At 41.8% G+C, this 143,505-nt stretch overlaps 4 protein-coding genes and 1 long non-coding RNA gene across 7 annotated transcripts in view; 4 read left to right on the forward strand and 1 right to left on the reverse strand.

Annotated features, from left to right (window-relative positions):
• The first annotated feature begins 312 nt into the window (after positions 1-312).
• Positions 313-56,392, forward strand: MAP3K9 (mitogen-activated protein kinase kinase kinase 9). Of its 2 annotated transcripts, XM_088167058.1 has the most exons (12): positions 589-613; positions 4,485-4,546; positions 5,625-6,038; positions 26,972-27,152; positions 33,933-34,081; positions 37,510-37,685; positions 39,679-39,919; positions 41,034-41,156; positions 41,836-41,989; positions 43,653-43,765; positions 44,423-45,238; positions 45,585-56,392. In XM_088167058.1, exons 2-12 carry the CDS (start codon positions 4,501-4,503, stop codon positions 46,064-46,066), a joined length of 2,895 nt encoding a protein of 964 aa, XP_088023184.1. In that variant the 5' UTR covers positions 589-613; positions 4,485-4,500; the 3' UTR covers positions 46,067-56,392. The 2 variants fall into 2 exon arrangements, with proteins under 2 accessions (XP_014724863.2, XP_088023184.1); XM_014869377.2 differs by lacking the exon at positions 4,485-4,546 and having other exon boundaries at positions 313-613.
• A 26,069-nt stretch (positions 56,393-82,461) lies between these two features.
• On the reverse strand, positions 82,462-109,379 carry TTC9 (tetratricopeptide repeat domain 9). The gene is made up of 3 exons (XM_014869379.2): positions 108,876-109,379; positions 87,409-87,591; positions 82,462-83,287 (listed from the first exon to the last, which is right to left on the reverse strand). The coding sequence occupies exons 1-3, from the start codon at positions 109,240-109,242 to the stop codon at positions 83,208-83,210; spliced, it is 630 nt and encodes a 209-aa protein (XP_014724865.2). The 5' UTR covers positions 109,243-109,379; the 3' UTR covers positions 82,462-83,207.
• On the forward strand, positions 108,431-125,457 carry LOC148223320 (uncharacterized). 2 transcript variants are annotated; one of them, XR_015804443.1, is made up of 3 exons: positions 108,431-108,489; positions 112,512-112,573; positions 124,947-125,457. It is a non-coding gene; the product is annotated as an uncharacterized LOC148223320 (long non-coding RNA). The 2 variants fall into 2 exon arrangements; XR_015804444.1 differs by lacking the exon at positions 108,431-108,489 and adding an exon at positions 112,693-112,758 and having other exon boundaries at positions 112,511-112,573.
• Positions 125,458-125,744: 287 nt separating this feature from the next.
• On the forward strand, positions 125,745-138,086 carry MED6 (mediator complex subunit 6). The gene is made up of 8 exons (XM_014869380.2): positions 125,745-125,868; positions 131,321-131,480; positions 132,487-132,578; positions 134,778-134,860; positions 135,592-135,700; positions 136,147-136,262; positions 137,012-137,039; positions 137,411-138,086. The coding sequence occupies exons 1-8, from the start codon at positions 125,847-125,849 to the stop codon at positions 137,536-137,538; spliced, it is 738 nt and encodes a 245-aa protein (XP_014724866.1). The 5' UTR covers positions 125,745-125,846; the 3' UTR covers positions 137,539-138,086.
• A 4,903-nt stretch (positions 138,087-142,989) lies between these two features.
• The window catches only part of LOC106848949 (disintegrin and metalloproteinase domain-containing protein 20-like), a 4,708-nt gene continuing 4,192 nt past the window's right edge, over positions 142,990-143,505 (forward strand). Inside the window, exon 1 of the mRNA XM_014869208.2 lies at positions 142,990-143,505. This exon is cut by the window's right edge and continues 4,192 nt beyond it. Within this exon, the coding sequence (XP_014724694.1) occupies positions 142,990-143,505 (516 nt within the window).

Raw genomic sequence — 143,505 nt, forward strand, 5'->3', positions numbered from 1 at the left:
TCGCGCCGCCGAAGCTGCCAGAGAGTCAGGTGGCTCCGGGATGCGCGGCGGCGGCGGCAGGAGGCGGAGGCGGGCGCGGAGGAAGCGGCGGATGGGGGGGATGCGGCGGCTCCTCCACGGCACACGCTGCTTGGTCTCGCCCCTGCCCGCGCTAGGCTGAGGCGGCCCCGCGCCGGGAAGCCCCGGCAGCGGCGGCGGCACCCGGTGCCGGCGGGCGCCGGGCCGCATGAACAATAGGCGGCGGTCCCGGCCCCGCCGCCCCCCGCAGCGCCCGGCTGCCGCGGGCGCCTCCCCCTATGGAGCAGCCTCGCCATGGAGCCCCTCACCGAGCTCAGCCAGGAGGGCGCGGGCGGCGGGGAGCCGCCGGGCGACGGGCCGCTCTGGACCGCTGTCTTCGAATACGAGGCGTGCGGCGAGGACGAGCTGAGCCTGCGGCCGGGGGACGTGGTGCAGGTGCTGTCCCGGGACTCGCACGTGTCCGGCGACGAGGGCTGGTGGACGGGCAAGATCGACCAGCGCGTCGGCATCTTCCCCAGCAACTACGTGAGCAGCGGCGTGCAGGCGGGCGGCCCGGAGCTGCGCGCCCGATACCCGCCGCCCCCCGCCATACAGCGTAAGGGCTCGGCGCGGCCCCGCCGCCGAGAGGGAGGGAGCCGGGGGAGAGACCCGGTTCTGCCCCCCTGTCGGGGGCTTGGGATGGGTACGGGAGGAGGGACGAGACCGGCGGGACTGCCGAGGTTGTGGGGGGAGCCGAAGCTCGGCCCTCCCGATGTCCCTGGGTGGAGGCCTGATCCGCTCCGACTGGCCCGGCCCTTTTGTGGGTCCTGTTGGAAGCCGGTGCCACCGCTGAGGGGGAAGGGAAGGCCCATCCCGGTGGCGAGCGGCCGTGGGAGGCCGCGGGCCCAGCTGGCGGTAGGGGGGGGGCCTGCGATGGCCTTCGGTGGCGAGCGGAGGGGCTACGGCATCTCAGCCCCCCCGCCCGGGGGCCGCCCCAGGCCCCCGGTGTGTGCCCTTTCCCACCCGCGGAGCTATTCCTGCTGCTCCAGTGCCCTTCTGTCTTCGGGCTAGCGCGCCGCTCCCTGGGAGGCAGAGCCTCGCTCACTGTGTTGTTAGCGTTTCAGCAACGCCGGGAGCAGTTTCCCATTGTTAAGACCTGTGTTTCTAGGGGCTGATAAATTTTCATCAAGCTACAGAATCCTGGGAGGCTGGGCAGTGATGGAGTCACCAGGGCTCTGGTCATTCTGCCTTTAAGAATATTCTTAAAGAAAGGTTGCTGGGAGGGAAGCAGGTTTTTTTTCTGAAGTGTTGATTCACTGCTAATACTTGCTCAGGATTATCCCACTTACTAACCAAAAGCTTACTATTTCTGACTGAAAAATTCCTAAGTTGACTTGTGTTACCAGGTTCCTCTGCCCTCTTACACATTCTGTCCTAAAATACCTGTGAATGAGTTGTATCCATGTTTTGGATATCTGGGCCTGCCTGAGGGTCACTTGACATGTGATGCTATGTTGTGATACTGAAGGCACTGAGGAATTGGTTTGTTTCCCTGAATTTCAGCACAGTTTTGAAGCCTTTGTTGGAGATGGAGAATAGGGCTGTTTCATCTCTACATTTTTTTAGTCACTATGTACAATTGTGGAAAGAAAAACAGTGTGGAATGGCTTTCTAGATCCTGTTTATCTATCACCATTGACAATTCAGGCAAGGATGCTTTTTTTGGAGGATCATAGAAAAATCTTCAGACTAGTAGGCTTTTCTAGAAAGAAAAGGAGTGAAAAGATGCTTTGTCCTATCTAGGCCATATCTCCAAGGAATACAACTAATAGCCTTTTTTCTTACTCTGTATTCTGCTTGAAAGCATTTAGGTAAAACTCAGAAATTTGTAGCATTGCCCTTGGGCTTGTAAAAGGACTAGGTGCTGTTCCTTTCTTTCATGCTGCAAGAGCATTGGTAAGTTATCTTTTCCCCACACACAGAAGGAGCTGTGAATGGATGCTTATTAGGTTTTGCTTTTGAGATACCTAAGAAAATCATTTCTACAGAACTTTTTGAACCCTCAGCTCCCGTCCTGTTGTGAGTGTTCAAGTTCAGGCTTTGTAACTGTGGATTCTCCTGTCTTGGTCTCTTTTCTATGGTTTGATAGTTGTGGAGTTGTACCTTCCCCCTTTGTCTTTGCCTTACTCTTCCCATGCTCCAACAGAGCTACACTATTTCTCTTCTATCAAGTCACCAACCATATGTTCATGACAAAGTAGAATTTATTGCCCTCCAGAGGTTTGTATAATGCTTAAGTAGTATGGGTTTTTTTAAAGGAAACAATGCAGTTTGGACAGGGGTTAAGGTTGGTTGCCATTGAATTGGATTTTTGAGTTGAGTATTAAAAGTCCTTTGCAAGGAATGCTATCCACTTTTAGAGATGATCTTAGTTTGATAGCTGTTTGGAATAGTAATCACCATCTACTGTTTAATACTTCATAGTTCAGTAAGTTCAGTTTTACAGGAGTGATGCAAAGTGTCATTCTGGGCATGCACCTCGCACAGAACCTATTTTTACTTGCTTTCCTGAAGTTTATCTATATATTTAATGAAAATTTGGAAGTATAAGTCCTAGAGGTTCTGTTTCTACTGAGAGCTGTACTAGTTTAGCTGGTAATTTTAGCCATCCACGTAGTGTGCTTGAATCTTGCCTTGGTCAGGATACCATGAATGATACAAGTAGCCTGTAGAGGCTGTCAGGAGTGGGCCAGCTTGAGGGACTCTCATCTGTGCTGTGGGCTCTTATACACTTCAGCCTGAATTAAAGTTTAATCATATGATCTAATAAGGGCTGATTAAACAGCACCTACTTTGCAGTTGTCGACATGGCCTCTGGTTCATGGTGTACAGGCTCTGTAATTCCTTACCAGCCCACAGAGGAATGAGAGTACTTCAGTTCTTGAATTCTGTACAGTCCTGTAGAACACATCTGCCAAATGACACCAGAGTTTAGTTTAGTGTGTTTAGAAATGTGTAGAAAAACAAGTATTTTGTGCCCTAATATAGCTGTATAACTCAAACTATGAAAGTGAATAAACTAATTCAGCAGAAAATACCTTTTGAAAGCGCTAAACAAATTTTTTTTTTTTTCTGAATAAGCTACCCCCGAGAGTGAGCTGGCCAGTTTGCCTTATAGAAATACACATTTTCAAACTAACTAGTGTCATACTTCCAGTTAAAAAAAAAAAAAAAAAAAAAAAGTCACACATTAGATTTCATGTGGAAGCTGAAGTCTCTCGGTTTTACATCTCACCCCTATTAATTTGCACCTCCAGCAGGGATGAGCTTTTTCTAATGGAAAATGGGTGGTGTCACACGAGCTGTTCTACTTTCCAGCCCTTCGGTTTCCTTTGCCCATCTTGTTCTCCTCCTTGCTGCCTTCCTTTCGCGCTTCTCCCCAGCATCGGGGCGGATGGGAGGAGGGGGTGTGGAGGGGGAAGGCCGGGGCGCTGCCCGCCGGGCTGTCCCGTCCCCGTCCCGTCCCCGCTGCCGCCGGAGCTGTCCCTTCAGCACCTGCGGGCCGGCGGGCGGCTCGCTCGGCGCCCCGGTGATGTCCGCTTAATCCGTGACATGGCCGAGCAGAGCAGCCGCTGTGAACGGCACCTGAACGCCGTCTGCCCGAGGTCGGCAGGGCAGGCAGTCACCCTGGTGGTGTGGGGTGCGTGTTTGTTCATTTTCAATCTTTTAACTGGCCTTGTCCCTAGGAGCAGGTTAATTGAGGATTCTAGCAGTGCTGAAATTCTACTGACTGAAGAGATAGAACTCAACATCTGATTTCTTTAGGTCTTTTCTTAGTGAGAAATACAAGAGTGACTCTTCATGTATTCTCAGTGATGGGGTAGTCTCAACTCCAGTAACATCTGGAGTTATTGTCATTACAGGCTTGTTCTAAAATTTCAGTGTTTCTGGTCAGAATCTATTCCTTTCATGCTTTCTAGTAATCTCTGTCTCAAGTGTTTGAACACCAAGGTTGCTACTGTAGGATTGAAATCTTCTTTGTTGTGCAAGTCCTTGAAGCTCAGAGCGTTACCCAAAATATGTATTCACAGTAGCAGAAAAATAAATTCTCTCTGTGTTCTGGACTGGAAGAGACCTTTTCTCCTTTTGGCAGACTTTCTTGGTCAGTCTTCTATCTTGTTTCCCATTAATCTTTTGTTCATGGAACACTAGGAAAAGCAGGAAAAGGCATCCTTATTAAAGTAACTCCTAGGTTTGACTAACTTACAAAAGTAAGCCAACTTCTAAAAGTCATGTTCAGGAAAGGTAGAGCTCAGACAAAATAGAAGCCTGCAGCTGTGGACAGAAGAGTTTGTATTAGCACCATACAGTTTTGTGACAAAATCTAGGCTTATACATCAGAAAGGCATTTGATTGGAATAAAGAGACTGGTTTATTCCAGTGGGATCTAACCTGCTCCCTTACAATCTTGATTTTCTTTCTACTAGGCAAAGCAGGGAAATCATGTCAGATTTGGCATTTCAAATGCAGGAAACTATTAAAATATTTGGTGAGTTTTGGTTTAAATCTTGCATCTGCTTAAAATTTCATTGACTGTTATTGGTAACCATGCAAATGTCAGACAGAGTAGCTTCAGTGGTAGCCTGCCACTGCTGTAAATTAAGCTGTGTCAGTGTTGTGTCAACTGTGTTTTCATTGGTCAGTATGTGAAATTTTCATTCTACATTAGTCAGTGTTGGATGGGTTCTTTTGGCCACCCATATAAACTGTGTTTAGTGTACAGTTGTACAGGATGCATTTTCTCATTGCTTTTGCTCCAGGTGCAATTTGTGTACTGAACTGAGACAGCTGCATCTGTAGATTTTTTTCCTATATGACGCCAATTAGCCACGACACTGTCAGCCTGTAAAGTATAGGTGTCAGTGTATGGGAATAGGAAGTCTTTGTAACAAAAATGCAGTGTGCACTTATCAAGAAATGTTTTTCTTATTGCTTGCTCTGTACACTCAGTATGTGGTTTGATCCATCTGTTTGTCACACTGTTGTCAGTAACGTCAGAACTGGTTAACAGATCTCTTGTGGGGAAAAAAGTCTGCAAAGCCTGGAGAGGTGTGGAAGAATAAGTGTGATTTGGGGAGGACTAAAATATTGTTGTGGCAGTTCAGTAAGAGACATTCAAATAAGGGACAAATAGAGAAGCAGATGCATTTTGTGTTGAGTTTTAGCTATTTTACGTTAAGCACTGTTGTGAACACAGTGAAGATTAGTTGGTGTGTTTTTCATTTTCAGAAACTTGTACTGTCACTGAGAGTTTAAGGGGGGTAGGGGCAGAGGCATCAGTATTATAAGGGTTTAACTATGCTAAGAGGAGGCTGTTTTGTTGTTTTACTGTTTACAGTGAGTACTTCATACCAGTTTTATGACACTGTAAGGTCTGTTTTACCATACCATTCAGCACCAAAAGGTTGTCAGAAAGGCTTCCTGCTTTCCTTTGTATTGTTTTGGAGTGAAAATTTGCCCTTCCTTCAAGGGCAAGGGTGAGGTTGGCCAGCATGGACCCTCAGGTGATGTACAGGCTGCATAGTTACTAAATGCTTACATCTTTTTTTTTTTCCCTCTTTCCCTAGTCCTAGAGATCGACTTCTCAGAGCTTGTTCTGGAAGAAATCATTGGCATAGGGGGCTTTGGAAAAGTGTATCGAGCTGTATGGATAGGAGATGAGGTTGCTGTCAAGGCAGCTCGCTATGACCCTGATGAGGACATCAGCCAGACCATTGAGAATGTCCGCCAAGAGGCCAAGCTCTTTGCAATGTTGAAACATCCCAACATCATTGCCCTCAGGGGCGTGTGTTTGAAGGAACCTAATCTTTGCCTGATCATGGAGTTTGCCCGAGGAGGATCGCTCAATAGGGTGTTGTCTGGTAAAAGGATACCTCCTGACATACTGGTGAACTGGGCAGTGCAGATTGCCAGAGGAATGAACTACCTGCACGAGGAAGCAATTGTTCCCATAATTCACCGTGACCTCAAGTCCAGCAACAGTAAGTGATACGTAGTGCACAGCCAGGGTGCTGGGATATGGTTTTGGGGAAAAAAAATCATACAAAGAAAAGAGAGGAGTAATATTAATAATGATCCTTTCTTGTGAACCACTGTATCCTCTAATTCAATCCCAGAAGGGTTTATTTTTATACAGTATGGTGTTACAGATCACAGGAAACATGTAAAAGCTTTCAATCTGTAGAAGCAACTTAAATGATTGGATGCAAAAGCAAGTGTGAATGAAGCATGCTTCGCTAGTAGTTCATATTCATATAGTGTCTAGGTGTTACTGGCATTTCAGCAGACTACTGTAGGTTAAAAAGCCTTATTGAACTTAAAATGTATATTATTCTTCCCCTTTCTGGAAGAATAAATGCGTCTTTGTAAAGGTGAATGCTCCTAAGCTTTCATTATACTTGCTAGATTTTGCTGTATAGATGAGATGCAAGCCTGTTTTCATAATGGGAGATTTAACCCATCCCAGCTGAATTGGATCTTCTCTTTATCCATCATAGAGCTAGTGTTGGCAGAAACATTAACTCGTGTGAATAAAATGTCCTTGTACACCCGGGACTTCAGCTAATATTTGTGATGCTTTACATGATACAGATCACCCATTAGAGAGCAAGGTGGACTGAACTTTGGTAGTTAGGACTGTGGAAATCACAGTGATTTCAGCTGCTCTGTAATACTCACAGCATTACTGTGCATTGCTTGGGTGTTTTTCTTGTAGTGTGTCTCTTTTCCCAAACTTTAACTTCTCAAAGTCAAATGCACACATAGGACATTATTTATGATTGTGGGAGCAAAGTGCTGCAGTGGTTTAAAGATCATGAAAGCTCCTTTCCTGATGCCTGTATGCTGCTGTTTAGCCTTTTTCTCTGCTTGTCTGTCTAGATGGCAAAAGCAAACACGGACCTGCATGTTGGCTGTGGTGGTTTATATAGGTGTGTTAGTATGAACTCCTTGTCATTTTGTCATTTATGGCTTGAGTTAATAAGAAGCTCTGTGAACTGGGTGGCTTGGATGCAGGCATATGCTCCCTTTTGCCTTGAGGGCAGGGACATTAGCAAAGAAATATGATGGATGGAAATTTTAATATCTTAAATAGATTCACTAGCACTAGCATTAACCATTGCAATGCTGTACATTTCCAGACCTTGCAGTATCTTCCTATGTTTTTTTGACCTCAAATCTTGTGGCCATGAATTTACTTAGTTGGTTGTTAAAGACTAAAAAACATATTTTTAGTTCTTGCTAGTGAGTTTGCAAATAGGAACTCTAAGAGCCTTCAAGTTTGTTACTATAAGAGCAATACTGTAGAAACTAAGTTTCCCATTTTGTTAGAGTAAGGCAATCTTAATGTTGATAAAAATGTCCTGATATCCAAACCCTTTCCTTACAGATGGCAAATATAGGCATGTTGATAAATGCTGTAAAATTAAGGAATGATTTGCTTAGTTAATGAATGATTGCATCTGTGAAATAAGAGATAATTGCCTTTCAGTGTTGAGCCTTTCCTCTTTACCTAAGAAACTATTTACTTGCTTATTTTGCTAACAAGCCATTAAGATTTCCTTACTAAGTGCTAGTTGAACATTTTTGAGGCTTAGAATGCAAGTTATTTCTAAGATTAAAAAAATGGTTGGTTAGCTTCTAGCACTTCACTGTTTTATTCAGACCAGAGGCTTCTAGTTGTAAAAGGGAAAAGCATCGAGAACCAACCCAACCAGAGTTGCACCCAGTGCACAGTGTTACCACCCAAACAGATATGGATGCTAGAAAACACCTGGACTGTTAGCAGCAAGAAAAAATGTCTCTTGTCACTATGATTCAGCACAGTGTAACCGTGCTCCACTGTAAATGGTTGGTGAGAAGTTGCTACATGTATTACTATAATTTCCCTCCTTTGGGAGGAAGCAATAATAAAGAAAGAAGAAGAATGAGTGGAAATGCCTCTGAAAGGATTCAGAGACGTTCTGTGTTTGAAGGGGAAAGAGAATTTACATGAAGGCTGTGACCAGGAGAGCATTGGATCTAGTAGAGAAATGATGGGTGTAGGAAAATTCTATCCCAGATAAGGCTGGAGCAAGCAGTATTACATTTGGGAAGCTAAACAAATGCAGGAGCTGGTACTGGAGGAAAGGACTTAAGATATTTAAAGGAAAAATTGCTGGTTTGTTTTTCTCTTTGGAAATAAGATAAATTAGTAACCTCAGGTATGGGCTTGACATATTGCAACAGCTGTTTATTAAACAAAATGGAGTTCTTCATTCTGTGCTGTGGTTGAAGAGAAATTTAAAAATATGTATGCTATTTTAAACATTTGAAATACATGTTTTTTTCTGAGTGTATCTACAGAGCAAGCTCGTAACTATTAGATTATGACAACGGTGGAGCTTTTTGTGGGGATAAGGGATTGTAGGATAAACAACTTTGAGCTGCCTAAGTCATGTCTTTCTTGATTACTCTGTCCCTGCACTGCTGAAATCCCTTTTCTCTTATATAGAATAAGCATCTTAGAAATTCCTCTTCTCTGTTTCTCATGGAAAGCTTTTTACTAGTTTTATCAAGGTTAGTGGACTTAAGTGTATTATTGCATCCTGATTAATACATAGCTTGCATTTTGCCTGTTTTTCTGATGAACTTAGTTTTCTCTATTAGTGTGGGGAATTAAGAGCAGGTTGTCTCCTTAGCTTTGTGCCTGTAGAATTACTTGTAGCATTTTCTTTGTGCAGGTTGCCACCCACCAGGTGACAGGCAGTGAGTGATGTGTCTGTGGTGAGGAAAGAGCTTCTGCTTGCAAGAATTTGGAAAGGATTCTTGCAGATGCATTTCTTACATGTACTAAACATCTGCAAGTGCTGTAGAGCTGTCATGGGAGCATCAGCTGTATTGATCTACTGATTGGTACTGCCTGTGTTGAGTAATGGATTGTGATTCTTGTACATCTCATCTTGCCTTCAAGCACCAGCTGGGATGTACACTGTGCATCTGAAGCTGCAGGATGAGTTAGTTTGGGAGTTAGGGAACAAGATCAGGCAGTGGGGAAGAGCAGAGTTGCCTTATTTAAAATCAATTTTTCTGCTAGAAGAGAAGAAAATCAGAGAATGCTTTGTTGTCAGATGTCTGCTTATATTTAGGCAGACACAGAATTCATAAGGACAGTATTTGTTGATGACTCTTTTAAGCAGGTACATTACATTTTGAACATATCAAGTGGGCACCCTAATACAAGTCTGGAAATTACTCCATTATATAAGGATTTGGAAAAAATATCCTTTTTGATTTAAACTATTGCCCTTGGTGGACCCAGATAGTATGTACCAAAACATGCTCAGAATAATTGTCAACATTTCTGGTAGTGTAATAAGTAACATAGGGTTTCGAATACTTTGGGAGATAACTTCATCTGAACTGAACTTCAGATGATTATTTGAAGATTCCAGGAGGTGTCTCTTTCTTGAGATACTCCTCATCAAAAAACACTCCAAATCAATTGTCTGTTATTCATCCTTTTTGGTTAAAAGAGGGAAATGTTTTCTGTTCTATAGGTTTTCTTAATTCTTTTCTTCTTTACATTTTCATAACTTTACATTTAATGCTAATACATTTAGAGTGTAGGAAAAGTGCTCTGTACATTTAGTACCATGTTTGTTTGAGGAAGATTTATTATAAATCTTGGAAGTTCTGAAGCTGCCTGTTTTATTGCTTTGGGGACGCAGTCAGGAAGTGAGTACAGAAGGGTCTTTACAGAATGAATTGTACACCTATGATTTAGTTTCAGAGACCCTGAAATTATTTTGTTGAGTTTGAGTTCAGCTGGCAGTAAGTCTGGTAGATAATGTTCCAATGGCATTACCAACTCGTATGTCAGTCATATAACTACATGAGAGAAAAAAGATAATTTAGGAAACTATTTAGTACTGCTGTGTGAGGAGATAAGTATTTCTCTTTTTATTTCGGGTATTTGATTTAAGGGATTCAAGTTATTCCGTATGAAAATTAATCTTCTTAATCTGACAGAATCCTCAGTGGCTGCTGCTGCTTCTCTTCATGTGGTGATATTTCCAAACTTTCTTGGTCAGCGAGTCACTGAGCATATATTATAGAATTCTTAGTAGGCCTTTCCCAATGTGAAAGCACCTAAATCATCTAAATGCTGAGCTATAGAAAAAAAAGCAACTAGAAATGCCCACTGAAGTCAATATCACTGTATTTAGAATAGCTCTTCAGAGTTTCCCTTGCTTTTATCTCTCATCTCTGATTCAAGTCTTATTTCTGGCCAGAGAAAAGTACCTGGCATATTATGCTTAGGATCAAAAAGGAACGGTCCTGTTTATTTTAGCGAAGTATTGCAAATAATGAAGTTGGTCCTGTTTGTCTGTCAATGTTAGATGTGCCAGCATTGCTATAGGAATAAAGCCAATTAACTAATACTGTGGACAGCTAGTAAGAGTATATTTGATTTTCTTTTTACTGTCTCAGCAAAACATGTTTGTTGTTTGCACTACATTGAAAGATTTTGCTGAGGGTGTTCATGCCAGTTAGCAAAGATTAGCAGCAAAGTGACATCACCAAGGTCAAAGAAAGAGGAAAGGACAGAAGTCAAAATAAACCCCAACAATTCAGATTCAGCCAAGTCAGTAGTTCTTCCTTTCAAGTTATTTGAAGTCTTTACCTCTCCTACTTTTTGGACCACCAATGTTACCTTGTGATGTCCCGAGATTCAAAGCTCTGCCTTTCTAAAGGAATTCCAAACTCTGCTATAGCTTTGCTTATTTAACGTAGTTAAGCCTTTATCTGTTCATAAAGATGCCAGTAGAGCTGACTTTCCACATGGTTTATGGAGAGTTGTTCCTAGGACTTATAATATTCCTTGTTTTCTTGTTTTAATCCAGTCACAGCTGACACTCTCCTGTTGGCCTTTTCAGAGCAGGAAAAGTACTTGTAAAGCTCCTCCTCTGTGTGGCAGAGGTGTACAGGACTCTGCCAGAGTCTGCTGAACGTACGTTGGCAGAGCAGTTTGGAATTCTGCACGGTTATTATTGCTGCTTCTGGTAATTTGCTGACTAACTCTCCAGTGTTGTACCTTGTATCAGAATGGATTTCCTTTGTCAGTGCCATTAAATGACTGAGTAATGCTTCATGTAAAATATAGTGAAGCTATTTCAGTGATATCAGAATGCTTTTCACTGGGCAAATAATTGATCTGGCTTTAGTTGGGTAGTCCCTTGACTTGTAAGAGGAAAATGGTAAAAAGGTGAAGTTATGTGTGGGGGTCGGGTGGTGTGAAAGACAGCAGCTTGAGGTGAATTTTCAGGGAGCAAAAATCAGTAAAACTCCTTTTTTTTCCTTTTTTTCTAAGTTTAAAAATTGTGTACAGTAGAAATCAGGGCTTTCAAACAACCTGGATATACTCCTAAGGCTGATGAAAAATGACTTCAGGTTCTGCCCTTATGCAATTACCTGATTCTGTCAACAAGCTATAAGATATTGCTGATGGTGCATAATTCCTAGTTCTGGTTATTCTGCTTATATTTCTCTTTCTTCCCAGATTTTAATCATTTGTGCTGATATCCTGGCCACTTGTATTTAGTTAATAGAAATTCTAAATAGCCATAATTTTTTGCATGTGGTAATATAATGAGGAAATTGATGCTGTTAATACTATGCATCTTAATTGAAAAGAATGGAAAAAATTATGTATTATTAGTGCAGAAGATGTAAGTTATGTGTTGCTAACTTTTAAGATATTAAAATACCAGGAAATCACTGAAGTAGGGTAACAGTTTATAAGTTGTACTTCGGTACTTTATTGGGTTTTTTCATTACCTTTTTAAAATTAATGCAGCTATTTTCCTCTCAGAGAGGTCCTACAGATGCTTTCATGTTGCATATTTTATGTCTTAATAGCTTTCTGAGAATTCCAGAATGAAATACATATTCTGCAAATCATTTGTTTTAGTTGAATATAGATTGATATCTTCACTGTTAGGTGCAAGTAAAAAATATGAAATCTTTATGAAATAAGCTTGAAGTCCACAAGAGCATATTGGTGTCCTCCTGAGCACACTAAGTAGTAGAAAGGCAAATTCACAGATGGAATCTGTTGCCTTCACAGACAAGTATGGAAAGAATACCTCTTGTTTTTAATGAATAAAGTTGTGTCTATTACATTTGAAACCCTTGCTAATATCCTTTTCATATAATTGAGCCATTGTGTACATTTTTTGCAGAGTTCTCCCTGCTCCTAAGAAAAAATAACCTCGAGTTGTGGTGTTAAGCACTTTATTCAAATGATGCATATGGAAGCACAGAACAGACCTAAGCACTGCCATGCAGCAGGGTTCGTAGGCATCCCCTGAATTCACAGTCTGACCATCTGTGACAGAGCTGGGAAAGATCTGTGTTCTGAAATTTCTAAGGAGCCAGTTAAGGGTGAGAACAGCCTTGTGGTATTTCTGGGAAGCTAGAATAGTTCTTTGATCTCCACTTTTTTTGGAGAGGGTTGTTTCTTCCACATCATTAAACTTAATTTGAATTTTGACTGACTTCTGTCAGCAGCTTCACTTTTGCTTTTCTTATCAAACAATTCCATTCAGAATTTCAACATATCTGAAACAAACTCACTCTTGAAGCATCAGACATTAAACATAGTCTTGCTCTTTGAAGTGATGATTCATCATCCAAGACGATTTTTAAATTTTAAGTAATATCCCATTTTGAAGACTGTGTATATTTCCTTATGACAGGACAAGGGAAATCTTAAGCCATTTGAAAGAATATGGGGTATACCACATGATTTTAGGTAGCTGCTTTTTGGTACGTGTTTGATTTCTAAATCTAGGATAGTTTGTTATGTTGGTGTGACTTTGATTGCCAAAAGGTTGCCAAAGTTGACTGGCGTGTCTGCTAATTGCTTGTTAATTGTCCAATGGCTAATGGAAAGTCATCCTGAGACCCAAGTTTTTTGCAGATATGAAAAAGAAATAGTAACAGAACCTCATGCACTGAGAAAATTAACTATTCTAATGCATAAAAATTCAGAATTATGTTGTTTGGTTTCATCACTGTTTCTTAAGTTCAGAAAGAAGAGCTCTTGCCAACAGAACAGTGAATCATTGTGTCCTGGCCTGTAGAATCGTCATTGTGGTGGTAATGGCAGTGTGGTGCAGCATCACTTAGGGTCCTCTTGGGAAGGAAGTAGCCAGAGGACACACAGCCTTCCAATGAACTGTTTGTATTACTGCCACACACAGCCCTTCCACTCTGCTTTCCAGAGGCTTTGTTTTATTGCTCACACATTTATTATAAAAACATTTTTTATTAAAAAAATACCCTCCCAAAAGAGAAGGTATTGCCTTGTGCACATATAGATTCCAAATAGTCTCTGAAATTCTCTATGTGCTTTGAATGCTGTATGTCTTAGTATGGGATAATTTTTACAGCTACAAGCCAAGCTCCCAGTTTTCTGTACATCCATCTCTGATGTGTTGTGAAACAGACTCCTGGATTTTGCTTTGGCCATTGAGAAATACTAAGACTCTCCTGTTCATATTACAGCTGGAAACATCTAAAATGCAAGCATGGCTTCCTCCTTGCCTATGTATAGACTAATTGTTGAGATGAATAGCAAATGATAGTCAGTGTGTCTGCAGCTCCATTTACTAGTAACAGGTAAATACTTTTACCACTAAGATTTTGTTTATTGCAACAATTTGTGCTTAAATTGGGCATTCCTGGGAGGTTCCTGGTTTACTATAAAGAAATGCTAGTATGAATAATTGCTGTAAGGATGGCACGTGTAAGGGTGGTGGGATGTGTGTGAACCAGGCCATGTGGTCCACCTACCACAAAAACATTGCATTTCCTGTTGTTTCTCCTTTTGAGTATGAGCCTATGGAAAGATGTTCGAGAATAGACTTTAGTTCTTTTTGACTTTGCATTGTTCAAGGATCCTGAGAATAAGGAAAATCCCATAACTTTGATTAATAGAACTCAATATTCCTAATTCTGCTTGTTGAAGTGTTGTCAGTATTGCCCTGGGTTTATTGATTAGCTTTTTCTTATTTGATGTAATCAGTCACATAATATGTGGTTTTGATATGATTATGGCCATCTGGTAACCAGGGAGTATTCCTAATACTTCATCAGATTATTGTGTAGCTAGAATCTTTAATCACAGGGTAAGCTGGGTCAGAAAAATTCTATCAGAAATGTAGCACATCAAAAAGTGAACAGCTTTTTGATAGCTCTATTGAATGAGTAATCTTGTGTGGACTTTCATGTACAACAGCACAGGAATGCCCTCTTTCTCAGCAGCTGGCAACTTTTCTGCTCACCTTAAGGTCAAACTGCAGTATTCAAGAATTTTCTTGAATTTTACTGTTGTTAGATGTGGCTTGTTGCTGATTGTACATCTAAGAGCCTTTTAACGTTTGTTCTGATGAATGGAAATAAACCCTCCCCCTTTTAAAAATGCTTTAAATTAAATCTGATTTTAAAAACCCAATATAACACCCCAGCTTCTGGTGTGGATCGTGCTGCTGCCTGAGAAGTTCTTATGTCTTTCTTACCTTCTAGATTTTGGAGTAACAGCTTATTCTATGAATGAGTTGGTGTTGGGGTTATTGACTGTTTCACAAAGATGTCTTAATTAACCAAAACAAAACAATTTGGGCTACCTTTTTCCATCCAATTTCATGTTTATGTTTGCCTGGAAACAGCTCCCACTGAACCAGCATTATTATTAAATTTCTTTTCAGACAGTCTCTTGAGTGATGAATGATGAATGTCATTCATGTGATTTTACTCTTCCTTTTTCTTTTCTTGTTGTTGCCTAATACAGTTCTTGATTTGTTGCAGGCTTTCAAACTGATACGGTTTGGCAATGCCCTGTGTTGAGTACAGATGTAATTATATTTTTTCCTTGGAGCGTTTAACTAATTATGAAGAGTACAGTAATCCATGCCTGAGCTAGAGGTTGTTCCAATGTCAGCAGTATGGTAGGATTTAGTCTGAGAATAGCTTTATTTTTCCCAGAAACTCACCTGAGCATTCTCCAGGAGCATTCCAAGTGTTTTGTACGGATCACTAAAGCGTTAAGACTTTTTACAGCCTGGCTAGGTGAAAGGATCGATTCTAAATATATCGGGGCTTTGGAGGCCTTTCCTCTCCCCTCCCCCATTATGCATTAGCTCTTTAGAGTTACTGCACTGCATGGCTTAAAATCCAAGAACTGCTGTGCTGTCACATCCATCACCTCCTCTAGGTTGATAGAAGAGGACAGTTGTGCAGCTTTATGGATTTACTGAACCCTGACTCGTACCCAGTAATTAAGAAGGTATTGGTTCCAAGGTGTACATACATATTTTTAAAATGTACTGTTGCTGAATGGTTAATAATAAAAGAGAGAAAATATTTGCTTATTACTAGAGGCAATATTTGTGATTTTTGGCTTTGCTTCTAAGATATGAAATTTTGAGTGGGTCCTAGATTCTGTCCTCTCCAGGATCTTATGCAACACTTATCCTTCTGCACATCAAACAGATGTTAGAATAAAGATGCAGTCCTACTGCATGAAATGAATGGCACAGTGCCCAACAGAAGGTAGGTAAAGGCTACATGTGGAAAGCCCGGACTTATTCCATGTGCAGATCTGTTAATCACTTTAAGTACTTTGAATGCAGGATCAAGAGCAGATTGCTCATTATCTGGATACTTGTGAAGCAAAGCTGTGCTGGCTGATTGTGGAAGGTAGAGCTAAAATTGCAAATTAGATTTTGGCAGGCTGTTACAATATGAGGTCTCATTTTGGAGCGAATTTTTGAAATCCTTTCTCAAATGCTTCGTTCTGTCCTCAAGACAGAATGCCAGTGTACTTGCCAATAGGACTTAATAATTAAAAAAAGGATTGCCTGGCAACGTCAGTCCCTTGTTCCCTTTGCAATAGTGCTGCTTTTTTGACTTGTTAGGCAAACTGCAGACTTGATAGCTATCCCCTGACTCTCTGAGACAATGCAGCAGCATGAAGCAGTATATTAAGGCTATCTTTTTATCTAACATCTAGTATTTACCACCTCCAGCATCTGAGCTGACATGTGTCTTGGGAAGTTTTGCTTATTTATAGGAGGGGAGAATACAATTGGAACAATCAGACTAAGTTCAGTGAAACCATCTTCTATGCAAGAATACTTTTGTTTCATTTATGAATAATTGTCTCCTTGAAATAAGGACTGTTCAAAAGCTAGAGGAGAATGTTTAATACTTGTGTTACTATAGTACCTTTTGTATAAAAACCCTGAGGATTTCACACTGAATTGCATTTATTCAGAGTACAGTGGAACTTTATATTCTTTTTCATATAAAAGCAAGTAGAAAAAGTAGTAATTGTCAGTCTTAATTTAAAAGTATTAATCCACATTTGCATGAATTTCACAGCCTTGCAGTAGTTGAAAGAATTTGGTCTGGAAATAGATCTAGAAGACAGTGAAAGGGATTTGTGCAAAGTGCAAATTATACCTATATTGTGGGGAGATGAGTGAAAAATATTCTGTAGGCTGAAATTGTCTGTCCCAGTTGTGAAATTCCAGCGTCTGTGTGTGTGTCAGAGAAAAATTGAAATTAAAATAAAGCTCCTTCAGAGCTCTCCTCACTTGCATAAGTATTCTGTGGTCTGAAAAACATCCCTTAGAAAACATACGTGAAAAGTGAAAGAGAGAAAAGATTCTTTGTTCAAAGCAAAATTTCCTGTAACAGATTGGCTCAGTCTTGGACATACTCTGCTGTGAGTGGGTGGCAGAGTCTGGATCCTGTGATATTTCTCAGTCTTTTATCTGCTCTGGCAAACCTTCGACTTCAGTAAGCCTTTAGCTTTCTTGGGAAATTTGTGTTAAGCAATTTTTGGATAAATTTGGATTTTTTTGGAAATGGAAATATTTTCTGTTTTCAACTCTTGCACTTGAGACTTCTGCTGTTTTGGTGGCAGAGGGAGGTTTTAATGGTAGCACCTTCCCATATGGGCCTGGATTGCTCTTAAATCATGCCATGGAAATGACCTGCATTATTTAGAACTGAAACCCTGCTCATGTTTTGCATTTAAGGATCTTGGAGTGAAAGAGTGTTGGTTTTCATAAAGGTTTCATTTTGTTCTTTCATTAAAGTTCCTGTGCCTGGGATTTGGTGGCCTCAGTGTCTGATCTGTCTCTTTACAGTACCTGAATTGTCTCAATGGGGGAAGTAGATGGGCTGATGCTTATTCACCATCTGACTACTTTGGTAGTTTGCATTTTGGTATTTTGCATTTTGGTCAGTAAAGCCACAGTTGGCTTTCCTGTTTTCAGGATGGAGAAAGAAATAAAATGTGTCCAATATTCCCCCTCACAATGGTACTTCAGCCAGTGGTCTTTCACATTCCAGCTATGACAGGGTAAGCATTAGTTCCCTTCTTTGTAATTTCTAGGTGGCCTTAGTGATTTTGAAAAACCGTGATTGTACAGTAGCAGATGAGCAAAGGTCTATGGGAAAACAAATCTGGTACTAGGCTGTTGTGTCCATTGGTGCTTCAGTTGCTCTGGAATGATCTGCAGAAACCCCACTTCCAGCACCTTTGAGGGTTTCAGGCCTTCTCAGAGTTACATCATCCAGGTGCTGTATCTCTTTGGTAGCTGGCAGTCAGGGCCTCACCTGGGACATCCACCATCCACTTCGTCTCCAGGTGCAGGAGCTCCCTTTAAGCTCAGGCTTGCTTGAAGTACCTTTTGTAGTCAATTTTTCTTACATTTGTGGCTAAAGAGCTTCTGATACTTTGTTCTCCCAACCTGTCTCAAAGCACCAGTATCTACCCTAGCATGCTAGAAACACTATTAAATGGTACATGTCTCTATGAAAAATTGATAAAGCTTAAAAATATAACCGTAAAATATGTGAGTTAAAGTTGCTTTATCACTAGGTAGTAATTTTTTTCATAGTCTGCCTAGAACTGTTGTATTTCAATAAAAGAATAGTACTCTGACACTAAAATCTGACTGCATTGTCTCCACTGGGGAGAAGTTATATGGAAGTTAAGTATGCAGCCAGCAATCATCCATCAAGTCAGAATTATATCCTGGTGTACCACAGATGACAAATCCAGCTCTTTTCCCCCACAGTAGGTTTCCTTGTCTTCAAACCTTCTCCCTTATATCTTTCTGTATGCTTTCAGTTTTCATTGCACTCAGTCCTGCTCTTATTTCTTTTTGTATTTCTCCTTCACCTAATTATTGTGACCATTTCCATCAGGCCTGACATTCATTAGCTAATAGCTTTCTATTCTTGTGTGCCAGGTTTACTGAGTAGCATAACGCACAGATAATTGACTCGATGTGAACTGTGAGCTGGACTATGCAAGAGACTGTCTTAGATTTTTTTTTTTTTTTTTTTTTTTTTTTTTTTTTTTTTGACAAATTTTTCCACATTTCTTAATACACACACACATTCTCTGGACTGGGAAATGGAACATGAAGTTGTTGATATAGCTGTTGTCATGAAGTACTGGGGTGATGGACAGTTTGGTGGTTAACTCCTGTGGTGGTATTGCAGGGTCATCGTGATTTCGTTGCTATTGTTACCAGCTTTTGCCTGTTAAATCAGAAACTTCTTTATTTTCTTGTTGTGCTATGTGCCAAGTAAACTGGGAGTACAACAGCAGAAAAGTAGAAAAAGCTGAAGCCAACTTTTGGTATGCCTGGCTGTTCATACTATATTGTGCAGTAGACAGCAGCTCCTTTCTTCTTTGATAGATAAAAGTGGGATATTTTTGCTGTGGAAGATCATACTGTAGTAGTTCCTTTCTGAATGTTGTTCTACTTATGAAGTGATGAGTCAGCTTGTAACACAAGTAAAGCAAAGGAGTATTCTGTTCAGCACTAAACTATGCAGATTAACCTAATCCTTTCTTTAGGCTCAGAAACCTGAAAAAGGCAATTATGACCAACACTTAATGTTGACGGTTGAGGAGGAATTTTGTACCAGTTCTTTGATGTTGCTAGCAACTGGATCAGAATATATTAGTGTTTATTTTTCCTTACTTGCTTTTCCCCATTGCTTTGGCCCATTGGATGCCAAGAATGCTGTCCAAACTGTTCAAAAGTGTATCTGCAAATTAAAACAACCATTCCAAAAGAAACAAGCAAAAATCTGACAGTTACTGTCTTCCAGGGGGAGTATCTGTTTGTGAAAGGAGGATATAATGTGTTTCCTCATTCTGCTGGTGTAATGTGAGCAGAACAGAGAATTAAAACAGCAGCCGTTAATTTTGTTGCCAAATTTTTTTCTTAATTTCCCTTGTGAAAAATTTCCTTTGGTGAAAGCAATCTACCTCTTTAAATTAACTTTCTTTGTGCCTATTGGAGGTAATACAGCATTGGATTAAAAATAGGAGCTATATGACTGAGGTTTTGTAGTCACCACCTTGAAACCTAAATAAAGATTCATTATATTTGTTTTAGTCATCGGATTGGAAGATTTACTCCAGATGGTTTTTCTGTTTGTGTAGGATAGAGGAGCATGTTTAGAAGGAGAGTAGATGGGTTTAAGAAGAAAATTAAAGGAAAGGGGTAGAAATGTATATATTGCAGCAGAAGGAAAGAAATTCAGACTTAGAGTTTCTAGCGTAATTGGAAAGAGGTAATACAAATAAGCTGGGTTAAACAGAATGAAGAGTGTATCAACAATGCAGTTATTTGCATTGCAACACTATAGCAAAGTTCAAAATAGTCCCAAAACAAAATTTGCTCAGCAGTTTTAAAGCTCCTAATGCAGTTGCTAAGAAGTAGAAGTGATAAATAGTAGATGTGGTTTACCCAATCTCTTAGGGTTTTTTAAAACATAGGTACAAGTAGATCAAAGGATATGCAGCTTTATGCCCCTCAAAGGTTATACATCTTTGTATCCTTATCTTTTATCTTGTTGTGGTATATCTGTAGATACATATGTAGTGAAAAGAGAGCTGTATAATAATCTGGAAATGACGTCTTACTTGCATTAAAGCTTTGGGTGTTTGTCAGTGATGTTCATCATTGATTTTTTTCAACTGATTAAATTATTATTAAGGTGAGTGGTGCAAGATGCAATGAGAGATGACCTTCAGCTGCCTTTGTGGGAAAAGGGACAGTTTTACTTAAGACTTATTTTAGAGTAGTGCCAGTTTGGATTACATTAACTGGCATGCTAATAGAACAATATGTTTCTGACAACTTAATTTTAAAGATGTTTAGACCACTGAGGTAATCTTGGAATGATAAGTAAATTGGTTTTCACCAGATGTCTCTCTAACATCTTGTGTTTTGGGCAACTTCTGTAATTGAAATAGCTTGCCTATACCAGACCACAGAGATTTATGTGGCTTGAGTAAGCACTTAGCACAGATGTGCCTCTAGTCATGACAGGCTCCTGTGGAGGGTAATTCGGACATATGCTTGGAATCCCCTTCTGTAGAGGCTTTGTCTTTTCTCTGACTGTTTGGAGCCTGGGAAGGCTGCTTTCTGAGAAGCTGGAGTTGGTTTCCTGTAAGCCAGCTTTCGTTGTAATGATCCACAGCAATAGAGGGGGGAAAACAGGAAGGAGAAGACATTCAGCTTTTGAACATGGGAGGCTGTGGCAGGTGTTCATCTGTCACAAGCATGCAAGACAGAATTTAATCTCTATAGAAATGTTTATTACTTGCCTCAAGGGCAACCCTTCTGTAGTTTTATCTACTAATTTATGGCGGAGTTGTAACTTGGCGAGCTGTTAATTAAACTGTTAATTTTTGTAACTTCAGTTTGTATTCCTTCAGAATTCATTTTGTCTTCTGTTTTGCCACTTAGAACTAACCAGTGGTTTTGAGACCGTACACAATGTCCTTAATCACAAAACTTTGAAGCTGCAGGTGCCAGTATTTTCACTGCAATGATTTCTCCTCTGAAAGGCATCTGTCTCCATAGTGACTTGTCATGATGAGACAGAACTGAGATCCAGCAGTAGGAACTACATGAAGGCTGAAGGAATGATGGCATTTTAGAAATCTTAACCAAGTTGGTTTTTATATTGCTGTGAATACTAAGGCAAATGTTTTTTGTCTTTCTAGTAAAGCATAATAATTTAGAATTTGGTGGAACAGGAGGAACAGCTGACTCAGTGTCAGATAACATTGTGTCAGTCGTATTTAGGTGGATCTGTTCCTGTGATGTTTGTTTTCAGTACAAATCTTTGTTTAAGCAACAAAAGCATCTAAGTTGGCCCTGGCTCTAGAAAAGAAACCCTCATTCTACTTGAAGCCACTGGTAGACAGCTGTGACTCATGAAACTGAGAATCGCTAAGATCTGGGGGCTTCCACAGGCTTAATGACTTTCAGTAAGACTGACATTGGAATCTATGGAAAGCCTGCTAGCTATTAATGTACATACTGAATGGTGCTAATACTGGGGAAGGTAAATTGGCTTCACCTGACCTTAGGAAGTTGGTTTCCATTGCTTTCAACTCTGCTAGAAAAGCTGCTAGCTCAAATCACAGACAAGCATAAGAGGATCCTGGGTACATCTTTAAATGGTACCAGCATTGACAGAGTTAACACCCTGTCACTCTTTGTCTGGATTGAAACTGGCATGCCATGCCTTATTGCCTTTCCTCTTTGTTACTGCAACTTGTTTTGGCCGAAGCAGAAGCCAAAGCATCACATAGATGGAAGCCTCTATCAAAAAGTACTGATAATATAACTATGACAAATTAGGAAATTTTTCACAAGAGTCTGATAGGAAAATATCTTAATGCTTCTTGTACGGCACCAAAGATTTCTTGAAGAATATGGAGGAAGCTCAGTAAACATGTTCATTTCAGAGAAAAAGGACCATCTCATCATAACCTAGATAAGAGGAATCCCAGTATTTAATTTCTACCTTTATATCTCAACTCTCTAATGTGCCTTGACTGACTGTTGCCTTTCAGGACTTGCACTCTGCCTGGCTTTCAAGGGATAAAACAGTAGGGTTAAATCAAGGGTCAGTAATGACTCTTGAAAGTCCATGTGGTAATAAAGTTCTTAGTACACTCACAGTGGTTGAAATTGCACAGCTAAATCATATGTATCTGGATGACTGCCTGATCTAAAGAAGGTGTTGTGAAGAATACAAAGGCATATTTGATCATATTCATTCTATGCTGGAGATGTTGAAGAGCTGTCTTGCTGGACAGAATTTCTTTGAGCTGTAATTAATGTCTCATTGTCAAATGCTTATTTTCTGGAGGACAAGTTCCAAGTCTTTCAGGATTGTATGAAAACATACATGAGCACTAATGGATTATTACTCCTGTAAGGACATGCATGCATGGTACTCTTCACTGAAGGTTGCTGACCATTTTAGTGTTACTTTAAGCCACCGTGCTTTCCTTTGCACTTGCACAGTATGCAAAGAACATGGTGATTTCCTATATTAAGTTTCTTTGCTGCAGCGTTTGGGTGGTGAAAGCTGTCTGAATGTGCTTGTAATACCTGATTTGCTTCACCAGTCCCCTTTACACACTGCTGGTTGGTTCCTACCATGCTACTTAAGATCAGCTTTTAGCTTGTGCTGCAGAGGAAAAAGAGGAGCAGTAGTACATAGCAGACCTTCATCTACCATTTGGCTGGCTCTATGTGTGCACACAGGAAGAGATTTCTTGCATGGGCCTTGCTGAAACAGGGAAAGGCTGATCCACCCCTAATAAGCTGACACATATGCTTCATGTTTCTGCTGCTTTGGGTCTCGTTCTTCCCTAGTTGCTTGGTCCATTGTCTTTGCTGCCAGTTTCTCTTTTGAAGGCTGGGAACGTGAAAGATTTTCTGTTAAATTTTCTGCTTATTTTAAACCTCTGTATCACTTGCAGATCTTTAAAATCAGCAGATAAGATTGAGATTTACTTCTTTGTGTATTAGCTGCGTTTTGGTGTAAGTGCTCTGTATCTGTGCCTGAATTTGTTTTGGTAGTGTAGTAGGTTCACCCTGGCTGGATTCCAGGCACCCACCAAAGCCCCCCCTCTGCCATTCCCCTCTACACCTGCACAGGGCAGAGAAAATATAGCAAAGGGTTCATGGGTTGTGATAAGGACTAGGAGAGATCACTCATCAAATACTATTACGGGCAAAACCAAACTCGAATTAGAAATACCAATTGAATTTATTAGTAAAAAAAATCAGAGCAGGATAATGAGAAGTAAAACAAGATCTTAAAAGGAAACACCTTCCCTCCTTCCCAGGTCTATTTCCTCTCTGCACCAGCACAGGGAGACAGGGAATAGGGGTTATGCTCAGTTCATCACACATTGTTCCTGCTGCTGCTTAGGGAGAGGAGTCCTGCTGCTGCTCCGGTGTGGGCTCCTTCCTACAAGAGACAGACTCATGCTGGAGAAGGCCATGGAGAACGATCTCACAGGCAACAGCTCCACAAAGTGACGTGGGTCACTGCCTGCACTCTTCCCTCATGGAGTGCAGTCCTTCAGGCACAGCCTGCTCCAGAAAGGGTCCTCCATGCAGTCACAAGTCTTGCCAGAAAACCTTTCCACAGGTCTGCAGGTGCCTGCCAGGAGCCTGTTCCAGTATGAGCCTCCCACAGGGTCACAGCCTCCTCGGGCATCCACCTGCTCTGGCATGGGTCTCCTCCATGTGATACACATGGATCTCTGCATCTCTCCATGGACTACAGAGAAAGCTCAGCTCTGGTGCCTGGAGCACCTCCTCCCCTTCCTTCTGCAATGACATTGGTGTCTCCAGAGTTGTTCCTCTCACATATTCTCACTCCACTCTTCTCTTGATGCAATTATATCTGCACAATAACACTTTTTAAAATTCTTTTTCTGAAATATGTTGTCACAAAGGTGTTACCATCACTTCTGATTGATTCACCCTTGGCCAGTGGCACATCCATCTTGGAGCCGCCAGGAACTGGCTCTGCTGGACACAGGGAAAGCTTCTAGCATTTTCCACTCTTCCCACTACCAAATCCTTGCAATGCCAACTCAATACAGTTAGGACAGATGTTGATCATCTGGCCCTTGTTATCTCAATCCTGAGTGATCAAATCTATTAAAAGAGGTAAAAGTACATGAACTCTGTAAGCCTAGAGAGCATGTTGCTTATTTGTGTTTCATGTATCTTGTTTGTTTTGTCATGGACTAATACAAGTGCAGAAGTAGTACTTGCAGAAGACGACTTGCACTGAGTATTAAACAAGGTGTAATAACTGACTGTAGGTAAAATTCAGAAGCAAATGAGACCATGTTGATTAGCATAAGCAAAATGCATTTGCAGTGTCCTAGCAACCTTCCGTGTGTCCTCCATAAAAGATTTTTTTTTTAAGGAGCAGACTAAAACGAATTAATATTTCACTTATTTACAAGTTCTTCATTGAAATTCAGGCAAAAACAAGAGGGGATAACAAGGTTTTTGGTTTGAAAATCTGACAGATGGGCGAGGGAGACTCCTGGCAGTTACAAGTGAGCCTATTGATACTGAATAATACAATAAAGAGAACTGAAACAGATGCTGGAAAGAGATACCATTCTTAAAATAAATTTTTAAAAATTTGGATTTCACTTTTACTTTCCCAAGCCGTTATTACAAGGAAATAGAAAAGGAGCCAAGGATGTAACTAAGGAATCAAAGACTTGCAATAAATCCTTCTCTTTTGTTGTCCTTCTCTGTGGTCTTTTGTCATGGTAATTTTTCTTACTACCCTGCATCTGACAAAAGAACAAGTTCTGGATACAAAAGATGTATGTAAGTACTAATTATTTTGTTAGAACTTAATACAAATCAAGGTAATTAGATTTAAATAACCTCTTACCAGGAAGGTAGGTACAGAGTATGTATCAGCTGTGATATATGGTGCTCTGTGCTGCTTTTGAGCTCAGACAGAATATGATCTGTGAACAATAAATTTGTTTGTTCCTCATTGCGATTATGGAGGGAAGCAAAAAAAATCCCCAAACCCCCTAAACCTGTGCTTTCTTGTCTCAAACTTTAACTTTACAACATCACTGTACATCTCTAAATTACTGCATTTAAATTTAAAATCACATTTTGTTATTCTGCCAGTTCTTTAGGCAGAATGGGTACAAGCTAGAAAAAGAAACACTGTGTACATTCTAGGAAGCTTTTCTTGCTAGCAATTTCTTTTAGCACTTGTTCATCCGCTAGAAAGAAGTAAAAAAGTTAGACTTATTTGAAGAAGAGGTCCAAAGGAAGGCACCTTCTGTGCCTTGGTTTCTTGTGGTGGTTCTGTTGTGCACTGAAGTATTGCTTTAAAAATGCATATGCTTTAGCCCAAATGAAGAGAATAGTAACTCTAGGCCTCAATCTCTTTTCTCTGTGATTAGGAAAATGGAGCATTTGGTCATGTTAGAAATTTTGCAAAAGAAGCAAGAACGATGAGCTTAACTGTAGTTCTAATTTCTTCGTACCTTGAGTTGTCCCACAAAAGTCTTTGAAGTACTATTTTGTAAATTCTGAAACCTTGTAAAAGGGTAACTGATTTTTTTAAATTTTCCAAGAACAGACAATTTCTTTATTATTGAACTAGAAGCAGTGTTTTAACATTGTAAATGTGTGTTACTTATAATACAGAAGGGTTAAAAAAAAAAAAAAGCTGTGTTAACTTGAGGCTAATATTTGAGTCTATGAAAAGACTGCTGAAAATGGTCCTGAAGATTTTCTGTAATTTTTGCAGCACATTTGCCTTTTATAGGTCTTGTTATAATACATGATTGTTTGATTATGGAGCTTATGGGGTTTCTTTTGTTTGGTTGGTGTTTTTCTGTTTTGTTTGGTTTTTTTTGCAATTGATGCATCCATAGAAAAAGAAAAAAACATCCTCATGTTTTCCAAGAACCTCTGTCTGTAGTGTCTGTAATGACATTAAAAATAGGGTAGCTGAATAATGATGGTGTTCAGCTGGCTTGGTGATTATTTTATGTGAAGTCTTTGGAATAATAGTAATGCAAGTATTTTTTCTTTGTGATTCTTTATAAAGTGGCTTAAAATAATTTCAGGGGCTTATGGTTCCATTAGTTATAAAGTTTAGTGCCCTCATATTCTGTTGCTTTGTGTTGCATTGTTGGTGCAACTTGTGTGGTCACTTTGCACTAAGATAAAGAAAGAGGATAATGAGATGCTGTTAAAGCAGAGTGGATACCTGTGGGCTCTGCTTTACACAGGGTGGTGTAACAGTACATTTTTCCAGCTACAGAGGAATATGTCTTACATCTCAGCATGCTTGAGTTACATCTCAAGGTGTTTTTAGAGTTCTTGGGTATGGACTCCATTGCCACTGAAACAGGGCAGAAAAAAGTAGTTTAGTAATGATGGGGGAGGGAGTCTGTGGGGGTCTGTATGCATTCTGGAACTGGGCATGTCATTACTGATCAAAAATATGTTTTTTCAATAGTGACTTAAAAAAAATTGTGCATAGAGCTTCTACTCCTAACACATTTACATGAAGGGTATATCCAGCCTATGTGTGTATCTGGATTTACAAAAAAAAAAGTCCTCTAAGCAGTTCAAGAAAAAGATGCTATTACTGGCTTGCTGAGAGAGGATTAATTAGGAAATGTCTTCCCTTATCTGGATTTCTAGAAGTTACAGTGGTTCACTTCCTCTTAGCAGAGCATTATATAGAATGACACTTGGCACTATATTAAATAATTACGTATTTCTTCTCTGGGGCTTGGTTCTTTGGTTAAAATTGAAGTTATTTGCTAGAGAACTGTTCAGTTGTCAGATGAAGGGATCAGCCTGAAATAACCCGTAATAGGGTATGGTATGTTTGAATAATGAAAAGCCAGGGAAAATATTGAAATCTGGGGGATCTCCAGGAAAATCTTTTTTTGCATAAATACTAGCTTTACTCTGCATACCTTTTATTCCCCCCTTTTCTCCAGTACTGATACTCGAAAAGGTGGAAAATGGAGATCTGAGCAACAAGATGTTGAAGATCACGGATTTCGGCTTGGCCAGGGAATGGCATAAAACCACCAAAATGAGCGCGGCTGGGACATATGCCTGGATGGCTCCTGAGGTCATCCGCTCTTCCATGTTCTCCAAAGGCAGCGATGTTTGGAGGTATTGATTTGGCATTCAGTGATTGGATACTAAAGAGTAACTAGACCTGCCAGGAAGTCTCTTTTATGTGTAAGAATGAATAATGGTGAACCAAATATTAAAAAAATCAGGTCTTAAAAACTTTATCCATCAGCTTTCCATCTGTCAGACTTATCTCGCACTTATTGTTACTGTAGAAAATAAGTGGTGGACCAGCTACTGAATGCCTCTAAATTTTTGTTTTTCTGTAAGTTTTGATTCAGATTATTTCAGATTTATAATCCAAGTCCCCTCTGCTTTGTCTAAACCAAATTATTTGTGCTTATTTGGCTATTGACTGACATAATCAAAGGTCATAATACCATCTGAGAAGTACTTTTTTTTTTACTGTTCTACATACAAGATAATTTTGAAATACTTTGTTTTGGTAGTAATCTGTCTCACTAATGTATGTGTACACAAACACACTGTACTTGATTGAATTCCCTCTTGCTGTTTCAATCTGAATACTGTTTTTCCCTTTAATAATAATTTTATTCATGATTTCCATCCTTCTAGTCTTTCACATAGGATAATACATCTCTTACCTGGGTCCATCTGAGTATGTAATCCATAAATAGTAACTTGCATGTATATATTGTCTTTTTCATTCATGCACTGGAATTTTTGTGAATGAGTTAATCTGGTGGGGAGAAGAGTTGGCCCGTATACGTCCAGAAATTGAGTTTTAATTTTGGATGGGTAAATATAGAATTCAGTCAATAGCTCCAGGACTGTGACTCTTCTGGATGCTGGATAACTTAGAATAAGTACTGAACATCTGAAACAGATAAAATAGAGAGAATTTCATTTTTCTTGTGGAGAAAAAGGTGTTGTAATGTCAGGATCTTTGTCTTCATAGCAGTAAGATTCTGTCGCTGGCCACTAATGCTCCTCCACAAATGACTGCATGCTGTAAAATCTGTCAGGATAAAGAAATAGTCCAGCTGACAGACTTGTCTGACTGTTGTAGCAGCTAATTGGTGTGGAGATTTTCATTTTCCTTGTCCAGTTTTGCTGAATAGATAATGTTTTGCATTGTATTTTGCACTCTAATAGTGTGGATAAAATTCGGACTGTGTAATTAAACGTGGTAGCTCTGTAGCTAATCTGAGACAAATTGAGCAAGAACCAGGCTTTTATTTGGAGTGAAGTCTGGCAAAAATTAAAATCATAAGGCTGTGCACTTTTTCTGTGCACGTGATGATGGTACTGGTTTGTACACAGCTTGTCAACCTCAAACATAAACTTGCTCTTCTCTGAAATAGTGCCAGGAGGGGTAACCTGAGGGAAAGGGAGAAGGGAAAGTGGGAACAGTTTTCTTGTAATTGTAACTTTACTAATTCAGGCATGCTATGAACAGATCAATAGATGTTCTGTACCAGTATGAATTAATTTTAAAAAAGTTAAGAATTATTCAGTCAGTTAGTGATTTTCATTAAGGTAGCACAAGTGCTTGTGCAAAAGTACCAGTTTGGTCGCTGATTTAAGTACTGTGAATCACTTTGCAATGATTAAGAGCTGAAATTTTTTGTTCGTTTTTCAGAATACTTTATTTCTACTTTTAGGATTCCTTCATCACTTTCTCTTGTTAGGTACCAGTCTTCCCTTGAAAAGAGGAATACTCACAATACTCTCTCTTAAACAGAGAATCACCACCTTTAAGAGAACTTATCTACTGTCTCTGAATAAGCCTTTTCTTTCTGGTGGCTAAAACCTCTATCATAGTTAAACAAGCTGTCAAGATCATGTATGCAGAGGACAAATGCTTGCCAGTGCAATCACTACTAGTGTGTCCATGATTGTAAGCCCTAGATTTTACAAAAGCAGTCATGCACTTGTGTAATAAATCCTGTCCCCACCCGAGGATGCAACCTGAAATTCTTAACGGGATGAACTTTTTTATCCTATTAGACTTGCCCCTCCTCTTGTCCAGTTCAACCAGTTGGTTAATCACTGGAGACATGGGGTTTTTTTGGCCTGACAACCTTCCAGTTAGTCTATGCAGCATCAACAGAATTGTCTCTAATGTTCACAAACCCTTTTATTTCAACACCTTTTCTTTAAAGCTTATTAGAATAATACTGCTGGCTGAACTGTTGCCCAGCCTTTGAAGAAGAATCTTGTTCTGCTTGGTGTTCTCACTGCACAAAGAGGTGAAGAAGATCCTGAAGATGTATGCTAAGACTGAAATTTCCTGGGTCAGTCTTATCATAACTAACTGCTTCATATTTTCAAAACATGTTTCAAACTCCATCTAAAAAGCTCTATCTTTTTACTCTAGAGTAGGGTTGGCAAAGAACTTAAAAAGAGTGAGGAATGGCCACACATGGTATCTATCACCAGGGTCTGGGGCTCTGTGAAGCTTGTTCATAGTACCAGTACTTAGTAAATCTTGCTAGTGAAAACTTGTTGCTCTGGATTTTGCTGTGCTGTACCTGCATGCTCTATAGATACACAATAGAAGCTTTGTGCTTATATTGCACAGAGGACGATGAAACTACACTTTTATTTAGGTAAGTCCATTCCTGTAAATCTGTTTGTGCTTGTATTTGCTTTGGATTTACAGGGGTAAAGTGGGAGCATGAATATTGCAGCTCATCCAGTACTGTATACTAATGTTAGTAGGCATATAAACAAAATTTTCCTGTCATTTGGCTGTTTAAACAATTTCTTTTTTGCTGCACACTTCATTTTTTTTACTTGTGCTGCTGAAATGATAGTCATATTATCAGTACTGCTGGTATGTGGAATATAAAGGCATCATAAAGGGTCATCTCTGGAGCTGTCAGTTCATTGCCAGCTGTTAATAGCTGTACATAATAATGTAATGAAGTTTGGGGGTTTTTTTCTTAACAAAAGCCATGTTCCACTTTCTTTTGGAACTGGGATCTCTTTGTTGTATTTCTAATTCATTCCTCATGGGAAGTGTTGAACCTGAGGAAATGGACAAGAGAAGCCTATGGTACAAATGCAATGGAACAGTACCAGTGAGAAAAAATTACTTGTTTTTTAAAAGTTCATAGACTAACAAGGGAGGTGGCAAAATCACATGTGAAATCCTGCAGGCCTCCAGCCTCCCTTGCCCTGAAAATCCAGTGAGTAGGATTGAACCTGATGTTAAATGGCTTAAAGGATTACTGGATCACTGAAAGATGGTTAATTATTCACACAAGTGTCAGTTGACTTGGATGCATGGGTTGTGTCACATGGTTCATTTCGTAATTAAAATCCAAAAATTACTATTAGGTCCTGGAAAAATAAATGAGCTTGATCACTTTCTCTTTCCTCCTGCTGAGAATGAACAGAGGCCCTTGTTTCTTTCTTTCTATGCCTTTTTTTGTGCAAGTCTTCTGATCTGGCTTTTTCCTTTGTGCTTCCCAGTCTTCTGCTTGAGAGTTAATAGGAGAACACTCTGTTCAGCACCTCTCTTGGTGTTTATTCACTTGAGATTATTGTTCAAGTGCCACAAAGCAGTGTTCCCCAGTTCTGTGGAAGCAGTATTCTCAGTAATGAACTATAAGTATAGTGACATTGGCTTTTGTCAGAAGCAAAGTGACCTTTCCTGCAATATACACTTCTAGTGTCACATTAGAAGAAACACCAATCTGTCTATTCCTTTTTCCTTTCAGAATTGCCCTGCAGAAGAAGTGCTTTGAGCACATCAGTAGTGCTTTATCCAATACTAGTGTTAAAGTAATAATACAGCACTTTGGTAGATTTTGCTACCTTTTACTATCAATAGTCATATCCAAACTGAAAAGTAACATGAATGATCAATCAGATCTAGACAGTCCAAATATACATTCAGTTCAATTTTCATTTTCTTTGAGTGTTTTATAAATCCTAAAAGGCCAGAAAGAAAATGGGAACTCCTTAGACTCTAGTTTATTTCAAATAATGTTCTTGAGACAGTAAGAAATAATAAATTATCAAGAGTATGAATTACATTGGAAAATAGCAAAAGATCACCTAAGTCAAAAAATATTAGATTCTGCTTAATAAAGTAAAATAGTTGTGTTAGCTGCAAATGTTGGATCTTTAGTGACTAAAATCCTTTACCTAAGTGGGAAAATCCTTTACCTAAGTAGGAAAACTACTGTTAAGGGTGTGCAACTAAGGTAGCAGCAGTTACAGTGAATGTTAAAGGTGTGATGGCGTGGAAGGGAGATGGCAAGAGCACAGTTTGTGATAATGTACTTCCAAATGGATAGGGAAACTGTTGCTTTGGAACAAGAAAACTTAATATTTTAGCTTCAGACTCTTCATGGAGCAGCTATTTAAGGAGCTTGTAGGAAGAGAAGCAGTTTTTCACTTGGTCTTCAGGTGTGCTTAGGAGGACTTCAAGGCTGTACATGGAAATGGTCCAAATATATGTGTACTTAGATTTTATATCTTTGCAAGCACAATTAAGAAAAATTAATCTATTACAGTAGTGTTTAACGTCAAGATTATTGACAACATTGGGAATTTTGTGTGAAAACAACAAAATGGGAAGATGGAACATGGATATCTTTTAAGGACACTGTTAAAGCTCTGAGTGAATGTATGGGAAATCCTTTAAAAGAATGAAGAAGACAGTGTAAAAAAGCCTTCTGAAAGACATATTTTTAAAAGCTCAGTCTGTATCCAAATGAGGAAAATTATGCATTGACTTGAGCTCTGTCAAGCTGAACATGAAACAAAGAAGATAAAAGGGTTTTGAGGAGAGTCTTCTTGAAGCATAAAACCAAATCCCTTCCTTTCATACCCAGCACAGGTGAGAACCCTGCAGGAAAACGCAACAGCCCAGAGGGGAGCAAAATGTGGGAGTGCAAAGAAAATAAGGCTATACCAGAAAAAAACCTCAGTGACTGTTGTCTGCCAGAATAGACCAAAGAAGCATTTTAAGCTGAATTTTTTTCTTTAAGGGAGTCAAGCTTAGAGGACATATCTTACTGAAGTAAAATTCACAGAGGTGTTAAAACTGACTGATAAAATGAGCAGTAACAATTCCCAAGATTTACAGTAACACCCAAGATTTCTACAAGAACATGAGAGTCAACTGAGTTAATAGCTGTGCTGTGTAATCTGTTGCTTAGAGCTGGTGTAGTACCAGAGAAATGGAAGGCAGCAGACATGGTGGCAGGTCTTAAAAGAGCTTCCTGAGGATTAGCAAGTATGATCTTGAGTTCTTCTTAATGGTAGAAACAGCATTAAAGAGCAGGGAGCTGGTGGACATGTGAGCATATCTGGGGAAGAGTCAGCTTCTGTAGAAGAAAATGTAATACCTTGTGAAAAGTGAAAATGCTTAAGGAGATACTGAATCTGTGGTTAAGCAGTGAGATTGTTTATACTATATTTGGATTTATAAAGAGTTTAAGACTTCATCATAAGCTTTTAAATAAAGTAAATTGATGTGGGGAAAAAAGGGCAAGTCTTTTTCCCCTCATTTAATAAATTCTTAATTACTAAAGGAATAAATCTGTTTTCTTGGTAGGGTATTCTGTGTTCAACACAATCATAAGTGATTTGGAAAAACCAGTAAATTATTAGGTAGCATGGTTGATGATACCAAGTTATTCAGGATAAGAAAAATTCATCTACTGCAGAGAGATGAGGAAACGTTTTACTATAATGAATGATAAAATGGATGGAATGGTAATAAATACAAAGTAGCACCCATGGGAGAATTTAATATATACAATTTATGGGCTCTAAATTTTACTATTGTGATTCAGTAAAAACACATTGGAGTTACTATGGATAACAGCTCATTTTGTAAAGAATGAGAAAGGCAACAGGCAAATGAAAACTTAATAGGAAAGAAAGAAAACAAGCAACACCATTTCTGCCTGTCCCCATATCTTTAAAAGTGTGATTTTACTTATTCCAACGGAAGATGTCAAGGTCATTGAAAGATATGAAATGGCTTCTGTTCAGGATAGTAACTAGATTAGGATTTAGCTAGATTAGGATTTGGGGGTCTGGAAAGATGGTGATTTAGGCAGGATGTATGGGAGCCTGTAAAATCATGGACAGCATGGAAGGAGCTAATAAGGAACATATGTTTACTCTTTCTGTATTGAAAGAGCTACAGGGAAGCCAATGAAATTACCAAGTGACAAGCTCAAAACACATACATGGAAATATTTTTTGGCAATTCATCATTAAATTTGTGGAGTTCACTACCACAGAATATAACGGGTGGTAAATGAGTTCAGAAGAGAGTAAGAGATCAATGGAAGAAAAAACTGTCAGGTCATCAAGTATGAAGAAGCAGTTTCTGTTTCAGGTTTTCTAGAAGCAGAAAAAATACTCCGAGGTTATGTTTTTCATCATATACTTTGAGGGAGAACAGTCCTGGAACTATTTCCATAACTTCATTGGTAGTATTTTGTAGAACATCTTAAGATGACAACTTAATTCTGAAGAAGTATTTTTTTACTTATTTTTAAAAATCACAAGCCTTCTTCATATTTTTGGGTGTTTTGAGAGGTTTTGGTTTGAAATTAAATTCGAAGATTTTTGGTTTTCAGATTGTTCCCAGTTTCAGAGAGAAAATTATTTATGCCTAAAAGGTGAAAATGTCATCTTATTTCAGTCTTGTTAAAAAAAGCAGATAAAATAGGGCAGATCACCAGCTTGGCATCCATTATAAGCTTGTCCTGCAAACTGACATTTCTTAAGTATACCAAACTCCCAAGTTCAGGTACCTTGTTGCTTAACAGAGACTGTGTTAAAGTCAAACACCTATTCTCTTTTTTGTTTCCTTCCCTATAGTTATGGTGTGCTGCTTTGGGAACTGCTAACAGGAGAAGTGCCATTCAGAGGAATTGATGGTCTTGCAGTAGCATATGGTGTTGCTATGAATAAGCTTGCCCTTCCAATCCCTTCCACGTGTCCTGAGCCTTTTGCCAAACTCATGGAAGGTAAGCCAGCTGTGATGTGAGTGTGGTTGGTGCTGCTTCTGGTGTGCTGGTGAGCATGGCCTCTTTGTGTTGGTTTTGTTACCTAAGAGCACAGATTTCTCCAGTGGCTTTATTCAGTGGTGCAGGTTATTGTGGGAGCCAGGCCTGGCTGTTAGTGTGCTGTGACAGTCAGTCTACTAACAGAATAATGAAACAGATTTGTTCATCACCTGGCTTTATAGGAAAAGGGAGGCTATTGCTATCATCATTTAGCTTGTTTTCTAGTAGTGAGGACTTACCAACACCAGAACTTCACATATTTTGGTCTTGTTTGAAGTTTTAACTTGTTTTAAAATTCATAGCTTGAACATCTTGCTAGTAGTGTCAGATTGGTTTGAAATGAAGCTTTATCCTACTGACAGTTCAGGGAGATGGTTAAAATGTAGCTTTGACATTCCAAAACAACCCATATTTTCAGTCAGAATTATGTGATTTTCTGCTTTGTCTGTGGAGGTGGTTCATGCCCAAGATGGGTTACAGAGAGGTGAAAGACATACAGGAGTTAGTTATCAGAGCTGCTGTAGTTATTAAAAAAGATTGTGTGAGGTGGTTTTCAGGTATACTTATGTACACTTATGACCTGGTCTGCTGGCCATTGAAACTACTTTCATGTCTCCTGAACTTCAGTTGTTCCTCCCTCCTTTTCTCCCTCCCTCTCTCCTGCCCACTCTCTCTCTCTTCCTTACCTCCAGTATTTTTATCAGTGTCCCTATTCACAAGGATTGCTAGGTGTTTTTGTGTAATAAAATTTTTTAGACCTATCTGACAGAAAGGAAAACAAAGATAAGAGAAATCAAACTTGGTTTATAGTCTCGGTGAGCAAAGAAACACTCTCAATATGGAACTGATACTCTCTGGCCTCTGGTGGTGCTTTAGCCTCAGAAAAGGAATATAAATCATGAAGCAAATGTTTCTGATGGATTTTTTTTTTTCTGATTTTGGCATACCTTTGCTGTTCTCTGGTCTTTTCTTTAGGTTACAGGCTTCAGCTGATTTAAAGTAAAAAAATTCATGTGTGTTTTGTTAAAAAAGAAATATCCTACTGGACAGTAAACAATAGAGTTGCAGGTAGAGTAGCTTGAAGGCATTATAAAGTGAGAAACTGCGTCTGAAAGAGTTGATGGAACTACCAGCTCAGTTGTGCCAGTTGGTTTATTTTGACATGCTTTCCTGGATTTCTTAACTGTAAGTGAGGATTTAAAAATTATGCCCTCTATTGGGAAAGTGAGGTAGAGGCACATGGCCAGTGCCTGAACCCTGCAGCACAGGGGTGAGCACCCACGTGGCTTTGGAACACTTGGCTTCCCCGTGTGCAGGGCGAAGACCAGAACAAAAAAACCCCAATTCCTTTCTGCCCCTTCACCAAAGCTGTTTTTCAAACAGGTTGTTTCCCCATCTCGGGTGAACTCTTCTTCCTCTAATGCTGCTTTTACTTTTGAATTACTGCCATGGTGGTCTTCACTGAGACAACAAAGCTGAACTTTCGCTCTTCACAGAAAAGAGTTATATGTTACAACTGTCCTCATTAGTGCAAATAATGGCTGATCTAGGCCTGGGAAAATAAAAGCCACGGGCCACCTGCTAGTTATCCTGTTCACTCATTCATGCATTTAGCTGGCTGCAGCATTTTGTTTTACTTTGGGTCATGTTTGCTTTGCCATGCTTAAAACCTGAGGTAAAGAGGCAGGGATTATGGCACTGACAATCCAGCTGTAACACCCATTGCTATTAATTGGCCAGCAGCAGGAGATCATCAGAGCACTCTTTAACATCCTCAGCTCTCTGTTTTGATAAAAGAAGCAAATTAAAAGCTATAAACACAAATGCATTCCAGCATGGAACCTGTTGATACCCACAGTTTTGAAAACAGAACTCCCAAATGCAAAATCTTAGTAATGCTAAAATCAAAGGAAAGAACTGCAGAACCAAGCCTTGGCTGGTGCACAGATTTTGTGAAGTGATTTTTATTTTTAATTACAGCTGTCTTGATGTACTTCAGTCCACAAAACTGATGAATGAACATCTTTTGGGACATCACCTAATATTTTAAGAATGTTCCCTTTTTTCTGATTTCAAGGTCTAGAAAACTTTTAGAACATTTTTATAACTCTTGTCTTGTGCTGCAGTAATGTGTGTCTTAAGTCCAGTGACCATGTGAGCAATGCTGTATGATGAGAAAGACCCACGTGTTAGTTACTTCCATTCATGCAGAAAAACTGTATTCCTTACAAATACATGTGAATGTTAAGTTTTTCTGTTTGGTTGCTCTGAAATTTTGGCATGCAGGCATCTAGCAGTACGAAAGAGAATAAGGACGCTTGCTGAACAAGAAGCTGTGTAAGTGCTGGTACAAGATAAATCAGAATGAGAAAGTGATTTTTTTTTTTTTTTTTCCTTCCAGAGTAGAAATGAGGGGAAAGGAAGAGAGGATTGAATGAGTGCAAATTTCCTATTCAAAAGTTTTGATGTAATGGTTTGGGGGATTGTTTGTAGCTTGAGGGGCTGCTTTATGCTATTTTCTGTTTCTGTTTTCTGTGTTCAATTCCCTGTATTGAACTGTAAAACATTGCCTTTTGTACTGTTGCTCACCGAGTTGCCATATGTGGTAAGATGGCTACCTTCAGTTCTGTGTTTTTAGAGCTCTGTAATTGGCTGAATATTGCATTAGGCTGTAAATGAAAAAAAAAAACTTGTATATCTGTGGTTTCTCCTAAAAGCAAAAGAAAAATGTCTGATTAATTTTCTCTCAAATAATAAAAAAGGACCTGTGAAAATAGGAGAACTCCAAATGCATGATTTGATGTCATTGTTTATTTGAATCTCCTATTGTCACACAAGTTAGACCCAGTTTGCTTTGCAGAAGAGGTTTTCCATTCTGAAAAGAAGATTGATAATGACTCAGCTTAGTATTAGAGTTTGGCATCAGGAAAAGCCCTGATAGATATCCTCCTGCAGTATGGCTATTAACTCTGCAATGTAACTACTATAAAAGAAGTATTTGCAAGAGCCTTGCATGATATTTCTACTCTGTGAGCACATACATGCATCTTAAAATATTTAACGGAATTATTTGCTATTTTTTTAAAATGCTTTAACGTGGAACCTTCTGTAAAATTAATAAATCTGTATTTTACTTAATATATTATTGTAATAGAAACTAGAGACATAGGTAGTTAGGTAGTTCAGGATTTTAAGTGCTACTGGATATTGTACAAGCATGAATTCCATACTTGACAATCCTGAGTGCAAGTGGGCAGTGGGAAAGCTGGGGTAACACAGGTGGTGTGTTTGCCACTCTTAGCCACTGGGGATCAGTAAAGCACTACCCGTCCTCTCAGACCTCCATGCTTAGAGACGCCTGACCGTTGTTTGTCTTTGTTCTGTTCTAGATTGCTGGAACCCTGACCCACACTCACGACCTTCCTTTGCCACAATCCTAGACCATCTTACTGCCATAGAAGAGTCTGGTTTTTTTGAAATGCCCAAAGATTCCTTCCACTCCCTGCAGGAAGACTGGAAACAAGAGATCCAAGAGATGTTTGATCAGCTCAGAGCCAAAGAAAAGGTAAGTAGAGAGCAATGCTCCCTGCTTGTGCTCTCTGGATTGTCATTTCCCCATTTCATAGTTCAATCGGGGATCACTGTTTTGTGCATCCCAGAGCTAATTTTGCCTGTGCTTTACTGGAGCTTGTATTAAGTCCCTGAATAAATGGCAGGTTATGATGCACACAAGGGTAGACTCATGAGAAAAATAAATATCCACATGCTGAGCTGCTACTCTTTCTAATATTGTAGTGAGCTTCCATTATATTCTGTGCTAATTGCTGTGATGAGTTGTTTATTGCATTTGATAACTGTTTCACTATTAGCACCTTAATTGAGAAACCCAATGAAAACTATTAACAGGAGATGTAGAAGGGGTAGTTTCAGCATATATATACTCTAGTTAACCTTGCAGCTTTGGTTCTGCTGGGTTGTTTTCAAGGTTTTGAGCACAACCAAAATGCATAGACTATAATAAACATGAATGCTACCAGGGGAAAGGGTCCAGTAACTGCTGTAACTGAAGTCCTTTGGGGCAAATAGCAGGAAGCAAAAATGCTAGCAGGAATAACAGGAATGGTGACCATGAGCTTTAAAGAGGAGATGTAAAAAAGCTGAAGTTTTCCTCAAGCATGCTTGTGGTAAGCACAGCTTGCTGCATCTAATTTAAGGTCCTTACAGGGACTGTCTTTAGTGGTTGGTAAGAAAAACTGCAGCAGAACCAAAATCACTACATTTGGAAGTTCGTAGTCTATTGCCTGAAAGTAAATTCATAATAAGCAGCTGTTTGATTTGTCCTCAGAGGTTGCATTTAAGAGGCAGAGAGAAAGAAAAGAAGACCTTGGGTCAAAGGAAAGAAACCAACTTCTACAAGAATACTTAGAACATTTCTATTCACCTATTTTAGTAGCTTTTGGGAAAAATGAATTGCTACTGTTGTCCCATGGGGTAACTGTTGGAACAGTTTCTGAAAACCAGAAACTTCAAAAGACAAACAGCTAAACAGTACGAACTACACTGCCCTCAGGCTGAGTACTGTATTCCTTTTTAGCAATGGGGAAATAATTTTATATGCTGTTCACTTATTGAGTAAAATGTATCAAATCTCCCTGGTGATGAGCCAGGTAACAATGCCGTTATTTAAAACATCTAAACTAAAATCTGTCTGATTATCTACCTGATGTTTAACTTGAATTTTTCATTTTCTGCCTTCTGCACTGGAATTGGCCATATGGAGAGAATTATTCTAAGTGCTGAATTCTTTTGTCCTTGTGGTGAGAGGAGAGGAGCGCAGTGGGATTTGGAGATTTCAAGGACAGTTTCAGTTAATTTGTTTTGTCATCAAGGGATAGATTGAACGATTTGCCTTATGTGCTTTTGCTAGGACCATGTAGAGATGGCTTTTGAATATCCCCAAAGAGGGAGACTCCACAACCTCTCTGGGCAATCTGTGCTAGTGCTCGGTAATGCAGTAAAAAAATGTTCAAAGAGTGTCCCCTGTATTTCAGTGTGTGTCTGTTGCCTCTTGTTCTGTCACTGGGCACTGCTGAAGAAAGCCTGGCTTTATCTTTTTTCCACCCTTCCCTCAAGTTTTTATACATACTGGTAAATCTCCCTTCACTCCTCCCAGACCTTCTCTGTGCTAGGATGAACAGTTCCATCTCTTTCAGGAGAGATGCTCTAGTCTCTTAATCACCTTCATGGTTCTTCATTGAACTCACTCCAATATGTCGATGTCTGTCTCGTACTGGAGAGCCCAGAATTTGACGCAGGATTTCAGGTGTGGCCTCACAAGTGGTTATGTCTGAATTTTAATGCTGGTATGAGGGGCCTTAAATGGCAAGCATTGAAGTCCTTGAGTATTGTTTTTGGCTCTCAGCTGAGCCTTTAACCAGAGATGTTTGCAGTTCTGTGAGCTCAGGCCATTGAAGCTGTGCCTTCAGAACAGGTAATGTTAGTCTTAACCCACAGGTCACAAGGTAACGTTTTGTTTCTGCTTTCTTACCCCCCTGCAGGAGCTGCGCACATGGGAAGAAGAGCTGAGTCGTGCTGCTGTTGAACAGAAGAACCATGAGGAGCTGCTACGAAGGCGGGAACAGGAACTGGCAGAACGTGAGATTGACATCCTGGAAAGGGAGCTCAACATCATCATCCACCAGCTGTGTCAGGAGAAGCCTCGAGTCAAGAAACGCATGGGGAAGTTCAAGAGGAGCCGGCTCAAGTTAAAGGATGGCAATCATATCAGCTTGCCTTCAGGTTAGTGATGTGTTAGGCTGTGCCATGTGAAATGGGACCAACCTGTAGGTTTGATAGTTCCTTACTACTGACCCTTATGCATTAGAAAGAATTTGATGTACTTCAGGAAAAGCATGCCTCTTTGGGATCAATAAACTAAATTTACTGCTTTTGTGACCAGCATTGCCCCAAGTTCCAAGATTAAGGCCAGAGGTGAATTCGAAATGTTATATGTTTGTTAGCCATTGGCTGTATATGGCTTATTGTAAAGATGTGGTGTTGCAATTTAACATGTCAGTACTCAAAAGAATCCGTTTATTAAAGGCTGTACATAGAAGATGACAGAGGTTCCTGCTCGGGGAATATTTTACGTAATGCTGCAGGATGATCTGTAATCTACTGGATTATTTTAGGTGTCAGAATCTAAAAATTACCAAAAATACATTGATAGCTGTGGGACTAGATTGCTAGTTCATGTGTGAACCTATTAACATGGAAGCGACTTCTGGAAGAAATGTTAAATATTAGTAAGGTGTTGGCAAAGTCACTCTTAAGAGTGAAGATAGTGATGTTCAGAAATACTGAATCCTTAGCATTTCTACTACAGATCCTTTATGGAGATTTATATTTGTCAAAAAACCAAAAGCGTGGTGTTTGCAAATCACCTAGTGCTCATTGTTACATCAGGGATGATGACTTGGACTATATTCTTTGTTTTCTGGGAGGCACTGGCTGTTCAGAACAGAAATTATTATAAAATGTGTATGTTACCTATGCCTTTCTTTAGGTCTGTAAACACCTATTTTTGGTGGTGCTTAAGAAACTGAGAGGTAAAGCACAAGGATTTATACAAGGATATAATTTGGCAGTCAACACTAGGTCTGTATGTGTATGTGTTTCACACATACACTAAGAAGATACATTTTCAGGGCTATGAGTGCACATCTTCGTTCTGAATTCTCAGTGTGTACAATGGACAAATAGCAATTAGCTGTAAAATTTCATTTCTACATAGATCCCGTAAATTGCGCTCTTTAAAAGTTACCATAATTTTTTTTTTCTTATATTAAAAAAAAAAAAGAGCATTTTAACTGGGGCTTTCTGCTTTTACTTATTTTTTTCTTTTGCTAAACAGATTTTCAGCATAAATTCACTGTGCAGGCTTCTCCAACGATGGACAAAAGAAAAAGCTTGATCAGTAGCTGCTCCAGCCCTCCTGCAAGTCCTACCATTATTCCCAGACTCAGGGCCATACAGTGTAAGGAGCTCAATGTAGTATTGAATTTGGGAAATGTACAGTCTGTCAGCGTGGTAAGATGCCAAGATTCCATATCTAGGACAGGACTGTTAAGAAAGTACCTAAAATGTTTACATTGTGCCTTGCATGTATGCATTTAGAGAGAAAAATGGTGATGGAGGGAGTATCACTGCTGTTTCTATAGAAAATACATTCCCTAGGTGTACAAGTTAATTTTAAAAAATACTAATTTGCAGAGTAGATCTGTAAACATTGCTGTATTAAGTTATTGTTTTAAGGAAATAGGAACAAGGGCACATGTTTGTCATGCAAATAGTGTTCCCATAATAACACAGAATTAGGTAGACATGCATGTCTTAGAATTACAAAAGTCATGTTAACTAATGTGCAGTGTTTGTATTGGATATCACAGCACTTGTGTGTTTGGTTTCAAACCGGTAGTTCTAAAGAGAAACTGGTGATGGAATAAAGCTGGAGAGGAAGGGATTAGGGAGTGCTTAATTTGGCATTTGGTTGTTAGATTTGTGTTGCTAAATGGTCAGAATTATGGGAAAATCACTTTTGTTACTATTCCTGTTCTGGCCTATGTTTTATTCTTTATGTTGTAGTGGAACCAATTCTTTTAATTTGTGTATCTGTTTTTCCTTCCCATTTTCCACTGTTCTTTCCACTTGTGAAGTGACACCTGCTGAAAGCTGTAAAACGTGGGGACGAAGCTCAGTCCTTCCAAAGGAGGAAGGAGAGGAAGAAGAGAAGAGAGGCCAGAAGAAAAAGGGACGCACTTGGGGACCAAGCTCACTTTGTCACAAGGAGCTAGGTGCAGGAGAAGAGGGGTAAGAGAGGGCCTGGAGGAAAACTCTTTCCCAGGTTCTAAACCTGGTCATGAGCTGGCTCATGGGAGATTTGCCTATCTGCTTGCAAACACCTTTCTGCTTCCAAACTTCTTTCCTGTACGAAAGATGTTAGAGATTCAGAACAGTTTACAAAATTGCATTCAGTTCATTTGCTAGCAACTGATGTTTCGCTGTCTACTTTTACATTGTTAGGTGTTTTTGTAACCTGTCAAACTTCTTAGCTGTGTGAAACTCTGTAATAGGTTTCTCTGTTTTAAGGCTTAGCTTTCTGTAGTTTCATATAATACCTGAAACTGCTTCTCTTAAAATTCTCAGATATACTTTTTCTTGTCTTAAATGCTAGTATATAAAACGTATCTGATAAAGCCGAGCAAATACCTTCTCTTCAGTCCTTTGAAAAGGACATGTACCATGAGTGAAGCAATCCTGAAAGTGATTTTTGCAGAAATATAGAGGTTGTTTGTACCTCTGTTTCTATAGGTTATTGTTCTGTGGATTCTGTTTTATTTTCCTTTGTGTGTGTGTGTGAATCATTTATACCAGGACTCCAAGAAGTCATTACTGGAATGCTCCTTTAAACATAAGGCTGTTTTGACCTTCTAAAAGATTTGAATTCTTGGTAATGTTTAGTGGAGTTTGAGCATTTACCCCTCGATAAATTGGTGGTTTGATTATTGCCATAATTAATGGTATTACAGAATGGTATTGAGACACCAGGGATGTTGTCTTACAGTTGTAGGGAAGCATTTTGCAATTTGCTGAGCAAATAAACTTAGTCATCTCACCATTCCTAAAAAGAAGTGCCTTTGACTTCCCAGTAGAAAAAGGCAACAGAAAAGTGACTCAGTCATAATGCAACAAAGTAAGTAACAACCTTCTGGTTAGTTAATCTAAATAGATTACAGGTAAGAAGTCTTTAAGTTCCTGAGTTGTTATGCTGGTGATTGAAATATAGTTTTAGTGCTAGTGCTTTCAAATCATTCCAGTTGCTCTTTCCTTAGGACAATAGCAGACAATACTGCTCTAGTAGGAACATTCTTTAAGTCAGCATGTTTTGAATTGTTTTCATATGCACACCACTATCTAATTATAATGATGTGTGGCAACCTTCTGGACAGGTCTTTGAGGTCTGTTTGTAAATTGGGGGGAAAAGAGAGAGCAAAAAATAAAAGGGAAGGATGAAAATTTTATACCCTTAAGGCAAACATAGCAGGCCTTGAAATTATTCTGGTAGCTATTTATCTTCCTGTTCATATTTTTTACTTGCCATGGTAATATCGATTGCAAAAAGAAATCAAGATTTTAAAACATTATGCGTTGATGTAAAAAGAAAACGTTTCATCTGATTTTTGTAGTGGTGCCTTCTGTTATTCTGCATTTATAACTTGTTAGTTGTCAGCAGAGGCCTTTTAACTGCCACAGTGTAACAAACGAGGAAGGGACCTTTTTACTTGTTAAAAATTTTTTATTTTAAAGTGCTGTAAAGATATCACAAAATTTCTTTCTGTGGCAGGACTTCAGATCTATGTAGTAGAGACTGACACATGGATACCCTAAGTAGATCAATAGAGAATACATAAGGGGAGAATGGAAACTGGTTGTGAGCATGGTATGTTTTCTCACATCCTTCTACTATTTTCAGTCTGAAAGCTCTGGTAGAAGGATGCAAGCAGTGGTCATCCAGTGCACCAAATCTTGGGAAGATCCAGAGAACTGCACCTGCTTTTCCAGGATTCACCAGCTTAGCAGAGATGGGTAAAGGAATTCCCTGAACTTGGTACTCTCATCCCCACTTCCATTCACGTTTCCATAAACCTCTTTCCTGACCTTCACCTGGTACCTTACAGCAATGTTTTCATTGTGTTTGGTATCTGTTTTTCTTTTATTCTTTGTCAAGTGTCCACTTTCTCCTTCTGGATTTTCTTGTTCACCTCACTACTTGTGCTTCTCCCTCTGTCAAGCTAACAAGCTTCTGTTAATTCTCCTCTAGCTTTATGCTAGTTTCTAAGCTCCTTTCCTGAATAATGATATTTACATGTGCAGCATGCTTGCTTACCCCTTCACTTGCAAGGAGCAATCCTTACAGTTTTTCTACCTTTTGCTCCTCACTCACAAACACATAAATTTACTCTAGAAGTTACTGAGGTGTAGGTTGCCTTTGAAATGCAATTAATCCCAAGTGGATGAATGTTTCACTAATTTCTTTCACTTTGATAGTGTTTCCAGTTACTTTATCCAGCCTGTCTTCTTTGGAAACAATAGAATGTATTTGGGAGTTGATGAATGATGTTTGTGAGGAGAGCAGTTGCATCTTCTGAGGAGAAGCTTGTTTTGAACTATATTTGTGAGACAATGAAATTTGCCAGGGAAAATGTTACATTGACATAAAGTCTATTTTCATTTGCTTTCCAGATGATGAGGACAGTGAATGTTTTAATGGAGAGGGCAAAGTGCACCCTTCACCTGTGCACAATCAGTCATACCTCTGCATCCCCTTTCAGAAGAATGAAGAGTGGGATGGCCCTTCTAGTGATGCCAACGAGGAGTCCACCCCTGTAAACTCTGCTACCAGTACCCCACAGCTGACACCCACCAACAGCCTCAAACGTAGCGGCTCCCACCACAAGCGATGTGAGATTGCATTGCTTGGCTGTGGAGCAGTGCTGGCTGCTGCAGGCCTGGGTTTTGATCTTTTGGAAGCAGGGAAGTGTCAGCTGCTGATTGAGGAAGAGCCAGAGGTGCCCAAGGAAGAGAAGAAGAAGCGTGACAGCATTTTTCAGCGAGCTGGACGCCCGCGCAGGAGCACCAGTCCTCCTTCCCGGAAGATCTTCAAGAAGGACGATCCCCTGTTGTTGCTAGGCGAGCCCTCCACATCCCTCACCCTTCTTTCCCTGTCTTCCATTTCCGAATGTAATTCCACACGGTCCCTGCTACGCTCAGACAGTGATGAGATTGTGGTTTATGAGATGCCTGTCAGCCCAGTGACAGTCAAGGCTCCCTTGCCAGCCATTACAAACCCACTGGTCAATGTCCAGATCGAGAGGTTCAAACAAGACCCCAACCAGTCCCTGACTCCCACACACGTGACGGTCTCTTCCCACACCCAGCAAAGCGGGCACAGGCGCACACCTTCTGATGGAGCCATCAAAGGGAGTGGACTGGTTGTCAATGGGTGCCCAACCAGTGGATGCCCTTCCAGTAGCTGTTTAACTGGAGCACTGGGAGCAGGTAGGTTTTCAACCATCTTTGTTTTCCCTCTTCAGGGTAAAGATAGAAGCAGTATAATTACTTGTTACTTATACGTTTGTTGAGATGACCAGTCCAGCAAGAATTGCTTGTGGAGGCTATCTTAACACAAATTACTAACTGAATAATGCAGTAATGGTTTTGGTTCCAGCATCCTCAGATTGCCATAATCTTGAAGATACAGAATTTGTAGATACTGAATGGAGGCTTTCTGGTTTAAATATGTTTTTTGCACTGTATATACAATAAACTAAGATCTGTAGGTACCACTTAGCATTGACATCTAACATGTTTATCCCTCTTCTCTTGCGTTGTCTGTTTTGGATAGGTGTATTAAAAACACCTAGTCCAAGCAGAGATCCCAGTGAGGTCCCTCGCCTGCCAGACCCCAACCTTGTTTTTCCTCCAACCCCAAGACGATGGAATGCACAGCAGGATCCCACACTGGAAAGACCCAAGACATTGGAGTTCCTGCCCCGGCCACGTCCTGCAGCCAGTCGGCAGCGGCTTGATCCCTGGTGGTTTGTGTCACCCAGCAATGCCAAGGGTGAATCTTCTGCCAACAGTTCAAGTACTGATACTCCAAGCAATCTGGACTCTTGTTTTGCTAGTAGCAGCAGCACTGTAGAAGAGAGACCTGGACTGCCTGCACTGCTTCCTTTCCAGGTGGGTCCTCCTGCAGAGGAGCGGACACTGTTGGACATAGATGCTGAGGGGCAGAGCCAGGACAGCACCATTCCGCTATGCAGAAGTGAACTTAACACACACAAAGCTGCAGCATATGAACTCAAGCAAGAATTCTGGTCTTAATATGAAACCACTGGGGACAGTGGGCCCCTCTAAATTCAATCCTACTTTTTGCACTGAGAATGCACTTTGAAAACAGACAAGATGGAGGGATGCTACAGAGATCATATGGTGCTGCCTCTGCTGAAGATGTGTTATCAGCTGCCTGATTTTTGTCTGCATTTGGGTGAAATTTGGCAACTCTGAGCTGCTGACTTTTGCTGTGGGGTTTTTCTGTAGTCTTCCCTGCCCTCTTATTGCAGTTTGAATCTGCAATGAGCTAAAATTATCATATCAAAGTCTTTTGTTACTGACCTTGTAGGATTTGGCACTTGCAGTAAGTATATTGGTATCTATCCTGGTATTAATCAGTATTTTCAAATAACATTCAAATATTACACTACAGCAGACATCAGTGTTTGATGTTTTCCCAAGGAATCCAGAACAGAAACAAATAAATATCTGGAGACTACCTTCTCTGAAATACATGCAGATCATTAGACAGGCCTGGGAATCATCATACCCCCACTGAAAGAGCAGAAGTAGCTATCTTAAGACTTGTTTGTCCTCTTTTGCTCATGTGACAGCATAAGATGGAACAGATGGCAGGGGAAGGGCATGGCATCTCCACTGGTGGAGGTCTTTGAGAGCAGGTGAACCAGACTGTTTGAAACAAGTAGGTGTAGTTGATCCTGGCTTCTGGGTAGGTTGGATGAACTTCAGTGGTCTCTTGAGGTCCCTCTCAGTCCTATTTTTTTATGACCTTGTGCTTTCAAGATGAAGGCTTATGTTATAGCTGTTTAGCTTGTTTTTTTGTTTCAGACTTTCATTCCATCGGTCTCTTTTTTTCCCACCCTTTTTCTCAGGCTTATAGTCAAGTTGCTTCAGCTTTGGGAGGAGAGTTAGCAGAAACTTTTTTTTAAAGATGTGTTAGCTTGCAGAAGTAAGTTATGTGTTTCCAAATCTTTTTCTTTCCATTTTTATCTTCTTTCTTGCACTTTTTAGGAGTGACCCATGAAACCCAAGACTGTTCTTGCATACACTGGTACTGTTTAAGGCTGTTTTGAAAATGAGGCTTGTTAGCAGTTAGATTGTACAAACAGGAATCAGAACATTTGGATTCTGTTTTATTTTGTCACTGACTCACTGTGTGACCCTGGGCAAATAATATAACCTCTGTGCCTGAATTTCCCCATCTGTAAATAATAGGAATAATACCTACCTCACAAGGGGAGGGGTTGGGACATATAAATAGGTATAAAGTCCTTTGAGATCTTTGAGTGAAAGGCACTATAGATATGTAGAACTTTATTCTTGTTCAAATATGTAAAACACTCCTAGATCTGGAGCAAGAACAGACCCCGGTCTGGAAAGAGGAAGTCACACAAAATGGGGTGTGCCTATGCTCAGAGTTTTCTGTACAAAGACTTCAAGTGTGTCTGTGCCACTGCAGGTATGTCTTACTGGCTGTAATGAGAGCTTCAATCTTCCCCAGATTTGGCATTATATATAAGGGATGTGGCCTTTATATGAGTGTAATAGGGTAGTCTGCTTTATTGCAGGGTACAGCATGTCTGTTCACTGTTCTTGTACAAATCTGTGCTTGTTTTGCTAATCTGCTGATATTTGGTTGCAAATAAGTCATTTGACAGTGCTGCCAATGCAGTGCTCAGCCTGTTGGGGCAGTCCAGTCCTGCTGTGAAGGCAGTAGAGCTGAATACTTCCTGCAGCTGTCAGCACAGTGAACCTGTGTGTTTAGATGTTTGTAACTTGATTTTAAAAACCAGCATGTGTGGGGAAGAACTGTATGTAAGGCTTTTTAGTTCTGTGTGAGGACTGAAACCAGCATGTTCCCATTAGTCAAGTGCACCTTTTTTTTTCAAGCAATTACAGTATATTTTGTTTTGAAAGGTCACATATTTTTTGTTTATCACATTCCATGGAAAATGCTTAATGCAGAATAACTTTCTGCTGCCCTCCCTATTAAATGCTCCAGAGCTAGCCTTAATGGTGCTACACTAAATGTTGAAGCTGGAGAGACTGTTGACTGTTTAGACAAGGTATTATGATAAGGCAAGGTGGGATTCAGATTCTTAAAGAAAACTTACATTTCTGACTCTTTTGTTAAATTCAGGCCTTTAGCATTATTGATTTGGTAAGCATCCTTTTACTTTCTATTTCTGAAAACTTAATTTGTGACCCAGACACTGGCAAAAAGACAAAGCTTATCCAACAGATTTCTAATTTTGATTGTGCTATGAATCAACCTTAACGTAATCTCAGTAAGAGGCTGTGTCAGAGGGATTTAAAAGGACATTAAAATAATCTATTTTTCATATTCTTCTTTGTAATTTTAAAAAGTCTGGAACAAAACTGGATCAGCTGTTCTGAAATGTAATATTTTCTATCCAAAAGGTATCATTATAGATGTCATAGGGAGTATCATCTGCTCTGCAAAGGCATCACCTGGAATAGCTCCATTCAAACAGAAATCTTTAAAATCCGTTTGCTTGCATGAAATGGGAGGCCACCTTTCTAGGTCACACTGATAGAACTCAGCCTGCTGAACTTTGTAATAGCTGGCCAGTTGATTTCATCAGGTGGACTTTTAAGATTTCTATCAAATTCCCAGGAAAGACAAACATAAAGGCAAGTTGTTCTGTTGCCTCTTTTGCTTAAGAAAGATGAGGATGAAGAATTAACCCCTTCCCTGCCCCTCTCCCCTTTTTATAGAATCACTTGGTGAAGGTGGTATGTAGCTGAACTTTGAGAAGTACTTTGCTCCAAAGACTATCTTCCCTAATACCAAGTGGACATTGCTATATTAAATAACTTGGTAGGACTGATGACAAGAGTCAAGGATCCAAGTCAGGGTTACCAAACTAGATATTGTTATTACAAAGCTGCCAGACAGACTAGTTAGAAGCATATTGGTTGGTATGTGGTTTTTTTGTGGTTTTTGTTTGGGTTTTTTTTATAACCCTTCTTCAATGCAACTATCTTCATTGAATCTAGCATGTGAATTTACCTGAGGCAGTCTTTGAGCATCCACCCATAACTGTCTTCCAGTGGCCAACCTGAGATACGAGGCAAGAGGAGTCAGTTGTGAACACAAGGCTCCTGACTTCAGTAGGTGGTGGGGTATTCTCTGGCAGGCAGAGAGGGGGCTCTCAAGACAAAGAGTTTTCAGGTATTTTACCTTATGCACTCCAAAAGCTTTTTCTTCCAGTGTCCTAAGGCCCTGGGGCTGTGTGCATGTTTAAGCTAGGTCAAAGCTTCTCTCTATATCCATCTGTCCCATCCTGGCTTGAATTCTTTGCTTTCTTAATCTGTTGGAGTTTTTCCTTCCCAGCTGTGGGAGCTGAGGTGCTTCAAATCTCCAAAGGAGTGGTCGACTACAGTCCACTAGACAGTGAGAAAGTATGAGCCCGTCAGCTCAGAAATCTTTGTTTTTCCTACTGGTTGCTAGTATTCCCATTTGTCAGGGAAACAAAATATCAGAATATTGGTCATTGACCTACCTTTCCAGTAGTATTCTTGAGGAAGATGGTGAAAATCTTACTTTAAAAAAATTCTAATAAATGCATTGTTTCCTAAATGTCTGAATAAGTTGCGCTTTTCTTTTTTCTGAGAAAATGAGAAAAAGATAACATGAAAGTCACTGAGTAGTCTAAAACAATGACGACAGAATGGAGAAAAATATGAATACAGGCCTTACAAAGAGGAAGTGGCAGTTTTTTAACTGATAGTAATAATGAGATTGTAGCTGAGAGAAATGTTTGTGGTTTAGAAATATATTTGTATTTTTGTTTAGCCAGCTGGCAGTGTGTATCACTAATTTATTTAATTGATGTGCTGATTTAGGAAATAAAAAGAAGTTTGTCAGCCCTTCAAAGTACGCTATCTTTGTAGCCTTAGTTTTTCTATAATATTGGAGGGAAGGCACAGACATAGCAACCAGTGCAAAAAATGACAAATTTTGGATAAATTTCTACTGGTTTCATAGAAATTGAGTGTGGGACAAGTAGAGAGAAGAAAGTTTTTGTGTCAAAACTAAAGTGATGAAATAGTTACAGATTCTTTTTTAGTACTTTTGCTTCTTACAGAGTGCAGAGTGGTCTGTTTTACCAGCAAGTAGGTATTAACCTCCTCTCAGTCATTTTCAGTTACAAAAATGTAACTTTTTATGCCTATTTCCCCTCCAATTTATTATTGCAATGGAGCAAGGAACCTCAGTGTTTTCTAACAGAATGAGTATTTTTAAAGTGAATTTTTTGTTATTGATGAGGAAAGATCTTTCTGGTTTGGCATGGTTTTATGATGAAATATTTTTCTGTAGCTCTAGGAATGGGAGTAGTTGCCTTCCTCTTCATAGTGTGCTGTTAACTTAAGACATTGTGGACAATACTGCATAGAGATGTTACTTCTATATGTCACAAATCTGGATACCTCTCATTCTGTTGAAGGTGAGGCAGTAATGGTTAAGTAAAGAAAAGTCTTTGCCTTTGGAGTGTTTTGTTAAATAAAACATGACAGGAAACTTCCGACCTTGAGTAGCCTTTCTATCTTGAGATTAATTTTTATTTGAAACCTAATTCATCTCTGTGGGATGAATATGGGACCTGGAGTCCCATTGGATATATGGAACCAAACCTATTCCCATGTCCCAAAATTCAGTGATAGCCTGTTATTTTTGCAAGTAATTTTAAGCTGATGTAAATAGGTTTGTTTCTTTTTTTTTTTTTTTTTTTGAAATTTTTCTCCTTGGAAAACATGCTTATTGCTTTCTAACCTTTTCCATGTATTTTGGGATACTGTCAAGAACTCTTACTAACTCAGTGGTGAATAAGAAGGATTGTATCTTGCAAAGTGATTTAAGTCCTCCTTTTGGCTTTGTTTTTTGTTGTTGTTGTTTTGTTTGTTTTTTGTTTGGGTTTTTTTGGTATGAAATAAGGGCATTTACATTTGGAAAGATTTCTGATCCTTATCCTGTCACTGAAGAACAGTTTCTTAGCTTCCATATTTAGAACTCATTTAAGACTACAGTTTGGGTAAAACTGGATATTAAAAGTGAGGGGATAGACATGTTAAAACATACTTGCAAACAAGCAATAAATACAGAAAATAAAAGATCCAAAATATACTCTCACTATCACAGAGCATAACTTTCAGACTTCATAAATCTTTGGTTGATGATCTAATTAAGGTATCTATAGGAAAGAATTCCTTCTTACATTTTCTCTTCAGTTTACTATTTTAATACTAGAATACAGTGGTTTTCACAGCCAGCTAATATGGTAGCTAGCTGGACAGAAAGGATCTTTAACCAAATTTGCTTTTTTTTGTCCTCTTATTTTCAATCCTGGTTTTGGTTTATATTTTATTTTTTTCTCTTTTTTTTGTATTTAACAAACAATACAGTCTTAAGAAGAACTTCTTGTTATTAACCTCACTTTCACAGTTTCAGGAGACATAATGGAAATAGATCTGTGGCTTATTCTGGTGCTCCCTCTATTGAATGCATTAGCAGAAAGTCATGCTGCAGTTAAAATGTACATTTGCCTTTGGCTTTTCCCATGCTTGGCTTTTAAAAACAGTTTTGCCACTAGTCAGAGGCAAACACAACTTCTGAAATCACCTACATCAACTTTATTTTTTTATGTTGGAAATAGTCACTCCCAGGCTAAGAGGTGTGTGCTTGATTAACAAGTATCTTGCCTCTGGTGACTGGGTAGTGGGTCTGATGTAGCTACTGGAATTATTATTGTTCCTTTCTAACAAGTACCTCCCATTTTTTTTGCAACTAGAAAGTCTTCAGCACTTCATCAGCATTTGTATACAAGAAATACATTTTAGCTCATTTTCTACATAAGTGAAAAATCTTCCTTTTTCTGATCAGGAACATAATTTTCCTTCTGAGAATGGCTTCTTGAGCTCTGTGTGGTTTTTTGTTAGTTTTCTGTTTGGGGATATTGTTAATTTGGGGTTTGGTCTTTAAACCTCTCAAATATATATGTTAGGTGCATCCTGTATGCCGAGGTGCCTTCCATCTCACTTGTCTCCTTGCTGGGGCCTGAGGTTGGTTTTTTGGAGGGACCTCCTAGTTGTAGTTTTCAGTACTGTGTTCTCTGCACATCAGGCCAAATACCATCACAGGAAACATTTTGTGTCTTCCCATTTACACCCCTGTGTTGAGCCACATGCTATCACTGCCTCTCCCTATTTTTCCATTAGGGTTTTGACCCCATCCCATCTTTGTTGGTTATTTATTCTTGTTGCCATAGTAACAAGTGTAAGGCAGAAAACCATACACATTTCAGGTGTGGTTTGACCTAAAAGATTTCCAAGCTAAAAGCAGAAGATACAACTGGGTGAAGTGGAAGTGGAGGTTGGCAAGAAATAACAGTGAAATGATCCTTCTTAATGTAAGTCAAAGGACAGAGGGGTACTAGCTACTTGGTAAACTGTTGGCATCATAGGTAAGTAGGGTCCTAAAGAAGAATTTGAGAAATGTACAGTTACTTAATTTTATAGAATGGTTTGGGTTGGAAGGGACCTTAAAAGTCACCTAGTTCCAGTCCCCCTGCTATGGGCAGGGACATTTCCACTAGGTCAGGTTACTCAAAGCCCCATCCAGCTTACCCAGATTCTGGTTGGTTTGTTTTGTTTTACCCTGAACTACCTCATTTGTAGAGATAGAATGGGCAGAAAGTCTTAAGTTTTGGTAAGAATTGCTCTAAGTATGCAGTTAAGGTTGGAATGAGATGGGAAGGCAGAGACAAACTTGTATTTGGCTCTTTGACATGCAAATTCCTGGTGGAAAAGTAAAACCAGCTATTCAGTTTATTAAGTTAAGATTATACTTGCTGTAGATTTTTGTGTCTCCAAAATAAACAATAAAGGACAAAACGGGGCATTTTTCTTGATGGTTTCTAACCTGTAGAAGAGTTGATTGTCTAGAGACAAAAAGGTGGAGGTTTCATGTAGGTCACTGCTGCTTTTAAAAGTGATAGTCTCTTTTTTCAAAACAGATTTTTAAAAAAAATTGTCATGTGCTCTTAAAGTGGAGCTGTACACGATCCTGATTGTTTTCCTGTATTTGCAATATTGTTTTCCTAGTGTATCAGCTCCTAATACAGTCCTTACTGTATCTGAATGCTCATAATGTACAGGCAGTCCAATAGAACTAGTATTAAGGAACTATGACAAATTTTTAGTGTGCAGTATAGTGGGTTAATTAACCCAGCTTGAAGTGGGCTACTGTTAGGTCTGTAGCTGATGGGTCAGATGGATGTACAGCTAGAAAACTGGGGCTTAGAACAAATCTGCAGGAGTAATTCCAAAGTTGTATTCGCTTAACATAAGCAATTTGAAAAATGGCCATGGAGGGAGGCAGGGGAAAGGCCCTTCACTAATCAGAAGTACATCTATAAGATCTTGTCCATGCTCAAATTTTAGATGCCAGGATAGCTAGTGAGAATCTATATTGTGTTCAATGTGGCTGAAACCTCAACATTAAGACAAGAATAATTAATTTTATATATGCTATTTCAGATTTATTAACACTGTCTCCCATTCTACCTTGATTGTTTTGATTCAGCATTTTCTCAAAACAGATGTTGAGGTTGGATAAAACTGGCTTCCTTGTCTTGGAGAGGCATATAGGTCTGAGAGAGAAAAAACATTGCTCTAGCCATGTCCTGATCTTTTGTGTCCTGTGATCCTAGCTGGAGAGGTTATAATGGTGTGGGAAGACATGCTGGTGTTTTTCCAAGCTTCACTGGTAAGAATGCTGTTAGCAGCAACTAAGTTACAGAACAAACCTGGCCTCTGGTTCCTGTTTGGCATAGCTCAGTTGCACACTGAGCTGCTTGAGTCTAACTATATCTGGAGGTGAACAGAGCTTCTTCCTTGAGTTCTGCTGGAATTTGTGAATTTTCTCAGCTTGGGTAATTTGTTTTCTGCCAGGCCCGGTCAATATCACAAAATCAGTTGTCACTCTCAGCTGATTGCCCAGATACTCATAGTAGGCTTGTTCTTCTGTCTTGCATGCTTTAGTGAGCAGCTCTTACAATGTCAACAGGGTTAGCATTTTTATCTGAGCAGAGCAGCTGATATCTCCGAGCTGACTTTTCACACTGCACCTCAAGCAGTTGTTACTCCATCAGTTCTGCCATTGCTCTATTTTCAAGGTTATCTTGACAGCTATAATAATCCAGGTACCCTAGACTGCAAAGAATATAGCCACAGGGAAAAAAAAAAGTAAGAAAGAAAGCATACTTGGGAGTCTTTGCCAGTTGAACTGGTTGAATTTGGCCAGTGCTCTTGGCAGAGAGTAGGATCCATTCTTTTGGAACATAGGTCTCTTTGGGGGATGGCTAGGTTTGAACTGCAGAATTTACCTAGATCCATCTAAAGTCCATAGGCAGTGGTGCCCATCATGTTTGGCAGTTATAAGAAGATACCACATAAACCCAAGAGCATCTATTACTATTATTATAGTAGTAAAAGTTTGTATTTAGGGTAATTAACTTTCAAGTTAAAAGGGAAGAGGCCTCAATTCAGAAAGCTCTTCTTCACATACTTAAACATCACTGAAGTCAGTGGAATGTATTTGTGGGTCAAAATGCACAAGACCTCAGTTGAGCAAAGCTCTTTAGATCTGAATTGAGGGGTTTTCGTGTAGAGACTGATGATGAAGGACCAGGTTCTTACCTTGATTGTCAGTGTAAGGAGACAATTAACCTGAGGAGAAAGTTCTTCAACAAGCCCTTGGGTAAATGCTGGCTTGATTGCTGACTCTTGTGGCCTTTCCATGGCTGCACATGCCATGCCTATTTGACTGCTACTTCTAACCATAAGCAGGGTAAGCTCTGAGAATGTTTTCTGACATGGGGTGAAAGAGCAACAACTTCTGCATTAGCAGATTGCTAGCTGTAAAGGAACAGTAAGTGGTGACTGGAGGCTGTGTGCAAATGGCAGTTTAACCTGAGGCCTATGCTCAAGTGTTTCTTCTCATTTTACAAATGCATCCCTCCAGCCTAGTGGACAGACCTGACAAGTTCAGCAGTGATCAACATCCACCACTTTTACTAGAGTTCTAGGATTCTTGTCTGTCAGCTGCCGGCACAGCACATTGTGCTGCTATATTTGATTTCTTTGTCATAAATTCAGGACAAGCTGGAAATATCTGAGATATTTTGCCTGACTTGAGAGGCATATATGGAGTGAGCAGGCAACAGTGGTGGAAATATCAGGGAAAATACCTGTGCTTTTAACAATGTCTCTTCTGTGGCTTTGAAAGTCCAAGAATTTCTCAGCCAGAGAATGTATTTCCTCCTTCTTTTTATAAGCTACTTCTTTCTTTTGCCTTATTAATTGTGGATCTGCTCCTGCTTCTATTTCAAGCCAGATGCAAAAATTGGTGACCTGACTTTCCTAGGTACAATGTAAATCTGAATAACCAGGTGAGTAGATTTCTCTAGTGTAAGATCATGCCCCCATGTCTGATCCTTTGAGATATGGGATAGTTCCTGCTTGTGTTGAAATCACTTTGTGGAGGGTGTTGGGTACTTCATAAGGAACTCCAAACTCTGTAGGACTGGGATTCATCTTACAGCTCAAAGTATTTCAGTCTGGTTTTGGAGACCTCTGTATGTCTTCTCTTCTATTTATGGTGTTTGAAAGTCTGTTGCTATGGAAGTAGCACCTGAAGGTATGTTTTGCCTGAAGAACCTGCAATGAAGCAGTTATATTACCAAATGGCAATGTACCCCAGAATTGAGTAACATAACAGAGGCCACCAAGTTTTCCTTGTTTGTGTGATGAAATGTTGTCAAATTAAGTGATTTGTTGGAGCCTTCCTTTAACTTCTGTACAGCAGTAAGCTTAGAGGAAAAGAAGATTGCATTATTTTTTAAAAAGCTTTATTTGTGACCTGGACTTGTTGCCTCTGACCCTCTTGGGCTTAAATAGTTAAATTATATTAATGTCCAGTTTGTTTCACTGTAGGTAACACATCAGCTGAATACTCTTGTGCATAATCTACTGTATCTTTCCTCTGTTCTGTGTCAATGTATTATGTGTATTTGGATTACAGTTCTTTTTGTATTAAATTATTTTATGTTATAGAACAATATTTAAGTGAAGCAAAGAGCTAATGGAAGTTGTTGACGTTTTGGGATTTCTTTTCTCTTTGCTCTTTTTTTGGATGTACTGTAAATTGTAAACCAAGGATGCCAAGCAGGCTTGGTTCAATGGCTAAAATTATTGTATTACAGTGTAATGCTGATCTAGGCCTTGTCTCAACACTAGAGCACACAGACTTGAATAAAACTGTTATAAAAGTGATTGTCTTTAGGCCTTGAGTTCTTGGGTTTGTGCTCCAAATAATTTCAAGCAGATATTTACAATAACAGTGGCATTACCATGCTATGAGGATTTCAGAATTCTTCCGAGTACAACAAGTTTATTTTTCTTACTAGGTACCTCAGTCCTGATCAGCTATCCCAGCTCTGGGTTCTTTATAGGGCTTTGAAATGTTTTTGCAAAAACTCCAATTAGTACAGGTCTTGGCACACAGTACCTGCCTGCTAAGCTCCTTCTGGTTTTTCTCTGAACCAAGGAATTAATTGCATACCATTTTTATTAAGGCTAATATTTCTGTTCTGTTAGCTTGAGGTTTTTCTACTCTTTATTTAATATCCCAGCTAGAATATGAATCTAAATGCCTGGATGTGGAGCTTATGCAGTAGCGTGTTTTGTGCATGGTGACATTTAACAGATGGTTTAGATTCACTTGTGATGCTGTGCCTTTGTCCCTGCCACATCATTCAGTGAGACACAGTTGCATGAAGAAGGATCTTTCCAAGCTGTTTTCATCTACTGTCAGTGTGAAAGCCAGCACAACATGGTTTTGATTCCTAGGTCATGTATTTGAATCCTGGGTTATACTTTTGCTCTTCTCTGCCAGAAAGCCATCATTTCACATTTCTCTGCTTTAAGAAATATAGCTGTATTGATGAAGGACTATGCACTACAAGAACTTATATTTCATAATTTCCTTTGGAAAAATATTTTTTTTAATGCAGGTACATGCAAGAAATCCTTCACCCTTCAAACAGGTATGGAGACAACAATGCATAGATAGGCTGCCTTTAGTCATATATTACATTCAAAGTGCTGTAATGCTGTTTTGTGATAAACTAGGAGGAGAGTAAACAGACAATCAATTAAGTTTGTTAGAAATAATAGCATGCAAGATGAACTGCTTTTTTACTTGTATTAACAAAAGGTATCTTACAGTGTTTGGTTTTCAAGCTTTTTTTTCATTCCTCCCCAAATCTGGACTGTCTCAAACTAAAACAACTGTTTCTACCTCCTGTAATGTTCTGCAAAGTAGCATTATGTCCTAAAAGAATGAGATTTTCTAGCTGAATTTACTCACCTGTCACAATGACAAGGTTACCCTAATGTTCAAGTTGGCCTCAGCAGCATCAGAAATGTACATGCATCATGGCAGATCAATTTCTGCCAGGAACTGCAGCCTCTGCAGAACATAGAAGCACAAAGCACTGGGGCAGAAGAGGAAAATAAAATAACCGTTTTCTAAGCAGGAAAATCTAGTTTCTAGCAGAGAAGGAGCATCTTAAATAAAAACTGGCAGGGTCAGCACAGGTGCAGCACAGATGCATCTGCACACCAGCAGATGCTGTAGCCTGAGCAACCTTAGTTTTTCATTGGTTGGTGTTTAGGCAAGGGTTGGGTGTACAAGTTCTACAGTGACAGTGAAAAGTCACACGTGGCCTTTAGCTCTGAATGTGCTCAGGTGAGGAAATCACCATGTATTACATTATCTACAGATGGCACATGCTGAAATAGTAAAAGCAAGTGAGGCTCTGAAAGTCCATAGCATACCTTGATAAAACTTCTAGTAGCCTTCCAAGGCTATGCATATTAAGGGAGAAGAGGGCAGGCTTTCCTCTATCATGCAGCTCATATAATTTGATTAATTAATCTGTTGTTTCTAGTGAAATTGTGACATTCTTGGTCATGACATGGAAGTAAAGGGAGAAGCTGTCCCACTAAAGCTAGGCTTAACAAGAGTTTGATTAAACGTAACATGAAAAGTTTGTAGGCATATTGCTATCAGGCTTAAACAGACTAAGCTTTTGAAAAAAATCTGGAGTGAACATGACACTAACTAACAGAGTATCTTAACAAGGATTAACAAGCTTTGTCTTCATGCTTGGGCACAATGGACACTGCAGTTTGCTTTGCAGGGAAAGGAAATAATTGTAACTAAGGATGAACAAAGCTCTGGTGTTTTCAAGTAGACTTGAACATGCTTTGTGCCTCTGCAACTTCATCTGAAATCTTATTAAATGGCATGTGATTTACTTGCTGAAAAGTCCTCATTAATTTAACAATGAACAAAACTGAGTGGAATGAAAAGACGCAGGATCAACTGATAGCACTCCAGCACAAAGTAGAACAGAACCATAATCGCTTTACTAAATATAACCAAAGTCTATACACTTCATGCCTGCAAAATTGGCTCTGAAATGTATTCTTTTCTCCCCAAATCGTTCTCTAGCATCTTAATTTTATAACAAAGCACGGGTTTTGAATATTTTTTTAAAAAGCGTGAATGGGGTTACCTTTCACAGATTGTAGCCAGGATTAAAAGAACCACCTCTCATGGATATGAACATCTTACACCATCATGTTATCCAATGGGGCCCTGAGACAGTAGTTGGAGAACTGCTCATTATACAAAGAGCTTACTATTTCTGCAGCAGTCTGGCATTTTTGCTTTTGGTGATTTTGCAATTGCATCTGGCTATTTACTTTTGCTACAGGTACCCCCAGACCTTGCAGGCCTTAGTTGGAGGTAAAGAATCTTCTAAGCTGGTGCATTCTAAAGGAGAATTTCTTGATAATGACTAGAGCTGCTCTGTGAGGGAAGATGAACTAGAGCAAAGGGTGACAGTAGGGCAGTGGCCTCATGGATACAATCCCAGAGTACCTGAGCAGAGCAGATCAAGTGGCAGTACCTGGGGCCAGTCAGAGTCCAGTGATTGTCAGGCAAGTCTGTAGAGATAAGACAGGTCCAAGGTCAAGCTAGGAAGGCAGAAGGGGCCTGGGTGAGTAAGGTACTGGGCAAGTGTAGCCAAAATCATAATCTAGCAAAGCCAAGGATTAGGGCAAGAAAATGGTATCATAAATCCAGACTGCCTTATTTTGATGCAGTGCTTATGACCTCCATCTCAAACAGGCAGTCTTAACCTTGCATCAGACCCTTTGTAAACTTACTCTTCTCCAAAGGTTTTAGTGTGCTTTGGCGTGTTGCTGCTACATAATCTAAGTAACACCAGCTGAGAGGAATTGTCCCTTAGCAATATCCCCATCAGCCTCTCTCTTGTGACTGAAGTACTATGCAAGCCATTACTTGAAGTGCCAGAGGCCTAATCTTGTAACTCAAATAGCCATTTTCTTTGCCAAAGGGTCTGCTTCAGTTTGCTGATATTGACTGCTGTGATGTGGCATAGGAAAGCAGACTGAAGCTAGGAGGCCTTAGAGCTGACCAAGCACTTGGGTTCATCTTCCCAATGTGTTTCCTATATGGCTCATTACACCCCTTCTTTAAATACTTTTAGAATGTGGATGTCTATTATATACATATGTCTCCATAGGCTGCAGTGCACAATAGAAAAGATTTTTTAATTTACTCTGTGTGTGGGAGTAAATGTGATTTAGATCACACAAGGCTCTCACCTTTCTTCAGTTTTACTTTATCTAAGGCAAACATTTGCTAAATTGACAGAGATGATAGTTGAGTGTCTCTCTTGATGGGTAGTTAAAACAGAAGCTGTTTGGGTTTGTGTCCTGGGATGACTGTGCATATGGAGAGGGAAACCTCTCTGCTGGCACCTGGGAAGGTTCTGTGGATACTACCTGCATCTACCTTTGTAGCTAGGTACTTGGTGGACATGTCTAAGCTTTTCAATTCTGGCAGTGGAGCAGAAAAGCAGCAGAACTTGTCCAGAAATGTTTGGTAACCCTGGAGCAGAGCCCTTATCTTAATCACCCTTCTCTAGCCAGAGGTGAGTCAGAAGTGCACAAATTCTTGGCATTCTGCTCTGTGTCAGTCTGACACCAGTCTCCTGTCCCTCAAAGACCTCATTTATCCACACTTATAGTTGAGTCCCTACCTTTGGCTTTTAATATAGCTCAGTGGATGTTCCATATATTTGTTCAGTGATAGGCATGAACAAGGTATTCATCTAGGTCCTGGCATCAAGCTGAAGTCTGAGGGACATATAAATTCAGAGTTAAAAGGACAGACAAAACACATGGGTTTGAACATGAAAGGTGTGCAAGATTCTTCATCAACTATGCTAAAGTGTGGATTAATTTTATTCTCATGACATGCTGGGAAAAGTCAACACTTCATCTCCCTGAAAGCCACCATATGGCCTGGCTAGTTTTCTTCCTTTCTAGAAGGAAGGGTTTTGGCAAACACAGTGCTGCTGCAGCTGGGAACAGTGCTTAAAATAACACCAAGGCTCCAGCTCAGATTGGTAGCCTTTGGCAGCTGCACTATGGATTGCCAGGAAGAAACTGTTTGCATCCTCAAACTGCAGGGGATGTTCCTACTGGTGCAGAAATATTATTCATTGCTAAATGCTTTGTGCTGTGACAGGCTGGTAGGGAGGTGGATCTACCATAAAAAAGCAACCCAAGGTGTAGACAGCAAGTTCGTGCTGCTGTGAGACTGAATGACTCAGGATGTGATGGTCTGTGTCCTGCTTAAGGACTTGAAGGACAAAATTTGCTGCAATGACTCTTTCCTTTCAACACTTTAATGCCTGAGAAAGTTTACCATATCTCCATCTCCATTCTCTGCTGTGACAGGCCGAAAATAAAAGTTTATTTTCTTGCATGAGGATTGGACAACATGGCACAGAAACCTTGCTCAGAAAGGTCGTTGGATTTGATATGCTTCAGGTCCTGTGGTAGCCAGTAGCCACGCAGTCCTATGCTGTAGAGATTTTAATTCCTCTTATCAGTCATGTCACAGAAGCCACTACTGCACTCAAGACCTGTTGTACACGTGAAGAAATTGTGGCATTACAAGCAGGGCATTACACGGACCTGCTCCCAGCCAAGCCATGCAATGGCTTGGCAGTCCAAGGTTAGCACACACTCCTCAGTTTTCCTTCTTGTGAGAAAAGGACTCCTGCTCACTCCCAGGAGGCTCATGAGGACAGACACCTCTCTGGGAGTAGAGCACATTTTGTATGAAGCCTTTCCCTTTGCTGGTAGATGGATTGGAGCTGATGTGTTTCAATTACAGCTGATTAGATGCTCTTTTTGCTGCTAGTTGCCTCTCTCCTGGGCAGGAGGACACTCCCCTGAGAGGCTGAGGGCACCTATTCCAGGGCTGAAAGCTTCTTGTCTCCAAGACTGTGCATTAACTCCAAAGAGCAGCACAATGTGGATGCGAGCAGGACCTTACATAACCTTTCTGGAGCTTGTATTGGAAGATCTGGAAACGTGTGTACTTTCCTTCCCATTTTATTGTTTTAGTTATATTCCTTGCCCCAGTGCTCATCTTTAAGAGTACTCAGGCCAATTTTAAAATATAGATTGCAGGTTTCTTGCATGATTACTAGGCAAGAAGCAGTGGTGATGTGGCACTCTTGGTGCCAGTTCAGAGCAGATGAAGGGGAAGTGGGAAGAACCACACTAGCACTGACAAGTCACAAGGGTCACCACGGGTGTCACAACTCCCTTTCCCTTCAACACCCCTTGTCACTCATCCAAGATAGCTGGCAAAAAAGCAGGGCTGTGCCCAGGCTGTTAGGCAAGGCAGCTATCAGGGGATCTGGGCAGGACAATGATCACCACCCTGGACACTGTGCAGGGTGAGGGAGCAGTTTGGGCTCTTTAAAGGGCTACACAGCTCCATCCGGGCAGATAAGGGCTGGGAATGGGAGTGAGGCTTAGATATTCCTGTGTCCCTGATGTTGCTGGCTGATAGAGAGACTTGCTGATTGTTTTCCTGTCAGGATCCACATGCCTCTTTGGCAGCTGAAAGATAAAAGGGCTTCTGTAGATAGAAAGGAAAACATCCAGAGCTCCCATCTGGGTTCTGCAGCCTGAACTACACTGGAGCAGAGCCCTGCAGAGAAGAGATGATGCTATAAAGGATCTGTGGGATGGATTAGCTGAGCTCTGGCAGGCTGGTGGGGAGCTGTGGGTCTGTAGGAAACAGGTGTGCACTATGTTCCTGCACCTTGCTGCCCTCCCCTCGTCCGGCATGCTGCTTGTGCAAAAAACCACATTTCACCAAAGGCTTGAATTTCACAGCAGGCATTCAGTGACTTGACAGCATGCTGTTAGTGCCTTCAAAAGCTGCAAAATGATGGCTTTCTCAGGCGCCCCTGGGCTCTAGGTGTTTTTTGCCAAGAAGCCTTACACATAAGTCAGGAGTGAGTCGTCAGATACAAGGATGCCTGCACATCCAAGTCCGCTGAGTGAGCACCATGACACCCTATCTCCTGCTCCTAATTCTGGGAGCAATGACCCCCATATATCCTTCCTTTCCTCCTGCTGCCATTCTGTTTCCCAATTCCCACCTGACCCTCTTGGATGTGTTTCCAGAGCCTCATCTGCCAACACTCAGTTTTGCAGCTTATGTAGCTGTGCCTTTTTCTGTATTTTTGAGTGGATGAGATACTAATTGGTGTACAGCACATCTATTTCCAGCTAAGCTGACTTTTTGTATTTATAGGTGCCAATCACGGGCTAGTAACAAGGTACAAAATAATAACCAAGGTGAGTGTAGGACCATCACAGAATTGGGCTTACCTCATGCAGCTGCTTGCATTTGATTCTGTAATGGCTTCTCAGATTTCTTTCTCCATTTTCTATCAAGGCTCATCAACCTTTGGTCATTTTTGTCCCAGGTACAGGCTAAGGCTTGTGCTGATTTTATCTGGCAGTGAACATCATGATTGAAGTGTAAATTATGTGCTTCCACCTCCCCAAAATGTCTTCCTGGCATTTCTGGTTTCTGTAAATTGTTTACTGGCTAAATTAACCTAGTGAACTGTCAATTGAGTTTTCCACATCTAGTAGGTGGTGAGAGCCATAGCACATCTTAAAACCAACAACTTTTACTTTCTCTATATGCAAGGAAGGAGATAGGTGAGGGAAGTGCAAGTACACATCAGTACAAGGTCAGAGCCTCTGACTCTGCAAGGCTGTGCAGCAAGTCCTCACTCCTGGCCTTGGGTGCAGGAGCTTGTGGAAGCAAAGCAAAGCCACATACTAAAGGATGAGAGGTAACTGGTGTGCTGCAGGCAGAACAGCTGAGAGGCAGCTGTAAGGACATGAAACCATGGCAGTGCATGGCTGTGACCTTTCTGGCTGCGTGGCCTGAGGATCAGCAGCACTTGGCAGCTACACAGAGTAATTGTGGGGCAGGCATTTCCACATGTTCATTTCCTTTCCTTTGACTACATTACAGGGGAAATGATCATCACCTCGCTATCTTGCCTGTTAGAATTGCTTTCCTAACATCTACTACAGATGTCTCTGGCTGCAATTTAAATGAGTGCACATAACAGCCAAAAAGGTGGGTGTCTTGATTTGAAAGACAGGTGTCTACCAAGGAAGGTGGGAACCTTCCTTGGAATTGAAAAAGTATGACCCCCTTCCCTCCAAATTATTATAACTTTGAAATTAAGGGGCTTTCAGGCAACAGTAGGGGAAAAGGAATAACAGTTCTTTACTAGTGTATGTTAAAAGGCAAACAAACACCAACAATGGCAGCACCACAAACAGAATCCCAACCGCAGCCTTCTCTCTGCCGCGGGCACGTCCCCTTGGTGCAGTTCCGCTCACAGCCGCCAGGGGCGCTGCTGGCTCCCGGCCGGGCAGGGCGCGGTCGATGCCCCTGCAGGGGGCGCTGCGGCGCCAGCTCAGCCGCCTCTCCCTCACGGCAATGGCGAAATGGGACCAGCGCACCTCGGTGTAGCAAGTGAGATGTATCAGAAACTCTGCAGCTGTAGCAGGAGCCACAGTGTGTCCTGGCGGGCAGGGGGTGCAGGGCTACAGTGTAGCAAAAAGAACTGGGAGCAGTGGCAGAGAAATGGCGGGGCTGGGCAGCAGCAGACGGCTCCCCAAGGCAGCCGGGAGAGGCTCCCCTGGAAGGGTTTTCCCTTGAGGCAGCCGAGCAGATGGTGAGGCTCCTTTCCAGTGAGGTAGGGTGTTAGTAAGGGCCCAGTTCAATGGCTGCCCTTAGGAGCAAAGGTGCACCCACAGTAAGGAAGAAGCAGTACAGGGCTGGGCTCTGGCGGTGAAATCTCCCCACCATAAACAACAGCTCCACCGTTCTCCTCAGATGCGACAGCGAGAGAGCGAGAGGAGCTGAGCCCAGCCTCTCATCCCCCAGCCAAAATATTGTGGTATCTCTGCCCTTCCAAAGAGAAAACTGCCCAGGTAAGAGAGCTGCACCCTTCCCCCACCTTGGTCATTTCTCTTGTCTCTTTAAGTATTGGTAGTTATTGTCTCTCAGCAGCAAATGGGAGAAAAATCCTTAAAAAAATAAGAAGGAGAAATCCTAGCCCTCCAACAGAGGGAAAAACTTGTAACAAGGAAGAGTTGAAGAGTTGAGGATGGAGAATGGTCGAAGGAGATGGGTAGAATTGCCAAGTTAGGTTTTGAAAGTGGTGTGATTAAGGGGCACAGGAAGTGTGGGCCCACGTTTTTGTGAGTGCACTTAGTACCTTAAATCCAGGTCTTCATGGATCATTCAACAGTTTAGAAACTGAGGTTTAAAAAAATCTTTCCAGATGTGTAAGCTCTAAGCAGTAAATCCTAGGAGTCCTGCCTCTTAATTCCCTTCTCTGGCCACAGCTCTCTTCTTCGATTTTCTGCAAGTGTTCCTGCAAGGTGTACATTAGCTTGCTCTCTTGGACAATTGCTTTCAGCTGCTGGCAAGGATAATAATATTAAAACAAAATGGCTGGATGTCTCTAGAGGTCTACAGGGAAGCACAAGATGCTCTAATAAGACCAGCACTAAGAGGAAAGAGATAAATGCTATAGCTAGCTACAGAATAATATAGCACAAGAATGAGCCTTTTAACGGTCCATTAAGGAGAAAAATTACATAAAGAAGTTGAGGATTTTTTTTGTTTGATAATTGTTTCCTAAGAATTTGTTGCATTCTACCCAGAGGATCAGTGAAATATTTTGTTGTGAGTTCTGCAGGATTTAGCTAGTAAAGGAAGGTTACTGGTGTGTGAGTGAAGAATGATAAAGCATTTCTCTTGGTCAAACCTTAAAACACACAGTGAGTGTCAGCATCCCTCAGCAGTGGTGTATGTTACACAAAGCATTGCTCAACAGCAGTGCCGAGCCCACAGTCCGAGCCATGGGTCCCTTTATGCATGTCACCAGAGATGATCCCTGAGCTGTGTTTGCTGTCTCCTGACCCGTTGGGGATGGCAGGGTCTCCCAGCCCTTCAGAGATCTGCATTAGGCTTCCTGAGACCCCCAGATCCGGGGATGCAGGCAAGCACTGGCCATCAGTGGCAGACAGTGGTTATCTGCCACACAATCTAGCAGCAGGACAAATGACCCAGCCTTAACACCAGTGAGTCCTGAGGGAACCAAATCATTTGGGGATCAGAGTACATGGGGTCTTTGCTGCTTCTACTTTCACTGTATGTGCTAATACTTTTTAATCCCTGTTTTCATTCTGGTCATATAAAAACAATCAAGTCTTAATGGCAGAGTCTCTTCCTCCCATTTTGTCCCTTATTTTGCTCACATTTCAGGGGGACAATCCTGAGCTTACAGGAGATGCCTCTGCAGAAGTCAGTATTGGTACCCCTGCATCAGTGGGTGTGGAGACAGTGAGATGGGTTGGGAGGTTGCAATAGGATGTGTAGGGAGAGGATATAGAAAGTCTGAACCTTTGCTGGTGAAGAACTGTCATTTTCCCTTTTAGTGCTCTCCAGGAGGCCACCTCTATGCCTTTCATCCTCTTCCTGCTACAGAATGGCCTTTTGTTTGATGAGATCTTGACAAGCCTGGGCTCAAAGTGTCCTTTTCAGGGCAGGTACAAGTCCTTCACTGTATGCAACTGGGTACTTCTTACAGTAGCATGTTGTGCTGATGTCCTGGGGTCAGCAAACAGAACCTCTTCTGAATAAGCAATACTTTTAATAACTTAGGTAGAACTAATGTGATTGGATATCCTGGGAGGTAAGGAGCTATCTAGCTGTGCATCTCAAATGCCCATTGCAAATATAGGCTGGGCACATATTTTAATTGAGACCATCTTCCTTCCTGAGGATTTCATGTGGCTGTGATCAGAGCTGCACAAAGGACAATGCTGGGCAACACCAGAATTTGAGGGGAGAGGAAAAGTATGCAGATATGAAATCTCTGAGATGCAGAAAAGATGAGAATCAATAATACTAGGTTTGTTGAAACCAAGTGTGATTGAATGTTTTTACTCCATGCAATATTTACTGCTTTCAGTACTTTGTCCCACATACAGGGCATGATCTGGAGTTATTCACAGGCATTTTAGAATACAATTCCTATGAAAAATTCCATCCTATATAAAGCTGTACTGATCCAAAGAAAAGAAATAAGCTTTACAGACATGAAAGGAGAAAGGAAATGCTGGTTGAGAATCAGAACCTCAGAAAAGGATCTGAGGCTGGAAATAGAGTTGCCTGTGGATTAACATCAAATGCTAAAATAAAAACCAAAATGGCAAAATAATGTTTGGTGGAGAAAGGAACAGAACTTTCCTTATAACTAAAGGAAGAAAAGTCCTGGACTTCTCTCTGCCCCTTAGGAGCCAGCATAGCAGCTGAATGACATAAATGATACAGGAGACGTGGACTGAAGTCCCGAGCTGTCATTGTATGTTACTGTCCTCCACTGAGGGGGAAATGAGTGAGGGGACAGGAGCCCAGGGAACTAGAGGTGCTTTAGAATATCCTGGAACTGCCCTTATCCTGGGAGCTTGTCTTTGATGCTCTTCCACTTATTTCACTTTGTGAAGTGCCAGGTGTTCCTAACAGCTACATGGTGCTGATTTTTAAGTCCTAGTCCCATTTAATGACCCTCTGATTGGCATTATGGGCTGAATACATCTTTCTAATACTCAGTCTTTGCTGCTCTATCTTCAGTGGCAGATAAGGAAAGGAATTCCTGACCTTCCCTAAGGTAGGTGTTACATATGACATACTCTCCTGGACATATAAGAGAGAGGCAAGTCCAGACCTTGACACAACTTTGAATTCCTTTTCTCCTTATGTTCCTGCCCTCTCCTATCCATGTGTGGTCAACAAAGACAGATGATATTCTGGGCACCACTCCAATAAACAAACTCTTTGTACCAAAGAACCACAAAATGTAAAATCTCACATGCAAGTCATATTGTCTGGGGTAAGACTGAGGGCAGGATGGAAATAGCTGAGCTGGTGAAGAACAACCAAGGAGGGATGTGATTTTCTGAGCTGGTGAACAGGTGCCATGTAAGAGACCAGGGATCTATTGGTATCATGAGGTCACCTATGTAAAAAAAAAAAAAGATGAAGTTAATCTGCATGAGGGGAAGTCTGATGTAGAATTAAAATCAGTTTCAGTGAGGAACAAAATAGCCAGGGAAAGGCTGGAATAGCAACGCACTGAGCTTCAGAGGCTGTTATTCAACAATCTCCTTTGGCAAGTGGGATACGGTTGAGGAAAATATAAAATACCCCTAAAGTGTGTATGTGCCTGTGTATTCATGTCCTTTCTCACACATGCACCCAGGTATGTGTGAGCTGGGGGAGGCACCCAAACCCAGCTCAGAAGAGCACATCCATTCTTTGTAGTTCTCCAGTGTTATAGCTGGCATTGCAGCAGCCACTGGAGTACAACAAAGAACAACTGTGGTGTGCTTCTCAGCATCATGAAATAAGGAATTTAAAACCAAAACATCTTCTCACTCCTAATGATATTAGCACTCCCACTTACACTTGCTTGTTATTGAATATAGTTCTAAAAAAGGCATTTTACTTGTGCTGAATTATCTGCAGTTCTAAGGCAAATCTGGTTTTAGGCTGTAAGACTTGATTTAGATTAAATGTGATGACAAATGAAAAAATAAAAGTAATGCATTTAGCTGCTGTCTGGATCATACTGCAGTAGACTGCTTTCATAAGATGGCAAGTCCTCCTATAGCTAAAAAGGTGCAGTGCAGAGAGGATATGGTCCGAGTTAAGATGAATTCACCACATCTCCCTTGCTCTTGCTAAGTCAATAGGGTTTAGGCTGAGCTCTGGAAATAATAACTGGCATCTATTTTTGTGATCAATTGTGGATATAATACAGAGCATGAAATCTGTGAAGGAGGTTACAAACCTGATCCAAAGCCCAAGTACCCTTCCTGGTAAGAAAGACTCCGGCAGTGGAATGAGGGATTGAAGGCTTTTGCTTTAGGAAGAAAAGGGCTCTGGCACTGTAGGCAAAATGTGCAAGAGGCCCAAAACATTTCTGTATGAATGAGGGATGCTCTGAGAAGGAATATGTCAGGCTTTCTGCCCTCAGGGCTGAGGGCTGCAGCATTTCAGGGAGCACAACCAAGCTATGATCAAACATATTCCTTTTATTGCAACAGATCACAAGATGGTTTTTCAGCAGACACTCAATTATTGCACAAAATAGATGGTTGAGCATAAAGGGAAAGTTCTTTTTTTAGAAAAAGCTACTCTTGCCTTGAAACTCCTGTAATCAGAAAATGTATTTGTAGCAGCTGGCTACTCCTGCCTCTGCAGGCTTTTTGAATCTACATCAGACTTTCAAAGGTACAGGTTTCTTAAAGTGTCTCTGAGATACTGGACTCTAATGTGAGACTAATTTCAGATATGGCAGTGCAGGTAAATAATAAATAGCACCTTTCCAATGCTGTCACCTTCTTAACAGGAACACTAAAATAATGGTGTTCCTTTCCTGCTGAATTTATCATCCATCAGTGACTGCCAGGTGAAATCCCTTGGTTATATAAAAGGTGAAAATTTACACTCCCACCACCCGTTCCTCCTTGCCCTCTGCCTCCCCAGCTGCTGCTGCCAGCCTGGCTCTCTGCCCTGGGAACAGCCACCATCCTGTGGACTTTTCTCCAGCACTGGAGCTGCCATGGCAGAGCAATCCCCTCGTGACACTTCAGCACAGTCTGTGCACTTGTCAGTCACTTTCAGGCTTCTCTTAAAATTCAGCAGTGGCTCTTTTTGCCATGTTGAAGCCTCTGATTCAGGAAGCCATGTCCCTGTACTTTGAAGGTCATGCTGGGATTGCCTGCCTATGCTGCTCCAAGGGGATACCCTGCTCACCTGCTAACTCATCTCTGTCGTGGAAGAAGAACCCCATTTCATATGGTTAGAAAATGAAAGGATTAACCCTTTCTTGGTCCTTTGGTTTTGTGCACCTTCCTTTCCTCGAGTATGTAGTTGGGACACAGGGGATGTCCAAAACCTTCATGTCCCATAAAATGTTCCATTAACTTCACTACAAACCTGCCAGGGATATGGCAAATCCATGACTAAATGCAAGTGAGCATCAGGATGAATAAGTACAATGACAGTGCTGAGCAAGGCAGATCAATATTGATCCAAGAAAGCAAGCCACTGCAAGGTTCCTGTGTTAAACAGTGAGGCTTTTAAAGTAAAAATCTCCAGAAAGAAGTACCTGAAAGAGAACTAACACAAAATCTTTCCAGTGATGGAAAATACAGAGGTTCTGGAATTCTCTCTATTGTTTGTGCAATTCAGCAGCAGAAACTGGTGTAGAGTTTGCATGGAATTGAAATAAAAAGATGTTTAAAGTATCTCCTGCAAGCCAAATCAAACTAGATTATTCATCATAGTTATCATGCAAGTATGTATGTGTGTGTGTGTGTGTGTGTGTGTGTGTGTGTGTATGTGTATGTGTGTGTCTATCTGCCTATATTGATAATATCTGGGATGTTAACATGAAAAAATATCATTGCAAAAGAAATCTCACTGCAAAGTCAATGTTTGTTCAACCTGAAGTATTTTGCTCTGCTGATAGACCCAACATGGGCTGAGTAGGCAGTTCTACAGCTGCTACTCCATGTCTGCATAGCTTCAGTAGTGCCACAACATAGGTACAAAATGGGCTGTCTCATCTGCAGCCATCCTGAAAGACAGATTGGGAAGTTAATTTGGGTTCAAGTGTCATGGAAATAAAACTATCACAGTGTTTCCTGAGGCAGGGGCATTATAGGCAATGGTGCGATAAGCTAATTTTCTGTTGTCTCAAAGGTGACTATAAAAATGTCATCGGAGGGTTTCTAGTTCACTCTTTCTCACTTTGTATCTCAGAAGGTGCTGGTGGCAGGATGGTACCTCAGAAGGTGAAAACTTGTTCTATCTGTCTCTGTCATCAACAATACAATTTCAGCTGTCATTGCTTATGTGACCAGATAATGGAGCTAAATCAGGGTGTTGGAAAATAGCCAGTTTGCTGTGTTGCTGGGTCTACCTCTGTTTATTGCTACTGTACTGATTCCTCCAGGCAGAATCTCACAGAGAGTTGTTTGGATTCTTTCCTATTTAAACACATAAGTAGGTAAGAGTAAATGGAATGGATTTTCATCCTGCAGAGCAAACCCATCCCTGCAGAAGGGCCTTTTCTTTCTCTGATATCTAATCCTTTCCTTTGGCAAAGTAAATAATGAGACACTTCTACAGATCTGATTAAGCCTCGAGTCCCCTTTTAAATGACAGAAGATCAATACTATTACTAAATCCATTAAACAATTCTTCACACTTCAGTTATGCTCTCTCTAGGATATATGAGAAAGAACAGAAGGGTATTTTGGCTATTATAAAGGAAATGCATCATAAAGCCTCTTCTCGTGTTCCACTTTCTCTGCCTGGCTCCAAGCCATCCATATATTCCTATCTTCCCATCCCTTCAATCTGGCTTACAGGTCAGAAATAGCCAGAGATCTGGGATACAGGAAGGATTTTGTCTTTCAGTCTCATAAAGCCAGGCTTGAATCTGTCAGTAGTATCTGGAAGTTCTGGTTGTTTGTTTAATTCTGATGACAAATGGCTGAAGTAACTCTCAGTTTCTGGTTTAGTTTTTGATTTAGTGCCTGTTTTTTGCTGATGCTCCAGCCTACTGGTCATCTTCATGGCCTTTCTCTGGATCTGCTCCAACAGGTCCATGTCCTTCTTATACCGAGGGCTCCAGAGCTGGATGCAGTACTCCAGGTGGGGGCTAAAGAAAGCAGAGTAGAGAGGAATTCATTTTCTTCCCAAGCCAAGGCAAAGGAAGATTTTCCTGTGTGATTTGATGAAGAACAGAGACAGCTCTAAAGCTCCCACACTGCAGGCTGGGCTCTGTGGATGCTGATGTCTTTTTGCAAGCAGTAATCTGAGGCACAGAATCTCCTTCCAATTTTTAAAATCTGCTGCAGAAAGTTTTGGTGTCCACAATATGACACATCTTTGGGGAATTAGCACCTCTGCCTATTCCCCCTGTCAAGAAAACCAGTATTGATGTGACAGGACAGTGCCTCCCACTCAGCAGTACTTAATACTTCTAGATCTTTATCAGTAATGGTAAGTACTAAAAAAACTGGGGATACTGAATCCTCTTTCTCCACCAGAAATGGTCCCTCCAAATGAGGTAGTCCTTGAGTGTCTCAAAGGTTAAAGGCAAAGTGATACAATAATTCAGAAAATGAAGTATGCAACCCGACATGCATCTGCATTTGTCCATGCTCTGATGTCACCGGCAGCCAACCTGAAAGCTCCATCTGCATCCTGCTCTCCACAACCACTCTGTAATTATGGCTCATTGTACATCATTTTTGTTCAACAACTTGCTGGCTGTTTTTCACATCAAATGAATTATTCAGCAGCAGACTCTGTTCTTAATCCTAACAACAGCAGCAGTAATACTTTATGCTCATAGGGTCCCTTCAAAAGTGTGCTGGAAGCGTTATTTGTTGAGTTCTTCCATACTCTGCAACGGAAGATGGAGCTTGTCCAAGGAAGTGAGAAATGGGGCTCAGCACAACTCTCTGACATGGGCTAAGTGAGAGTGCAGAACTAGGAGACAAACCCAGCCTCTACTGCCCTACACAACTTTTCTTCCCTTCTGAGCCACTTTTCCCTTCTGTTCCCAATCTGTCAGATCCTCAGCTACTCTAATTAGCATTAGTTCTTTCAACGCCTTGGGGAGATACCAATATTTGTTTCTTATGTGTTGATTAAAGACAGAAACACTGAAATGTGTGCATTCCAACCCATGACCTACCAAGCCAAGTCCTTGGCTGCATACACTTTCTCTTGCTAGGAAAGAGCAAACAGCATGTCAGACATTCAGAATATCTTTCTGGATGTCACTGAGCTACTCACTATTTGTGAATACAGAATAAAAATCTATGAAGAGAAGCCAAGCCATAATCTTCACTGAAATCTCTACAAACTTCAATTAGCATTTTTTTTCTTTTTTTTTTTTTCTTTGTTTTTCTCCATCTTTCATCCCCAATTTTCATTTCTGCTGACCATCACCTGGTTTTCTGTTCATGGTCAGGTGTATGAGCTGCTAAAAAACCAAGACACACAGGAGATTTGGTAATTCAAATCTATGGGCTGCATTGCCTGTGGCATTTACTTAGAAGGTTTTGAAAGAAACATGAATCTTCTGCCTCTTTCCTTTCCAAAAAATAAATTAATACAAAACCAGCACACTGGAGTATGCTGGAGAAAGAGCTTGCAAGGTGTGGTGAACAACACTTGATTTTTGTGCCATTTGTTCTTCCATGTTCCAATCTTGCTCAGGCATTATTAATCCTAGTTATTTTAGAAGATCTGAATGTCCCTGACTCTACAACATAATTTAAAGGAGTGAGGAGTTGCTTTGCATGATGAAAGACACTGTGAGTGATGATCCCAACAGTCTGTGACTCTCAGTTCTACTGCACTGCTGAGCTTGTGCAGAACTTGTTAACAGTGGTACAGAAGTGGAACAGGTATATTGATTTTTCACCACCCAAAAACTGGTACTTTATGCTGAACCTTATTTTTGCTTTTCTTAAAATTTCACCACATACATCCTTTAAAAAGCACAGTTCTGTTATTTCTATGGAAAAGGAATTGTATGTCTGATTTTGTGGAATCTGACTGTTTCTCAGCCACATGGGATGTAATTCAGTAAGGAATGTTGGCTGTAGAAATACAAAAGGACATGACAGCATAGAAGAAAAACTGGAGTGAGTCAAAGCAGTCTGGGGTGAGACTTGAACATGAGTCAGTAAAGTCTTGCTAGTGCAGCAAAAATGTAAGGAGGCCTATTATATATCGTACTTCTGAAATAATGCTTGTGCTCTGTCTTGTGCTGGAAGGCCATAGCTAGAGAACTGTCCCACTTTCAGCACTGCACTCCAATAAAGATGTAAAACACCTGGAAGAAATCCGCCGTAGGGGAATGAGTAGAACAAGCAAGGAGCCAGAAATTTTGCTGAGTTGAAGAAATGTTGATGGAAGCTGAAAGATCAGTCCTAGAGAAGACTCTTTCAAAAACATAATGACTTCCTGCAAAGACAGAGACTAACTTTTGATCATATCTACTGTAGCTGAAATAAGAAGTAATTAGTTTAAATCACTGCAAAGGAAACAATTAAAGCTGTAGTAAGAAGTCTCTTTTCCTCTATGAAGGCAGTGATATTCTGTCATAGGCTTTTGAGAGCATGTTAGATAAACATCTCTCAGGAGCAGTTTAACCTGATCTGACCTAATTGCCTTAAGGTAATGGGGTGATATACATGCTCTTTTGAGGATCTTTTCAAGTCTATTTTCAGAGCTGGTACTTCCTCAGATTTATGGTATGAGATGACATGGCTTGGTTTGGCTTGCTCATCATGAACAGAGCTGTGAAGTTCCTGCAGGGACTTTGTGTTTATACTGCAGATGAGTGAAAAGGAGAGATCTCATATTTTGTTAGACAGCCATCTTTCATTAATGAAATGAGTCCATCTGACATCACAAAGATGTAAACATCTGGGATCCCTAGAGCTCCACATCAGTCTGTAGACTAATAACAGGTGGAGGGGACATGGCTGTCCCAGAACACTGAAAATAATAGGGATGTCTCTCAACAACAGCATATATCTTAGAAGGAGATTCATTGCTTGAGAAGAAAAATGGAGCTCATTTTATAATGGGAACCAATACTGGTGTTACTGTGGGGTTCTTCATTTTTCTGTTGATTTAAATTTTGACTATGTGTTGTGCCTGTAAACTGCAGATTCAGACTCTATTCCTGTGTACAGCTTTTTCTGTCATACGGAAATAATTTTCCAGACATCAATCAAATCTCCCAGACTGACAGTCTGTAGAACAGCCACTTGAGCTTGCCAGGTTGAGGTGATAACTTGAGTTTGTGTTGCTGTGACATGTTGGTTTGGTGATGCACAAGCAAGGTTTTCTCTTGCTCAGCCCTTCCATTTTGCTGGGCCACTGGCAAAGTAACTATTTTTCTGTGTTTATATGGAAGCCCAGGCCTATGTGACGCAACAGCAGGCAGGCTTGTCTGCCACAAACATTAAGAAGTGATAAGCTGAGCCCTTCTGAGCTCCAAAAAAAACCACATGGATTTTTACAGTTTATTTGCTGATATCTGGAGTCCTTAATACCGAGGTTATAAAGGGCTTTTAGAAAGAGAGACCTATCTCTACCTCAGGCCCAGCATCAAAGACTGGGATAGTCAAAACCCATGAGGGTTGTTAGCAGTGGGGATGTGCCAGTCAGCTGGCAGCCCTGGCTTTGTGACACCTCCATGCAGCTTGGGGAGCTGATGTGAGGGCCTGGCCTCTGGACCATGAAAGAGTCACACATCTGTTCTGCTCAGCAGATGCCTAGACCTTGCTTTTTGTTAGCATCTGGGCTCAGCCCCATATCTAGCTCAGCTAGAGGCCATCCAAAGGACCCCATTGAAAGGCCTGGCATCTTGGCTTGTGTCCTTAGGCTCATATGCTCTCCCTGAGTCAATGCTCAGAGCCTGCCAAGAGGCAGCTGAGCCGCAAAGACAACCTACTGAATTCAGCAAGCTGTTAGTTTGGATCTAATTCAGCCCCAACAAAATGCAGACCAGCTCTGAGTGAGGAATATGCCATTTGTATGAGGCCATTTCTCTAATCAGAAGTTTGTAGGAACTTCACATAGAACATGAAACAGCTGGGGATTTATCTGCTGCCAGAAGTTCTGCTGCAACCCAGTACTGCTGCTGTGTGAAGTGGAGGAAGCCTGCAGAGGTTGTCGCTCTATCACCTGCTCTTTTCAGGGAGCCAAAAAACACAGTCCATCCTGCACATGGCTTTCTCCTGAGGCTGTTTGAGGCCATGCTAAGTTGTTTTCTTTGAGCTGCCAACAAGAAATAACACTGCCAACCATCCATTTTTGGTTAAGTGAAAATCTTTTGTTCCCAACTGTAAATTCCCCAGCTGTCTTTGCTAAGCAAAATCAGAGAAACACTTAGTCCATCTGGATCATCCTGGATAATTTGAATACGTACTTTTTTCTTGTGGCCATTAAAACGCATTTTAATTTTAGTATCACGCACTGAACAACATTTAGAACATGAGATAAAGATGCTGCTGCAGGAGGAACCAGGTGCAGCTACATCTGAGTTTGGACCACTGCTGAAGCAGAAGCATTGACAGCAATAGCTCCCCCTACCAAACAGGAATATCAGCCTGCTTTTATGGACCACTTTGGCATAAGAGCTGGAATTTGAAGTTATCATGAAAATATCAGCCTTGGAAAAAAGCTGTCATTTGCTTTGATTCAGGGCTTAGAATAACTCTGTCCCCAAAAACATAATGAATATGGCTTACCACTTCCAGCTAAAAAAGGTCTTAAAATTATGACCCTGTTATCCCTGTCCCCCAGCCCTGATGCTACTGTCATGTGTTAAGAAATACATCAGGATAAGGCATTTGGGCTGTCTCTTGGCTCACGATATTGAATGCAATGCAAAGGCAAAAGAAAGGGATCAGCATGAAAAGATCCAGCAGACAGCCCCCCTTGAGGTCTCCTCCTTGTGTCCTCAGGATGATACTGGCTTCACTTTTCCTCCCTCTGCTTCCAGAGTCAGAGCTATAGTAGGGTCTGATTACCCAGATGCCCAAGTCCTGCTGGGGTGGGGAGACTTGCTATCAGCTCTATCTTTTAATTTTTCTACCACATTCCATTTTTTAATTTCCTCTTGCATTTCACTCCCCATGTCTCTCATTTAAAAAACCCCTCCTCTGCCCTGTAGTCGGAGCCCCTGCCAGGTCCTTCAGACTTTCAGGTATGGGTATCTATGCCTCTTTCTCCTGTCTTCCTTTTCCTACTCAAACTGTCGTTTGAGATACTCTCATTCTGCTTTCTTGCTCAAACAGGATTCCAGACTGCAAATTGCATGTGTTTTTATTGATTTGTCACGAGAGTTTTCATTCAGGCTGGCTTACACATTCGATGAAGCTCTTGCTTCCCTTGGAATACCTTCCCCTTCCTCTCTCTCCATCGGGAGCATGTGTAAGCCATTATGTTCACGGCAGATTCATGACCAGAGGAAAGCCTGCAGAACTGGTAACTGGTAAGAGCAATAATTGGCAACCAAGCATTTGCCCTGCTCTCATTTCAGGAGAGTCAAGCAGCTGGGAAGAACATGTCAGGACTGGTGGAAGTGGAGCAAGTCCTGCTGTGGGATGGACTGGGCAGCAGGATGTGGTCTGGTTCAGCTCTGTCTTGTACATTTCTGCCCCTAGGACTGCACCCCATGACCCCCTTTTGCACCCACCCACGTGCACATTCACATATGCATAGACTAAGGAGTGCCTTCATAAATGTTGATTAAAAAATCATTAGTTGAGATGATTTAATATTAAATATCACTTCCGTTATTAGTAACCAGGTATTTTTTCTTTTGTTTTGAAGTGATTTTTTTTTCTTGGCATAATTCATTATAGAAAGCCGTTCATCTTCAGTGCTCATATTTTGCATTTCAGATGTCAACATTACACAAAGTTAACACCAAATCTTTACAGTACTGAGGTAAGCTGGGGTCTAATACCAAAAATGTACAGTTTCAGATTAATCACAGTTTTGATTTGAAGCTCTGACAATAGACAAGAGAACATATGCTCATATGCTTCTGTTAGCTCAGCTCTGAGGAGAAAATAGTACAACGCAGAGAGTACACGGGTGATTCACCCTTCCTCTGAGCTCATCTGCCATCTCCTCTGTGGGCTGTGCAGCTCAACAGGGAGCTCTCTGAGTGCCTCGAGTATGGATACACAGTGGTCCCAGCCATTCTGCACCTGGGCATATGGAATCATGGAAGATCTGGTGGCACTACTTGTATGAGAATCTGTGTTGGCCCCAAAGCCCCAGCCAAATTCCTCTTCTTATTTCCTGATGCCCTTGCCAGTTCCACCTGGCTGCACTACAAATTATTTCCCAACCAGTGATGGGGAGCTGCCAGAGGTAGCTACCAGCTGGCACAAGCTCATGGTCCCTCAGGCAAAATGTGGTGAAGGGGAGCCCTCTGGAAGGAAAAGCTGTGGAAGTTGTTTTTGCAGAGCTGCTGTTATGTATAAGACTTGGCTGGCAGTAAAGGAAGAAAGGAGGCTGTGGTAGGGCCTGTGAAGCCTCTCTTGGAGAGCAGCTTCATTCACCAAGGCCATGGCTGAATAGTGTCATACGTGCCTCCTTGTCTGTCATGTAGCAAGAGGTGCTTTCCAAAGGATAAGGAATGAGCATGAAGGTAGAGTAAGAAGGTAATTTCCTGGGCGCTACACAGTATCTTTACTTCCTGATTCCAGGTCACAACTGCTACTGAAAAGAGTTTCTGTAGGCACAGTTCTCTGGGCTGAACAGAGTTTGAGCTGGCCCATACTGTGATAAGAGGGAGCACCTGTCTCTGGGAAGCAAAGGAGAGGGAAGGTTTTCCCCTCACTTCCTCTGTGGGACCACTTACGTGCCCTTCAAATCTCACAAGCTGCTAACTGCCTCAAAGTTACATACTGCCATGGGTTTCCTCTTATGTTCTTATCATGTATCTGTGAACTTACCTTCCTTCAATTGCAGCTGTGTGAGGAGCCAGGACAGTGCCTTCTCTTTTCATCACCTTCACTGAGGCAGGATCGAGGCTCTTTTGTTGGGGAGGAGGAGGAGGGGGTGGTACAGCCTGCAGCACCTTAGTAAGCAAGGAGCTCCTAAAGAACTATCTCTGGAATCCACTTCTTACCAGCTGCAGTGATCTTAAGTAATTGGTTATGCAAATACATGGATAGTATTAAGAAACCTGATCATTTACTGCTCCTCCCAAGCATCCCACCTGGGGGTCACTTTAGCCCACCACTGTTCCTCCTTATTTAAGTAACTCCCGCCCAAGCCTCTAAAATACTGTGCAGATCAAGAAATTTCACCATAGAAACTTGGGAAGAACATCAGTGTCCTTCAGATTGCAGGAGGAAATGTGAATAACCAACCAGAGAAGACGGATAGTCAGCAGGAATTTAGTTTGATTTCATACCCTCCCCTTTGCTTCTCCTGCTCTTAGGAAAAAAGCAAATCAAAAGGGTATCCTCAAGGGACTGAGCATAAAGAAAACAGTGCAGATAAACTCTCTGTTATATGAAGCATGTGAATGCAGCCATTCCTGGGCCTGCTGGCTATCTTTTGGGATAAACATTTACACAGATGAGGTTTGTAGAGAATTTCTGGGGAAGCTAAATGGAGATGCACAGCTAAAGGGGTTGCTCTGCACTCAAGACCCTCCTTTTCATCTTAGAGGCTCCTGGATTTCATTAGTAAGTAAGAATATCCAGATCTTTGCCTTCCCATCAGTTCTGGAAACTAGTCATACCCTCACTCTAACTTTAACAGAGAATTCTCCACCCTGTTCAAGCCACTTTTACCAACAGCAACTGTTAACACATATTTGGAAAACTTCCACAACCAGCATCTGTTTGTCCTCTCCTCACACTTTCAAAAACAATTGTGCAGCAGGAAGGAAGCCTCCCCCTCTTTTGCCCCCTCCAATTGCAAAAATCACATCTCATCTTGCTGTCTTTTTTCCCTGCTGTGTATCCTGCCAAAACTGGGTGTTGTTATGAACTGCAAATAGCGTGTCTAAGCCTTTGGTGATTTTTTTTTTCTAGTTCAATTATCATTCTGCCCATGAACCTGGATTTGGCTCATATTTTGTATCCCATGATCATCTCATCCCTCTCTCCTTTCACCCTCAGTTCCTGCTTGTTGTCCTACTGCTCTGCCTAGCACCTGCCATTTTGTTCCTGTAAAACTACCATGAGATGGATGAATGGGCTCACTTCCCATTGCACTGAGGACACTTTAGCCTTGCTAGGTATAGGTAGGGGCCTGAGTTCATTCCCCTGTGTACTGTATGTTGACATACAGATACACTCCCTGGCTGAGCTAAAGCTTTGTTTACGTTTTTGGGGGTTCCAGGATATGTATTTTCACATTGCTACTTGACTGCTCCGCAGAAATATACCATCAACTTGTAGTGGACATGGCTGTCTTGAACAGTGTGTCTACAACTCCTTACAACAAGGTTTACCCTACTAGGGTGGAACTTGGTGGCCTCTCCCCACACCTCCATATCTGGCTGTTAAGGACCACTCACTGGAAAAGGCATGTCCATAATTCTCTCAAACTCACTGTCACTGGATGAAACAGTCACCAACCCTTTGGTGATTTCCTTCTTCCAGCCTCTGGTGCGAGTGTCACTGTTTACAGGTCCTCTGGGTGTCAATGTATGTAAGGACAACAGTTTTCTGAAGAAAATAGGTTGTTCTATAGCACCTGAAGGCTCTCTGACATCTTTTTCTGATGCACACTCAAAAACTTCCCTCTTTCCCCCACCTTTTGCAGTGCTCCTGGAGGCAAAGATGCCGAAAACTGAGGAGACTGGAGCCTGCTGTGCCCTTTTTATATTAATATATACATGGCAGTGATGCAGTGACAGTACGTCAGTGAAGCCATTGTGAGGGCTAAAATTATTCCCAGACAAAATGACAGTCATGGCCCTACATCTCCAGTGGCTGGAGAATGCCCTTTCTCTGACATTAAGGTCATGAGTAACAAGCCCGTCTCTGCTTGCATGAGCTTTCCTGGGGCAGAGACTGTTTGCGTAGGTGGTGTCCTCTTCTGCATTGCCTGCAGGATGAATCCTTATTTCATTCCTAGTGAGGAGACACATGCAGCTGCAGGATAAACTGTCATCAGCAATATCAAGTAGGGGAGAATCACCTCTATTTGAATTTTTTATGTGCTGTGATGTGTTTAGGATATAGAAGACTGCATGTGCCTGAGAACAAGAACCTTACTAATGCTGTCTTTTATGCAGTACAAGGTACAGCTTACATGCATCCAAGCACATCTCTGACTAACCCTTATTTTCTGGTCTGGTTCACAACCACTTACAGAAATTCCCTCATTTGTCCTCCCTGTCTTTGTCTTCCTAGCAGCTCTAGTTCCATTTAGATATCTGTAGTAATGGGCAGGGGTCCTCACTATTTGTGACCCAGATGTGTGAACCAAGGGCCAGGTGAAGAAGGTGACTGTGCTGCTTCCAGAAGCCCTTTCCTTTACAGTAGCTGCACACTGTTTCTGATTTTGGGAAGCAGCTGCTCTCCACTGCCCACCTGAGGAACACGAACTTCTGGTGCCATCTCAGCTGATCTTAAGTTTTACACAACTGAGGTAGGTCTGTCTTTTTTCAGGGACTTCTATGCGACTTTTAGATGATCTCTTCCCCAGCCCCAATGTGAGCTGGATATGTTCCTGTACTAAAGAATACGACTGAAGTGTTTTCAGAGACAATGACAGAGATTTCATAGTCAGAGAATCATAAACATCCTGAGCTGGAAGGCACCCACAAAGTTCATTAGAGCCAACTCCTGGTCCTACACAAGACAACACCAAGAGTCACACTATGTGCCCGAGAGCATTGTCCAAACACTTCTTAAACTCTGTCAGGCATGGTGCTGTGATCACTTCCCTGGAGAGCCTCTTCCAATGCCCAAACACCTTTTGGGTGAAGAACCTTTTCCTAATATTCAACTTAAACCTCTCCTGACACAGCTTCATGCTGTTGCCTTGGGTCCTGTCTCTGATCACCAGAGAAAAGAGATTAGTGCCTGCCTCTCTGCTTCCTGTTGTGAAGATGTTAAAGACAACAATGAGGTCCCCTCTCAGTCTCCTCCAGGATGAGCAGATCAAGGATCTCAACTACTCCTCACAGAGCTTCCCCTCAAGGCCCTTGACCATCTTTGCAGCTCTCCTTTGGACACTCTCTAGTAGCTTATCATTTTTATATAGTGGTGCCCAAAACTGCCCCCAGCACTCAAAGTGAGGCCACCCCAGTGCAGAGCAGGGTGAGACAATCCCCTCCCTTGCCCAGCTGTTGATGCTGGGCCCAATGCCCCCAGGACATAGTTGGCCATCCTGGCTGCTAGGGCACACTGTTGGCTCATGTTCAATTTGCCTTTTCTCTTGATGTTTCACTAACAACTCTCTTGAATTTTGGCTGGAGAAGAATGTGGCCAGATGCCACAGCCAACTGTCTGCAGATACCATGTCTGCTGGAACCAAAGCACACAGCACTTGGCTGAACTTTGTCTGTTCAGCTCTGTTTCAGTTTCTGTGTTTCAGGTGTTGACACTGACCACCATGGGATGAAACCACTCATGTATATCCTGCAGCTGGGAACACGTCCCACTGCTGGGGCAAGTCACACTGAGAATACGTTTGTGGCACTCACTGATCCCATTATTGACAATTTCAGAAAAGGACCTTTGAGCCAAGGAGACAGAGCTCTCAGAGAAAATCAAACTACTGGAGAAGGTCTAAACAGGCCCTCTGGGCTGACAAAATAGGCTCCAAAGCTGATGGTCCTGCCCTGTTGTCAGCGCCACATTCTCCTACAAAAGAAAAAAACAAGACACAGGAAGCACCAACACAAGGTGGGAGAATCAAGACCTCAATCCAATGTACTAATAATACTTATCACTGTACATCACTGTACTGTTACTTACAAACATTAACTGATACATCCTCACAACACCCCTGCGAGGTAGGGAAGTATTATTATCCCTAGTGTACAGATAGGGAAACCGAGGCACCAAGAGGCTAATAGTGACTTGCTCAAGATCACACAGCAAGGCATTGGTAGAGCCAAGGTAAGAATGGAGACGTCCCTTGTTTCCCACCCCATGCTGCCCCCTCCCTAGATAATGTCTGTCTGGACACAGGGAACCAAAGAGTCTCCTTTGAAAAGCAATGCCCGGACTTGTTGCCTATGAATAATTTTTATTTGCCTTTAATGAATTATTTCACAGTTTTTCCCTCACACTGTACACCATGCTTTCACAGTCCATTCAGCGCTCTGTGGTAACCCACAGCCTTCTCCTTCAGCACCGGGACAGCTCAGCAGGGGGTTCATAGGGTGCTCTGTGCTTTCATCAAGAGGATGTTTAGAAAGAGTTTTCACTGACAGTAGACTGGGAGCATGTGAGCTCTCACTGGAGACCAATAACACACACTGGAGAAGCAGGCAGAGGGAACTGATGGTAAAAAGGCATTTGCTGTCCCCTGTGGAATGACCAGTGGCTCTCTTGGTTTCTTAGCTCTTCCAAGCTCCAGTGATCACTCAGAGCAGAGACCCTCTGTCTCCAGCTTGCCTGGTCAGGAAGTTGTTCTGGGGGTTGCTTCCCTAATAGGTAATAGGCAGTCAGTTCAGGACCAGACAGGTCCCTCAGCATTGCCTACTCCAGGTGTGTGACTCTGTCTGGGAACAAGGCTGGCTGTAGTTGTTGTGCTCTTTTGCCACGGGGAAGGGGTATTACCATGGTTGGCAAGCAGCCATATCCAGCGTCCAAGTCTCTTTCATTTCAAAACTGATATTCAATGAAGAGCAAGGGAGAGTGGATGGATGAGGAGATGAGGATGAGGCAGAGCAAACGGGAAAATCCACCAAATGAGCTTCTAGGAAAGAAATGTTTCCCCTTGGGCACTTCAGCTGAAGTGGCTTAATTTTCACAAGGTTTCCTTCTCTCTCTGGGAACATCTGCTGAGCTTCATCTCTGTCAGCTGGATGTATCGTATGACATTGGTATCTGCAGGGAAAGAACACACACACAGGTATGGTGGTTACACAACTCCCTGTGGCAGACAGGCAGAATGCACCTTCATCCCTGTTACATCACAGGGGAGCAGCATGGCTCCAGTACTGTGGGCTGGAACATTGTCAGCTGGAAGAGACTCTGAACCAAACCTGGAACCTTTGGTTTTGGAGAGCTAGGTCTGAGTTGTGCTCACCATCCCTGTTGCTCACAGTCTTGCCTCAGCTAGTTTTTACCTTCTCTCTGAGTACTCTTGATCAGCACAGTTGAACTCACTGAAACTATCCAGGTCATCCTTGCCTCTACTTGTGGAACAACACTTCTGCAGTGCCTGCATGCAAGCTCCTAAAGGCATTTTATGTAGTTATGCTCTGCCTTTTCATTCTTTCTATTCACAGCCTATTCCACTCTTTTCACGTTTTCCCATGATGAATAGTATTAAGAAGAGCATCCTTCACATTGACTTTGTACCCCTTCTTCCCTTAAATTTTCTGCTTGGATGTCCTTCTACCATGACACTCTTTATGCAATTTTGTCATATGCTATATGCTGCATACTGTCTTGTCTATCCTGTATAATGAAATTCCTAGGGGCACAGAACCACTGATCCATCCTAGTAGAAAGCTGTGATATCCCAGCACTGTGCAGGTGGTAAGCTGAGCCTTCTTCCTTCCAGCATTTCAGAGCATCAACACACCACAGACTATGCGAGTTTGGCTTTATCTCCTGGCCTCAGCCCTAAGGAAACCTGTTCACCCTGAATCACAGGTTGATCCAAATGAGTACATGTCTCCAGACAGAGCCAATGGTTCTGTGGTCATGGTCAATCCTCTCTTAAATCAGGTTCATTCTTATCTTCACACACACACACACGGCACCCGCAAAGTGGCAAAAGCCATGTAGTACCAGAAGCAAGTAAAAACACAGCCACTTCTGTATTGATTAAAAAATGGTTCTTTGCTCAGAGCCTTGCTCTGACAGCCAAACAGGGCCAGCTTGGTCCACTGAAGTTATTAGATCCTCAGAGACCAATCAGAAGTGCAATGCAGTCCAATCAGAGGGCAATCTTTTCTCCTCCTCACCCAAATGTGTTCCACACCAGCTAGGGAAATGAGAAGTGCTTCAGCTTTCAAAGTCATGAACAAATTACTGGGAACATGTCCAGCACTAGCGAGTGTGGGTATTGCACCCCCCAAAGCAGCTGTGGGTGCAAAGCTTCCTTTAAATATGAGGACATCTCTGCTGTGCCCTCTGCCAGTGCTGAATCAGTGCCAGACAGATCAGCTTCCTCCCACACAGAGCTATCCACAAACATGCCACAGGGCATATGTGGGCCGTGGCCATTCTGTTGTGACTTTTCAAGTTGTCTCTGGTGAGATGGGTCTCCCTGCTGAGTCTTCTGCACTCTCATCTCTCAGTGGAGAAGAAGTCATCCCCTTTGGCTGATGTGGAAATAACAAGAACCACTCAGACCCATGCAAAGAAGTTCTGCTAGAGCTGCAATGGGAATGTGTTTCCTGGCTCTCAGGACTGTGCCTGTGTCTCTCTCACAGTGGCCTAATGCTATTTTAAAGATCATATGTGCTTCCCCTGTAGCTTCAGAGCCCAGTTGCTTATCTGCTGTGCAGACACCATGGCCTAGGTTTTGTTCCCAGGACTTCTGAGTCGCAGGGGTAGAGGAAGGCAGTGCTTGAGTGCAGCCTCGAGCCTGCTCTGCACAGCACAAAAGCCGTCTGGTCCAGGCAGCCTGTGGGATGTCTGAACGTGGGCTCTCAGCACAGGGACAGCAGAAACCACTGCCTGACATTACCAGGCTATTGCATGATTGATCTCGATCCCAGTCAGTCCCTGCCCTGACAATGCAGCCCCAGTGAGAGAGGGCGGCCTTGCAGCAAGGTGCATGTTTGGCTGCCGATGCTGCACCAACCTCTGGACACAGAGCTCATGGAAGGTCCATCCATGCTTTTACATGACTTAACAGCAGCTTCCCTCTCCCTCAGTAGGAGGGTTATACAACTACCTCGTGTTATTTCCATCTGCTTTTGTGATTTTTGTTTGGAGGTGGCACAAGAAATCAGGCCAAATCCAACCTTCCTTCACCCTGGGCTGATAGTGAATAGCCGTAAGGGATCTGCTGTGCTGACAGCCCTTTAGAACACTAAACCCCTTTGCTAACTAATTCCTCTTTACCATTCAAAATCTCTCCCACCAAAGAGAATAACTGCCAGTGATTTGTGCCAAAAACATTCCTTATTAGAAAAAAAAAGAACACACAGAACATGACCGCAATAATAACCAGTGAGCCTGGCGAAACCTCAGATAAAGGAAAACAATCACACTTTGCAGATGGAGACAGTTGGAGACACTTATTCCAGGTCACATAAATAATTATTGACAGTGCTACCTGATTCCTATTACTGTATTTTAACAGTCACATCCTTTCTTATTGTACATATTCAATTCCTTCCCCCTGAATGCCCTTCAAGTTTTCCATAATCATAAATAAAACAGTGGAATAACAGCCTTGAATGGTCTACAAATAACAGGAAAGAGTCTGATGCAGAGCTGAAGGCCAGAACTAGGTTTTGTATACATTAAGGGCCTTTAGGGACACGTTCTGGTATGTTTTTGTAGCAAGTGGTATTTGAAGTTGTTGCTGTTGAATAAATTAGTATTTATTTCAAGAAGCAATGAGGAATACCAAATAAATAGTATCACGAGGAGGGGGATGGTAAGGGAGCACAGAAACACACATTTAAAAGATGGAAGCTAAATCGTACAGCTAAAAGAAATTTTTCACATCTGAACCTAGTCAAAACTTCAAGATTAAGATAACTTATTTTCCACTCACTATTTTTCTCTTGCATATGCTTCTCCATTTCCTGGTTCTGGCAAGGGCTGAAAGCAGAAGGGCACACTAAACTAAACTAAAATAGGCTAAACTGAGCTTTTAAACACATTTGCTCTGGGAGTGTGGGGTGCACAGCTGTGCTGTCAGACTGCCCGGAGCCCACGGCCAAGCACAGCAGATGGGACAAAGCACTCTAAGAGGAGATGGAAGAGGAAAGAGAGCCCAGCACACTCCCAAGCACACCCTCCCTGATGGTCCCCCATGGCACAGCCACTGCAGGAGCCCTGCAGGGCCAATGCCTGTAGAAAATCAAGCACAGCCAGCTCCAAATGCCTCCCTTCCCTCCTCTAGTTAAATGAGTATCAGCTCCACCATGCTCTGCCAGGACCCAGGCTTGTCCCTGTTTCACATCCAGTTCTCACTCCTTCCTCTCAGATTCATATGAAGAGCTACTCTGCAGGATTTTCTTTGCGCATGGCTTCCATTTTACTTTCTTGAAATTCTTTGAGTTCTACAAAATTCGTTTCTGTTTAAAACGACAGTGTTGTTTTATCTCCCTATGATTTCTGAAAAATAAAAGCATCATCTCTGCTTCACCCTCAACTCTGGCTTTTCACCCGCCTTCTGAGGCTGAGCAGGTTAGCATGGAGACGGTTGCTCTGGCAAGGCTCAGTTGTTTGGATACATAATTTCATTGGTGTCCCCAAATGAACTGTATGGTTTTGACAGATGGATGACAGATACTTAACAAGGAATTGGCTGATTTCACGGCAGAAGTTGAAGCATCCTGATGAATGCTTTGTGAGTAAATGTCTGTCTCCTTGATGAAAGCAGAATGATAACCCTTTACTGAGATGGTAGAAGGCTACTGAGGATGACAAAAAGTCTTCTGGCATTGCTAAGGGGAAGAAGCTTTTTCTCAAAGAGTCAGAAAATATAATGGTTGGGGTACACTCTTTCCACTCCCTGCTTTCTTCATCAAAAATAAGTTAGTGAGGAAAAGAGAGGCAGGATCCCCTCCATACTGACAGCATTCCAGCAACACTGTCATCTTCCAGGTCATGCTGCAGCCTTGGCAGCAGTTTATCTTTGGGCACCGTGACCTTGATGCACCACTCACGAGTGCTTGCAGGGGAGTCCAGGCAAGGACATACTGTGAGTCATGCATGCTCATCCCTGTGGAAATCAACGCAATAAGACGTCTCATGGAAAGAAATACAAAAGCACTCTGTGCAAAGCCCCACCCCTGCTCCCTTCCCCATACCTGTCGGCTGGCGGGATCTTGCCTCTTTCAGGTAGTAGAGGGCCTTGTTGAAGTCACCCAGGTGGTAAAATGCCACTCCCGATCGATAGAGCGCCTTGAAGTTCTCGCCTTCCTTCTGCAGCACTTTGAGGCAGTACTCCTTGACCCGCTCGTAATTCACCAGCTCGGCCTGGAGCAGGCAGGCTGCAGGGCAGGGGGAGGATGGTAGACAGACAGACAGACAGACAGACAGGAAAACATTAGTGCTGGATTTCCCCCTGCTCTTGCTATCTGCACGGGAGAAGAGAGCAGCTTAGGTGAGGGAAATGACTCAGCCCCGTGATTCAGAAAGGGATTGTTTGCCAAACCCAATTGTTCGCAATTTAAATACCAATGCTTATATTTTTGGCTTTGCAAAGCAAAGGGATTGTGTTTACTCCCGGGAGACAAATAGGCACATGAAACACTGGGGGAGAGAGGGAGAACATAAACACCCCTCCACAGCTCTGGAATGCCACACAGTCTCCTGGCACTGGCCGGCTTCATTTGTTGTGAAATTGCCTCCTGGACTGAGGGCTGGAGCTCTGAAAAGTACAAAAAGGCAGACTAACAGTTATCTGACAAGGAAAAAGGGGATAAATCGGATCAGATTTTGTATTTGGCTTGATCCAAGGCTTTTAGGTTCAAAAATAATATGTAATTGCCTTTTATCTAGGAGATCCTGTACAGCTTTGCTATAGGAAACAACGAGGGGCTCTGCCCTGCTGGAATGTGCTGTCAGCAAACCAGAGACACCTGGAGTTGTAGAACAGGGAACAAATGTGCTATGCTGCCTGCTTCCTGCTAAACACTGCAACACAAGTTCATTCCCAGAGGTGAGTTCTGCCGACTTCCTAAAGGAAAAGGCAAACAGTAAATAAACAACATGTTGAGGGTTCTGTGTGCTAAAGGAAAATTGTTGCATAAATGTCTACGAGCTGAAGAAAATTCCCACTGTGAGTTTCCCACAACTAGGAGTGAAATAAAGAGGAAAGGGGAAGATCCCTGAGCCATGCTTTACAGCCATGCTCGTGGCTTTCTGCAGCGCTTACTGCAGTGGGCTAAACTTCATACAGGTGACCTGAGCATTAGGAATGGCTTGGGGAACACTGACAAGAATAGGACATGGTGCAGTCACAGTTCCAGGGAAATAAAGCTGTGCTGCAAGACAAGCCCATCTAGTGCTGCAATCCAAGGCAACTTCGAGAATGACACAAGTTGTGGAAGGAAGCCAGAATGCCACTGCAAGGATCAGCTCAGAGGCTGGCAATGTCAAGTGCCAGGGCATGGTGAGAAATTTCCCATGGCAGGTGGTGTTACTCAGTGTGTCTCTGGCAAGGAGGAGACTCAGTGGTCCTGGAAATCCAAGTCATCACAGGTCAGGTGTCACCAATGAACAGCCAGACTGCATTTCTTGCACTGTAACTGCAGCTGAGAGGATAGGGTGCTGGGTCAGAAATATGATGCAGTTCTTCATCCCCTTTCCCCACACTCCTAGAGTAAGTCCTACAATCCTTTCTGTATCACACTTTACTTCATGAGAAGGAGACTGGCTAGATGATCTCCAGAGATTCCTTTCAACCTAATTTAGTCCAAATCCATGATCACTTAATGTTGACAGAATACGTTTCTAACCCAACTACACCTTCAAAGCTTAAACAGCTTACTGGGAACAATCATAAACAGGCTTTTACCACGGGAACACTGTTGCTAGAGATGTGTTTAACAAGGACTGCAGAACTACTCCCACTGCTGGTACATTGTTTAAGTGACAGAGCCATTACTAACAAGAACTTTGTCCCATTTGCTTTAATAATTGAACGTCAATATATTCTAACAGTTCCTGCCATTATGTGCATAGTTATTTTGAAAGATTCTGATCATTTGTTATTTGATTGCCAGTTAAAAAACACATCTATTTCTAAAACCTTAGTGGCACTTCCTTTTCCAGAGTTTGTCCCTTCCTATTTGTCACACATTGATTTTTCTCACTCTGTTTCTAATGGAGCTTGAAATGACTGTGCCTTGTTTTTCTTTATCTTTTGAAACTATTGAAAAGATGGCTGTGTAAATTTACTGCTGGCTTCACTGCTGTGGAAACAAGATTGCTTTGTTTATCTGCTGACCAGTAGCATGTAGAGCAGTGGCAGTAGCCTTCTCCACACTGCCAATCTGAGGCAGCTTTTCACGTTCTACGGAACTGCCTTTCAGAGCAACTAGAGGGTGGATTTCAGTCTCTCTGTTCATTTGCTACTTGGTATTTCCAGTGAGAGTCACAGAAATGACTCTGTGAATAATGACAAGCGGTCTATTCATGTATATTAACTCAGTATGGAATTACTTCACGTATTGGTTGAAAAGAAAAGAAAAATTCTCCCACATCCTGCTAATTCATAAACCCAAATGGGTTTCCAGATATCCAGCTGGGTTCTTTCTGTGACTCATACAGTAAAGCTTCTGTGGGGCATCCCCGCTAGCTGTGCACGTGGTGGGGAGAAGTCAGCACCACATGGCCAGCAGGAGAGACGTGTGTTTATCTGAAAAAACCGAGCAGATGGATGTGCAGGAAGCAGTTCTGCTGGAAGAGTTGGCCACTTGGAGAGCCAGTGTTGGAAGCGGCTGTTGGAAATGAACCTGAAGGGAGTATCTCCCTTATAAATATTTAGACATGCGTGCTTCCAGTTCTGGGTGGCCTGAAATGATCTTAATCCACTGTGATCCAATGAAAATATTGAGGCTTAGTAATTCAGCTTTCAGAAACGGAGGAGACATGGAATCTTTGTACTTCTTACCAAATTCAGTCAGGGGAGAATTGTTTTGAAAACATATTGTTTTCCTAAACAGACATGCTAACTCTGGCTGGGAGTGTTTTTTTACCACATCAAACACCGTATCACACTCCTAAGTTCATAATAGGCCCCCAGTGAATCCCTCTGAGGAACAGAGCTCACTCAGAGAGAGCAAATCTAGAGGTTTATCCAGATCATCCTCCTGCTTTCTCGAAACTGAATGGGCTTGATCCTGCACAGCACCAGCTTTAGTAACTCTCTGCTGATTAGAGGGTGCTCTTTACTTGCAGAGGCACACGATAGTCGCCCATTCCCAGCAGGTCTCATTGTCATTGTAATACAGCACCTGGTGATTACATCTCCCCCACTCAGAAATGTTGCCTGCCCTGCTTCCAGCAGCATGCGATGGTTATCCATCATACTTGGTTATCATTCTCAATTTGGCAGCTGATTCATTGTGTCAGCTTAAGCAATAAGTAATTCTTAACTTTTAAGCCTATGTATGTCACAGTGATGAAGAATCCCCATCTCCTATCAAATAAAAGAAAAACCATTTTTAAACTACTGGGTGTAATGTGCCTTGGGAGCAGGGAGAAGGTTAATGCTATTAGCTCCAGTGGAGGGGCCCTGTCCCTCACACTTCCCAACTGACTGCTGATGTTTAAGCAGGTATTTCCTGAAGCAAGGAAATAGGAAATTTGGCTGTTTTTCTTCACAAAAGTAATGTTAAGCCTAGATTTGTACATTTTAATTTGTGGATTCAAATCTATGCCAGCCAGCTCCATTTGAGAGGTGCAGTATGGATCTGGTACCAGGAGATAAGTGAGCTAGTTTGTATAGTCCTGTTCAGCACAAGGTTGAGCAAAACAAAGATTAAAGCACCCGTGGAGCCAAAATACATCTACACCTTTAACCCTGACCAGCAGCTGCGGTTAGCAATGACGGGAAGTTGTGACTAAAATCCTGGCAGTTGAGGGGTTTGGATTCTACTTTATTCCACCCTGAAATAATTTTGAATTTCAGAGTGTCTTTTGGGAAGCTACCTAGACTTGACAGGTACCAGTGAGAAGAGATCCATGAGATCTCTTTTATTCCAAAGGCTAATAACTTTAATTGTTTAGGAAACATCATTACATTTTTATACTGATTTTTTGTTTAGCTTCAATTTGCTAGCCACAAGTTACCCTGAAAAGCCTGTGTATCCTTGTTTTATTGGTACTCTGAGACTCTGATCAAGTCCTTCATCTTCTCTTTATTAGCTTGTATAAAGTGGCATCTGGAATCTCTTACTAAAAAAAACCCTCATTTTTCAGCTTTCCTTATTTTCATAGCTATTCTCGGAACCTTCAAAAAGAAATTCAACTGAAAGTGCTGTCAGTTAGCATCTTACCACAGAAACCTCTTCTGTGAGAATACCTCTGCAGGTTATGCAAAAAACTCAGTCTGGCTCTAACTTTTGGCTTCGAATTTTGGCTGAGCTAAGAACTAAGTCTAGGAGTAGAATGTCCAGGTTTTAACATGGAGATTTTGAACAACAATATCAAAAGCCTTGCTTAGCTGGGAATTTTCACCAAAGGGCAAATCTTCATTCCAGAACAATTGTCCAGACACTTCTTATACCAGTGGCCAAATTCCCATTGTAGGTAAGGCTCAAAGCCTATCAATGTAACAGAACACTTAAGAGAGTGGGCCGAATTACTGTGCAAGCAGCATTAGGACTGTTCAAGCATCCCTACCCTTTGGCATGCTCCTTGGGCTCAGACACTGAGAAAAAAATGCCTTTGCATTACAGGAAAATATTGGGTTGCAAACTCGTGTTTAACAAACTCCTGGTTTGTTTGCTTTCACTCAGGTAAGCTGGTTGCATTGCCTATTTTTAAGATTTTCTTGTGCCTTTCACTGAAAGAGTCAGCTGCTTATAACTTTGCTGGTCTTTTAAGTCTATGAGCTAAAATATTCCATGTGTGGTATCTGCCTTTGACGTCTGCTTTTGGAAAATGTCGGACAAGACTGTCCAGGTATTTTTGAAAAACAGACTAGGGAAACATGGCTTATTTTTCCCTTGTTAAAGATTCTGGTTACTGCCTCTTTGGATTCATGTCATGCCCTCATTGTTTGGCTTTGCAAACGGAAATCTGGCAGATATCCTTTGAGTCAAGCAACTGCCTTCTGTTATCCCCAAGGTAATCTTGAGCTGGCCAACTGATAACCTTCTGAAAATAAAAACAGTATGGTGCTGTATATAGTAACTCTGTAGAGATACGCTTTAGAATCTGCTACTCAAATCCTTTGAATATTCAGTCCACTCTGGGCACAGTCTGATCTAGAAAAATGTTGAGATCTGAAAACTTTGAGATCACAAAAATCCTCTTTTCGGCTCACTGGTCACAGGAATAACGAGCAGGAAGTGCAAACCAAGCTAAGAGGTATTGCTTCAGCTATGACAGAAACATGGGGGGCAGAGCACAGAAAGGGGCTTCTGGTGAAAGCAGTGTATGAGTGAGAGCTGAGGTCCATTAGGAAGTAGAGTCTGGGTGGAGATGTGAAGTTAAGAGTTTGGACAATGTGCTAAGGATATAGTACACAGTGCAGCCAGCCCGGAGACCAAGAGGAGCATTTATAGCAGTGAAATCCAGGCAGAAGAAACAAGCCTTCCTAGCTGTGTATGACAGCAGCATCTCTAGAAGATCACTTAACTACAGTCACATCCCAGCTCTGAATCACCTTTTTCTATGCTGGGATATCACCAAGGGACACTAACTGGCACTGCTAAAAGGTTGCCCTTGCAAGCATTCCCTGGAGACTGGAGTAGGTGTCCTGTACAAGAGTTAATGTGGTTAAACCACTCTTATATATACAGAAAGGTCTGAATCCAAATGACCTTTATTTTCAACCCTTAGAAGGAAAAAATAGCCTGTATTGATTTGTTTAGTTGCAATGCAGAGAGAAGTAGCTAAACTAATTACTGCTTAAACCTAAAGTGGATCTTCCCTCTTTACTGTATTTATTCTTGACTCCCTCATTAGAGTTTAACAACATACATGGATTGTTCCTCTTTAGCAAGCGCTAGGTACTTCAACCACAACAAACTCAACCTGTATTTCACAAATTGACAGTGTCATTCCCAGAAATAACCACAATTAAACTCTGCAAAATACTTTGCTTTCGGATATGATCTCACCTCAACTATAACAGCGAGCACTTCACTTAAAATCTATGTAATTGCAGGAAGATAGTTCCTATTCTTGCTCTGGGTTCTACTTTGGGAAACATGATTGATACTTTAATATAACTCCTTCAGGGTTTTATTCAGACATTTCATTAAGACTTTCATGTATCATTGAACAGGCTTTGTTCTCACATCTCTTTAAGACTCAAAATAACAGGGCAGAGAGTCCTGTATTTTGGAAGGCTTGGTATCCTCCATGGTGATGCTCTCCCTCAGAAAAAACATGGTAGTGATAATTTCTGGTTTAAGCATTTGGGAAGAGAAATTATTGGAATATAACAACAACACTAACAAACCCAAATAGAAGGCCGGGGGGGAGGAAGGAGGGTGTGAAAAGAAAAAAATACTTGTCTGGGATTAGACAGCAACCTTCTAACCATGCCACTAATGCATGTTTCATTAATCTCTGTTTGCTGTTGACAAAAAGCACGTGGAGTTTACAATGTCCACTGGAAGAATTAAAAGGGATACCATTACTATATGAGACTGAAAATGTCAGTCATGTGTTAGTAATTTGAAAATAATTCACTTCTGAAATAAATCAGGTAACATGTGACTCAAGATGATGCTGAAAATGTAAAGGGTTATTTTAGATTTAAAGTCACCTTGGACTTAAATACTGTAGTTTTAATATACAGCATAAAAAGAACTGGCTACTGGACTGCTTATCCAAATTTATCTGGATTTATTGATTCTGAGTTTGTAAACTGCACAGGCTACATGTAGAAGGCACAGCCCAAGTTTTAACTTATATTTTAACTAGTGTTAAATAGATTGGCACTAAAAGGAGCCATACAACGTGTGAATGTAAGAAGTCTGTAGTAGAGGAACTGAGAAAAGCATCCATATATCCATGTGTGCTGTGCCTTTCAAGAATGCAAACCAGCATTCCTCAAAAGAGGATGCTTAAAGTATCTTTTTTTTCCCAGAGAAATGCTGCATACAGTTTCTCTACTAGACTGAGACACTAATTAGGATCTACAGTTTCCAAACAATCTCTTCCATTAAATATTTCTCTTCTTTCTCTATAGTCCAAGCTTGCAAACAAAGAAGATTTTCTGGCTTCTCACCAATAAAAAGCTAATTATAGACAGCTTGATAATGTCTGGCAATAATCAGATCAGCTGACTCCTAGTTCCCAGACAACCTTAATGGGATGAAAAGAGAGTATCACAATGACAGTACAACTTTCCAGCCAGTGGCTCTCATTTATTCCTCTCCAGGTACCAAAAAGGCCTAAACATGCCCGTATGTTTCTGCTTGCAGGGAAATGGGTGGAAAATTAAAATCCAAACTGTATGACAGGTTGCCTCTCTCCACAGGGAGGGATTAATGCCAAATGAAGTGTGGATCCACAAATGTTTGCAGAGCCCAAAGTGAGCCACCTCTTCCAAACAGCCTTCCTCTTCTTCTCAGCCTGACTCAATTTGTGAGCAGATACCAACTGTTCCTCCCCCTCATGCCATCGTGGCAATGCTTTCTTCCCAATACATAGCATGGTCTCTTGCAGTTCTCTGCTGCTCCTGAGTCTTTCATACCCCTTCCAGAAGAAAGATCCTGACTTCATCATTCCAATCAGCTGTTCTAGGAGAGAGAGGCAGTAGAAGTGACTGAAGTATGCTGATGCTTCCACCATGGTACATATTGAAAGGTATTTAGTAGTTCTCACAGCACCTGCTGAGCCTGTGTATCAGGCTTTTTGTGGCTGGGAGCCCACCCTAGGACTAATATGAGCTGTCAGAACAGATCAGTTTAACTTCAGTCTGATAGGGTGATCAATCTTGAAGATAAAGGAAAAACAGTAGATATCTTGGCTTTTACACTAGTTAAATGACAAATTTTAGTGACATTTTCTTAAGCAGCTGAAGGAGCGTAGTCTAAATGAATAGACTTAATTATGTTAACAAAACAAAAGGCAACATTAACTAGAGTTTGCACTGATCTGTCTCAGGCCCCATGGTATTTGGTATTGTCAGTACAGACCTAAATGACAGACTGCAGACTCTTGTCAATTTGCAGATAACTCCTAGATGTGAGGAGCTGGTACCTATTGGAAGGTAGGGGCAGAATTCCAAAGGATCCTCACAAATTGGTGGTGGTGTTCTGATAAAAACAGGATGCAATTTGACAGAGACAAGTTAAAGGTCCTACAGATATGCAGGAAAAAACCCAACTGTGTAAGTTAAACAAGGGAGCAGGTAGCTGGAAAGCAATTCTGCTGAAAATCCACAGATGGACCTTAACAATAACAAGTGGTCCAGAGAGGACAGGGCCTCACCAAGACAGTGAAAGAAGAGAGGTTAACCCTATTTCATCCACATAAAAAGAAAAAAAGCAACCCAAATGCAAAGAAGGATATAATCAGGAAACCATCTGTTCTCCTCGTACCCAAAAAGTAAGAAGAGGGCTTACATTTCAGCTAGGAAAAGCTCTATAGCAGTGAAAAGGGTAAACCTTTGAAAGAGACTCCTTGGGAAAATTGTGAGGGTTCACAGCCTTGCAAATATTTAAGGAAATGTTATCTGGGATATGTCTTATCTGTACACTTGTACCACCCATGGGTACGGATAGGAGACTCTTGACAGCTCTTGAGTCCCGTTCTTGATTGTCCTGAACACTCAGAGCATGAACAATCCCGGGTTGCCCTTGACAGCTGCCACTTAGTTCTAATTCCTATCAGAAGGTCCTGTTGGAGGATATCAGAGCAATATCCTGGCCAGACACGGGAACAGGTAAGCATTTAAGAACAGCTGGCATGACTGCTAGCCTTTGCTATGTGTTTATATTCTGCTATCTCAGACTTCTGTAGGTTTGAAGAGCCTATTAAAAGTGTTAGTTATTTCTGTAAGATGATTCTTAAGCTACTTTAAGGTAAGTTTGTGGTGATATTTGCTTCCTTTTTGTCACAAATTCAGTGATGTAATACTACAGTTTTCCTCCAAAGGGTCAAGGCTTTGAGAAGCAAGGAATTTCAGCCAACTTTTTATCTGATCCCACACAGATTCTGTTTTGTAAGAGTATTTTAGCCTACCACTTCCTCTAGTTACTAGTCCTTTAAATCAAAACCAGAGGCTTACTGAAAATTCTTGGCTGTGGTAATATTAAAGCCGTAGTTAAAATCTAGATTTCAAGCAAACAAGAATTTTCTGAAGCCAAAATCTGCCTCCAGCCGTGTACCAGTAAATCTTTATTTTACCAAAATAAAGAGCTTCACATGGAGATGATCTTCATGTTGCATCTTCTGATCTGCATGTCCTCATTTTTCTCAGCCAGAAGTAGGAGCAAAGTCCTATCAAAGCTCCTAGATCAAGAGATTTAGTCAGGTTTTAACTACTACTACAGTTTGATTTTATAAATCCTAGCTCCTACTGGAGCCAGATTAGAAGAGATGGAAATTTCTTCTGTTTGTTTTTGCCAAGGCTGTTACTGTTGATCTGTTGTCAGGTTAAACACCTGAGAGGTTTCCTCCTCTATGACTATATAGTAATCTTTGACCTGTCTTTGTCTTTTAGAATCAGTGCTTATCTAATCCACTCTAGTCCAGTCAACTAGACATGCTTGGCCTTCAGATCTGTTTCAGTTGCAATTTATTCCACTGCCTCTTTGTTGCTGTTTGCTTTTGTTCACCTTGTGTAGCTTTACTTTCTCACTGTGGCACCTTCTCTACACTGTACCCTTTCCTCTGCTGACCCCCTATTGCTGTTGACAGCCACTGAAGGAATCTTGTCTCTTGACTTGTTTTCACAAGGGAAAAGTACACAGAATTTTAGCAGAGATCAGCAACACCATACAACCATCTAGTAAATGTCTGGTGTTCAGCAGCAGTCAACTCCAACAAGTGCTATCAAATATTTATAATTCTTACTGGAATATATTAAACACTGAAATTAAGGTCTTAATGGAATGATGGTATTTTTTCAAAACCCATATGAGACAAAGAGGGGCTTCTGTAAATAGTGAAGCACTTTGGAGGACATGGGGGATTTCAAGATGCTTTCTCTGCTGAAGAGAAAAGCATCCTTTGCTCACAGTAGTTCAAACATCTGACAGCAGTACTGTGAAATGCAGCTGAAACAACATGAAGGCTCTGTAATGATGTCACAGACAGTTGTGCTTGCCATGATGGCCTCAAGCCTGGCTTACTGCAGCATGCTCAGTTTGGGATGAAAGCTAGCACTTTATGCTGTACCACGAACAAGGCATGATGATGTGGCTGAATAACATCTGTGTGCTGTGCCCTGTGGCAGCTCACGGTTCACCTCCCAGGATACAGGAAAGAGATGACCATTGCAGAGTCTGCTGAGGGGTGGAGAGTAGGTTTACCATGTAAAATTCATAGGCTCTGAAAGGCTTTTGGATTTTCCTTGAACTCTCCCTAGCTGAAAAGATTCATCTGGCAAGATGGAGATGTCAAATGAGGATGAATATTTCCTTCATTAAATTAATTACTTATTCATATGTTTTATCCAGGTCCAGTGTAGCCTAAAGCCTTTCCATTTTAATGATGTTTTGAAACAGAGAGAAATCATTATGGCCTTTGTGGGAGGGATGGAGACAACAGCTGACAGAATCAAAGAGGCAGAGGATGCCTAAGTCAACTGCTTTCCAACTAACTGAAGAGAAGGATAAAACAAAGTTCTCAATCTTATTTTCCTTAAAAATGCACTAAAAAAATTAAGGAGAAGAGTGATTTGTCGGCAACAGTGAACTAACCCTCCCTGTGCCAGGCTGTCACCTGCCTGAATTTTGATAGACCATGTAGAGGCAGTTTAAGCATCACCATCATGCAGTTGGACCTCTAGTGTCCCTGCTTCTTCCCTATCCTCCATTTATACCACATTAATTCAGTATCATTGATATATCTGTTCTATCTAATCGAGCTGGCCAACAGGTTTCAACAGGTTTGGAAGTCACTGAGAGAGGACTGACAGGCAGACAGCAGAAAGCATATGTACTTATGACTCATTTCCTTTGGAAATCAGGCTGAAAACGAATAATCTAAAGACTAGAGGGATGATTCAAAATATTATTTGCCTGAAAAAGTCAGGGTTTGAACTATGCAGAAGCATAAGCCAGTCCTCTAATAAGATGTCTGCTCTTTAATATAAGCTGTGGCAAAGTGCTTCAGGTAAAAATCTCAGACCACTCCCAAAAGCCTTCATAAACCACATCTGCACAACGAACTGCTGGCAGTGGAAGAATGAGGTAGGAGTGCATCTCTGATTGAGGGTAACTTCCACCCCAATAGCTGCTGTGTTCAGGGACCAGGAACACCAAAATCATTGTACTGAATCAACACAATTCTCTGTCTTGACAGTGCCTTTTTGATTGTGCTAAGGAAGGGGAATTATTCATCACAATTATGTGATGAATACGTTCTGCTGACAAGGATATTGGTCTGAAAAGAGATCCCTAGTAGAATATCTCAGCAATAATTTCAGAATGGAGTTTGTTTACTGCTTTATTAATAGCCCTATGCAAAAGTCAGAGTGACCTACTGACTGTCAAGTTCAAAGCTACTGTCAAAAGGGATGAGGATGACAATGTGATATATAAAGAACTACACAACCTGCTACACAGAAGCAAATTTGTTTGGAATAGAATTCGGTGATACAAAATTTAAGAGTATACTCTATGAGACTGCTAAGAATTTTTGCTAGAATTTGTGAGCTCATGAGCTGGAAAAAAAACGAAGAGGAAAAAGATGTGAATACACCAGATGATCAAAGAATGACTGAGTTACTTATGTGACATGGCCGTAGACAGGAAAATTAAAATCTTAGAGAAGTTTATTCAAAAATTCAAACCAGTTAGCAGTGGTCCTCAAGCATGAAAATGTAATATTTGCTTTTCAGTTTTTATCCTATTTAATAGGGCAGTGAGTGTTCTGATTAGCTATATGTCTAAACCTTCTTTTCTAACCTTATTAGGTTCTTTAACTCCATGATACCTTCTGGCACTGTACTCCAAGTTAATCAAACCTGGGGCTTAAAAATTATTTTGTATTAATCTATTAATTTAATTTACCACCCCACCCCATGAGCAAAGCTCCTCAGCTGCCTCAGTCTGAGCTCCACCACAGTAGTTAGGGAATGTAAAAAGGAATATCAATCCATTTGCTTTGTATTTCCAGTATAGGTGAGGATCTTACACTGCTCTGCTTTCCTTGCAACATGAACACACTACTGTGTCTTAAGCAATTAATCATTGCAAAGCATTTAAGAGGACAGTAATCTAGGATTTGAATTATGTTAGTATTAAAAATATATGGTGACTAAAGGAGTTTAAGCTTAACTTTTCACCACATTGTTTGATGAGAGAATAATTGCTTCAGGCATGGTACAGAGATTCTGATTTGATCCTTTTTGAATCACTAGACAACAAAAAAGGTGCCTTTGCAGAACAATAGCTAGGGCTGACTTAGGATGGTTTTCCAGAGTACCCTAAGACACTCTTTCTCTCATTCTTTCAGCTGAACTTGCAGTTCTACTTCTTCATGATCAGCTGCGTAGGGTGATCTCTCTGGGCAGCTCTTGTTTGCTTGGATTTATTCTCTGAAAGTGTGGATGAAATAAAATCTTTCTGCCCTCTTCCTCTCTGGAAGCAGGAGAGGAGAAGACAAATGTGAATTCTCACAGCCACTTCCCTGAAGCTTTATATCATAAAGATACTTTTCATATCACGGTACACTTCTGGATTTCGTGGCGACTGCAGGGAGAACACAGCACACCAGGGGTAGATGTCTGTTAGTCACATTGGTCCAGACACATCCTTTGCTTTTAATTCCAGGAGTAAATTTCCTCTCCCATACACTGGAGAATGTGTTGGGCAAGGATACCCCACTGTTTGTTTTGTATTCTCCTCTCGTTCTGCTTCAGGTAGCAGTAAACAGTTTTGCTGTCTGGAGAGGAGTCTTTCAAGCAGGAAAAGGCTGAAGATAAGCAGCATCCAACTGAGCTGATCTGAAAGCAGTCTTTATGTGTTAGCCTAAACCTTACAACCTTACAGACACATCAGATGGGCAGCAAATTTTCACCATGGCCTAACTGGGTTCTACCAAGAGGGCCCTGAACCCTCTTGCTTTACTGAATAAGGTGACTTACAGGAAGAATAAGGTAACTTATACTCAAGGTAACTCATCTGAGTTTCATCAGGTAGGAAATGAGCTTTTTGTTGGATGTCTCTGATGTGGCCAGGCCAGAACAATGTCAGGAGTGTGGAAACTGACAGTTGTAATCAGGGCATCAAAGGAGCTTTGAAATCAAAATTTGAGGAATACTAGTTTGGTGGCTCTTTGGTGGCTGACCCAGCTGCTTCTTTCCAGCACTCCCAGGCAACTGGATCGACAGCTAGATTAACAGAGTTTTGCTGTCTGCCACTCTGATATGAAAGGAGTTGCTGTTGCCATTGATGCAGAACAATCAACATGACAGCCCCCTAAACTGGCAGCAAGTAAATGCAGTGGGCAGTGCTCCCACTAAAGAAAGAATGGGAATACTGAGCAGTGGCTATAAAAGTAGTTCCTTTAGTAGGGCAGAGATTTGACCTGTCAAACACAGATGTGCTGGAGAAGGAAAGATGCCTTGCAAGCAACAATTAGTGTCCTGGGTCCTGAAAAGCTTATGTAGCAATGTAAGGATGGTTGTTCTCTGCACCCAGGGACATGTACAGGGTTGCAGTTCCTGCCTTGTGGATGGTCCATGTGAGTGGAAAGGACTGAGATGTCACCAAAGTCAGGACTCTGAGACACAGGACTCATCAGGAAATTATGTTTTTTCTGGAAAACATCCACAACTACTAAAGGCTGCAAACAGCATAGGATTGCCTTTTTCCCCAGACTTCTGTTGGGAGGCTATTGCAGAACTATTCAGTGATGGTGACTTAGACCTCCTAAGGCTTTTAAGTTAAGTATGTGCTACTGTGATGAGCAGAGTTGTGGTCATGGCCACACAGGACAAGCATGCGTTAGAATTCATGGCCCTGACTGGAATAATTGGTAATTTTATCAAGGTGAGTGACACAGCATGTAAAGATAGGGAATAGAGTCTCATGCTTGCACACATACAGTCTGTTGCAGAGAGGTCACACAAAAACAGGTAACCAGCACCAACTGACTAGCTTCCTGTAAATGTCACATCACCCCCCACGGGAATGAGAGGACCTCACTGGCAGAACAGAGATGGAGGGGCATCTGGGAAGGAACAAAGCTTTGTGTGGGAGGTCAAAAAGTTTGACATTGCTGTGTTGCAACTGGGACAGCGAATAAAGGAATTCAAAGGGTAGAGGCACAGACTGTGCAAGTAGTCCCGACTTCTGTGCTGAGGCATATGATGGGAGAATTGGGTACACAGGACAAAGACAAGGAGAAGCAGATGGTGCTAGCCAGCCTATGAGCCTCAGGGCAATGGCATGTCAAGAATTTTGGAAAGTGGGGAAAATGGAGTGGATTTTGAAGTAAAGATCATGACATCAGTTATTGCCTATGCATAGTAATAGATGAGTTCTGACATGTCAAGCTATGACAGCTAAACACTGCTCCCAGCTGTCACTTTTGCCATAGGTTATCAGAGAAAAAACATGACTGTGCCTAAACCACTTCCACGAACTGTCTTAGTGCTGTTTCTAGCAGTGTCCTCAACTCCAAGCGGCTATCCTGAGATGGATTTTTCTGCTCCAGCCCCACATTCAATGGTTGCCATTTTCAGCTGCATAGGCAAGTGTATAAAACCACTACTATCATCTCTCAGCTTCACTTAAGCAAGTGTGCCCCAGCTGGAGTTATGTTCAGCAATTCCAGCAAAGCTTCCACAAACTGCACTGACTCGACAATCTTTGTTAAAGAGAACAGAATAGTAGCACTCCATGCCACCACAAGAAGATTTACCTGCATTCATCCATCAGTGTCCTGAGCCTACTGTTTCCCATCCAAGTTGCAGTGCAGAAATGAACGAACGGACAGAGATTCCTGAGCAGACATTAGTATCACCTTTCTAGTTAATGGTAGTTAATTCTGACTCTTTTTCAAAGCATTTTTAACCCTCAGTATTAGTCACTGGTATGGTCATCTGAGTAAGCTGAAACCAGAATTAATAAACAGTTGTCTTCCTTTCCTATCAGTTTCTCATCCATGAAGTGAGAGAACAAGAAACAAATAAATAACCAAGAATTTTTCTCAGAAGTTTATTTTCTCCCTTTCTTCATTTTGTTTCCTCCATTTCACAGTCCTTTGTATGTTACTTTCTGAGACACAACACAATGTCAAAAAGCTGGCAACATTTGGATCCCCCCCTTTATTTATACGGTTTACTTTTACTGCTCTTTTCCTCACAGCAGCTCCTTTATCATCCTAAAATCCTAATGTGAGAACTCCTGATGACCCTCCATTCTTGGAACATCCATTGCAATCCTAGAAGACAGTGACAAGGAACTTGCTGCTGAACTGATAAGCAGTTCTAAGAGAAAGGCTGGAGAAAGAGGTCTGGTGCTGGGTTAGATATTTCTGGGCCTGAGCCCAAGTGAACAGCAAGAAGAGAAGGATGCTCCACCTGCTGAACCATTCAGAAGTGGCCCAGCTCCCAGAAAATGTGGTAACTATGGGGCTCATGGGTATATTTACCAATTGACTGGGACCCAGCTTTAACACTAGGTTTTAGTGAACCAGCTGAACCATCTTCAGCACAGCACTGATGGAAACCTGTTGAGGTGTAAGAGGCTGTGACTCACTGCATAACTCTTGCTGGAGGAAACTCAAGGACATTTCAGAAGAGGATGGAGTAAAGCTGGAAGGATGTGCTACTACAGAACTCTGAGAGAATAGCAGTGTTCTCATGGTGGAAAACATGCACTACTCTTTCAACCACTCTGTTGGAGAACTTTTGTGATTTTTGATATCTCCTGCTTCATCTCCCATAGTAAGCTGTAGCTAAACTTTGAGGGATCTCAGGTCACCAAGACTGCAACTCCTCTGGACAGTCTGGCCAGGAGATCTGTACCTTCTCAGTTCTCTGTTTCAGGCAAATGCTGACAAGGTCAGCTAGGATAGGCTTCTCCTCATGGAAAGGGAATTAAACTTGTGATAGAAGTGGCTGCAAAAGACCTGCAATCCACAGAGCCTCAAGTTTTGAAAACCTTGGGATGAATAATGACATACATCAAGAAAAACACATCTCCTGTGTCAGCAAGAGATGCTCTCGGACACATATTATTTAAACCAGGGTTGGTGGCAGCTTGCTATCCTTTCTCTTTCCTTCCTTCCGCCCCCCTGGCATCTGGATGTATTTCCATCCCACTCTTTCAATGCACAAGAAACTCCGTGAACAGGCGAGATTTTTGTTATCCTAAATAAAATGGAATAGGTAAATACTGAGTATTTCTAAAGAGCAATCCATGACAATGGCTTTAAATTCCACATATTTCTTAAATACATGTCAGAGTTTGAGCCTATCACTAAAAAACCACACAGAGTCATTGATGTTTATTCTCTCCTGCAGTTGCACCTCCCTCGAGCAGGAATTGCATCAGTCCTGTAAAACAAGGAGTTTCCAAGCACTCCAGGCTGGTCAGAAGTATCCCAAATAAGCGTGTCAGGAAACACCCCTGCCAAGCAGTGAAAATACAGACCACATCCTGCTGCTCTGTTTGCTGCTGCCCTTCTTTCCCTCTGTATGGCATCCTTATAGAGGGTGTTTTTGTTGATGCAGCACATTAAAAAAAAATCACATCAAGCAACAATCCAAAACTGCTTTAACACCCACAGCACCATGTGTCCTGGTAGAGTCTGTACTTGCTAACGGCTATATACTGGGATGGGCTTTTAGCAGAGACTCCTTTTGACGTCTCCTAGTGGGTGGTCAGTGGAAAGTTTTATCAGCTTTTCTCATGTTCAGTTACATTTTTACTTGGATTACGTATTATAAGTATTTTTATTTGGATTTCTCACTGGAACTACTCACAGAAGACCACGTAACTGTCAGTAATTGGAAGCAGTACCTATACCCCAGCCTAAGGATGCTAGAAGGTTCCTATGCTGCTGGAAGTGTCATGTTCTGTGGGACTGTCACTATGACCGTCACATAGTAATTGGAATGGTAGCAGTGCAAATTTCTGTCAGTGTAGGAAGCCAAACATCACTTTCCAGACTGAGATGTATCCAGGAGAGCTAAATTTTTAATTCTCTGTCCAGGCATTGTGCCCTTCTACTAAGACTCCTATAGTAAACTACACGTACCTGAATGGCAATATAAACACACTACATTTATTTTACATTCATGTAATTGACAGCTTTTCAATACTCCCAGGAGGTCAAAAATGTAGATGGACAAACTGAAGTTTAGGAAATATTTGGTGAAGATAATACAGCTGCTTAGCACAGAGAGGGAGGATTAGCAACCAGATCCCCCAGTGCCACTCGTCATCCCCAAATCTCTCTCTGGTTCCATTTCTCCTGCCAGGATTTGCTCTAGAATTTCTGCATGCTTAGGAAAATCAACAAAGGTTTGCTTATCACACTGCAACATTCCTTCACCAGAAGAGCTTAAAACTGTGCTTACCCTTAGCATTTTGCTGCTTTGGAAAGACTAAGACTTGTTTCTCTCTGCAGAGCAGACACAGTGCAGGCAGTAATGGTGGAATAAAATAATCATTGCATTTAATGGTTGCATTTGTAGTAGGTAAATGACCCCCATCGGCATGCAGTACATAAAGCATTTGAGCTTGTTCTAGATCAAATATGCTGTACGAGTGGAAGAGAGATCAAGACCTGAGGTGTATTTGGCCAGTTTACTTTTCCACAAGCATGCTTTGTACATCCGTTAGAAGAACATAAGCCACTAACTTGTAGAAAACTCAGCTGAATGCACCATCAGGATGACATTGCGGTCCTTGTTCTTTATTTTTCTGAGGGCTGAGAGAGGCAAAAAGAGGTCAAGTGACTTCCTCAAGGTCAGAGACCGTCAGTGAGTCATAAAGAAAGGACTGTTTGCCTTACAACCCTGCATTCATTCTGCAAGGCTCTATACTGCTGGTAGGCTTTTGTCTTTGCCTACTCGAGCAATTTCTGGGAGCCTTGGCTATGCTGCTGCTCTTGCCTCTGGTAACATTCATCAGAACGACTTATGGTAGAATGATGGGACATTGGCAGGCCCACGCAAGAACGCAGCAGTACATATGTGAAGGGCAGTCCCTTTAAGGCAAAACTCTTGGAGCTTAAAATGAAGGCCAGCTAGTAGCTTAGTGAAAGAAATATGAGCAGCTCTGCCAATGGGAAGTTCTGAAAATCCTTGGCTGATTTAAAATATTAATTTTTAAAAAATCACAAGAACTTAAAACCCAGCAGATCTGGGATCCTCTGGAATGGGCTAAATAGTTTAAGCTGTGGGTGTGCCACACAGCTCTACAACAGCACACCTTGGAAAACACACCAAATATTGGGGGGCTTTAAATAAATATGAGAGCTGGCCACCCCATCTTACAGTAGAATTGCCTGTAGAAGGTGCTCTATGAAACAGGTAGATCTAAACAAGAATCTGTGTGCAAATTTCTGCCTAAATCTACCTTCGGCAGGCAATGACAGGCACTGACAACCATTTAGTATTTGCCTGCATGTGCCTACTCATGCAATTGGTCAGATTTTCAAAAAAACCAAACAAACAACCCCAGCATTTACCCATGAGATCACACAGAATGCCCTCTGGGTGTATTTCTCACCTATGTGCATATTTACCTGTAGTTGATGCTCTCCTCTGACTCTCACGCTGCATCTAAACAAGTGAATGTGTGTGTGCATCTGTAGCTGTGATGCAAAGCATCTCTGACAGGTGGATGTGTGGTGCCCACATGAAAAACGACAGCGCAAAAGCAAGGTGGGTTTCTCAAATGCCAGGCTTAGAGAGTAAGCGGAGGTGCTAAAAGAACTTGATAATAAGGACGCTCAGATGACAGCTGGTAATGCTACCGGCTATACTTCAGAGCTAAGTGAAAAGCTGCCTTCTCCACAGCTAACATGTACTGCTGTTATGCTTTCTGCACTATACAGATTTATTTATTTTAGAAACAGCTCTAGGCAGCCAGCAGTGCTTAGAAGCAAAACTCCCTGCATCTCCTCTGCTCCCCATGTCAAGAAGCACTGACTTCAGCTGTAACAGTACATGCTAGTGCCTCTGCTAGAGCCCACTGTGTAAAGAAACTGGTGCCTTCTGCTGCATCACACTTAGAAAACGAAGTCTCACTCCTGCACGGATTGAAGCTGCAATTAGAAATATATACTATTGTTACATTTCTGGGGAAACTCCCTCTCCTCTCTTTCCTTCTCTTTCAACATGAATTCACCAATCCTCCTGCTAGAATGGGAGTTCTGTGACTGGGCTAGGAGTAAAAACACTGCAATTCCAGTTTAACTGCACACTCCCCTCTACAGCATGCAGGGCATTCCTCTAAAATTGCCTGCAGATAGCTCAGCAGACACACACTCAGAAAGCTATGCATTTCTGAGACAAATGCTGTGCTCTGCTCTGTGCATGCCATCTACTGAAAACATGTGACAACCGCCTGTGCAAAATGACAGCTTGACCTGCTGTGAGGTTATCTCAGGAAAAGCACTGCTTGTAAGTCCAGGGTTAATTATACTCACCTCCTTCTGTGTTCATACTGGTTAAATTTAGGAAAAAATCTGTTCGTATCTAGGATAAAGATGGAGAATGTTTCTCACGCCAATTCCTATAGCTGACAAGATCAAATACAACCAACAGTGACAAAAATTCCTTGCACAAACATGAAACTGTAAAAAAATGAGCTGGACAATGACAATGACACAAGACAACTGCATCAGCAGCAGTCAAGACATTTCTAGCAAGTGGAACTTGTGTACTGGCAGAAAGTGCCTCAGAAACAAATTCCATTCCTCCCTCCCACTTCATTTACCTTCTACCTACCATGTCTCATTTGTATCTAGCAGAGATACTACCTGTGAGCCCTTTTTCAAGACCAGGAACTCACCAAGCTATATTGTTCAGAGTATTCTGGGCTCTTTGTGTAACCCTGCCAATCTAAATGATCCTTGCCAAACACAATGGATTTTAATAAACCTGTGAACAGAAATTTGTAGAGAGACAAAATTACATCTCTGCAATTATGGTATCACTCTGAAATCTCACTTTCCTCACCACCTACAAGATTCCAATAGGCTTTTGAAGGAAGAATATTTGGAAACATGATGAAAAGGAGCTAAACTGTGCTCCCCATTACATCCCAAAAGGCATGTTGAATGTAAGAGATTGGCATGCATTATGACGAGACGATGCTGGCTTGGTGTTTCAAACCATTCACTTTATACTGCATCTTTTCAAGCACTAGAGAACAGGAAACAAAGCTAACCAACTCTGTCTCGAAAGTCAAAAGCTAATGCCCTGGTTTGCACCATTTTTTATCCCCAAGGATATAAAGGGTGATGAGTGACCCTTCATCCTGCAGAACAGCAGGGCATTTTTAATGCTGCTATTTTGTGTATCGTGTCCAAGTTATGAATGCTCTCTTCCCTATATGTACCTAGGCACAAGTTTTTGTTGTAGAGATGCTTTCAGGCTTAGAAAGAAAAAAAACATGTGCTGCTGGGGACCAAAAATAACATCTGATCCTGCACTTGTCTGGATAAAGCTTCTTCAAGTCAACAGGAGTTCTGTTTCTGTAAGGACTTCAGAATCAGACTAAGAAGTAGTTAAACCCCCCCACCACTCCTCTCCATCTTTCTGCAGCACTTCTAAACAGATGGCAGGGAGCAAAGGGAGGCATGATCAAATGTCTACTGACCACAGTGATGACTGGAAGCTAGCAAAAAGCCAGGATTGTATTGGCTTTCAACTTTAAGTGCTAAGAAGCCAAAAAATTCTTTTTATATCTGCTAGAACTATTCGGAGGTATTGCAGTCGCGCCCAAACCCTTCCCCTTCCTTACATCAAATGTGGTAGGAGTCCGTCTCTCTGTAATACCGTTAATTACAGGCTCCAGAGCCGGAGCTGTGGCGAAGGGACTGAAGGACATCTCGGGCTGAGGGTACGGCGCAGCAGGCAATCTTGGCCATTTCACGAGCCACGATTTCTGTCAGCCGGAGCGCCCCACGCACGCACTGCCGCCCTGGCACCTGTCTCCCGGGGGAGGAGGGCATGGATTCATCGGGGCCAGGCGGAGCCGCCCGGGGGAAGGGCTGGGGGTCGCGGGCGAGCCCGAGCGCCAGCAGCGGCCGTGCGCCCCCTCCCCAGCGCTGCCCAGGGGCAGCACGGCTGTGCCCAGCGGGAGCGCGAACGCGAAAATGGAAGCCAGCGGAAGGGAAGGAGATGCGGCGAGCGGAGCAGGGCGGCAGCGCTGCTCTGCGGAGAAGGGAGGGAGGTGTGCGCGGCGCAGGTGGGGACCCGCCACCCTCCGCCCGTGGCCCCGCTGACCTGCCAGGCTGTTGTAGCAGTCAACCTCGATGGCCTCCACCGCCTGCCGCTGCTCCTCGCTCAGCCCCGCCGCGGCGGCGGCGGCGGGAGGGCGCTGCCCGGCCGGCTCCTGGCTCAGCAGCAGCAGGAGCGCCTTCAGCTCCAGCAGGGCGCGGTGGTACTTGCCGATGGCCTCCCGGAATTTCTTGTCCTTGTAGCACTGCGCCCCTTCGCTCTTGAAATCCAGCGCCCGTCCGATGAGCTCGCCCGGCTCGGCGCTGCCCGCCGCCGCTGCCCGCGGCTGGGCACCGCCGGCGGAGCCGTGCCCATCGCCCGCCCCGCGGCCGCCGGCGTTCAGCTTGCCCGCCGCCGGGTTCGCCCTCTCCATGGCCGCGGCGCCGCCCGGCTCCCGCGCCGCCCTACGCGGGCGATGCCGCGGCGCCCGCCGCCGCGCTCCCGGCCTTGCCCCCGCGCCGCTCCGCGGCTCCGCCGCTCGCTCCCATCCTCCGGCGGACGCCGCTCCTCCTCCCTCGCCCCGCCGCCCGCGGGGCGCCCGCCTCCGCCCGCCCCCGCCGCCCGCCGCGGGCACCGCCGCCCCCCGCTCCGCTGCGACCCCCGCCCGGAGCAGCGCGGGGCGGCGGGGGCGAGCCCCGGGCGTGGGGATGCGCCCGCTCCGCTCCCCGCTCACCGCGCCGGCCCGGCAAGGGGCGAGCGTACGCCGGGGACCCTCAGCTCCCTGGACTGGCCGACCCCACAGATCCCCCTGCCCGCTGTCCTGCTCTCCCTAAGACTGGGCTTCCTCCAGCCCGTTCAGCCGGGTCCCTTCTGCTCCACTGTGTCTTGTCTTCCCGTACATGAGGATTTCACCTCCGTGCGGGCTGGGATTCCACCTCCTCCATTCCCCTCCTCACCCCAGTTTCCCGGCTCCATCTCCTCTCTCAGATCCCACCAGTGACCATCCACCACCAACACCTGTTCATGGTCCCTCAAACTGTTTTGGTGTTTGTACTCCATATCACTGGGCAAAGAAGTGCCAGACCATGAAATCTCCTGTGTCCTCTGCATCAGGGTAGCAGAAGCCAAGGCCCAGTAACTGCCCTGGCACCAGTCACTCAGGAACTTTGATTTTCCTGAAACAGATTTTCCCATGTGCTGATGAAAAATGGGTCGATGCTCACTGATGCCTGGAACATGTCCGGTTTGGGGGTATCAGTGGAGAGTGATTCTCCTGCTGCAGACCAACAGCAGAAAAACTGCACGGCATAAGGCATTGTTTTGCTAGGCCTAACACCATTGAATATTTGAACAGTTAGAACCGTTGAGTATATTTTGGGTGCATTGTTGTGCCAAGATATTTTGTAGGTCTTACCTCATGCTGAAAAACTAGAGGATGGATGAAAAAAATACAGTTAATTTCCTTTTCTCAATAATATATTGGGATGCATCTTTTCATTACCCATGCAACTCTTACATGGTAAGGCTGCAGCTGTGGTGCAATGTGTTCAAGCTTCTCTCTGCAACCATGAGAACATTTTAAAATGGACACTTGAGTTTCTCTTTGGGGTATGTACAGTCTACAGTGGTGGCATGCAGTGTTGCAGTGCTGGGCAAACTGGGATAGCTTGTGGCATAGCTCCATGTAAAAGTATTAATGCAGGTCTGAGACTGGTGCCTGGATAATTCCTTGTTAGCAGGGCCAATGAGTTGGGCTTTATGCATTGGTAATGTTAGTCCCTGCTGCTAAGTTTCTGGACCTCATTGAGGTTGCTGTCACAGTGTGGGACAGACACACATCTATTCACTTGAATCCAAAAGCCAGAGCCACAAGAAGAAGCAAATAGCATCACATTTATTGTGATAGAAGTACAAATTTGAAAATGCTTTCACGAGAGAAAATTATAGCTAAGATATTCAGCAGTGATTACATGATTTCAAGTGCTTTCATTTCCAGGTGCCCTACTAGATACATCCTCAAGAAATCTTACTTTATGAAAATGGATGCTCAGCATTTTCAGGTACCTCAAGCCAAGAGAGAGATAAATTGCTTACAAATCTTGCTCAAAGTACATGTGATCTAAAATCAGGAAATCCTGGGGGGCGGGTGTGGCGGTGGTGGATATTAGTCACAGCACCTAGGGTGGAATTGATGTGTGGAAACGAAATATTAAGGAAGGAAAATTCCTGTTGGGACATTGTTTTAATCTGTCTGCTAGTCATATTACACAAAGTAAGTTTAAGTGATTTCAGAGGTTTTATTTTACCTTTATTGATTGCTGCTTGGGAGAATTCACAAGGACAACATATATCTCTTGTGCTGAAATGCTGACTTTGCCAAAGGAAAGGAGATTGCCAGAGAGGATTAATTGCTGAGATCTGAGCAGCTGCAGAAACTATCGAAGAAGGAGCTGTTTTCTTGGAGGGGGATGTAGCAAAGTGACATTGGGAGTAGTTGCTTCTCTTTTTCAGCATTAGCTTGAGCCCATGGACTTACATGGCATAGGGAGCACGGAGACATAAGTGACTTCTTCTCCTCTCCCAACCTAAGGGATCTTTGAGATTTCTTCCTTTGGTTACTGATCAAAAGTGGTGGTCTGAAACAAGCCATGAAAAGTGTAAGTTTTCTTACAGAAGAGTTTGGCAGTAGCCACTGGAATTATGGGTGGAGATGTGGTCAGAAATGGCCACAAAATAGGTGGACCCAAAACTGGGTGGTCCTTGCATTATGAACTATACTGAATATACCAAACTGTGGATTAGTCCCAAATGTTGCCTAAGCACCTAAATGAATTTTCCACCTTGTAGTTCTTCCAGAAATGTCCAAACTCTCTTCCTGACATTGCTGGTGCCTATGAAGATGAATGCCACAACCTTGTAAATACCAAACCAGACCATAACAGAAGTGTCTGAATGATTGCTGTTTATTGGCCAACTTAGATTCTATTGATATCAAAGGGTGTCCCTCAGCTGAGAGTTGGATCTCTCAGCCAGAGAATTCAAAGCTGCCATAAGATGTGCAGGATGACTGGCAAAGGTCAGTTTAGTCCACCAGATCCTTCTTCCTGGAGAGGAGTTAAGTAGTATTGGCTGTACAAAAATATTTAGGAAACATCACATTAGTCCTAGGGTCACCACATTGATCAGGCTTGCCAGTGGTCAACACCTTTAGTGATATTCAGCTTGAAAACATGACAGAAACCTGAAAGCATCAGAAAGAATAAGTTTATATATTATATTGCTGTGAAATAAAGCATACATACATTCAAATAAAATTAAGCCAGTTTGCAGTCATTACCTGTGTGTCATGAGATGAGGTCATGGTATTGGTCAGTACTAGCTGTTGTGCCTGTCTTTTATCCAATGGTGAGGGATTTTCTGTCCACAGAAGCAGAACGTGCTTATCTATTCCATTCTGGGTGTACCCGTCTATCCCATTCTGGGTGTACCTGTCTGTCTGCATGCCCCCAGGTGCTGTGAGTATCTAAAACTGCCTGAGTGTGCCTGTCTCTCCTCCTCCACACTGAGCTTTCCTTAGCATGTTCCAAAAACGTACATTTGAATTGCTTAATTATTATTAATAGTAGTATTATGCAGAGGTCACATGCTTCATAGGATATTTTAGGATCTGTGACTCACTAAACCATAGTTTCCTGTTCACAGGTTACTTGAAGAAAATTGTCTTTGAGGGGTCCTGTTCATGGCTGGAAGATGTGGGGGAAAGGGTAAATATTGAGAAAAATGCTGCATCTTACATATCTGTGAGCTGTCCCAGCCTTCCTCCAGGTGCAATTGTTTCTGCCTGCACATAAGAAGATTAATTTACAGATTCTCTGCATTTCAGGATACTGCTGTAAGGAAACTGGAAATGCTCCTGAGACAGTTGAGGAGGCTGGGCATTTGGGCTCTGGTAAGGCATTGAAGGGCTGGAGAATCTTTCCTATGAAGACAGACTGAGAGAGTTGGGGTTGTTCAGCCTGGAGAAAAGAAGGCTTGGAAGGGGAGACTTTATTGCAGCCTTTCAGTACCTAAAGGGGGCTAGAAGAGAGTTGGAGAGGGACTTTTAACATGAGCAGGTAGTATTGTGACAAGGGGCAATGGCTTTAAACTGAAAGAGGGTAGATTTATTGGACATAAAGGAGATATTTGTCTGTTATGAGGGGGGTGAGGCATAAGAACAGGTTGCCCAGAGAAGCCTCTAGAGAACACATTCCTAGGAGTGTTCAAGGCCAAGCTGGACAGGGCTTTCAGCAACTTAGGCTAGCAGAAGGTGTCTGTGCCCATGGCAGGTAGGTTGGAATGAGATGATCTTTAAGGTTCCTTTCAACCCAAACCATTCTATGATTCTTCGAGATGGATGTGAATCCACTGTAGCATTTATGCTGTTAGGTGAGCTTTTTATAAATTGGAACTCTAAGGGCTGTTATGGAGAAGCAAGTTTATATATATTGAAAACTAGGTATCAATTTGGAAAGCAGTATGGGATGTAAGGCCTCAGTTCAGTTCTTGTGCATTCTTTCATGTTGATGGGACTGTTGACCATGTGAGAGTTGTTTCATCAAATCTTTTCTGCCAAAGCACAAGCTTCACCCATTGTGATGAAAATGGTGTCAATCCCTGGTGAACAGAAGAGATCCCTCATTGCCTCCATTCAGCTGCAGAATTCCCAAACAGCAGCATGCTTCCAGCATACACAGCTGCTGCTGCTACAGTCTGTCACCAGCTTAGTCAATCATCCATTATTTATTTCCAAACTGTATGTAAAGCTCTGCAGCACAGCCTTTTATGTCCATATACAGGGAAAATAAGAGAAAGAACTTCTGAAAGGCCAGGAGAACAAAACCAGAGAAGCCTCTGAAATCCTTTGTTGAGGAAATTGTCTTATGTAGTTATATGCAAGGAAGAGAGAAAAGAGAAATAAAATCACATTTAACAGAATGTGCCAACTTGGTACAAATTTATTTGATCTCTCCATATCATTTGTTGCAGTCAAAAATTCCTTTTTAGAACATGAGATCCTTTGTTTACAAGTGTCCACCAAATGTAATACACTTGGAGAGTATTGCAGATACCTTCATCCACAGTCTGCGTTCTGTGTTGGGTCAGTTCATCCTGCAAGCTGTTTGATGCCTGCTGACTGCCTGGTTGAGAATGGTTAATCAGGACTCCCAGGAATAGTATACAATCAAGAAAGAATAGCCCACAGAAATGTTTGCAGGCAAATAAGAGTCTCCGTGACAAGACATTGCTCGTGTGCGTATATGAGCAGCATCTTTGTCACAAAAAAGGTTTGCTGACAATACTAAGAGGTGGATGGTTATACAGAGAAGCTATTCAGAATCAAAACAACTGTTCCAAATTCTGGTTTTAGCATTCTGGATTGTTTCTTTCTTTTTCATAAATGCAGTAACAAATTGCTAACTAAGAGGCTTACCCATGAACCCAGGACAGGTCAAATCAAAATAATTTAACATCATTCCCAATGTTTCTTTTTGCACTTTAATTAAAAATGAGTACTCTGATTTGCAGGACAGTCGCACTGGAAGGGAATGCTGCAAAAAAAAAAAAAATAGTTTGAAAAACACTTTTAACCTCTTAAAATCAGCTGTTGGCTTCCTGTCTGCAGGCTGCAGCTATAATCTCTCAAGTGAACCCCGGTGTTCTGGGTAGCTCTCTCACTTTACTCAGGCTGGGCTAAAGAGCAGCAAGGTTGATTCCTCTGTTGCGTGTCAAAAGAGTAGATCTGGGAAAAATCACAAAAAACCCCACATTTTGCTTATCAGATGGATATTGAGAACTGCAAAGTATGCACTCCTATATCTTTCAGCCCTCATTTTTCCTCTATCTTATCTTCCAGCATCCAAAGCTGTCCTAATTCTGAAGGCACATCTATGCCAGGCAAAGGAGTGTGGTGTGAGGTTTTTGAGTTAGCAGTGACCTAGATCTGACTTGAGAACAATGCTTTTTCTGAGACCCTAAGGAAGCAGACCCTTGCTCCACTGTTAGTTGCTACTGCCCCAGGGAGACCTACAGAGTAGCCTAATGCCACACCATTACAGGCTCGAGTTACTACACATCAGCTGTTCCACCAGCCTGGCAGGGTGCCTGTTCTAACCCTCCATGGAGGTGAAGGCACTCATTCCTGTAATGCTGAAAGACTGCATCTTGAGCAACATTAGTAGGGAATAAGAGACTGCATAGAAGCTGTTACTGCAGGTCTGCTCGTTTCTGGCATCCTCCTACTGCCCAGGTAAATGGCAAGTAGTTCAATGTTAGTAAAGATCACTTAACTCTAAGAGTGACCAGGTGACACTTGGTGTTCAGATCTATACAGGAGTGCAGAATAAGTCACTTGGGTTTCAGTCTAATGAGACAGTATGTGAGTGTAACTGGAAACTGAATTACTGAACAATACAAAAGAGAATCCTAAAATGCACTGACTCCCTATGAACTTTGAATTGCTGGTACTCTGAAGAGAAGTGCCATCCAATGGTCAACAGCAGTAAAGCCTGCTCAGTTTGTTTGTCCACATCAGGACGGTTGCCTAGTCTTTACACCATGTTTACATCTTCAGGATCAAGCAGTGATTGCAACTGCATTCCAGGATAAGTGCATATTTATTGTTACTTGCCCATTACCTCCTAAAGAGTTCACCAGCACCCTTGGGTTCAACGTGCACATACAGCTGTAACTCATACAGCTGAATTCTTCATGGTATCATATAGGCACACATCAAAAGTGCATCTAACTACCTCTATGATGGAAAAACTACCTCTCTCTTAGTTTTGTGGCTTAGGTTTTTTTAATGAGATTAAAAATGACACATAGGAGCAAATGGAAATGCTTGTGCTTCTAATTGTTTGCACTATGTGAGATACAGCTATTCCCAACTTCATCTGAACTGCAAGAGGAAAACTATGAGCAGTAATTTTATAGAGCAAGCAGACCTGCTAGAGAAGTGTCTGCTTTTTTAATATCTGGTCTGGCAGTGTGCGAAGGAGTTAAGATCTCACAATAAGCAGAGTTGTCTGGAAAGTTCCTAGTTTGGCAATGTCTTTGAAAATCAGAGCTTACAAGAATTATCTTGCATATCCCATCCATTTTCATTGTGTTATGTCATGGCACAATGTTTGCTAAGGTAATGGTTCAGTGCCTACTAATTTTGTCATTCCTGAGGGGTACCAAACCCTGGCCTCTGGGAAAGGCTCTTGCTCTGCTAGACATACTTGATTGGGCTGATGTCAGAGTTTGTGCTGTTTTCCTGTCTGGTCTCAAAAGTCCCTGCAAGTTGTTGATGGTGATCAGAGTGGCCTCTGAGGAGAAACAGGCTATTTCAGGAAGTGTGGCTGACGATACAGTATATGGTACTGTCCCCTAAGAGAGCACTTAGCCACTCTGTCGGCAGACTGGCAGGCCCTGCAGCTCAGTTAGCTGTGCTATCTTTGGAGGAGAGGTGAGACAAAGGTGTTTTATGGTCCTGACCTTTAAGATGCCTGTGCTGTTATTGAGTTTGAAGGGTAAACTGCAAGGCCTGGGTCAAATTTCAGCGTAAATGCATTTGTACTTGCTTTTCCAGTTGGATGTAGTTACTCTGCTGGCTTTTCTCTCTCTCTCCTAATATGCTGAGGGTGCTGCAGTGCACAGCTAAGCAGATGGCTCACTTCATCCTAGAGACAGATCCATTTCTGAGCATGGGGATTCTTGTATCTAAAGAAGTGCTCGAGTGAAACCATTTGAGTAAAAGCTGCATGGAGATCGTTAAGCTAATTTACCACATATATGGGCAATTTGCTTACAAGAAAAAGGAAGAAAAACTATGAAAGGGGAACGCTTCTTGCTATATCTCCAACATTCATTGTGCAGCATATGGGGTTTTCCTGAGGATGTGCATTCCCAGATTTCCTACAAACAAATTTATGAGATCTGGTGAGCACAAAGCCCCAAGCAGTGTGGTCACAGACTTACCATCTGTGTGTGATCCCAGTAGCATCAGCCCTGCAGTTTACATGAGGTTCTCATCTTTCAAATTTTGTTGCAAAAATGGTTCTGTTCCCCGTCCAGATAGCTTTCCAGGTCAGGCCTCATCTTCAGGACACTGCACTGATGAAAGGTGGTCAGCATCATGTGGTATTAGTATAACTGTGTGTATACTGAGAGCTTAAATGAACTTTGAGTGAGGAAACATCATTGCTTCATCCTACAAAGAGAAGAGAAATTCTAATGGATCTTGCTGTGTTAAAGACTTTCAAACTTATTTAGCAGGTCCATGTAATATTGCCAATGTAAGGTCTCAAGTGTGGACATGTAGAGATTAGTACTATTCCTATTTAATCGAAGCTCACTGAGGATTTCACTGCAGAAAATTTATTAAGTGGCTCCTGCAACACACTGTTATTACATTGGTAGGCTGTTTGAAAGGTATTTCTTTCCCCATAAGATGTCATGCACAGCTTACATTAACAATATTGCCCTGAGGAGAGTCAGATGAGCAGTCCTGATGGGCCTACTTGTCTGTGCACACCTGTCACAGTAATTTCTTAGCCCTGAGCAGGAATGTCCTGGCAGCTCAGGAAATAAAGATTTCCTGGTGTTGAGGAGACTGAATAGAATCAAAATGGACTATTTTCCTCCAAAATGAAAATATCTGTATTAATACAGATTTTTTAAAATTACTCATTGCCTCTACTTGCTTCTCTGGTTGCATGTCCTGTCAACTAACTATCCAATGACTGCAGTAACCACGCTTCGTTTAATTCTTAACCCATTATTTTTCAAGTAAGTAGGGTTTGCTTATGAGGATCAGCCTAGATAAATCTCTCATTGGGCTGTTTCCTTAATTCATAAAGTTGTACAATTATTTGACTGTCTTCATCACAGTTCTAGGTTTAGAAATTCCAGTACTAAAAAATGCAGAGTATTTGGAAGAATAAGCTATGCCTGACCTTATTAGCAAGATTGCTTATTCTGTACTGGGAGGCTTTGGGAATTTTGTAAATGGTGCTGAATAAATTTGATTAAAGAGGACTATTAAACAGATAAACACATGCATTTAAAAAATTGAATACATATAGAAAAAGAAATATGGGAATACAGCTTTCCATGCCCACTTTTATAAATGTTCAAAGACAGAGGAGACATTTGATCTGCCATAAAAGCCAATATGGATGAGAAAGTAGAAAACCCATGAGCAACACAGAAATTCAGGCTACTGCTTCTGTATCCTTACTACTCGCCTGAGAATCAGTTTGATGTGATCGATTATTCTGCCCAGAATAGAGTCGGAGGTTTAATCTCAAAGGCTAATAAGTCATTACCCATATAATGTTCCTCTCCACCCACCTTTCCTTTTTAGGAAGGAACAACAACAATAAGTTGATTAGATGGATAATATGAATGGAAAAGAAACTCCAGTAATTCTGGAGCTAAAATCTGAAAGATATTGATTTCACCACGGGTCTGATAGTGGATTCACAGAGGCAAGAAAACTCATTTAACCTACCCTTCCTTAAATCCAAACCTTGTTATGACTGGAAATAAAAAAAATAAAATTAGCATGATTGAGACTTAGTAAAATGTTAGACACTAAACAAGGATTATTTTAGGGCTGTACAGCTGTATAAGACTGCATAGCTGGGTAAGGCTCAAGCTGTCCTTTTTCAGTACAGAGCCCCAGCTGATTATGTAAGGACATTTCCTGCTGGGCAGAAATGCAATTTCCCACAAATGCAATTTTTTACAGATGCAGCACTCTATATGCGAACGAAACACTTTGCTGCTGATTTGTCCCGTAATGGGGAAGCCCATCCTGGAGAAACAGCCCTACTGATGAAGGGTCACCATTGCCCTGCCTTAGGGTTTTTTCCCTCAGACAACAGTATATGCTTCATGGCACTGAATCAAGCTGTGAAGGACAGTCATGTGGTATATGCTGATGGTAAATGTTAATTTTTGACAGATTTGTAGGACATACAGTTTGTCTGTATTCATCTCCTGATGTTCCTATTACCGTTATTTATCACTGCATCACAATAGCTTCTGAGTCCCAGTGCAGCCCCACTGTGCTAAGTACTATAGAAACGCATTCCTGGCTTTGCCGGTTTGGCTTCACTCCAGTAGATCAGCTATATTCATGTATCTCCTGCCTTGCTATTCTAATTTTTTTTCTGTTCAACAAATGGAATGTTTAAAACACTGGAGAGAAGAGACCGGGGAGAGTGATCAAATAAGATAATTTGATTTTTAATCCGTGTCTTTGCTCCACTCTCTATTGCACTGATAGAAAAGCATGACTCGTTCTTTGCTTGATGTGCAAATATCCCAGCATGTTGTGTAAGTTGCCACATACCTGCCGACTTCAGTATGATCTGCAAAGCAAAAGGGTGCTATGGCTCTTTCCATTATGCAGACGAGGCTCTGGTATCAGTGTGGGTTCATCACTTGTTTGGAGCAGATGCTGAATCTCTGTGATGTGAGCTTAATTAATTTAGCCTACTCTTTCCTACCAAAACCTGGTGTAAAGTATTTACAGCTGGCTCACTCTTGGCTGATGTGGTTGAGAGAATATCCCTCACATATGCAAAAATGTACTGCACACTGCCCTCCTGCTAAGCTACCTTGTCCCAGCTTTGTACATCATGAGCTCAGGGTCACAAGTACGGGCTCTGGAAGTTTCTGTGAAGTGGCATAGCAGCTCTGATCTCAGTCTCTGATGACAGACAGTGCAGACCAGCATGATGGGCTGATACTGTTCTGATATCCAAGGGATCTACCTTGCTTCTTTGGGACCCTACTGAAGCAAAGTATAAGATAACCTGCATTCGGGTAGGGAAACCTGGATTTTTTTAATGTAGCCTGAAATAGGAATTTTGTTGGTCCTGTGGAAGAAGGGATAGATGCTCCTGAGAGGGGGATTTCTCTATAAATTGCAGATCCCAGAGCCCATGTTGATCACCAGTTCACTAGTAATTTCCTACCCCATAGAGGACCTTGCATCTTAGAGGCTACAGGGCTACAAAGTGAAGCCTAAAATGACATCCTCTGCAGCCACTTCTGAAGGGGAGGGAAGAGGAACACTCACCTTTTCAGCCACGTTTGCAGTGACCTAGGAAATCCTCTCTCTGAAAATACCTTGATCAGACTAAGCAGTCGAAAGCCGATGTAGGTGTTAAGATGAAAGGCCTCCATAAACTCATGCCACCTCTAGCAAACTGGGCCTTTCCTCTCTCCAGAAGAGTGTCCAATTACCTTTGGTATAACCTTTGATATATGCAGTATTACTCAGCAGGGAAGGAACACTTTGTTATAGATCATTTTTCACAGGCCCAGCAAATAGGCCAGGTTGCCCTCCTTAGGTTAGCTTAGACATTAGTGCTAAATTCCTGCTCACTCTGGACCCAGGGATGAGCAGCCCTGGCTATGCAGCCATTACCTGGGCTCAACACTTGGGCCACTTGCCTGCTTCAACTTTGTATAGAGTGGAGGCACAGATGAAGAAGAACAATGCAGCCAGGATAGAAATAGTGTGTTTTTTTCAGTACCTATTTAGGTGGGGACATGTAAAATTCCTGTGAGGGAAGCAAAGGTGTTACAGTTAACAGGCAACCAACACCAGTAAAAAAATAATGCAAAAGGAGAGCAGGGCAAAAGGGCTCCAATTAAGGACCTGCCTGGCCCATTAGGTACCTGATACAAGTGAAGAAGTGTGCACACTAAGATTGAGTGGTAGGTGAGGTAATCTTTTTTAGATACATGGAAGGTGCAGAGAAAAAGTATTTGTGACTCAGTGGACAGAGCAGAAATGAAAATTCTTCACTGAAGTGAAACAGACCCGTTTTAGCATTATGAGGCCTGCAGTTGTTGAAGCAGAGATATTACTAGACAGTTTTGTTAATGTTCTGCCACCATCACTGCTTTCTGGATTTTGTAGCTCTCTCCAATGTTGAAACGTAGAAATTAAGTGTGTTCACTTCCTGATCTGGTCAGCCTGTCCATGTTTTGCATCCTCCCACTGGGAAGCACAGGGCTCACTGCCAAACTGAAGCCCTGTTTTTCAATAGTAAATCAGGAAAACAAATGTTGATTTCCTCATCAGACTAGAGAGACTCTATTTTATTAAATAACTCCTACAGATCAGCCAAGTGTCTGACTTAAATGCATAAAAATCAAGGACTTTGCAATTTGGCCATATTTGGGGTTACAGTGCACAGTAAAGTGATGGCATTCAAAGTTTACTGAGAGGTATCTGCCAAACACTAAGGCAGTGGTGAGGTGCTGAGACTGGGGACATTAGATTGCTAGACATGTGCAACAAACAGGATTTATGGTGAGAAGATTGTTTTGGTTTTCTCCTCTTCCATGTCCTGGGCAAGCGTTCATTGTCAGCAGGCACTGCTCCAGGGCCCTGATCTTCCCTTTGGAAACTGGGGGGAAACAAAACATTGGTGGACTCCCAGCCCAGCAAAGAAATACACACAAGTAGAGCTGTATGGGATGTGTGGAGGCCGTGCTCCAGAGTTGCCTGACAGCTTCATCTTCCTCTTGCTGGACGTTGACCTGCATGTGACCTGTGCAGCTCTAGGCACATGGGGCAGCTTCTGCTTCTCCCACCACTCCCCTCTGGGTGATCCAACACCTGTAGATTGTACTTGCAGCATCCTTCTTTGCCGTGGGCTTTTGAGTTGACAAAGCCAATGCAGCAGCAAAGATGCTAAGGTCAGAGATGTCTGCAGAGACACAAAAATCAACACCTGCAGTGCTGGTTTTAATACATGATCATATGCAAGATGACATCGTTTGTGCTTCTTTGCTTGGAAGCTTATTTCCCCTCCTGCCTGCAGTTGTTAGCAGCCATGTGGCATCCTGACATTTCATCTTTATTAACTTCTTGACAGATAGCCTTTTGGGGCTTACTGGGAGATTAATTGTTTTCAGGAAGCTTTTAGACTCTTAGCGGGGTTTCATCTTTTCTTTCCCCATTCTTTCAAACAGGAGACTCTAATAAAGCACTATGAGATGTATTAAAGTGCTCTGAGAATGCCAGGAACATCACTCTTAGTGTCCCCCAGCTTCTCTGGTCTTTGCAGCCCAGAGCTGAGAGCAACAAGGTGGGGGGGACACAGTTTTGAGCAGGGCACCAGCTGCAGCCATCATTGCAGCCACTTTAGATTTTCCCAGTGGCATTCTTCCAGGGAAAAAAAGAGCTTACAAGCCTGGCTATTTTTTTATAGTCAATGCATGTGATTAGCAGTATTTATAAAAACTGTGCAGAAAACAGCATCTCAGGAAAAGGAAAAGAACATGCAGATGCACCGAGCAAAAGGAGAAATTAGCAGACTTTGAAGTCAGCAAAAGTGCCTGATTAAGGATTTAAAAATCAGAATTTTGCAATTTGGCTGTGCTGTGGGTTTCTAAAGCACAATTCAGTGATGGCTTTTGAGACCTATGGAACCTATTTTGTAAATGACTGCATATGTAATGCCATCTGAAGATACCAGCAACATTAGTGTTTTCAGAGTGGAAAGAAAGAAACCTCACAAACAAAAATGTTAAAACAGAATATGGGTGATGAACTCTTGGTAGGCCCCTCAAACATCTCCTTTCCTCCCTTACAAATTTTGTGATTTCAGCATTTTCTTTGCATTGCCCATACGTTTCTCCCTCTGGTTTGTTTATATGTATTTTTCTCAAATCATAAGATAAGGATTTAGAAGAATATTTTCCCATTCCTATTTATTATAAATCAATAGCAAATCGTCCATTTAGTAAGTAATTCAAGCCCAGCAATTTTTCATTAGCGTAAGAATTTAAATTTCCCTTGTGCTTCTTTGCAGATCTAGATTTACTAGAACACAGAATGAAACTTGGAGGTATTTACTATTAATCTGTGAGTTCAAATGCAGGTTGGCAGAATATGAGGTGCTGTGATGATATCCTTGTTCAGGAGCCTCTATTACGTTTTGGAAACTGGCCAGAGTTTAATGATAAGGATACATAAACAATACTTTTCACCTGATGGCATATAGCTGGCTTATTTGTTCAGTCTCTGCAGACTGTTAGAAATGTGCACAAAGATGGTTTTCCACCCCTTTTTAGATGTAGTCCTTTCAGTTTAGCTGTGCTTATTTGAAACTATAAAGGGACTCCTTGGTAGTCTCCCTGCTGTACCCATAATGTGGTTTGGAGCACTCAGCGCTACCAATCCTTCATCCACTGGAGATAACAAATGTTATAAATTAGGGACAGTCTCTTCTGTTACATAAAGGAGCATAGTGGGATGAGATTCCTCATTAGCTCTGGCCATAGAAATACAGAAAAATAATTCCTTTGCAGGAAGAGTGATGCTAAATGACATCCAAACACCAGGGCATGAAAAGATGTCAGTTTTTATCCAAGTGTTTTATGCCTTTTTAAAGGACACAAATGGCATGAATATGTTTAAATATTAATTGCTTAAGGTGCCTTTCTTTGACATCAAAAGTAGTGTGCATAAATTCCTCATTTTATGTGATAGCTTTCATTACCTTTCCATCTGTAATCCACACCTCCTGCTAGGAGGGACAGAACTGCAATGCTCATTAGGACTCTCCCTTTAGAGGAAGCCAGGTGAAAAAGACCTCATCTTTTATGCTATAGCAGAAGGTGAAAATGTTACCAGATGAACAATTCTTTCCAGCAGTGCTTTGGCTAGTCTCACCATGTAATTGAAAATTCATTGTAAGCAATCAAGCTCCATTAGTTCCTACCCAGGAATCTTCACTTTTCAGCTCTTTGCTCATCCAAAGACATACTTGCTGAGGAGAGGTGCAGAGTCAGCAGGAGAGATGGACAATATGAATAATTAAAATAGAGGTTGAGTTTTCATTTGCTACTAAAAAGAAATTGTTTGCACAAAAATAGAATGAAACAGGGCATCTGAGATGCTCCAGAAGGATGGCTGTTTTGTCTGGTGGTGGCATTTTTCCCTCCAGGAGGATTGTACATGACAGAGGTATTTGATTTAGAATGGCAACCTATCATAGTATTTTTTGGAAACATTCTGGTGTGGATAACACTAGAGATGTGTTTGGCAAAGGTAGAAACTGCTAACAAATAGCAGCTAACTAATGAATGGGGATCTGCAGTGTGCACACATGAGAATTACCCCATGAAAAAGCCCATATTACTCAAAATATTATCTCAGTGACAAACACCCAGGAATCATGAAATTGCAAAATTAAGGTTAGATTCGATTTTTAATCTAGTTGTGCTGCTAAATGATACCAAGTACTGTGTTTTCATGGCTTTCTTCTGAATTCAGTGTTACAATTGGACATGACTTTTCTGTTCAGTACTTTTTCTTCCACTGCTCAATCTTTTTTACTTATTTTTTGCCCATTAAGTAAATCTTCTTCTGAAGAGAAGATTAATTTTCTCAGAACTCTTACCATCCTAGCCTCATATTTTTGCAGATATTATTAAATTTATTTTCATGAACCACTTAGAACCAAGGGGCCTGTTACACCTCTCTTTTAGAGATGCAGCGTGAGGCACTGAGATTAAAAAAATCTTCTTTTGATTAACTAAACTGTGAGAGATTTTAGAGAATTTAACTTCTCGGTGTGCAGAGAATTACAAAACACACAAAGCATGACCAGCATTACTTTATTTGTATCAAGGGCTCAGAACATCTATAAATCTGTCTGAAAAAACTTCATTAATATAATGTGTGACTATACCACTGGTGAGACTAGAGTCCAGTTTTCCAAACCAGCATTTTTCTGCCTGACCTTGTCACTTTCTGTAAACTTCGCTTGATACCTCGATATCTTTCAACACCTGAAACATGTAAAGCAAGTGTTCTGCAGGCACCTCTTCTTCACAGAAAACAAGCCCAGAATATTCAGAAATGATATAGTGACTTTAACATATTGAACGAGAAAGGAATTCTGGGAAGAAAAAAAAAAAGAGTATGTAGTTTTGCAATTACAGTATGCATTAGTATGAGAGGACTGAAGAGAGATCAAATAAGCATCATCATCTCTCCTTTCCTCTAACTTTTTGATTGCTCTCTTGCCTGTACTTTATACACAGTAAAGTACTTCCTATACTTTTTTCACACAGGCCTCTAGTGGAAGGGGAAGAGATTCCATCATCAGTTATGATCATGTGCCATCAGCAAGGTGATAACTCCAGGCTCTCTTAGACTCTGCCACTGCCAGCAAGGGGAGGCTGATCTTGGCAGCGAAGGCTCAGGCACGGTGAGTCCCTGGAGGTACAGCTAGCAGGACATAGGGGTGTTGGACACTCTGTACAGCAGATTGGTAGACTGTAGCTGTCAATCTAAATAAGGAGTTTATTAATCTGCAGTGTTCGTATATTCTTCCACCCACTGAGCGTTGTTCTTCACTCTATAAACGACTGATGACTGATGATTTCACTAAAGAGCCACAATGCCAAGGACCATACCTCAGGGCAGGAACTATACAGTGTTTTGATGATGAGACCTCGAAACATCTATTATTCCCGCATGGCAAACTAAATTAGGGTTACCCCAGCTAGCTCAAGCTGGATGGGTGTGACGCTGAGCAGCAACCTGCAGCCTACACCTTTCTCTTTGAAAGTGACAGGCAAATACCAGCGGGCCAAGGTCAGGTGAAAATGGCTGCAAAACCCTCGTATTTTCGGCACTGGCGCCATCATTCTGGTTATGCACCACTCTGGTTATGCACCACTCAGGTGAAGCGCAGGTCACTTTGACTTGTGGTGGGACGCTGGGCAGCGCAACCCTTCACTTCAGGAAGGCGTTTCCCTGGCCAGCGACTGCGTGCCGGGACGAGGGGCGTTCTCCCCGCACACGGCTCCCTCCTCGCTCCGCCCGCTCCGTCCTCTCCGCTCCGCCTCCCCTCCCGCTCCGCCCTCTCCGTCCGCTCCGCCCGCTCCGTCCGCTCCGCCTCCCCTCTCCAAGGCCTCTTCCTGCGCACCGCCCCGCCCTGCCCCGTTCAGGAGGTTCGCGGCGCGGCCATGGCGGCTGTGGACATCCGAGGTAGGCCCGGGACGAGGGCGGCGCTCGGGGCTCGCTCCCGGCGGCTCCGGGGCCCTGCCCGCCGGCCTGGGCTCAGCTCCGCCCGCGGGGCAGAGCTCTCCGCGGGGCGGCTGCAGGAGGGGATCGGTGTGGTGGTGTGACGGTCCTTGGAAGCTGGAACGGCCGGGTGGAAAAGCTGCCCAAAAATCAGCTTTCTTGGATGTGCGGCAGGTTGGGAACGTGTGCTCAGGGCCGCCTGGGAAAAACAAGCTTCCTTCTGTTAGACTCTGCCTTTTCGGGGGGGGATAAGCCGGTCCTGCGGTGAGGTGGCGACGTAAGGGAACAGCTGTAAAAGAGAGTTTGGGCTCTGAGGTGTGGGGCAGAGTGGGAAGCGCTGGCATGTGTGTGGGACTTGCACAGGACCAGAGCAGCGAGGGAGGCTTGTATTCTTAAGAGCACTTCAGGTGGATGTGGTGAGACAGGCCAGGTGTTAGGAAAGCTGAAGTAACAAAAAACAAGAAACATCTGGGTGAGAAGTCAGGGATGTGAATAAAAAGAGATTATGTTTTGAAGAAGTGGTATTTGAGTGAAGTGTTAAAGAATATATATGTTGTCAACATAGTAGAAGTTAAATTGTTGTGAAGAATTTGAGCTTCGAGAGAAGTGGAGGTTCAGAAGTCACGTGAAAGGAAAATAATTTTCTCCATAGGAGTGTCTGAATGGAATAACATCAGAAGCCTGTGTGTTGGAGTCTCAGACAATGAACATGAGCAGGCATTTAGGGAAATCTCATGAAGGGTCAATTTTGATAATGCCACAGAGGTGTTCTCTTTTTTTGTCTTCAAATTCTTTATGATTATGTGTAGTTCTGTGCGCTTTTCTGACTGCCTTGTTTGAGATTACACGAAGGAACTATGTAGACAATTAATGAAGAGTGCTGTATTAAGTTATTAGCTAATGTGAGAACCTTCTGTCTTATTCTGTATCAATTAAGCTCCCTCAAATCTTTTGTCTAATATAGTTCAATATATTAAGTAGATTTTGAGGCATACTTCTGTTTTAAATCTGTCTGCAGTGGATTAACCCTGGCTGGGTGCCAGGTACCCACTAAAACCACTCTTTCACCCCCTTCCTCAACCAGAGAGGGGAGAGAGAATATAATGACAGGCTTGTGGGTGGAGATCAGGGCAGGGAGAGGTCACTCACCAGTTACTGTCCTGGGCAAAACAGACTCGATTTGAGGAAATTAATTGAATTTATTACTAATTAGATTAGAGGAAGATAATGATAATGATCTTAAAAACACCTCAATCACTCCCTTCTTCCTGGGCTTGGCTTCACTCTAAAATGCCTTCTCTCCCCCAGGCAGCAAAGATGAACAGGGAATGGGGTTGTGATCAGTTCATGCATGTTGACACTGCTACTCTGTCCTCCTCAGCAGGAGGACTCTTCACAGTCTTCTACTGCTGGAATGGGACATTCTGGCATATAGAAACGCATGAGTCAGTTTAGTATGTCCAACTGGGACAGTCCATAAGCTATAAAAATGGCCACAAAACTCTTTTTCCTGTTGCCCCAACAACTAGTATTGTAACTTTACTAAGCAGGCCCTTGCATCTATTTTTTGCTGAATGCGTGGCTCTGCTCTTGATCAGAAGTCCATTGTTTCATTCTGTGGTTGTACTAGGAATGCCTTAATGTTTTCCACCAGTCCCCTCCTCTCACAGTCAGAAATAATGTTTAATCTAATTGTCCCTTCCTGCCTACAAAGCATGCATTGATTCAGGCCAAAGGGTGGGAGCCCTTTCAGACCCCAGTCCCCCCCCCTACCTATTGTTCTCCTTTCACCTTCTTTAGTACCATTCTCTTTTGCTTCACAGTAAAAAGGTATTCACTATAGCCTGCATAACTCCCCCAATTAGGGTTATTAGTCAACACAATAGTTTCCAAAAGCTGATACATTCCAGTAAAACAGATTTAAACCTAGCCACTTTGGTTATGTATTTAAAAAATGAATGGGACTCAGATAAGGGTAAAGCTGATAATGATATTCCCTGAATTTAGAGATCAGGAAGGTTTAGAAATTAAGGTAGAATGCTGGATGATCCATGGGTCCCAGATTTCTCTGCATAACACATCAAAACCAGGAGTGAAAAAGCCTAAACTTTGCACCTCTGGAAAATGGAACTGTTGGTGTAATTTTACTGCGTATCCCTTTGGGCCTACAGTCATGTGAGACTAAAATTTAAATTCAAAATAGATATTACTGAAACTAAAACAACTGCATTTTCACCAATCCAGGAGTATTAGAGTATTTTATCTCCACAAATTTTTGAAATCAGGCCATGTGTGCTCTAAAATAACAGGTCATCAAGAAATTTTGTTTAATTCACCTTGGTCTCTGAAATTGGCAGAATTAGATTAGATATTAATGCAGGTTAATATTCAGCACTTAAACCAACCTGCTCACAATTTTTAAGTACCTTCTGTGCAGGATGGTTAGCTTGGTTACACAGGCAATCCCTCGTTTTTCCAGAATTACCAAGGTCTTTGCAGCTGCAGAGCTGGGCCAGGGTGGAAAAGTGCCCATTGTCACAGCAAGCGTGGCCTCTGCCTGCCCTACCCTCTGGGCCAGCTTTGGGGCTACTTTGCCCAGGTGAACATAACCTGGCAGCTCTGCAGGGCCTGGAAACTTGTGTGGCTGCTTGGCATGGCTTGTGTTGCACTCAGCATCAGGAGAAATATGACAAAGTGCTCCAGTGGGTGTCCCCCACGGGGTCACGAGCCCTGCCAGCAAACCTGCTCCAGCTTGGGCTCCTCTGTGCAAGGGACCAGAGGTCCTGTCAGGGCCCTGCACCAGCGTGGCTTCCCATGGGGTCACAGCCTCCTTCGAGCATCCACCTGCTCCAGTGTGGGCTCCTCCAGGGGCTGGCTGCAGGTGGATCTCTGCTCCACTGTGGATCTCCACGGGCTGCATGGGGACAGTCACCTTACCACGGTCTGTGCTTGGCTCTGTAGGACATGGGGAAGCTTCCAGCAGCTTCTCACTGAAGCCACCCCTGCAATCCCCCCTACCAGACCTGGTCAGGCAAGCCCAATAGCCTGTCAGGCTACTTTACTGTTCCTGTTGGTTTGTCAAAGCCTACTGCTGGGCTACCTGGCCTTCAGCACATAGTGTGAATTGCTCTTCTCTTTTGCTATGGATTGCTGGATTGTCTTCAAAATTGTCTTTAAAATCATGACAGATTGGCAGAATTGTCACAAGCACTTTACTTTTGCATCTGTGATGCAAATTCCACAATAAATGCTTTGCAAAAAATGTCCTATTTTTGAAAGGAACAGAGAAGCAGGAATGCCATCCTTTCTTACACCCAAAATAAACAGTTCATCCTTCAGTATAACAGCCATGTCAGGTTCACAGTTTGTTTTTTTTCTTCCTCTCCTTTTTTCCAATAATAGTTAAGAGAATAATCTTGCTAGTTAGAAAGGCAATTATAAATACTGGTGCTAAGCAGCTATGGATAATTCAGTCTTAGAATCCAACTTTATATTCCATTTTATGATGCATTTATCAGTCTATATAGAGCATGATAGCTATATATATCTCTCTAAAGCTCGCCTGACATTCCTCCGAGAAATGCAGGTATTGTTAATCATACAAACAAAGAAAGTGTGTATTTGAAGTATAATGTGAGAGTTTATTATGAGAAGAATGCAAGTGCTTAAGATAGTAAGATTTTTTTGAAAGAGCTCTTTTGGATTTGAACGGCATTTGGAATAAACAGTGCTACCACGACTTAGCTGCTTAATAATGGATCTTAGTGCTGTGTTTCTGAGATTTCCTTTTCTGTAGTGAGGAGAAAGAATAATCTGTGTGAAATAACATGAATGCCTCTAGACTTCTCCTTCCCTTTCCCTGGGAAACGGGCTGAAAATTCTGAGATTAGCAAGGAAAAATGGCTTACACGTAGTTATTTCTGTTGCATTTTTCCTGGTTTGCTAAGCAGGTAGTGGTATTTTATTAACTCTTCCTCAGAGAAGCTGCTAGTAGTGTATGACCTGACATTTTTGAAACTGATCTGATGATCCTTGAGCATGCTGAATTGTCACAGAAGTGAAATATTCTCAGTGGAGTGATAAGTGGGAGTTGAGGGTATATAAGGTGTGAACTTCAGGGAGTGGTTCCTGTGAGGAGGGAATTTCAGATCTTCAGTCAATCTTCAATGATTGCTCATCACTTAGGGTTTTTTTTAATTCTAAACAATGCATGTCTCTTCCTGCTTTCATATGTCTTGGAAATTGTTTGCTGCTCCTGTGATTTAAAATCAATGAATTTCAGGGATTTTTTTCCCAGGTCTCTCCTGGATCTCCAGTGTTAGCAAATCCATGGCCTGTGGAACTGGTTGTTGACACTGGTTTCTTTGATGTGCCTGAGGAACATTTTACTGCAGCATGATAACAAAATGCAGGGACTTTAATTCATATTTTCCTAAATCTGTAAGAATTTAACTGGCTTATAATGATTTACAGGTTATAAAGTGCATTCATTTAAAAAGCTTGCTTTTTTTTATAGAATTGTTAGTGTTCAGTCGTTAGATATCTGTAATATCCACTGAGTTATGGAAGAAGTAATTTGCTGCAGGCAATTTGGCAGATTAATTTTATAGTCAGAAATAGAATCTCTTGTTCAAGATTACTGGGAAGCATCTGCCCAAAGATAGCATCTTTGTGTCAGGAAAATTAATCCACAAACACCAGAGGTTTATGTCCAAAAAGGAGACAGAGGAATCCACTTTGCTTTATTCGATTAAAGGGAAAGGCCATGGGACATTTCCCTGGGATCTCTCCAATTTTTGGAGGACACAGCCTCCTTTTTATCCTGATTTCCCGGCCGCATTTCCCTCTCTGTTTCCCCATTGGCTGAGGTACTTGAGAGGCACAGACTTCCCGGAACGCCTGATACCTGAGATTCCCCTCTAATGTATAACCCTCCCTTTTAATTTTTAATTCTTATAGAATTCATAGTTTTCCCCCCGTTGCTTCTTTCGTCTTTCGATATCCAATTTCATTTATCAGCAGCCCTACAGTTTGTTTGTAAAGGCAAATATCTTTTTCCATTCATCAATCAGTGGAAACCATCGCATTGTTTCTTTATCTCTCAGTGCTAGCCTTATCTACAAGCAGATCCACAGCACATTTGTAAAGACAAATTCAACATTCCTCTCATTTGTATTTGCTGGGTTTTTTTAGGTCTTTTAAATTTTTTTAAAAATATACTGCTAAGAGACCTGCAGAAAGTTAAAGGTTATCGATTATTATTTGAACTCTGTGAAATACTTCTTTAATTTCAACTGGTGTGTTTGTGTTCCATCTCCTTTCTCTACTATTATTGTTAATTGGTGGCAATTTACTCTTGGATGTATTTGTAGTGTTTTTAACTGCTTTGATACTCAATGTAGATTTATTTTCCCAGATAATCTGTTGGGAATTTCCTGGGTTGACAGCTCCTGGATCCCAATATTAAACAATGGGAGTGTGTTGGACTATTTCTCAGAGCGAAGCAACCCTTTCTATGACCGAACATGTAACAATGAAGTCGTCAAAATGCAGCGGATGACCCTGGACCATTTGAAGTAAGTTGTAATTTGCAACTGGTTCCTGTGCAGTATCCCTTGTCCCTCCATTCAGAGGCTTTGGTGATGGAATGCAAGCGTGCTCTTTCTGTTCTGTGCTTCTTAGTCCCGCCTCCTTCTAGGGAGCCCAGCTATTTCTGTACTTGAATGTTTTCTATTTCTTCTTGGGCCATCTCAAGGAGGTGTTAAACATATTCCTTCATGTTTATCTTTTGAGATTCCTTTAGATATTTCTCTGAAATAGAAAAGCTGTCTTCTCTCATTCTCCCTGCTCAACAGAACCTGAGTAATGTAATGCAGTTAAATTTTTTTTCCTGCGGTGAATAGAGTTCATGTTAGGGGATACTTTGAGTTCATAAATAGTTTGTGTTTCCATATACTGCTGGCTGTGTGCCATAATAAATACATAATTCCTCTGAAAAGCTGGCTTTTTAGTGTGGATAATAAGAGTAGTGAGTGTTATAAATAAACTGATCACATATGGTTGCGTACTGAGATTGCATATGCAAGTTAACTTTCTTTTCAGCTCCCCATCTGCTATGCTGAGCACAGGTGAGTTGTTTGAGAACTATTTAAAGACTCCACAGTATGATAGGGAGTTTGCAAGCAGAGCTAGAAGTCCGTTGATAAAGTCACTTGTGCTCAGTGTGGTTGCAGAGAGGCTTTTACTTCAGACACACAACACAGGTGGTCACATCATAGACCAGTGTTTTGTTGCTGTATTTAAATGACATCTCCATGATTATAGGTTATCTTTCTTGCTATTTATCTGTTGCTAATATGTTCTACTTGTGTTGTGTCAGGTTGTTATAACTCCCTTTGTCTAAGCACCTAGGTTTTGATAGCTAGCTCAGGAAGTGCTTTGCCTTTATTTACTGCACATTATAAAGAAGAGCTTTCAAAGCATCAGGACTTTGTTACTTTATTGCCAGGCCCTTTGGTCACTCTTCACATCCTACAGATTTTACTTCGAGGAAGATACTTAAGCTGGTTGCTTTTTTTTCAGCCAGATGGTTGGAGTGGAGTACATCCTCCTTCATGCTCAAGAGCCCATTCTCTTCATTATCCGAAAGCAGCAAAGGCAATCTCCAACACAAGGTACAATCATTCACTTTTGCCTCTGTTGAGAAGCCCAGTCTGTCAGTTGGTTTTATCAGTTACTAATTGGCGTCCAAGCACTTCTGCTTCTGCTTTTCTGTCTTAATTTCCAGTCTAACTGGGAAGGAATGAGGCCTTGTGATGAGGACATCCTTTCTCCAGCAGTTCCCTGCAGTGTGCCAGCAGTAGGGAGTGCCATCTTGTGGGGAAATGGGAACAGCGAATAAGAAAGTGCTGCCCTGTGCTACATTCTCCTTCAGGAAATTGTTCATAGTATTCATTCCATGTCATATTTATCTGTTCGGCTATGCAAGAGTGTCCATTTCTTCTTGTGATGGAGTCTTGTGATAAGAACACCACTCCTTCCTACAGTGTCACTTTCCAGTTTTTAAGTCAAATACCGTAGCGCTTTTTTTCCCATCTGCATGCAGTTGGCTTCATTATCCCTTTTTAACCTTGAACTTTTGTGTGTGTGATTAATCAAATATGTAGCCACATTTCATTAGTTATTGGACTGTCTTACCTGTTTACTGCATGTTTATATAAAATAATTTAGGTTATTTCAGAGTAAGTTTTGTAGGAAAGAAAGGCAGGGTTAGTGCTCATTATTTTTTAACTTTTTTTTAACGGATTTAGGTTCTGTATATACATTTTGATCTTGTACAGGACTTTTCCTTGTCTTGTAATGTTTCTTATTTGCTTATATCAGATAATGGTCTGTTTACATTGCAGTTCCAAATTGAGAAAACATCTATGACTGATTCTTTAGTGTGTAGTTTTGAGTTATTTCTTTATTAGATATAGCTTCTAACAGTGAGTATGGAATTATCATACAGCTCTTAATTTCTGGTTTTGACACCTTTCAGATTGAGACTGGAGTTGGAGCTACCACAGTATGTGTGTTTAGACTTATGCTGTAAGGCAGATGTATGTTTGGTGGAACTTCATTGAGACTTGTTAGGTAACATTTTTGCCACTGTGACTGTAAGGTTTATGCTGGCTACCTTGCATAGTTCCCTATCTCAGATCTTACCATGTGTTTTATTTCATCAGGATACAAAAATGAGTATATTTGAGACATGGGAATGGGGGTGTAAAACTGAAATTTAACGAGTTTATAGCTAGTGTAGAATACTCAAAAGCAGCTGATGCAGGCTTATCTTATGACTTCTGTGTGTTTTTAAAATGGATGTATTTATATTTGAAGTTCTTGAAGACAAGTTTTTTCCGGTTTGAAGGGATATTAGAAAAATCTTTAAATCAATGATTAAGGGGAGTTGCCTGTCTGGGAGAGTAGGCCCTGGTATAGAGCTGTGAGACAGTAAAAACTGCTCTTCTGTGTCTTGCTCCGTTTGTAAAGAAGTGCTAAGCATCCTTTTTCTTTTGAGAAGTGGGTACTGGCTGTAATATGCACCCAGCTGTCTGGGACTGCTAATTCAGGCAGCTTCATAAAATGCAAGTACTGGATGAGTTGTTAGTAGAGATGGAGGAGCTGGAACACATGTGTGCACAGGTAATGTCCTTAGGAATGTGAAGCTGAGAGCATTGCTATGGTTTCTCAATTGAACAATGTTTGGCAGAGTTACAGAGGCAACTGTAGTGTTTCTCTGCACTGCAGCTCTAATGAGCAAGAATTTTTGATTGGTAAATAGAAATTCCAAATCTGATTTAGCAAATGCCTTTGGAAGGTAGTCTTTTTTAGCAGAATGTTATTAATTTAGAAAAGCATGCTCTGTGTGTGCTTAATTCCATTGGGTCTGGGAAATCTAGCTGAGAGGACTGTAGAAGTTAGAGAAAGCTGAGTTCAGAAGAATGAGATCTTATACTGTTGTTGGTTTCTACTGGTAGCCAAGGCTAGTGGAATTACTTCCAGAGCAGTTCACTTGACTAGTAGTAGCTGTAGTGTACTCTGAAAGCCCTGGCTTCAGATTTGCCTCAGTTTGTGAGGCAAATCATTTGCTTGCAGTAGGACAGGACTTTAAAGCTGATGCTTTGCTATCTGTAAAACAGACATTGGTTTTTCTCTCCTTATCAGTCTGTGCCTAAGTTGCAAATAAAGTACCTTGAAGGGAAAAGTTAACAAAAGATAAGAGAAACATTGCAATTTCTGCTGCTACAACTGAAATTCAGCAACAAATGCACAGTCTTCAGCCAGAGCTTTAAACTGATCCCGAGTTTTTCTTCTTTTCCTTCCCACAGTTATGCCATTGGCTGACTACTATATTATTGCTGGAGTGATTTATCAAGCACCTGACTTAGGGTCTGTCATTAACTCCAGAGTTGTAAGTGTTACTGGTATATATCCATTTATGCCCGTTGTATACTGGTTTATATCGGTTTTTACTTTTGGTTGTCCCCCAGGCCGATTAAATCTCTCCTTCACTATTTTGAGGAAAGATCTTGTGTAGTAATGGTGAAGTAACTTAAAACAAACCCCACTGGGTTAATATTGTGTGCATCCCACATGAAAATGGAAGATCTTGTGAGAGTACAGTATTGCCTAGAAACCAGGATACATTGTTTAAGGATGAAGGATCAGAATAACTGAAGCTATACTAATTGGCAGAACAACATGAAGTTTGAATAATGAAAATTAAAAAAAAATATTTGACAAATACATCTGAGATACTAATTAAATATGTAATCAGTGAAGCTTGCTTTGGAACATTAATGTTAAGATAATGTAACATTTATTTTTAAATGAGGCTTATGTTTTTAAGTTAATGTGGTATTTCTTCTTAAATTGGATGGTCAAGTTTGTTTTGGTTCCTTCTGTTTTTGTAAACTATTGCTTTTGCAAGTTTTCCTCTGTCAGTTTAGAAGAGCACTTCAGAAGAGCCTTGTGAGAACCTGTTAGAGAAATTACATCTCAGTCCAAAACTGGATATTCCAAGTTCTGTTCCCAGAACAAAAATGAATATAGAATGCTAATTTTAAAATACCTACTTTCAAAAATTTATGTTGTGTTTTTTCCTTGAGTTCTGAACACTGCCTTCCATTCTTGTTCTGAAAGCTCACTGCAGTGCATGGAATTCAGTCTGCTTTTGAAGAAGCTATGTCCTACTGTCGCTATCACCCATCCAAGGGCTACTGGTGGCATTTCAAAGATCAAGAAGAACGAGGTATGATTGCTAGTTTCTCCTGCATCCTTTGGGAGAGGAAATAAATGTAGGGAAAAGCTTGAGGCAATGCACAGAGATGGTGGAGAGGTGAGATGAAGTGGCTGAAGGTTATGTTAGGGCTCTCTACCAGGTGAAAGCCCTTCTGTGCTGGTGGGAATGAACATGGAGGCATGGGTAGGAGATGAAAATAATGAACTGTGTGTAAACGAAGAGGACAACTCTTCAACCTACTGGGGACCAAAACACATTTTCAGAAGCCAAACCAATTTGTCAGGAAGTAGGAATCATCCTTAATCTGTCTTCCACAAAAAAAAAAAAAAAAATGTCAGTAAGAATATGAGGTGAATTTCAGAGGAGAGACAAATACCAACTTGTCATACAACAAAGAGCTGCTAAGAGAAAATAAATTTTAATACATCTTTCTGTAATATTTCTGTGACTTGCAGAGAAAACTAAACCAAAAGCCAAGAAGAAAGAAGAACCAAGCTCTATTTTCCAAAGGCAACGGGTAGATGCTTTGCTTTTAGACCTAAGACAAAAGTTTCCACCCAGATTTGTTCAGGTATGACACTCAAAAGCTGCAGTTTTACTGTAACTTAGAACTTAAAAGACTGTGATAAATATTTAAACAGCTGAAACTGAATGGGAATTTAATGTATTTCTGCAATAGTAACATGGATTAGATAATAAACTTGACATGGAAGGCTCATATTAGAATGTAAGATCTCCCTTTGTAATCACAAGTCATGAAGACCTTGGCAAAACTTTGAGAGTGGATTTTATTATACACCTTCCTTATCTGATCACAGAGGATCTGTTCTCAGCTATCAGATGTTGCTGCTGCTTGCAGTTTCCTGCTTTGTGAACTCAATCAAGCTATCACAGTATTTTGTTTTAGTTGCTCCATTGTTTGGGAGACTCATTAGTTAGCATGGAAGTGCTTGGCATTCTGTGAAGTTGTTGTGGTTACCTCTGATTGTCTTTGGTAGCCAGTTGTTCCACCAGGTCTTCTGCTTGGGAGCAAAGGAAATTATGTTTATAGCATCTCACAAAAGTGCTCCTCAGCCAGTCCTGGGCAAGATTGGCTAACTGCATATTTTTGTCTTTAGTGTTTTTCAGTTGTCAGAGGAAAAACTGGATGTTACAAAATGTTAACTGGATTTTATTTAAAGTGCATTTAATGACCCATTCTACGTATAAGAGTATAGTACTTATATTTTATTCCTAAATTAATGGGAGGAAGGGTTGAGAATTACAGCTTTGATTCCACTGATGTGTTGTTTGGTTTTTTTTTTTTTTCTTCCTCCACAGCAAAAGCCTGGAGAAAAGCCTATCCCAGGTAAATCTGTAATATTCTCACAAGACTTAAAAAATAGATTCTGTATGCAGTATCTTTTAGTTGCCTTGTAAGCTCTTGCTGCTGCTACTGTAAGGTGGTTTGGAATTCTGGCATTACCGAATTGTGCAGAGTAATGGATGAGAGTGAAGACTTTGAGTTGATCATAGGCAACTTCCAAACATGAAAGGCATGAACTTCAATCTCTTCCACCTTTTAATGGATATAAGTATGAATTTATTCTCTGCTTATTATTCTTCCACCTTTGAAATGAATGTTGCTGTTTGACATTAACAATGTTTTCTAAATACTCTGAAGCGTGTTTTAGGAATGAAAATCAGAGGTTTAACTTTCTTTTGCTGTTACATCTTTAGTGGATCAAATCAAGAAGGAACCAGAACCAGTACCTGAAGCTGTCAAGCCAGAGGAAAAAGAGACTGTAAAGAATGCTCAGAGTTCTGGTGCTAAAGGACCACCTGAAAAACGAATGAGACTCCAGTGAAAGGAGAAGCTATTACACATCTGGATTAGTCAGTACCTGGAAAACAGAAGGTTCTTGCTCCCTCTTCTTTATATTTAAGCTCTTCCACTGAGACTGGTAGTTCAGAGACTGAGATCCCTGCAACAGCTTTTTCTGTAAAAACCTCTCATGCAAATGTAATGTGAGCTGCCTCAAAGGAGGTGTTTTCAGTCTTCATCTTACTTTGAATACTGGCTTCTGAGAATGGTTTTTACATGGACGTGTTCAGCAGCCTCATGGTATCTTTACAAAGTCTTGCATCGTTTATGTCTAGGTTTTCTATGTAAAAAGAAAAAAAACCTTTTATATATGAAAAGGAAGTGGAATTCTTGGCAAATAAAACTCCTGGCTGCTGGAATGCCTTTCTTAAATGTATACTTTGTTAGTAGCAACTATGTCATATGTGCTGGCAGCATTTTTTTTTTTTTTGCTTGGACATTGGAATATATTGTGTTCTATTCTGAATACAAATTGCTGTGCCTCTAGTGTGCTTGGGATAAAGATAAAATATTTGATAACTGGACCCTCAATCCATGTCAGAATGGTCTCAGTTTCTAGATATTCTTGGACACTGGTTTTACTTAATGGTTAAGTGGATAATTTATTACAGAAGTTAGTGTTTTGAGACAGAGATTTATGACATGAGAAGCTAAAATTTCTTCATGTTGCACAATCAGGGGAGCTGTTTATATTTCTAATTTTTCACTGTAACTCAAATATATCAATTACATCTCTTCCTCTGTGCTTCTGCCACTTCTTTGCTCCTGCATTAGACATCTGTCTTAAAGACTTGTGGAAGTGGGACAGTGGAAGAGAAACATCACTGACACTTATATGCTTATTTAAGCATATTGCTTACATAATATTTTTTTTCTCAGAAAAATTAGAAATCATCCGTTTAAAAGAAATTACTATTAGTTTGGTTTTGGTTTTTCATTGAAGTAATGGAGTGAACTGTGGAATAGTTTGCTTTCTTTCCACAACTGTTACCTGCTTTCATGCAGTAAACTGTAGTTAGGAAAAAAAAAGTTTGTACACAGATGTAGATAGGCAGAAAGATTAAAGTATGCTTAGATGGCTGTGTCAAATTTATCTTCAGATTACAAGACATTCTTTTTCAGTAACTTAGCTCTCCAGTCAGAGCTGTTTATTACTGAATGATAGAAAGATCCATGTCATTTTTGTCATATAATCCAAAGCTGTAATGTCAAAAGATATAGGTATGCCAATAATTGTTCTCAGTTAATGCAGATACAGATCTGAAATTCGTATATTCATATAGTTCAGTGTGTATTAGGTTTATTTCATAGCTGGATCAGGTTTGAACAGCCATTTCTCAAAATGTTGATAGAAGTAGATAAGAAACTAATGTGAACTATCAGATCAAGTGAAAACATAGAAAGCAGTTATTCTGGGATACTCAAAACCAGACAAGCTGGTGTGAATATACTTGGAAAAACAGGGTGTTGGTTCTATTTTGTATTATAGAAACTCTTGTTAAAGCAAGTAGTGGAAGAACTGCCAAAGCCACATCCACCCCCATGAAGGAAAGCCAAGATTTCCAGAAATGAGACATGAATGGTGAGGCACCTCAGCAGTCATTGCTGTTGATTGTGTCAGTAAAGTCCTTGGAAATGGCCATTAAATGAGCTGAGAACCTCTGTGTAATTTGGAAAAAGTTACCAAGACAGATGACAGACTGCACTTAATGAAGATCTAGGATGTTGGGCTTTGGTTGTGTGGGGTTTTTTTTGGTGGAGTTTTTTTGGTTTGGTTTGGTTTCTTTAATGAAGAAAAATTATTTACTCATTCACCAAGGAAATACTTAACACTACTAGCAGAAAGAAGGCTTCCTTATTGCTGAAGGCACATACAGCTGTGGCAAAAAATGCATGCTAGAATATAGTATGAGCAAAATATTCTATCAGTCACTGGATTTTACCTGAAGTAAAATGTGTTGTATAATTCAATGTCTGAAAAGGAATTCCCCTAAAGTAGAAAGGTTTGAAGAGGGGCAGTAAAATGAGTAGGACAGAGTTTCTCCTATGATGACATGGGGAAGACAAATATTCAGTCTTTATGAAATTAAGTAGTGAAACAAGTAGGAAAGTAGAAGACTCTTGTTCTGTGTTGTAGTACGAGAATAGAGGGACAGGTAAATGAAACTGGAGTTACATTTGGACTGAACCACTATACTCCATGCTCAGAATTTGAGCTGATCAGAGATCATAAAGGGGCAGAGTGTCCTCACATCTGTATCTCTCAGCAGCCTTTCTGCCTTCTGCAGAAATACCTCGTGTTGGCTGGTGTCAAAGGGCATTAAAAAGGATGGATTCCTGGTCTGATCCTTTTGAGTTAAAGTGCCAGCGTCTAAGCTATTGAAAAGACAGCAAATGGCTTCCATTCATGAAACAAGCATTTGAATGTGCTAAGCCTTTTCCAGGGGAATGATCTTTCCCTGTGCACATTACATTATAAAGCAGTAAGGAATGTTACCAGTGTGTCGATTTCTTGGTAGCTGTCCAGTGCTGAAGGTTTGCCGTATGAGGGACTGAAAGATCTTCTGGTCCTGTTACTTGCTGACCGGGTATTCTACAATAATTTCATCAGTTAAGTGAGCTGTGATATTAATTTCCTGAAGTGATGTTATGTTAGATATTACTGTTGAGATGTTAAGCAGGTATCTTGTAGTCAGTAATGTTTTTCATTGCATGAGAGTCCAAGCCTTTTCTGTTTTGGTTTAGAATCTGACTGCAAAGTCCAAAGTCCTTCCAAAGGATGTTCAGTATTTGTAAAGCTTGTAGATGAAAGGCAAAGAAGCAAGCACTTCTGAAATTTGTTTGTGTGTCACTTTCTTCTGTATAAAGGAGCGATTTGGTTGAACAGGAGAACTATCTCTACTTTTTGCTCTTAGGTAATAACCATTCAGACTTCAAAAGGGCTTTTTTTTGCCTACATCTTGGGATAGTGGGAGCTGAAAATTACCTGGAACTCTAACAGAAACAATTCTCCTCAGAACCTGAAAGTACATATAAATGTTTGCATACCCATGAACAGCTACCCATATTTGTGTGTATATATGTGTATGTGCACATGTGCATGCAAAAATCCAGCCAGCCTGTTGGAAGAGGGTTACTCTAGCTACCTCAGTTCGTGTAAAGCTAATGGTGTCTCAAGTGCAGCAGAAATTCTGCTTTTGTCATCTTTTCATTAAGTAAGGTCTGACCAGGCTATATGTTGCTTTCACACATTCCTTTTTGCCACTCTGCCTCCATACTTCACACTTTGGTAACCTTTTCCTAGCAAAGAAAGTTAGATGCCATCTGGCCAGTCAGTACATTTTGTTTGTCAAAGCAAACAGTTCTTGAAGCAAGAAGGGTATAGGCAATAGGAGAGAAAAGGCAAAGGGGGTAGATCAGCTTTATACTAATACTTTGAGAACTGAGTATTTTCTGGTCTTAACTGTATAGCTATTTTTATGTTAAAAGAGAAAGTAAGAAGTAGGCAACTTCAGGCTGAGGGGTGAAAGGGATGGTAAGACATGACTCTTGCAAATTGGCAGTGGGATTTAGTAGGGCCTTTTGTATAACTTAAGGAGTGATCACACAGCAGAAGTATGCATTAAAAAATAGCACTACAGAATGCATGCAGATTATGTAACAGGATTTTTTCCATTACTGTGGTCTGGGTTATATTTATTGCAAGAGACATAATCTGATGTAGTTCCCAGTACTGAAATGCTAAGCTGATAATTGAATAGTGGACAAGCATTCAACAACTAGCTGCACATAAAAGACTTGACAAGAAACAGTTTCTTTAATTTTAAAACTAATAAGAAAATAAATGTAAGGCTAAAATAGATAGGTCATGAGGTTGGATGATTATCTAGAAAGATCTTCCTAGATGGAAAATAATAGAAGCAGCCATCCTGTATTCATTTCTTTATTCTGAGGTAGCGTATTACAAGGTGTATGCTGCTAATGCTGGCCATGCTTGCAAGGAATGAGCAGGGTACCAGACCACAGAATCTGAAGCACCTTTGGACAACAGTTGGTAACCTCCACAGCTGTTAGTTGGGCCTGCCATATGCCCAGTGTGAGGTACCAGCCCACTCAGGACCCAGGGGCATGAGGCAGCAGGAGGTTCTGAGCATTCTGCCAGCTTCTTTCTTTCCTGCCCAGCCTCCTGAGGGGCAATGCCTATGTCCTGTAGTTTGAAATGTTAAGTGTTGCTGCCTGTGTCAGTGATGGTCAGCACATGGAAGTTGGTGACAAATGGCAGGATTCATGAGATCTATATGGGATCGTAGAAGGGTACACCTCCTGCATCTGAGAAAGAGAAGGGCCTTAGCAGGTTGGATTTCATCCCAAATGTGCTTGTGGTGCTGAAAAGAAAGTTGTGAAGAGTTCCCAAAAGGTAACAGCTGTGGCTATGTTGAATCCCAGCACTATGTGCCAGAAAACCAGCATGCACAGCTGTTTTGTGCAGGACATCCTGTTTACCATCCTGTTTTAATCCAGATCATTGTCTTATGGTTGTGTCTTGCTGGAGCTGTACCCAAAATGGGGATGGTAGCCAAGTGTAGATGTACCTGTAAGTGTTCTCTTTCCATTGCTATAAAATTACAAGTCTTTAGAAAGGATGTGATGTGGGAAAATGGCTGCTGCATATGTGCTGCCTGTAATTTAGGTGCGTTGATGTAGGTATGTAGCAGCTATGGTGTAGGTTTATACTTGGTACTATTCGTTTGCATCTATATTATAGAATGTAGTGGCAGTGAATTTCCCCGATTCTGTGTTTTTTTTCTTGGGGGGGTGTGGTGTGTGTATGCTGTAGTAGCTATAGTAAGGGACATGCTACGGTCACCACAGAGACTATTTCTGTACTTACTCATTTCAGACTCTAAGCCTGTCCAGATGAGGTTTTCCTTGGGCTGAAATAGCTTGTTTCTGATGTCCACTCACAAATTATCCTTCAATGAAAACAGCAAAAAAAGCAAAAGCCAATCATTTGAGATTTTAAAACAGATTTTCCCACTTGTGGTCTACTCAAATGATCCCTTTGCTTAACACAAACATCTGTGACAAGGAGTGTGAAGCTGAACTGGGGGCTGTCCTCGCTATGTCTGCTCAGAAGGAGAAGTACCCATTAATTTGAAAGGAAGGTTATTAAAAGCTGGGAACGCGTTTGCGGGAGGCTAATTTACCGGTTCCTTCTCAGGAGAGCCTCTGTCCTGGCTCGAAGAGCAGGGCGGGCTGTCTGGAGGCGCCCGGGCAGCGCTGGGCGATGCGCCCCGGCCGCAGGTGCCGTTTCCCCGCCGGCCCCGGCCCGGCCCGGCCCGCACGGTGGCAGTTGGAGCCTCGGGGCGGTTCCGCCCGGGCTGGGCCCTCGCAGGTTCCATCCCGGCTCGGGCGGGGGCGGCCGGCGGCCGCCATGGGGGCGCTGCCGGGGCTCCTGCTGCTGCTGCTGCTGCTGGCCGTGGCGGGGTGCCCCGGGGCCCGGGGGGCCCGGCCCGCCGAGCCGCGCGCCGCCTGGGTGACGGTGCCGCGGCAGCTCAGCCCCCGGGCCGGCGACGACGCCCCGGCCCTTTCCTACTGGCTCAACGTGGCGGGGCGGCCGCGGGTGCTGCGCCTGCAGCCCAGGAGGGGCCTGGTCTCCCGCCCCTTCACCCTGGTCACCTACGGCCGGGACGGGACCCGCCAGGAGGAGCACCCCTTCGTGCGGGACAACTGCTTCTACCAGGGCGACGTGCTGGGGAGCCCCGGGTCCCTGGTGGCCCTCAGCACCTGCGGCAGGGGCCTCCACGGCGTGCTCTGGGTGGAGGATGATACCTACCAGATCGAGCCCGTCCCCAATGATCCGGCCTTTCGGCACGTTCTCTACCGCATGGAGGAGGCCAACAGCCCCGAGGGACACGGCTGCGGACTGACGCCGGAGGTGCTGCAGCAG

The sequence above is a fragment of the Sturnus vulgaris genome, chromosome 6 (assembly GCF_052056855.1).
Source record: "Sturnus vulgaris isolate bStuVul1 chromosome 6, bStuVul1.hap1, whole genome shotgun sequence".
Taxonomy (NCBI): Eukaryota; Metazoa; Chordata; class Aves; order Passeriformes; family Sturnidae; genus Sturnus; species Sturnus vulgaris.

Excerpts from the sequence above, each read along its gene's own strand:
- MAP3K9 (XM_014869377.2), top strand. The coding sequence starts at position 313 with ATGGAGCCCCTCACCGAGCTCAGCCAGGAGGGCGCGGGCGGCGGGGAG. Across the intron at positions 41,990-43,652 it reads CTAGGTGCAGGAGAAGAGGG|TCTGAAAGCTCTGGTAGAAG; the intron begins GTAAGAGAGGGC and ends TACTATTTTCAG. Across the intron at positions 45,239-45,584 it reads AACTGGAGCACTGGGAGCAG|GTGTATTAAAAACACCTAGT; the intron begins GTAGGTTTTCAA and ends TGTTTTGGATAG.
- TTC9 (XM_014869379.2), bottom strand. The coding sequence starts at position 109,242 with ATGGAGAGGGCGAACCCGGCGGCGGGCAAGCTGAACGCCGGCGGCCGC. Across the intron at positions 87,592-108,875 it reads CTGCTACAACAGCCTGGCAG|CCTGCCTGCTCCAGGCCGAG; the intron begins GTCAGCGGGGCC and ends CCTGCCCTGCAG. Across the intron at positions 83,288-87,408 it reads AAGATCCCGCCAGCCGACAG|ATACCAATGTCATACGATAC; the intron begins GTATGGGGAAGG and ends CTTTCCCTGCAG.
- MED6 (XM_014869380.2), top strand. The coding sequence starts at position 125,847 with ATGGCGGCTGTGGACATCCGAG. Across the intron at positions 125,869-131,320 it reads GGCGGCTGTGGACATCCGAG|ATAATCTGTTGGGAATTTCC; the intron begins GTAGGCCCGGGA and ends TTATTTTCCCAG. Across the intron at positions 135,701-136,146 it reads CAAAGATCAAGAAGAACGAG|AGAAAACTAAACCAAAAGCC; the intron begins GTATGATTGCTA and ends TGTGACTTGCAG.